The 144,179-nt window shown below is 45.5% G+C and overlaps 2 protein-coding genes across 5 annotated transcripts in view; one reads left to right on the forward strand and one right to left on the reverse strand.

Annotated features, from left to right (window-relative positions):
- The first annotated feature begins 9,807 nt into the window (after positions 1-9,807).
- Positions 9,808-81,072, forward strand: LOC139538231 (UDP-glucuronic acid decarboxylase 1-like). Its single transcript, XM_071340086.1, has 10 exons — positions 9,808-9,900; positions 12,752-12,779; positions 21,657-21,716; positions 24,530-24,651; positions 54,944-55,063; positions 55,373-55,415; positions 65,311-65,372; positions 65,866-65,923; positions 66,132-66,235; positions 80,308-81,072. Exons 1-10 carry the CDS (start codon positions 9,808-9,810, stop codon positions 80,440-80,442), a joined length of 825 nt encoding a protein of 274 aa, XP_071196187.1. The 3' UTR covers positions 80,443-81,072.
- Positions 81,073-102,756: 21,684 nt separating this feature from the next.
- Positions 102,757-144,179, reverse strand: part of LOC139538629 (cytoplasmic protein NCK2-like) — a 52,161-nt gene continuing 10,738 nt past the window's right edge. Inside the window, exons 1-5 of one of the 4 annotated variants that reach the window (XM_071340897.1) lie at positions 125,258-127,263; positions 122,836-122,915; positions 119,051-119,295; positions 107,685-108,502; positions 102,757-107,417 (exon numbers count right to left, since the gene is read on the reverse strand). In XM_071340897.1, coding sequence (XP_071196998.1) covers positions 107,223-107,417; positions 107,685-108,502; positions 119,051-119,279 — 1,242 coding nt within the window. In that variant the 5' untranslated portion in view covers positions 119,280-119,295; positions 122,836-122,915; positions 125,258-127,263 and the 3' untranslated portion in view covers positions 102,757-107,222. Of the gene's footprint in view, positions 107,418-107,684; positions 108,503-119,050; positions 119,296-122,835; positions 122,916-125,257; positions 127,265-144,179 lie in introns of those variants that run through there. The other 3 variants (XM_071340895.1, XM_071340898.1, XM_071340896.1) reach the window with 3 other exon arrangements.

Consider the following 144,179-nt stretch of genomic DNA (forward strand, 5'->3'; position numbering starts at 1 on the left):
TTAATAAAATAACTTGGGACCTTTTCTTTGATGCAGAACTTACTCGGAAACATGCGTTATGTTCCTGTTGTCAACTTCTGTCTGCAACTGCATTAATAAAGGTTTTTGAATGATTTAATTAAAGATATTATCATAATGATAATTTCACCAATGAGCCAATGATTGACAAGGAACAGGGAAACGAACCCCAACATGAGTCAACAGAGAAGAGGGACACAGCGGGGGGAGGGAGAGAGAAAGCGAGGGGAAGACCATGAGGGTGAATTCTAATGCTGTGAAAGAGAGAGGGATGACCAAATACACAAACAACAAACAAAGCACAAACACAAACACAAACACACAGCTTCAGACTCCACCAGCTGCTGTGTTGCTAATTACTCTTTACGATTGATCCCAGAATCAGAATAGAGAACAAGCTCCAGGAAAAACACACTTACTTAAAGTAGAATTGTCAGGAGTTCTAGTGAAGGGGCAGAGACTGGGAGAGGTGTGCGGTTTTAATGAGGGGAAAGCTGCCGCGCTGGACAGAAAGAGACCTATATATAGATACTGTATCTGTTCATACAGCAGGTACAGTAAGATCATTAAGCTACTTTATAGGGTAGACACAAGACAAAAGGTTGGTATTTGAGTAGAAGGGTGTCAAAACCTACAGATGTTTCATATGAAATACTTACAAATGTATTCCATGTAAAGTAGCCTATATCCCGCATAGCAGTTTCTCTAGAGGCTTGGGCTGTCATGTGTCATGGCGGCATCTGAGAGTTGACTATATTGAAGACAAAAGCAAGGAGATGTGAGGTATGCACAGAGGAGGCTGAACAGAAAAGTGGCATGAGAGAGAGAAGGCCATGCTGCATTGAAAGAGAATGTTTACGCATACTTTAAGTTGAATAAGATAACAATAAAATAAGTTGAATATCCAAGCAAAGGAGCATGACAAATTCATAACTTTACTAAAACTAGGGAAGGGTGACTCATCAGACCAAAGGACAGATTTCCACCTGTCTAATGTCCATTGCTTGTGTTTCTTGGCCCTAGCAAGTCTCTTCTTATTGGTGTCCTTTAGTAGTGGTTTCTTTGCAGCAATTCGACCATGAAGGCTTGATTCACGTAGTCTCCTCTGAACAGTTGATGTTGAGATGTGTCTGTTACTTGAACTCTGTGAAGCATTTATTTGGCTGGCAATTTTATGAACTTATCCTCTGCAGCAGAGGTAACTCTGGGTCTTCCTTTCCTTTGGCGGTCCTCATGAGAGCCAGTTTCATCAAAAGCACTTGATGGTTTTTGCGACTGCACTTTAAGAAACATTAAAAGTTCTGGAAATGTTCTGGATTGACTGACCTTCATGTCTTAAAGTAATGATGAACTGTCGTTTCTCTTTGCTTATTTGAGCTGTTCTTGGCATAATATGGACTTGGTATTTTACCAAATAGGGTTATCTTCTGTATACCACCCGTACCTTGTCACAACTGATTGGCTCGAATGCATTAAGACCACAAGTCCTGTTAATTGAAATGCATTCCAGGTGACTACCTCATGAAGCTGGTTGAGAGAATGCCAAGAGTGTGCAAGCTGTCATCAAGGCAAAGGGTGGCTATTTTGAAAAATCTCAAATATATTTTGTTCCGTTTAACACTTTTTTGGTTGCTACATGATTCCATGTGTTACTTTGTAGTTTTGATGTCTTCACTATTATTCTACAATGTAGTGCTAATAAAGAAAAACCCTGGAATGAGTAGGTGTATCCAAACTTGACTGGTACTGTATATATATATATATATTTTTTTTTAAATACTACCTCTCATCGCCTTTGTCCTCACTCTATATTCTTTCATTCCATCCCTTCCCTTCTCCCCCTTACCTTTCATCTCCAACCCCTCTCAACATCCACACACCAGAGGCCGAAACTGTAACGCTTGTTCTCCTCCTCTTCGTCCGAAGAGGAGGAGTAGGGATCAGACCAACATGCAGCGGGTTTAGAAAACATAATGAATTTATTAAACGACGAAGACGAACACGAAACAACACTTGGAATAATACAAAATAACAAAACGAACGAAGACAGACCTGAACTAGAGAACTTACAAATAACACGAAGAACGCACGAACAGGTATAGACTACAAACAAAAACGCTACAGTCCCGTGTGGTACGCACATACATACAGACACGGAAGACAACCACCCACAACCAACAGTGTGAAAACACCTACCTTTATTAATATGACTCTCAATCAGAGGAAATGACAACCACCTGCCTCTAATTGAGAGCCATATCAGGTCACCCTTTAAACCAACATAGAAACAGAAAACATAGACTGCCCACCCAAACTCACGTCCTGACCAACTAACACATACAAAACTAACAGAAAACAGGTCAGGAACGTGACATAACCCCCCCCTCAAGGTGCGAACTCCGGGCGCACCAGCACAAAGTCTAGGGGAGGGTCTGGGTGGGCATCTGACCACGGTGGTGGCTCAGGCTCTGGGCGAGGTCCCCACCCCACCATAGTCAATCCCAGCTTACGTCTCCCCCTTAGAATGACCACCCTCATCTTACACCCACTTAATTTTAATGGTAACCTTAATATAAGGGGCAGCACCGGGACAAGGGGCAGCACCGGGATAAGGTAGCTCAGGACAGAGATATAGCACAGGACAGAGAGGTAGGTCAGGATAGAGAGGTAGCTCAGGATAGAGGGGCAGCTCCGGACAGAGAGACAGCTCTGGACAGAGGGGCAGTTCTGGATAAATGGCCGCTCTGGGCTGAGGGGCAGCTCATGACTGGCTGACGGCTCTGGACGCTCATGGCTGGCTGACGGCTCTGGACGCTCATGGCTGGCTGACGGCTCTGGACGCTCATGGCTGGCTGACGGCTCTGGACGCTCATGGCTGGCTGACGGCTCTGGACGCTCATGGCTGGCTGACGGCTCTGGACGCTCATGGCTGGCTGACGGCTCTGGACGCTCATGGCTGGCTTACGGCTCTGGACGCTCATGGCTGGCTTACGGCTCTGGACGCTCATGGCTCGCTGACGGCTCTGGCAGATCCTGTCTGGTTGGCTGCTCTGGCAGATCCTGTCTGGTTGGCGGCTCTGGCAGATCCTGTCTGGTTGGCGGCTCTGGCAGATCCTGTCTGGTTGGCGGCTCTGGCAGATCCTGTCTGGTTGGCGGCTCTGGCAGATCCTGTCTGGTTGGCGGCTCTGGCAGATCCTGACTGACGAATGGCTCTAGCGGCTCCTGACTGACTAACGGCTCTGACGGCTCGGGACAGACGGGCGGCTCTAATGGCTCGGGACAGACGGATGGCTCAGACGGCGCTGGGGAGACGGATGGCTCAGACGGCGCTGGGGAGACGGATGGCTCAGACGGCGCTGGGGAGACGGATGGCTCAGACGGCGCTGGGGAGACGGATGGCTCAGACGGCGCTGCGGAGACGGATGGCTCAGATGGCGCTGCGGAGACGGATGGCTCAGATGGCGCTGCGGAGACGGATGGCTCTGGCTGATCCTGTCTGGCGGAAGGCTTTGGCTGCTCCTGTCTGGCGGAAGGCTTTGGCTGCTCCTGTCTGGCGGAAGGCTCTAGCGGCTCCTGTCTGGCGGAAGGCTCTAGCGGCTCCTGTCTGGCGGAAGGCTCTGTAGGCTCATGGCAGACGGGCGGCTTTGCAGGCTCATGGCAGACGGGCGGCTTTGAAGGCTCAATACAGACGGGCAGTTCATGCGGCGCTTGGCAGACGGACAGTTCAGGCGCCGTTGGGCAGACTACAGACTCTAGCCGACTGAGGCGCACTGTAGGCCTGGTGCGTGGTGCCGGAACTGGAGGCACCGGACTGGAGACACGCACTTCAAGGCTAGTGCGGGGAGCAGGGACAGGGCACACTGACCTCTCGAAGCGCACTATAGGCCTGGTGCGTGGTACCGGCACTGGTGGCACTGGGCTGAGGGCACGCACATCAGGACGAGTACGGGGAGAAGGAACAGTGCGTACAGGGCTCTGGAGACGCACAGGAGGCTTAGTGCGTGGTGCCGGAACTGGAGGCACCGAACTGGATACACGCACCATAGGAAGAGTGCGTGGAGGAGGAACAGGGCTCTGGAAACGCACTGGAAGCCTGGTGCGTGGTGTAGGCACTGGTGGTACTGGGCTGGGGCGGGAAGGTGGCGCCGGAAATACCGGACCGTGCAGGCGTACTGGCTCCCTTGAGCATTGAGCCTGCCCAACCTTACCTGGTTGAATGCTCCCCGTCGCCCGACCAGTGCGGGGAGGTGGAATAACCCGCACCGGGCTATGTAGGCGAACCAGGGACACCATGCGTAAGGCTGGTGCCATGTAAGCCGGCCCAAGGAGACGCACTGGTGGCCAGATATGTAGAGCCGGCTTCATGGCACTTGGCTCAATGCTCAATCTAGCCCTACCAGTGCGGGGAGGTGGAATAACCCGCACCGGGCTATGCACACGTACAGGAGACACCGTGCGCTCTACTGCGTAACACGGTGTCTGCCCGTACTCCCGCTCTCCACTGTTAGCCTGGGAAGTGGGCGCAGGTCTCTTACCTGCCCTTGGCCCACTACCTCTTAGCCCTCCCCCCCAATAAATTTTTGGGTAGTACTCACGGGCTTTTCGGGCTTCCGTGCTAGACGTGTCCCCTCATAACGCCGGTTCCTCTCTCCGGTTTCCTCCGCTCTCCGAGCTGCCTCCAGCTGTTCCCATGGGAGGCAATCCTTACCAGCCAGAATCTCCTCCCATGTGTAGCAACCCTTGCCGTCCAAAATATCCTCCCATATCATTCCTCCTTCTTGCGCTGTCCCTTCCTCCCGTTACACCGCTGCTTGATCTTTTGTTGGTGGGTGGTTCTGTAACGCTTGTTCTCCTCCTCTTCGTCCGAAGAGGAGGAGTAGGGATCAGACCAACATGCAGCGGGTTTAGAAAACATAATGAATTTATTAAACGACGAAGACGAAACAACACTTGGAATAATACAAAATAACAAAACGAACGAAGACAGACCTGAACTAGAGAACTTACAAATAACACGAAGAACGCACGAACAGGTATAGACTACAAACAAAAACGCTACAGTCCCGTGTGGTACGCACATACATACAGACACGGAAGACAACCACCCACAACCAACAGTGTGAAAACACCTACCTTAATATGACTCTCAATCAGAGGAAATGACAACCACCTGCCTCTAATTGAGAGCCATATCAGGTCACCCTTTAAACCAACATAGAAACAGAAAACATAGACTGCCCACCCAAACTCACGTCCTGACCAACTAACACATACAAAACTAACAGAAAACAGGTCAGGAACGTGACAGAAACTGGTTGCAATGATGTTGTTAAGATGTATTGGTCAGGTTGCGTAAGGACGATTTATCAACGTCTTTTTAGCAACAACAAAAATATGTATTTATCTGGTTGTAATCTGGTTAAAAAGCAAATCTGACCAGATCTGACCAGATAACATCCTAAATATGACATATTTCCCAGAACACCTTTATCTGGTCATGAAAAAAGACATCTATAACAAATGTTGCCTGCTCGGACAGAGCTTTCAGGTCACAATGGTCTGCTGTGAAAAGCTGGTTGCAAGATCACTGGTGTCACTGACAGAATAAGAAAATGGAAGGCAGATGGTGAAAGGGTAGAGAATAGTTTACTGTGTTATGATCTATTAATCGTGTGTGTGTGTGTGTGTGTGTGTGTGGTGACACTGTCTTTCAGGGACATTGAGCACCATTTTGACATGGGACATTTCCAGGATGAAGAGGTGTGTAGTCAGTTAGTGGAATATCTTGTTCTTGTTAGATCCTCATCAACATGATGGAAAACTCCAACTTTGTCTGTGAGCTGTATGTGCTCTGTATGAATGTTCTGTATACAGCATGTGGTGCATGTGGTTGTACGAGTTATGTGTGCATGTGCACACAAGTGTGTGTGTGTGTGTCTCCACTTACCCTCAATGTAGAGCGGCTCCACCACGTCGTGGTTGATGAGCTCAAAGTTCTCGTGGCAGATCCAGTGCTCCACGTTCCTCTTGCGGCCCGTGAAGAAGTTGTCCACCGCCGTCCCCTCGTGGCCGTCCATCATCAGCTTATCAGTCAGGTGGGAGCCCACGAAGCCCGCCCCTCCCGTTATCTGAGTGAAAGAAGGTTACACCATGAGAGAGGGATGGGGTGGGTAGTGATGGGGGGAGAAAGAGAGCCCACGAAGCCTGCCCTGCCCATGATCTAGGGCCCTCAAATTCTAATTTGGATCTCGAAGCCAGTTCCACTGCTTCGTTTTTTATTGCTTCTCACTAAGGGTTGAATATTAACTTAAAATACAATAAATAACTTGAAAGATCTAACTTGAGGGAGCATTACTTGAGAGTATAAGATCATTAGTATAGCTTGAGATAAATAGAAAACTGCTGGCATAGAGATGGCGTCAGCACCATTCCAGTAGGATAGACCTGCCTTGAAGCGTACGCTCAATCCCCAGTGTGCCTTCAAGCTAGTTGCAGCTAGATGTCCATCACAGAGGATGTGTAATGTGTTTGGATAAGGGTCTAGCATCCAACCAACCAGACAGACACTACAGACCTGTCCTAAAGTTGAAGTGTCAGCTGGTTGGCTGACTGAGGGCAGGAAGAAAGAAGGAGAGGAATAAAGGATGAGTAGAGGAGGGGGAGAGGGCGCTGTGGAACAGATTCATGCTTTAAGTCCAGGATTGTGATCTCAGTGTCACGCCCTGACCGTAGAGAGCTTTTTATGTCTCTATTTTGGTTTGGTCAGGGTGTGATTTGGGTGGGCATTCTATGTTCATTTTCTATGTTTTGTATTTCTTTGTGTTTGGCCGGGTGTGTTTCTCAATCAGAGGCAGCTGTCTATCGTTGTCTCTGATTGAGAATCATACTTAGGCAGCTTTTTCCCACCTGTGTTTTGTGGGTAGTTGTTTTCTGTTTTGTGTTTCTATACCTGACAGGACTGTTTCAGTTTTGTTCATTCTTTTTGTTATTTAGTGTTCAGTTGTAATAAAAAGCATGAACACTTACCACGCTGCGCTTTGGTCCGATTCCTGTTCTTCAGACGACGAAAACCGGTACACTCAGAAATAAGAGATGAATGTTTGTGTTTGTGTGTGTGTTCGGCATTCGTGCATGTGTTTGGAAACACTCACCAAAATCCTTTTCCGATTCTTCTCCGAAAGGAACTTCACAGGGGGGTATTTCTGAGAGAAACTGGAAATCAAAAGAAAGATTCAAGGAATTAAAGCTTTAATAGGAAGATGGTACATTAATACAAATCAAAGCCATGGAATCCATCTAGAAGTAACGTGTGAGCATCATGTTGATTGTGCTGATGAGAGCTGTAAGGCTATTGGGCATATTATGCGGAGAGCAGAGTCACATTACAGAACAGTAGCGGACTTCATTAAGGATATCATTGGGGCTTATTCTCATGCTTGGTCCATCTGGCCTGTGGGTTTACACTGTGTGATTATGGCAGGGAGCAGTATGTGTGTCACGCATGGGAAGGGCAGCAACGTTGTTGCCCTCCATATCCCTTAAGAAGTAAGACTGTGTTGTGGCAGTTGGAAAAACCAAATAACCAGCGTGACAACACGCTCTTTCTCCTCCGAAGGCATCCTTGGGAACTATCAACCGCCTTTTCCCCTCAGAAGAGAGGGAGACACATTCCCCATTTCCCCATAATTAGACAGTCCATACAAGGCCATTGGTGGCGGGGCCGATCTGTTCTGTAACAGAACTTGAGTAATTTCCTCCTCTGGGGAATGCTAATGGCTGATTGAGTTGGAAGTGGGATTACAAGATCAAACAGTTTCCCTCTTTCACACACACACACCACATTCTAAATATTGATTGAGTGATTAAACAAGCAAAGAATATGATCCAAATTATATTCCTTTAAATTACTAATCCAAGATGGCGCAGCAGTAAGACGTGTTTGTTTTCGTCCCATGTAAATATTGTCTTTTTCGGGGGGTTTTGTATACATCTTAATCTTTTTTTTTCCATTTTCAAATTAAATATATCTTCCTGCAACCCGTCTCACCCAATGTGGTACGGATCAGCAAATTTTTTTGGGACCTTATAACTGGAACCTCCATCAGCAGCTAGCCAGCTAATTAGCTACTAGCTATTTAGTCATTGTTAGCCTCTGCTAGCGGTCTTTACCTTTAGCTCGGACTTCTCCCGCTTTCGCCTGGATAGCCCGGATAATACCTGCCAGTCTGCACAGCGCGATACCAGCCCTGAGCATATCGGACTGCTTTTTTTCACTACATCACTGGATTCCTGCCGCAAGCTCTGGACCCTTACATCGGATCTTCGCAGCTAGCTAGTTTCTACAGAGTGGCTATTGTGGCTAACGCCCTTGTCCAGAAACATGCACCAGTTAGCCTCGAGCTAGGCCCATCTCCCGGCTAGCAAACAAAGTACACCAACTACAACACTTCTCTTGCCAAATGGCCTGGACCCTTTGTCAGCACGGAGCCCCGCCGATCCATCAAGACTGGTCTACTGGTCTGCTGACGTAACTCGGCCGATGTGCTCTCAACCGGCCTCTGCGTCGTGGATGTTTGGTGATCATCCATCTGCTAGCCCCGGCCTGCTAGCTCCCTGAACGCCGTTTCTCCCGCTCGCTCAATGTAGTAATCGACTACCGAACGGTTCCCTGTTTCATCTATTGCTGCTCATTGGATCCTGTGATCACTCGACTACACAGCCGATGCCTGCTGGACTGTCCATTAACATGGTACTTCATTTTGTTTATCTGTCTGCCCCAGCCTCAAACTCAGGACCTGTGTGTAGCTAGCTGACCCTCTCTGCCCATTCATCGCCATTTATCCTTTGTTGTTGTCTTAGCTGTTTACCCGTTGTTGTCTCACCCGTTGCTGTCTTAGCTCTCCAAATCAACACCTGTGATTGCTTATGCCTTTCTCTAATGTCAATATGCCTTGTATACTGTTGTTTAGAGCAGCTCTCATTGTTTAATTTTACTGCAGACCCCCTAGTCCTGCTCAACATGCCTCAGATAACTCCTTTGTCCCACACCCCACACATGCGAAGACCGCACCCAGCTTAACTGGCGCCTCCAGAGATGCAACCTCTCATATCGTCACTCAATGCCTAGGTTTACCCCCACTGTACTCGCACCCTACCTTACACTATGCACTGAATCCATCCTACCAAGCCCAGAAATCTGCTCCTTTTATGCTCTGTTCCCAACGCACTAGACGACCAGTTCTTATAGCCTTTAGCTGGACCCTCATCCTACTCCTCCTCTGTTCCTCTGGTGATGTAGAGGTTAACCCAGGCCCTGTGTGTCCCCAGGCGCTCTCATTTGTTGACTTCTGCAACCGTAAAAGCCTTGGGTTCATGCGTGTTAACATCAGAAGCCTCCTCCCTAAGTTTGCTTTATTCACTGCTTTAGCACACTCCGCCAAACCTGATGTGCTAGCCGTGTCTGAATCCTGGCTTAGGAAGGCCACCAAAAACTCTGAAATTTTCATACCCAATTACAACATTTTCCATCAAGACAGAACTACTAAAGGGGGTGGAATTGCAATCTACTGTAGAGATAGCCTGCAGAGTTCTGTCATACTATCCAGGTCTATGCCCAAACAGTTTGAGCTTCTACTTTTAAAGATCCATCTCTCCAGAAATAAGTCCCTCAATGTTGCCGCTTGTTGTAGACCCCCCTCAGCTCCTAGCTGTGTCCTGGACACCATATGTGAATTGATTGCCTCCCATCTATCGTCAGAGTTCGTACTGCTAGGTGACCAAAATTGGCATATGCTTAACACCCTGGCCGTCCTACAATCTAAGCTAGATGCCCTCAATCTCACACAAATTATCAAGGAACCTACCAGGTACAACCCCAAATCTGTAAACATTGGCACCCTCCTGACCAACTTGCCCTCTAAATACACCTCTGCTGTTTTCAACCAGGATCTCAGCGATCACTGCCTCATTGCCTGCGTCCGTAATGGGTCCGCGATCAAATGACCACCCCTCATCACTGTCAAACGTTACCTAAAACACTTCTGCGAGCAGGCCTTTCTAATCGACCTGGCCCGGGTATCCTGGAAGGATATTGACCTCATCCCGTCAGTCGAGGATGCATGGTTGTTCCTTAAAAGTGCATTCCTCACCATCTTAAAAAAGCATGCCCCTTTAAAAAAAAAATGAACTAAGAACAGATACAGCCTTTGGTTCACTCCAGACTTGACTTCCCTTGACCAGCAAAAAAACACCCTGTGGCGTACTGCACTAGCTGCAATAGTCCCCGCGATATGCAACTTTTAAGGAAGTCAGGAACCAATACACACAGTCAGTTAGGAAAGCAAAGGCTACCTTTTTCAAACAGAAATTTTCATCCTGCAGCACTAATTCCAAAAAGATTTGGGACACAGTAAAGTCCATGGAGAATAAGAGTACCTCCTCCCAGCTGCCCAGTGCACTGTCACCACTGATAAATCCATGATAATTGAGAATTTCAATAAGCATCTCTCTACGCCTGGCCATGCTTCCACCTGGCCATGCTTCCACCTGGCTACCCCAACCCCGGCCAACAGCTCTGCACCCCCCACACAATTGGCCCAAGTGGCCCTCTTCAAAGGGGGAGACACTCTAGACCCAAACTGTTACAGACCTATGTCCATTCTGCCCTGCCTTTCTAAAGTCTTTGAAAGCCAAGTGAACAAACAGATCACCGACCATTTCGAATCCCACCGTACCTTCTCCGCTATGCAATCTGGTTTCCGAGCTGGTCACGGGTGTACCTCAGCTACGCTCAAGGTCCTAAACGATATCATAACAATGATCAATAAAAGACAGTACTGTGCAGCCGTCTTCGTCAACCTGGCCAAGGCTTTCGACTCTGTCAATCACCGTATTCTTATCGGCAGACTCAACAGCCTTGGTTTCTCAAATGACTGCCTCGCCTGGTTCACCAACTACTTCTCAGATAGAGTTCAGTGTGTCAAATCAGAGGACCTGTTCTCCAGACCTCTGGCAGTCTCAATTCTTGGGCCGACTCTTTTCTCTGTATATGTCAATGATGTCGCTCTTGCTGCTGGTGATTCTTTGATCCACATCTACACAGACGACACCATTCTGTATACATCTGGCCTTTCTTTGGACACTGTGTTAGCAAACCTCCAAAAAAGCTTCAATGCAATACAACACTCCTTCCGTGGCTGCTCCAACTGCTCTTAAATACTAGTAAAACGAAATGCATGCTCGTCAACCGATCGCTGCCCGCACCAGCCCGCCCGACTAGCATCACTACCATGGACGGTTCCGACTTAGAATATGTGGATAACTATAAATACCTAGGTGTCTGGCTAGACTGTAAACTCTCCTTCCATACTCATATTAAGAATCTCCAATCCAAAGTTAAATTTAGAATCAGCTTCCTATTTCGCCACAAAGCCTCCTTCACTCATGCTGCCAAACATACCCACATAAAACTGACTATCCTACTGATCCTTGACTTCGGCGATGTCATTTACAAAATAGCCTCCAACACTCTACTCAGCAAATTGGATGCAGTCTATCACAGTGCCATTCGTTTTGTCACCAAAGCCACATATACTACCCACCACTGTGACCTGTATGCTCTCGTTAGCTGGTCCTCTCTACATATTCGTCGCCTAACACACTGGCTCCAGGACATCTATAAGTCTTTGCTAGGTAAACCTCCGCCTTATCTCAGCTCACTGGTCACCATAGCAACACCCACCCGTAGCACGTGCTCCAGCTGGTATATTTCACTGGTCATCCCCAAAGCCAACACCTCCTTTCGCCGCCTTTCCTTCCAGTTCTCCGCTGCCAATGACTGGATTTTTTTTTTTTTAAATCACTGAAGTTGGAGACTTATATCTCCCTCACGAACTTTAAGCGTCAGCTGTCAGAGCAGCTTACCGATCGCTGCAGCTGTACACAGTCAATGTGTAAATAGCCCATCCAACCAACCACACCAGTATTTCTACTTGCACATCCTAATCTGCACATATATCACTCTAGTGTAAATTGCTAAATTGTAATTACTTCACCAGTATTGGCCTATTTATTGCCTTACCTCCTTACTTCATTTGCACACACTGTATACAGATTTTCCTATTGTGTTATTGACTGTAGGATTGTTTATCCCATGTGTAACTCTGTGTTGTTTTTGTCGCACTTCTTTGCTTCATCTTGGCCAGGTCGCAGTTGTAAATGAGAACTTGTTCTCAACTGGCCTACCTTGTTAAATAAAGGTGAAAAAATATATATATATACTTTTTGACTGTGCAGCCATAGTCCTCTACAAACAAATGCAACCACACACCCTGTGCTTGAGTGTATGAGTGTGCATTGGTATGTGTGTGTGTGCTTTTGTGTGAGTGCGAGAGAGCCTGGTCTCTAACCCTGATCACATTCATTTGCCCCTGAGTTCCACACCTCACCACTGATTGCTTTTCCAGGAAAAAGAGCCAGAACCCAATCTGAGCCACGCCTGCCATTCAGCACGCCACTACAACGCAAGATAAATCCCATTTCTTTTTCATTACTATGCTTTCTTCTCCTTCTCAGTCCTTCTCTCTCTCTCTACTCATCCCTCCCTCTCTAATCATCTCGGAGAGATGTGCCTTAAGTGAGACGGTGTGGCGAGAGTCTCTAAGAGGCCTACACAGGCCACTGAGTGTCCTTAAAATGCCTGAGGCAATGAGAAGGGCTTTAGTTCCATGCTTAGAAATGCCTGGGGACCTTGTGGTTGGTTGGTTGGTGTGTGACAACCTTCCTGACTGGCTGCCTGCCTGTCAAGGCAGGAGAGTGAGAAAGAGAGGGCCAAGGATATAGAGAGCAAGTAAGTGAGTATTACTTCACAGCCATGTAAGCTCATTCAGGTTGTAATGAGCTATATAACTCCAGGACTGCACAATGTGTCTGAAGGCCTATCATGAACAAGTAAGCCCTTGTAGACGGAGCAGCGTGTGCTAAGCCTAGGTTTGTCCTTCACACCTAATCACCTAGTGAAATTAGCTCTCAGCCTCAGCGACTCTACTATGCACAGGGGGAAATCCAACACCTACACACATTTACACACACACTCACACAGCAGGTATCCTCAAGGTTAGAGCGTTGGGCCAGTAACCAAAATGTCACTGGTTCAAATCCCAAAGCCAACATGGTAAACAAATATGTCGCTGTGCCCTTGAGCAAAGCACTTAAACTCAAATTGCTCCAGAGGTGCTGGAGAATTAAAACCCTGGCCGACCCCACTCCCTACGGGTGTCTCGGGGGGAACTAAGATATGCAAGAAACACATTTCCATTAAACACTTGTAAGTTATGTATTTATTTTAACTCAATTGATCACAAAGCCCACACGGCTGAATGTAAAAAATCCCGCAGACTTCTCTTTGATTGATGTAATCCTTACTAACAACCCCCATAAATATCTGTCTAGTGGATTCTTTGCATATGACCTCCGCGATCATTGTCCCTTAGCATGTATAGGAGAAGGGTTCTCCAACTCTGTTCCTGGAGAGCTACCTTACTGTAGGTTTTCGCTCCAACCCCAGTTGTATTTTACCTGATTCAGCTCATCAACCAGCTAATTATTACAATCAGGTAGATTAGGGTTGTAGTCAAAATCTACAGGAGGGTAGCTCTCCAGGAACAAGGTTGGAACGCCATGCATTAAAGATACCAAACAGCAAAATTCAAACCCGCGTCTGCTAAAGAAGAGACATGGGTTTCTACATGAATAATCGCAATGAAAGCCATCAAGAGCCTCTTGTATTCCTGACCCAGAGTTCAGTTTGACAGCTGCGCAAGTGGGAGAGGGAGATGCCCGTGCACTTCGCAGTTTTCTTGAAGATCACTCCGCGACCCACACACTGCAGCGCTGTCGCTCAGCAGCAGATGATGCGCTGTCAGCCACTGACTTGTCATTCCCACTCGCCATCACTCACCACTGTCATCAAATGGATTCAAGCTAGCCCAAACTTTTGACTGAGCTCAATCGTCATGAAACGCAAATACAGCGATGAGTTTCACTCTCTTGGTTTCATACAATCTTTGAGAAATAACGAGGAGCGCCCACAGTATTTTGTGCGGGGAAGTGCTTAGTAATGAGTCTCTCAAAACGAAACAAATGAATAAAACGACACGTCCTGACCAAACATCCATAGCATGACGGTAAACCCAGGGACTTCTTTCAGAACAGGTCAGAATGTTTCAGGAAATAGTGCTTCGACAGTGGAAAAGTAAGTCAACTAGCAAGGCATTGTTGTCATTTTAGAACAGGTGATAAGCAGAAATAAGGGAGTACTATCTCTCATAGTAGTAGATGGGAGTTCCACTTTCAAACAATCCCCTTGTACACAGCTAATAGCTAGCTAGCTACTGGTAGTGCAACCCCTAAGTAACAGTACAGATTATAAAAAATTATCAGGCCTACTGTACATCTTACTGTATAAATTATTGCTGAAAACAAGTCTAGGTTGGAACTGTTGCTGTTATTTTTATTCTGAACTGGAATAAAATGATTCAAGCAAGATGCTTCTGGAGGAAAACACTCATAGAGTTCTGGGTTGCTCATCTACAGCATGAAGTGGTCTCCTGCCTAACTGAGAAAGCAGTAAATGTTCTGATCCAGTTTGGCACCACATACCTACGCGAGTCAGGGTTCTCAACTCTGACGCACTTTAAAAAACAAGTACAGAAAAAAGACTCCATGCTGGGCATGACCTCACTGTTGCACTGTCAAAACCTGAGCCCAGAATAGACATGCTTGTTGAAAACATCAACCTCTGTGATTTGATCGATCAGTTTATTCTAGTTCAGAATAAAAAATATTTATTGTATTTTAACAGCAACTTTTTTTTCAACAATACTTTCTACAGTAAGATGTAGAGTAGTCCTGATCATTTTTCATCTGTGCTGTTACTTAGGATTGCACAATCAAAAACTGAGCCTGTGTGTTTGTGTTCTGTTATAATGTACATCTGTGTGATGTGATCAATCAGTTTATTCCAGTTCAGAATGAAAATGATTTATTTTATTTTAACAGGAACAGTTCCAACCTAGACAGATATGTAAGAGTGTTTTTGATGGGAAAAAATAAACATTAATAGCTATATTGCATTTGTTTTAGGCATAAGGGCAACGGAATGTACAGATATTACGTATAGTTGCATGTTTTCATAAACTTGGGTCCCAGGAAAACACAGAATTTCTAATTTGGGTCCCAGGCTGAACATTTTTAAGAACCCCTAACCTAGCAGATAAACCTGCATCGGATAAACAGTATAGAGTCGAGAACCAGTCAAACCCATGCTATTCCTCTGGTCTTTCACAGCTTATTCAGAGGAGGAATCAAGCCTGGGCCAAAGCAATAAAAACTGACTGTTTCTGATTGGCAACTTTTCAAACAACTCAGAAACTGTTGTACCATCTCGATTAAGAAAGCTATATCCAACTACTTTTTAAGCTCCATCTGACTCTGCTGGTGATTCTTCTGAATTCTGGAAAACTTAACTCACTGAAGCGTGCAAATTCCTCCCATTCCCTGCCGAAGCAAGTTGTCAGACTCAGCCTTTATTACTGAGAAACAAATAGATAAGTGATGCTTTTAATAACAGTTTTATTTCGGCAGGCTTTTTATTTGAGAAGCTTGGGGGTTTAAATAACCCTTGTCAGACAGATTGCTGCGCTCACCCTCTAGCGGTCTTGGTTGAAAACCCATCAACTACTAGTGAATCTGTGTTTCCATTTCAATGCTTGACCTGTTTTTACTGCATCTTTCCACCCCCTTGATTGCTGAATCATTAACACATATTTATGATATGTCCTCTCCCCATGGAAGGCGGCCCATGTGCTCCCTCTCCACAAAGGTGGTAACCCTTCCGACCCAAATAATTATTGGCCTATTTCTAACTCTCAGTTTAGATCTTTCCTCAGGCAGGCCACCTGTGACTACAAGTCAGTATTCGACATCCATCCATGTCTGAGGACTTCAGGAGATGTGGAAACCGGCTAATAGGAGCATCAGTGAGCGCTATTAGCTTCAAGTAGGCCCTGTGAAATCAATAGATTAGGGCCTAATGAATTTATTTTCTTATAGGAACTGTAACTCAGCAAAATCTTTGAAATTGTTGCATGTTGCATTTAGATTTTGGTTCAGTATAGTAATGAATATGGGCAAAAAAGCCAGACTACGGTTTGCAAATGCACATGGGGACAAAGATCGTACTTTTTGGAGAAATGCCCTCTGGTCTGATTAAAACAAAAATAGAACTGTTTGGCCATAATGACCATCGTTATGTTAGGAGGTAAAAGGGGGAGGCTTGCAAGCCGAAGAACACCATCCCAACCGTGAAGCACGGGGGTGACTGCATCATGTTGTGGGGGTGCTTTGCTGCAGGAGGGGCTGCTGCACTGCACAAAATAGATGGCATCATGTGGGAGGAAAATTAAGTGGATATATTGAAGCAACATCTCAAGACATCAGTCAGGAAGTTAAAGCTTGGTTGCAAATGGGTCTTCCAAATGGACAATGACCCCAAGCATACTTCCAAAGTTGTGGCAAAATGGCTTAAGGACAACAAAGTCAAGGTATTGGAGTGGCCATCACAAAGCCCTGACTTCAATCCCATAGACAATTTGTGGGCAGAACTGAAAAAGCATGTGCGAGCAAGGAGGCCTACAAACCTGACTCAGTTACACCAGCTCTGTCAGGAGGAATGGGCCAAAATTCACCCAACTTATTGTGGGAAGCTTGTGGAAGGCTACGCGAAAAGTTTGACCCAAGTTAAACAATTTAAAGGCAATGCTACCAAATACTAATTGAGTGTATGTACACTTCTGACCCACTGGGAATGTGATGAAAGAAGTAAAAGCTGAAATAAATCGTTCTCTCTACTATTATTCTGACATTTCACATTCTTAAAATAAAGTGGTGATCCTAACTGACCTAAGACAGGGAATTTTTACTCTGATTAAATGTCAGGAATTGTGGAAAAACTGAGTTTAACAACATTCTAAAGATTGATCCAATACATCGTTTGACATGTTTCTACTGACTGTTACTGAACTTTTGGACATTTCGTCAGCTTTTAGGGAACGCGCTTCGTGACTTTGGAATTGTTTACCGAACGGGCTAACAAAAGTAGCTAATTGGACATAAATAACGGACATTATCGAACAAATCAAGCATTTATTGTGGACCTGGGATTCCTGGGAGTGCATTCTGATGAAGATCATCAAAGATAAGGGAATATTTATCATGTAATTTCTAGTTTCTGTTGACTCCAACATGGCGGAGATAAAATTTATCACTAACCTTTGATTATCTTCATCAGATGACAGTCATAGGACTTCATGTTACACAATACATGCATGTTTTGTTTGATAAAGTTCATATTTATAACAAAAAATCTGAGTTTACATTGGCGCGTTACATTCACTAGTTCCAAAAACATCAAGTGATTTTACATAGCCACATCGTTTCAACAGAAATACTCATCATAAATGTAGATGATAATACAAGTTATAAACATGGAAATATAGATATACCTCTCCTTAATGCAACCGCTGTGTCAGATTTCAAAAAAACCTTACGGAAAAAGCAAATCATGCAATAATCTGAGACGGAGCTCAGAACAATAGCCAAATTAGCCGCCATGTTGGGGTCAACAGAAACCAGAAAATACATGATAAATGTTTCCTTACCTTTGATGAACTTCATCAGAATGCGGTCCTAGGAATCCCAGGTCCACAATAAATGCTTGATTTGTTCGATAATGTCCGTTATTTATGTCCAATTAACTACTTTTGTTAGCGCCTTTGGTAAACCATTCCAAAGTCACAAAGCACCTCCACTATAACGTGACGAAATGTCCAAAAGTTCCGTAACAGTCAGTAGAAACATGTCAAACGATGTACTGAATCAATCTTTAGAATGTTGTTAACATACATCTTGAATAACGTTCCAACCGGAGAATTAGATTGACTTCAGAAGAGCCGTGAAACGGAGGTCCTCCTTATGTGAAAGCGCATGGTGAAAGCATGCTCAGCTCGTGGCAGTGATTACTCATTCCTGTCTCCTTTGGCCCCCCTTCACATTAGAGTCATCAGACAAAGTTCTATTGACTGTTGACATCTAGTGGAAGCCGTAGGAAGTGAAAACTCATCCATATCTCGCTGTAATTTCATTGAGAGCTTGGTTGAAAATCTGCCACCACAGAAAAAATTCTAACAGGAAGTGGAACTTTTCAGGTTTTTGCCTGCCATATGAGTTCTGTTATAGTCACAGACATAATTCAAACAGTTTTAGAAACTTCAGTGTTTTCTATCCAATACGAATAATAATATGCATATATTAGCAACTGGGACTGAGGAGCAGGCAGTTTACTATGGGCACCTCTGTGCACCTTTCATCCAAGCTACTCAATACTGCCCCTGCAGCCATAAGAAGTTAACCACACTGTCTGTGTGGGTGGACCATTTCAGTTTGTCAGTGATGTGTACGCCGAGGAACTTGAAGCTTTCCACTCTGGTTCCGTCGATGTGGATAAGGGGGCGCTACCTCTGCTGTTTCCTGAAGTCTACGATCAGTTCCTTTGTTTGTTTGACATTGAGTGAGAGGTTATTTTCCTGGCACCACACTCACAGGGCCCTCACTTCCTCCCTGTAGGCTGTCTCGTCATTGTTGGTAATCAAGCCTACCACTGTAGTGTCGTCTGCAAAATTGATGATTTGATTTGGAGGCGTGTGTGGCCACGCAGTCATGGGCGAACAGGGAGTACAGGAGGGGCTGAGCACGCATCCTTGTGGGGCCCAAGTGTTGAGGATCAGCGAAGTGGAGATGCTGTTTCCTACCTTCACCACCTGGCGGCGGCCTGTCAGGAAGCCCAGGACCCAGTTGCACAGGGCGGGTTCAGACCCAGGGCTTCCAGCTTGATGATGAACTTGGAGAGTACTATCGTGTTGAATGCTGAGTTATTGTCAATGAACAGCATTCTTACATAGGTATTACTCTTGTCCAGATGGGATAGGGCAGTGTGCAGTGCGATGGTGATTGCATCGTCTGTGGATCTATTGGGGTGGTAAGCAAATTGAAGTGGGTCTAGGTTGTCTGGTAAGGTAGAGGGGATTTATGATCCTTGATTCATCTCTCAAAGCACTTCATGATGACAGAAGTGAGTGCTACGGGGCGATAGTAATTTAGTTCAGTTATCTTTGCTTTCTTGGGTACAGGAACAATGGTGGACATCTTGAAGCATGTGGGGACAACAGACTGGGATAGGGAGAGATTGAATATGTCCGTAAACACTCCAGCCAGCTGGTCTGCGCATGCTCTGAGGACGTGGCTAGGGATGCTGTCTGGGCCGGCAGCCTTGCGAGGGTTAACATGCTCAAATATCTTACGTCGGCCACGGAGAAGGAGAACCCAGGTGCCATGTGGGGGTCAACAGAGAGAGGGGGGTCATACCGTCACCCACGGCAATGGCGTTTGATTGATACAATGACCCAACATTTTCCTCACATTCCTTCTCAACTCAGCATGTGCCGGTTTGCTCTTTCAAGGCGTAAGTGTGACATTTTAAACTGACTGAAAAGGTTGCATTCTATTCACTCTGATAGCAAGATCATTAAAGTCTAGACTACCAGCATGGGCTCCGCAGGTACAACTGTCAGCTCGTCAATGTGTATAGACAGACAAGCAGGAAGACAGACAGACGCATGTTTATGGTCCAGTCAGGTAAAGAAGGGGCACTTTTGAGTAGATAGATTTCTAATTTTTTTGTCAATCATCTACACAAAATACTGTAATGTCTAAGTGGAAGATAAGTAATATATATTTTTAAAGATTAATGAAAGATATAACACTAATATACCTGAAGTAGATAAGTATTCACCCCTGAGTCAATACATGTTAGAAACACCTTTGGCAGCAATTACAGCCGTGAGTCTTCTTGGGAAAGTCTCAACTGTTTTGTGCAATATTTGGCCATTATTCTTTTCAAAATTCATCAAGCTCTGTCAAGGTGTTGGGGAATCTGGCTAGACAGCAATTTTCAAGTCTTGCCATAGATTTTGAAACAAATTTAAGTAAAACTTAAACTGTAACTTGGCCGCTAACTTTGCAACTCCAGTGTAGATTTGGCTTTGTGTGTAGGTTAATGTCCTGCTGAAAGGTGAATTCCTCTCCCAGTGTCTGGTGTAAAGTGGACTGAAGCAGGTTTTCCTCAAGGATTTTGCCTGTGCTTAGCTCCATCCCCTTTCTTTTCATCCTGAAAAACTCCCCAGTCTTTGCCAATGTCATGCATACCCATACTGTACCATGATGCAACCACCACCATGATTGAAAATAAGGAGGCAGTTACTCAGTGATGTGTTGTTGGATTTGCTCCAAACATAAGGCTTTGCATTTAGACCAAAATGTGTATTTCTTTGCCATGTTTCTTTTGTTGCAATATTACTTTAATACCATGTTGCATACTTCTGTATGGTTTTTATTTGTATTTTTTACTTTGTCATTTAGGTCATTATTGTGTTGTTGATATATTCAATGTCTGTTTTGTTATTATTACCCATCTACCAATCACTGCCCTTCTTTGAGAGTTTTGAAAATCTCCCTTGTCTTTGTAGTTGAATCTGTGCTTAATTCAATATTTGACTGAGCGACCTTACATACTATATGTTGTGTGTATTGGGAACAGAGGAAGGGGTAGTCATTCAAAAATCATGTCAACCCCTATTATTTTACACAGAGTGAGTCCATATAACTTATTAGATGATTTGTTAAGCCACATTTGACTTCTGAACTGATTTAGGCTTGCCTTAGCAGAGAAGAATGGGAGAAACTCCCCAAATGCAGGTGTGCCAAGCTTGTAGCATCATACTCAAGAAAACTTGAGGCTGTAATCGCTGCCAAAGGTGCTTCAACAAAATATTGAATAAAAGGTCTGAATACTTGTGATATTGTTTTATTATTTTTTATTATACATTTGGGAAAAAAAATCTCAAAACCTGTTTTCGCTTTGTCATTATGGGGTATTGTGTGTGTATATTGATATGGATTTTTTTTCATTTCATCTGTTTTAGAATAAGGCTATAAGGTAAAATAATGTGGACAAAGTCAAGTGGTCTGAATACTTTCTGAATGCACTGTACATATGCCTAGGTTCCTCTCTCCACAGACTTTGAAGTCTTTCTTTCCAAGTGAAAGCCTGGTGTCAGCTCGGTCTGTGCTCGGCTGTGCTTTCGCCAACGTGTATAGTTGGAGGAGTTGGCTAAAGCACATACAGATCTGGGAAGTGTATGAGGAAGTGTATCTGGTTCCAGTCCCACTGCTATGGTCTGATTACCCCTCCCAACTTCTCCTCCCATACCAATTCTGCTCTGATCTCTCTGCTTTGTCCCACCACAGTATCCACTCTGAGTTGAATTGATCTTGTCTGCCTCTCCACAGATGTGATGACTGCTTTGATTACTCCGGTATGACTCTCTCCCCAGGCTCCACTCTAGCTTTGATTGATCTAGTCTGTGACTCTCCCCAGGACGGGCTCTGGGTTTGATTGATCTGTTCTGCCTCTCTCCAGGTTTTTTGGCTCTGGGTCTTATTGCCTTTGTCTTGTGTGTCCCCAGGGTTGGCGAAGCGTGTGGGAGCCCGTCTGCTGCTGGCTTCTACGTCTGAGGTGTATGGAGGTAAGACACACACACATACACGGTTTACCCAGCATGTAAAGTGAGTGCCAGGTCCATTTCACAAATTTCACAGGGCTTTACTAGACATGGCCAGAGCAGTATAACACCATATTTCACAGTATTACAACCCAACGGCAGCACATAATCTTTCTCTCCCTGACACATACTGGTGTTCTGTGTACAGTCAAGTGGTGAGGCAATGTCTATTGTTGTTGTGGCAAGTTTAGTTCAAGCCACAGGTCAGAGAGATGTCTCTGGGGAGAGAAGATAGCAGGCGCCTGCTGCTGCCTGCTATATCAGCCCTGTCCAATCCTGGCCAGAGCCAGAGCAAGGTCAGCAGGGTAAACGGGTCTCCAGGCTACCTGGCTATCTCCACAAACACCTGTGTGCATGTATGCATATCAACTGTATGCATGCATGAGCATACATACACACATACACAAAGGAAATTATTGATTTGGTCAATCCTCCGATGCACTCTCTCACTGTTTTCCTCTCCTTCTCCCTCTCTGTCCACCTGACTGTGTTTCCCCTAGGATTTTTTTTAGCAGCAGTGGCAGAGTGAGGGGTGGGTGTTGGTCCTCCTGGGGTATACATCGACATTATACTATATATATTTTTTTTCTTTAAATCAAATTTTATTGGTCATATACACATGGTTAGCAGATGTTGTTGTGAGTGTAGCGAAATGCTTATGCTTCTGGATCCGACAGTGCATCCGTATCTAACAGGTAATATCTAACAATTCCACAACAAAACCTAATACACAAAATCTAGTAAAGGAATGGGATAAGAATATATAAATATAAATTATATGGATGAGCAGTGACAGAGCGGCAAAGATGCAATAGACAGTAAAGAATAGATAGTGTAGGATACAGTATACATATGAGATGAGTAATGCGAGATATGTAAACATTATTAAAGTGACATTATTGAAGTGACTAGTATTCCATTTATTAAAGTGGCCAATGATATCAAGTCTGTATGTAGGCAGCCGCCCCTCTGTGATGGCTGTTTAACAATCTAATGGCCTTGAGATAGAAGCTATTTTTCAGTCTCTCGGTCCCAGCTCTGATGCACCTATACTGACCTCGCCTTCAAGCGGTGGCTCGGGTCGTTATTGTCCTTGATGATGCAGTGGCGGCCACGATTTAGCAGTGGCGGTGTACCGCTGCTAAATGCATATAGGGGAAACACTGCACGAAGTCGACTGTGTGAGTAGTTGACATAAGCACATAGCCTAAAGAGTTGACCACTTATTGCCAGAGCCTTCCGCCTGGCCCCTTACTGATCTCTAGGCTACAGTACGCTATGCCAGAGAGGAAGAGGTGAAGCAAGAAGGTCGACTCCGTCCAAAATCTGTCCGCGCAAAAATAGCAGACCAAGTGACGAGTTTTCCTATGGGGGGCAATGAGTGTGTCAAATTTGGTCAGGATAAAAGTGAACGGCTATTTCGATAGGTGAAGCTTATTTGATCGAATAGAAGTTTCATCATGCTTAGGTTGTTACGAGTGTACTGATATAAGTGTAATACACGTCAAGGAGCTTTGATAAAAACGTACTGTAACGTTAACAGCAATGCTAATTGTAGTCATGGAGGATGTTTCATAGAGTTATGGTGACTGTGAATCCCCTTAAGACCCAGTTACAGCTCGTCAACATGTCGCTTTCCTATGCAAATGAACGTTGTTTGTTTTGTTGTCCTACCGTACAGTAACTTTAGCCACAGTAGTAACAGTAACTTTTAGTGACTGTACCAGGAATGTAGAAGCTGCGTGGTATTTCTTTGTAACTATCCACAGCTCCACTTGCCATGTCTCTGGATAAAGATAACAGTGCTCTGAGGAACCAATTACTGTATTGCTTTTAAGATGCTTTTAAGTGTGCGTGTGTCTCTCTCTCTGTGTGTGTGTGTGTGTGTGTGTGTGTGTGTGTGTGTGTGTGTGTGTGTGTGTGTGTGTGTGTGTGTGTGTGTGTGTGTGTGTGTGTGTGTGTGTGTGTGTGTGTGTGTGTGTGTGTGTGTGTGTGTGTGTGTGTGTGTGTGTGTGTGTGTGTGTGTGTGTGTGTGTGTGTGCGAGCCTCTCCTGGGGGACCAGAGCATAGTGTCTCCCTCTGCCCCTCAGCACTTCGTTTTGGGCTACAGTTTGACACAAAAGCACATCAGTAAGACTGACCTAATTTACTGTAACGCACCCACAAACTCCCATTCATTTTCTACCCCGAGGGGTCTGAGTGTGTGTTTTAGTTGGTGTGTGTGTGCTTTAGTTTGTTGAGTTGTAGTGAAAAAGGTTAGCTGTGTACACCACACAGTATTGAGCTACACACACACTAAGTTTTTCTTGGTAAACCCTTCTCACTTAACTGTGTATGTGTGTGCCGCTTCTCACAAAATGACTATTTTCTCTAAACATGGCCTTTAGTCGATGTACATTATTTAGTTTACTGTTTATGTGGAGTACATTTCAGCCTGGTGCAAGAATGATTTCATTTTACATCCTGAACAACGACAACTCATTGCCTGTGATATGAATATGAGTGGATTCTGTTTCAGTAGAATTAGCAATATAAAGAACAAGTGGCAATATTCCTGGTGACTTACCCCTGTCTGTCTGTCTGTCTGTCTGTCTGTCTGTCTGTCTGTCTGTCTGTCTGTCTGTCTGTCTGTCTGTCTGTCTGTCTGTCTGTCTGTCTGTCTGTCTGTCTGTCTGTCTGTCTGTCTGTCTGTCTGTCTGTCTGTCTGTCTGTCTGTCTGTCTGTCTGTCTGTCTGTCTGTCTGTCTGTCTGTCTGTATGTATTCCCCCCCGACTCAGACCCCGAGGTGCACCCCCAGAATGAGGAGTACTGGGGTCATGTGAACCCCATCGGCCCCCGGGCCTGCTATGACGAGGGAAAACGCGTCGCTGAGACCATGTGCTATGCTTACCTGAAACAGGTATGGGAGACAAACACGCATATACAGTACCAGTCAAAAATTTGGACACAACTACTCATTCCAGGGTTTTTCTTTATTTGTACTATTTTCTACATTGTAGAATAATGGTGAAGACATCACAACTATGAAAGAACACATGGAATCATGTAGTAACCAAAAAAGTGCTAAACAAATCAAAATATATTTTATATTTGAGATTCTTCAAAGTAGCCACCCTTTTGCCTTGACAGCTTTGCACACTCTTGGCATTTCTCTCAACCAGCATGGAAGCATGGAATCCTTTTCCAACAGTCTTGAAGGAGTTCCCACATATGCTAAGCACTTGTTGGCTGCTTTTCCTTCACTCTGTGGTCCAACTCATCCCAAAACATGTCAGATGGGTTGAGGTCGGGTGATTGTGGAGGCAGGTCATCTGATGCAGCACTCATCACCCTTGTTCTCGGTCAAATAGCCCTTAAACAGCCCGGAGGTGTGTTGGGTCATTGTCCTGTTGGAAAAACTAATGATAGTCCCACTAAGCGCAAACCAGATGGCAAGGCGTATCGCTGCAGAATGCTGTGGTAGCCATGCTGGTTAAGTGTGCCTTGAATTCTAAATAAATCACCTGACAGTGTCACAAGCAAAGCACCATCACACCTCCTCCTCCATGCTTCACGGTGGGAATTACACAATCTCAAATTTGGACTCATCAGCCCCATCAGCCCTTGTTGGTGTCCTTTAGTAGTGGTTTCTTTGCAGCAATTCGACCATGAAGGCCTGATTCACACAGTCTCTTCTGAACAGTTGATGTTGAGATGTGTCTGTTACTTGAACTCTGTGAAGCATTTATTTGGTCAGCAATTTATGAGGCTGGTAAATTTAATGAACTTATCCTCTGCTGCAGAGATAACTCTGGGTCTTCCTTTCCTGTGGCGGTCCTCATGAGAGCTAGTTTCATCATAGCGCTTAATCGTTTTTGCGACTGCAATTTTCTGGATTAACTGACCTTCATGTCTTAAAGTAATGGTGGACTGTCGGATCTCTTTGCTTATTTGAGCTGTTTTTGCCATAAGATGTACTTGGTCTTTTACCAAATAGGGCTATCTTCTGTATACCACCCCTACCTTGTCACAACACAACTGATTGACTCAAATGCATTAGGAAGGAAAGAAATTCCACAAATTAACTTTTAAGGCACATCTGCTAATAGAATTGCATTCCAGCTGACTACCTCATGAAGCTGGTTGAGAGAATGCCAAGGGTGTGCAAAGCTGTCATCGAGGCAAAGGGTGGCTACTTTGAAGAATCACAAATATAAAATATGTTTTGATTTGTTTAACACTTTTTTGGTTACTACATGATTCCACATGTGTTTTTTCGTAATTTTGATGTCTTCACTATTATTCTACAATGTAAAAATAAAGAGAAACCCTGGAATGAGTAGGTTTGTCCAAACTTTTGACTGGTACTGTATCTACAATACAAAATCCATGTGTGTAGTGTGAATGTTGTCATGTTTGCGTATCACATGCGCCAAATACAACAGTGAAATGCTTACTTACAAACCCTTAACCAACAATGCAGTTTTAAGAAAATACCCCCCCAAAAAGTAAGAGCTAAGAATAACAAATAATTAAAGAGCAGCAGTAAATAACAATAGTGGGGCTATATACAGGGGGCACCGGTGTCGAGGTAATTGAGGTAATATGTACATGTAGGTAGAGTTATTTAAGTGACTAAGCATAGATACAGAGTAGCAGCAGCGTTCCATAGGGGAGAGGGGTGGGGGGCAATGGGGGGGGGGGCAAAGGTTCGCTTGGCACATCTAAAGCCTTTTCTTTTGGGGAGTTGCTATAGGCCACCAAGTGCTAACAGTCAGTATCTAAATAATATGTGTGAAATGCTTAGTGTATGCTTAGTTATAGTGTATGTGATGTAAACAGAGATGTCTACTTTCTTGGGGACCTGAATATTGACTGGTTTTCATCAAGCTGTCCGCTCAAGAGGAAGCTTCTTATTGTAACTAGTGCCTGTAATCTGGTTCAGGTTATTAATCAACCTACCAGGGTATTCACAAACACGACAGAAACAAGATCATCCACATGTATAGATCACATTTTTACTAATGCTGTATAACTTTGTTCTGAAGCTGTATCCGTACCCATTGGACACAGTGATCACAATATAGTGGCTATATGCAGGAAAGCCAACGTTCCAACAGCCGGGCCTAAAATAGTGTATAAGAGATCATACAAAAGATATTGCTGTGACTCTCTATCTTTCTATCTGTCTCCCTCTATCTGCTTAAAAGCTCTCTCTCCTTATTTAAACATGTTTTGTTTGTAGAATGGTATCCCCAGTCTATACTCCATTCTCATTCATGTGTTAGCCTGTGGCTGGTATTACTGTAGTTTAGAGCATTTACTCCCACGTTCCTTTACCAGTTACTGCACAGAGGAGAATATATCAAATGTGTAACACCTCTGTCAACGCACACATCCCGCCTGCCCCTATCCAGGTTTGTGTGTGTGTGAGTGCTGGACGGCTTTCCCATGATTTCTTGTGGCATAAAGTGTGCAGTAAAACCACCCAGGCTATGAAATGTATGGTTATTTTGTAAATGCATTTGATGAATTGTGATGGAAGTGTATTGTACTATACATTGAGCTGACAGACCTACAGGAGGCAATCATTTTATGTTATTTCCTTGTGCTTTTAAAGTTTTGTTTTTCCGCAGACAAAATTCTCTCCTTGCATGACTTCACCATCCACATTTTTGAGTGACATTCAGATGAGTTTGCGTCACTGTGTATGATTTGAGTTGGGGATGTCCCTGCAGAACTATCTGAAGAGCTGGACAAATCGAAGAAGGGAAAAAATATAACTATATTCTAGGATGAAAGGGCTGTAATGGACACATCCTCCTCCACCATCCTCTCTGAGGGCTACTTCTCTCTTCTATTCTTTGTCTTCCTATTCCTCCTTCCTCTCTCCCTCTTCATATTCCCCGTCCTCTTCCTCCTCCCTCTGTGTTTGTCAGATCTCTATCTCTCATCAGTTGTGTTAGTGTTTTCTCAGTAGAGTCAACCCTACCTCCATGAATGGAAGCTAACTCTAACACCCTAAACAGGTCGAATCAGCTGGAGGAAGTAGGGAAGAAGGGAGAAAGAGCGGGAAAGTGTAGTCCAGAGAGGAGAGGATAGGTTGATCTGAAGGCAGAGTGAGTGGACTAAACCAAACAGGTCACCGAGGCAGATCACTGAGGCCAGGAGGACAACACTGTGGAGATGAAAAGTCTCTCACACCACCAACCCTCATGAACTCAATCACACAAGGTTTGTGTGTGTGTAAGTGAAAGAGAGAGAGAGAGAGAGAGAGAGAGAGAGAGAGAGAGAGAGAGAGAGAGAGAGAGAGAGAGAGAGAGAGAGAGAGAGAGAGAGAGAGAGAGAGAGAGAGAGAGAGAGAGAGAGAGAGAGAGAGAGAGGTTGTGTTAGATGTATACTGACTGTGTACCGTTGTCTGTGTGACTTGACACATACATCTACTATTTCCTCAGTTTGATCCACATGTGCTATTTGATGGATGGACAGATGGACCCTCATTCTTACTCTGCTATTTGCACACCTTCTTTTAGACTCTTTGATGAATATTCCCCTTTCTCTCCCTCCTGGCTGACACCAGCTTTTGACAATCTCATTCCATTGTTTGTTCATGCCTTTCATGTCGGGCTGGCGGTATTTTTTATCTCGTCCCGCCATCCATCTCATCGCTAACTCGGGAAAATTCAAAGAAAGAGCCCGTCTCTCATTAGGCAGCTGTCCATCATGGAGGTAGGTGGAATTTTAATATCGCAAATTGCATCTGTCAACCGACCCCCTTTCATTGAAATGCGTTGACATTTAAAACAAGTTGAGTATAGGTTTGGAAGAGGAGGGGGAAGCATGTTTCTCTACCTCCATACCACATAGTAGAGGATGATTGGCAAGACGCATGTGTCTGGGTGGTCGCCGGGTGGTCTCTATTGGTTAGATTAGGCGGTGGTTAAACTCTGACCAGACATTGAACAGGAGCAGTGTGTTTTTTATTGGTTGGACCCCTACCATTTCAAGTACCGCTCACCGTGGCACAGGTCGGCCTGGCTCACCACACATTTTCATTGGTTGAAGTGCATTAGCATTCCACCACGCTCGACACAACGTATCCTGCATGATGATACGTTAGCACGTACATGTAACAGATCAGCTAGCTAGCCACTCTACCTAGCTAGTTAGCTGGCTAACATCATAGGTTTAGAGTCAATCTTTGTATTTCTGTTCATAATTTCTGTTGCCTGAAAATACTTTTTTATGCATGCTAGTGCATGGTTATTTTTCGGTTTTTAATCAACTAATTGACCGACATCGGTTCAATTATTTGAAATCCATTTCGTTCCTTTTTTCCCTGTAAGCTCCAATCGCAGTTTCTCTAGAGATAAATCAGATCAAGCCCAAACTGTGCGATGTATTAGGAAGTTGTACCATTGCGCTTTTACTTGTCTGGTCTGTGTGGGGCAGACACGGAGAGGGAGAGAAATGTCGTGGAATTATTCTAATCAAAAGGAGAGACTTACATTTCTTAAAAACAAGTAAACTTTATTATTTAATTACTGCGGTAATGGAGCTTGTCAACGACCCTCCTGTAGGTGATTAGTTGAGAGCCCAATGAGCGTTTTTGAGCCACAGCATTTTATAGTAAAGTCCATCCTCCTGGATGTTCATGACAAACAACAGATGTATGGGTCACAAGGTTAAGATTCATATGAAAGATACTAATAATGCACAGCAGACAGTATCTGCTGTAAAGACTGTTCTCATTGTGTAGAAACCAGGGTCTGACCCCCTACTCCATACTGAAGCCATCTCCACCCTGGTACCTCTGTACAGAAACACCAACTCATGCTATGGAATGCGGTTTTGTTAGGTTTATCAACCAAAGACATCGTAAATCTTCTGTCAGCATTACATCTCCCAGAGGCCCATTCTCAGGAAAATACACAGATGAGTGTTTAAGACCCACCCCCCCCCCCCCCTGTTCTGTTGTATAAAATAACCATTTGATGCAATAACAGTATTTATAGAAATCTTGCAATTTTGCTCTCACAGAAAAACAGAAGCTGTGCAGTCGGGAGGGATAGAGAGCAGTTGCTTCGAATCAAATCACATTTTATTTGTCACATGTTTCGTAAACAACAGGTGTAGACAAACAGTGAAATGCTTACTTACAAACCTTCCCAAGAATGCAGAGAGAATTTTTTTTAAATTATAACACGAGGAATAAATACACAATGAGCTTTATACAAGTATTCAGACCCCTTTACTTTTTCCACATTTTGTTACTTTTCAGCCTTATTCTAAAATTCATTAAAACATATTTTCCCCCTCATCAATCTACTCACAATAGCCCATAATGACAAAGCAAAAACAGTTTTTTAGCCATTTTTGCAAATGTATAATAAAGAAAACTATCACATTTTACATAAGTATTCAGACACTTTACTCAGTACTTTGTTGAAGTGCCTTTGGCAGCGATTACAGCTTACAGCCTTCTTGGGTATGACGCTGCAAGCTTGGAACACCTGTATTTGTGGAGTTTCTCCCATTCTTCTCTGCAGATCCTTTCAAGCTCTGTCAGGTTGGATGGGGAGCGTTGCTGCACAGCTATTTTCAGGTCTCTCCAGAGATGTTCGATCGGGTTCCAGTCCGGGCTCTGGCTGGGTCACCTAAGGACATTCAGAGACTTGTCCCGAAGCCACTCCTGCGTTGTCTTGGCTGTGTGCTTAGGGTTGTTGTCCTGTTGCAAGGTGAAATTTTGCCCCAATCTAAGGTCCTGAGCGCTCTGGAGCAGGTTTTCATCAAGGATCTCTCTGTACTTTGCTCTATTCATCTTTTCCTCGATTCTGACTAGTCTCCGAGTCCCTGACGCTGAAAAACATCCCCACAGCATGATGTTGCCACTACCATGCTTCACCGTAAGGATGATATTGGCCAGGTGATGAGCAGTGCCTGGTTTCCTCCAGACGTGATGCTTGGCAGACCTTGGTTTTATCAGAAAGAGAATCTTGTTTCTCTTTGTCTGAGAGTCCTTTAGTTGTCTTTTGGCAAACTCCAAGCTGGCTGTCATGTGCCCTTTACTGAGGAGCACATGTTTGCTGAGGGGCTCCCGTATTGAGAGTCAGCATGGCGGATGTGTTGTTGCCTACCCTCAGCATCTGGAGCCAGCCAGTCAGGAAGTCCAGGATCCAGTTGCAGGGAGGTGTTCAGTCCCAGGGTCCTGAGCTTAGTGATGATCTTGGAGGGCACTATGGTGTTGAACGCTGAGCTATAGTCAATGAACAGCATTTGCACATAGATGTTCCTTTTGTCCAGGTGGGAGAGGGGCAGTGCGGAGTGCAATAGCGATTGCGTCATCTGTGGATATGTTGGCGAATTGGAGTGGGCCCAAGGCTGTCTAGGATGATGGTGTTGATGTGAGCCATGACCAGCCTTTCAATGCATTTCATGGCTACAGATGTCAGTTCTACGGAGTGATGGTCCTGCAGGTATCTCTACCTGAAAATACATGATCTACAAGAGAGACAACACAACACTACATAAAGAGAGACCTAAGACAACAACATAGCAAGGCTGCAACACATGGTAGCAACACAACGTGACAAAAACATGGTAACAACACAACATGGTAGCAGCACAAAACATGATACAAACATTATTTATTTTAAAAATTTATTGTATATGATGTTTGATATAATGGGAGAGTATCCGTAAGGGGTTTGCGTGCTAATTAATTTTATATATTTACAAAATGTCCTTAATAATGTTTGTTTCTCTCTACCCGTCAACTAGTAATGCTTTCAATTGCCTGGTGTTGTTTTTCACCTCCTTGTTTTACATGCTTGAATAAATATGCACATAAACCCTGAAACTATCCCTCTTTTTTCACCACCTCCCCCTCTTTTTTTCTCTCCCCCCTCATATCCTGCCATCACATTATAAATGCTGTGGGTAGTTTATAAGCTAACTGTATCAATATCCATGCAATTCATGTCTACAGGCCTCTCATACATGCACACAGACACACACACACATCACCACTGATATCCAGCCTGAAATCACAGGGTGACAGACATGCTGCTATCCAGACCCCCCTCTGGCCTGTCAGATTGTCTTACCATCAGTCCACATCACACCCAGCTGAGCCTCTCTCCTCTTCCCTTCTCTACTCTACCCTTCTTTCCTCTCCTCTACTCTTCTCCTCTTCTCTACTCTCCTCTTCTCTTCTCTACTCTACTCTCCTCTTCTCTACTCTTCTCTACTCTACCCTTCTTTCCTCTCCTCTACTCTTCTCCTCTTCTCTACTCTACTCCCCTCTTCTCTACTCTACTCTATTCTTCCCTACTCTCTCCTCTCCTCTCCTCTCCTCTCCTCTCCTCTCCTCTCCTCTCCTCTCCTCTCCTCTCCTCTCCTCTCCTCTCCTCTCCTCTTCCCTTTTCTCCTCTTCCCTTTTCTCCTCTTCTTTCCTCTCATCTTCCCTTCTCTACTCTCCTCTTCCCTTCTCTACTCTCCTCTTCCCTTCTCTACTCTCCTCTTCCCTTCTCTCCTCTTTCTCCTCTTCCCTTCCGTTCTCTCCTCTCATCTACTCTCTTGAAAAACATAACATTTTATATTTTTTACTTTCTTTCTCTGCCCACTCTGCCCTCCTTTCCTCTTTGTCAGATCTGGAGTCATCTTTTCCACTCTGTCCCTCATCCCCTGTCCTAAACTCCCCTCGCTTTCATTCCTCTCTATTCCTCCCTCCATCTCTTTCCTGCCCACCTCTTTATTTCCATTCTGTATATACAGCCTGTAGTCTGTCTGTGTGGTGTTTTCACACACTTTTACTGTCTGGCTTCTCAATCATTTCTCTGCGTATAGAGGCAATCAGGCAAACAAACAGTGAGGTAAATAGACCGCCAATGAAAAAGCCAATAAGCCTTCACTCATTCCCCATCACCGCCAGACGCTGTGCATTGTGATTAATGACAGATTGTGCTCTTATTGATATTTTATCGTTGTAGTTCTCTAAGAATATTCTCTCAATGTTGCCCCTTCATTTCCGTTCCTCAGATGTGAGTACCGGTACATTGGGGTGGGGGTGTGTGTTTTTGCTGTGTGTGTGTGTGTGTGTGTGTGTGTGTGTGTGTGTGTGTGTGTGTGTGTGTGTGTGTGTGTGTGTGTGTGTGTGTGTGTGTGTGTGTGTGTGTGTGTGTGTGTGTGTGTGTGTGTGTGTGTGTGTGTGTGTGGGGGGGGGGGGGCTGGTATTAAAACTCTGCAGTTACCTCAGACCCGTGACAGGGTTTTGCCAGTGTGTGTACACACTGCACCACTTCAGACTACAGGTTCTAAAAGCTGTGGAACAAAACAAACTTAAACAGAAGTGAAACAAAAATATGTTCATCCATGTCTTGACCCCATCCACTCCTCTCTTTCTATCTCTATGAGAGAATGAAATGTTCTCTCCGCCCCCTAGAGGAAAAACGTATCTCTCTCTCTGCCTTGGGCTGTGATGGTGAAACCCAGGGCAGAGTTGACCCTGCCAGAAAAGTATGGTATTTAGAGTCACTGGGAAAGGAAGCCTTTTAGGCCACAGCATGACAGGCACCTCTATCAGTTGAGGTAATTTTTCCATCTGTTTTGGTACTCTGTGTTCTTTCTTGGCACTGTGTTCCTAGTCTCCTACCTCTAGTTGTGTCAAAAGGAATTGTTCTGCACCTTTCGCCTGGCTGTGTACACTGTAAATACACAGGGTAGGGAACGAAAGCAGCAATCACACAGAGGACAGGCACAGAGGAACTAAAAATAGTGCTTCTCAATCAAATACAGGAACTATACTATAAAGACAGCAGGAGCAACTAAACTCAGCAAAAAAAAGAAACGTTCTCTCACTGTCAACTGCGTTTATTTTCAGCAAACTTAACATGTGTAAATATTTGTATGAACATAACAAGATTCAACAACTGAGACATAAACTGAACAAGTTCCACAGACATGTGACTAACAGAAATGGAATAATGTGTCCCTGAACAAAGGGGGGGTCGAAATCAAAAGTAACAGTCAGTATCTGGGGTGGCCACCAGCTGCATTAAGTACTGCAGTGCATCTCCTCCTCATGGACTGCACCAGATGTGCCAGTTCTTGCTGTGAGATGTTAAACCAACTCTTCCACCTGCAAGTTCCCGGACATTTCTGGGGGGAATGGCCCTAGCCCTCCCCCCAGACCAACAGGTCCCGGACGTGCTCAATGGGATTGCGATCCGTGTTCTTCGCTGGCCATGGCAGAACACTGACATTCCTGTCTTGCAAGAAATCACTCACAGAATGAGCAGTATGGCTGGTGGCATTGTCATGCTGGAGGGTCATGTCAGGATGAGCCTGCAGGAAGGGTACCACGAGGGAGGAGGATGTCTTCCTTGTAACGCACAGCGTTGACATTGCCTGCAATGACAACAAGCTCAGTCCGATGATGCTGTGACACACCGCCCCAGACCATGAAGGACCCTCCACCTCCAAATCGATCCCGCTCCAGAGTACAGGCCTCGGTGTAAGCTCATTCCTTCGACGATAAACGCGAATCCGACCATCACCCCTGGTGAGACAAAACCGCGACTCGTCAGTGAAGAGCACTTTTTGCCAGTCCTCTCTGGTCCAGCGACGGTGGGTTTGTGGCCGTAGGCGACGTTGTTGCCGGTGATTTCTGGTGAGGACCTGCCTTACAACAGGCCTACAAGCCCTCAGTCCAGCCTCTCTCAGCCTATTGCGGACAGTCTGAGCACTGATGGAGGGATTGTGCGTTCCTGGTGTAACTCGGGCAGTTGTTGTTGCCATCCTGTACCTGTCCCGCAGGTGTGATGTTCGGATGTACCGATCCTGTGCAGGTGTTGTTACACGTGGTCTGCCACTGAGGACGATCAGCTATCCATCCTGTCTCCCTGTAGCACTGTCTTAGGCGTCTCACAGTACGGACATTTCAATGTATTGCCCTGGCCAAATCTGCAGTCCTCATGACTCCTTGCAGCATGCCTAAGGCATGTTCACGCAGATGAGCAGGGTCCCTATCTTTGAAAGACAGGGTCCTGAAAAAGGGCTGTTTCTTTTTTTACTGAGTTTAGATTTGAAATTGAATAGTGTTGATTTTATCATCAGATAAAGCCCAACTCTACCCAACTGTTTTCCAAATGAAGGAGGGAAAGCACTCCATATAAAGTGGGATGAATAACAAAGCGTACTCCCCACCCCTGTTTCGGTAAAAAGCTGAGGGATGGTGCTGGAGAAATGTATCCACACCCAAATTCATAGACCGTTATGGATGCAAGGACTGACCATACATGATATCAAAATTATAGTTTTAACCATGTTTTGAGGCCATACAGTGTTTTCTTACATTTTATTGGTTTACTTACATTGGAGTAAAACAAGCTTCTCTACTCTCCTCTTCCCTTCTCTACCCTCTTCTACTCTTCTTTCCTCTCCTCTACACTTCTCTCTTTCCAATTCCCTTCTCTCCTCTTCTCTACTCTCCTCATCCCTTCTCTCCTCTTCTCTACTCTCCTCTACCCTTCTCTCCTCTTCCCTTCTCTCCTCTTCCCTTCTCTACTCTTCCCTTCTTTACTCTACTCTTCCCTTCTCTACTCTACTCTCCTCTTCTTTCCTCTCCTCTTCCCTTCTCTACTCTCCTCTTACCTTCTCTACTCTTCTCTCCCCTTCTTTCCTCTCCTCTTCCCTTCTTTCCTCTCCTCTTCCCTTCTCTATTCTCCACTTCCCTTCTCTACTCTTCTCTCCTCTTCTTTCCTCTCCTCTTCTCTACTCTCCTCTTCCCTTCTCTACTCTACTCTCCTCTTCTTTCCTCTCCGCGTCCCTTGTCTATTCTCCTCTTCCCTTCTCTACTCTTGCCTTCTCTACTCTCCTCTTCCCTTCTCTACTCTACTCTCCACTTCTTTCCTCTCCTCTTCCCTTCTCTACTCTCCTCTTACCTTCTCTACTCTTCTCTCCTCTTCTTTCCTCTCCTCTTCCCTTCTCTACTCTCCCCTTCCCTTCTCTACTCTTCTCTTCTTTCCTTCCCTCTACTCTTCTCTCTTTCCTCTTCGATCCTCTTCTCTACTCTCATCTTCCCTTCTCCCCTCTTCCCTACACTTCTCTCCTCTTCTTTCCTCTCCTCTTCCCTTCTCCACTCTTTTCTCCTCTTCCCTTCTCTACTCTTCTCTACTCTATTCTTCCCTTCTCTCCTCTTCCCTTCTCTACTCTCCTCTTCCCTTCTCTACTCTTCTCTCCTTCTTTCCTCTCATCTTCTGTCCTCTACCCTTTGCTACTCTCCTCTTCCCTTCTCTACTCTTCTCTCCTCCTCTTTCCTCTCCTCTCCTCTTCTTTCCTCTCCTCTTCCCTTCCCTCCTCTTCCCTTCCCTCCTCTTCTCTTCTCTACTCTCCTCTTCCCTTCTCTCCTCTTCCCTTCTCTACTCTCCTCTTCTCTATTCTCCTCTTCCCTTCTCTACTCTCCTCTTCCCTTCTCTACTCTCCTCTCCTCTTCTCTACTCTCCCCTTCTCTACTCTACTCTCCTCTTCCCTTCTTTCCTCTTCCCTTCTCTTCCCTTCTCTACTCTCCTCCTCCCTTCTCTCCTCCTCCCTTCTCTACTCTCCTCTTCCCTTTCATTCTCTACTCTGCTCTTCCCTTCTTTTCTCTACTCTCCTCTTTGCTTCTCTACTCTCCTCTTCTCTACTTTTCTCTTCCTTTCTCTACTCTACTATTCTTTCCTCTCCTCTTCCCTCCTCTACTTTCCCTCCTCTACTTTCCTTTTCCTTGCTCTTCTCTCCTCTTCTCTTCTCTACTCTCTTCTTTCCTTATCTACTCTTCTCTCCTCGTCTTTCCTCTCCTCTTCCTTTCTCTCCTCTTCCCTTCTCTACTCTTCTCTCCTCTTTCCTTCTCTACCCTCTCTCCTCTTCTCTTCTCTCCTCTTCCCTTCTCTACTCTTCTCTCCTCTTCTTTCCTCTCCTCTTCTCTCCTCTTCTATCCTCTTCCCTTCTCTACTCTTCTCTCCTCTTCTTTCCTCTCCTCTTCTCTATTCTCCTCTTCCCTTCTCTACTCTCCTCTCCTCTTCCCTTCTCTACTCTTCTCTCCTCTTCCCTTCTCTACTCTCCTCTTCCCTTCTCTACTCTCCCCTTCTCTACTCTACTCTCCTCTTCCCTTCTCTACTCTTCCCTTCTCAACTCTCCTTTCCTCTTCCCTTCTCTACTCTCCTCGTCCCTTCTCTACACTTCTCTCCTCTTCTTTCCTCTCCTCTTCCCTTCTCTACTCTTCTCTCCTTTTCTTTCCTCTCCACTTCCCTTCTCTACCCTTCTCTCCTCTTCCCTTCCCTTCCATTCTCATCTCATATAGTTTTAACCATGTTTTGAGGCTATACAGTGTTTTCTTATATTTTATTGGTTTACTTACATTGGAGCAAAACAAGCTTATATTTTGGGTTCTGATGAGGTATAACTGTTGAACTAAGCTCATAAGTTATGTTCTTCAAAAATCAATGGTTACATATCATTTATTTATAAGTCCAAAAATGTATGTATTTGTATTTATTAAGGAACCCCATTTGCTGCCGCAAAGGCAGCAGCTACTCTTCCTGGGGTCCAATAACTTAAGGCAGTTATATACACAATTTTAAATATTACATGACATTACATTTCATAACACGTTACCCAATGCATTTAGTGTGTTCCCTCAGGCAACTACTCCACTATCACATATTTACAATACAACATCCATGTGTACATGTGTGTGTGTAGATTGTGTGTCTTATCATGTGTATGTGTGTCTGTGTGTCTGTGCCTGTGTGTGTGTGTGTGTGTGTGTGTGTGTGTGTGTGTGTGTGTGTGTGTGTGTGTGTGTGTGTGTGTGTGTGTGTGTGTGTGTGTGTGTGTGTGTGTGTGTGTGTGTGTGTGTGTGTGTGTGTGTGCTGTTCCATAAGGTATATTTTTGGTCACATTTTTAAATCTGATTCTACTGCTTGCATCAGTTACCTGATGTGGAATAGAGTTTCATGTAGCCATGGCTCTATGTAGTACTGTGCACCTCCCATAATCTGTTCTTGACTTGGGGACTGGGAAGAGAACTTTGGTGGCATGTCTTGTGGGGTATGCATGGGTGTCCGAGCTGTGTGCTAGTAGTTTTAACAGACACCTCAGTGCATTCAGCATGTCAACACTTCTTACAAAAACAAGTAGTGATGAAGTCAATCTCTTCTCCACTTTGAGCCATGAGAGATTTACATGCATATTATTAATGTTAGCTCTTCGTGTACATTTAAGGGCTATCCGACCACACGACTGAAGAGTAGTCCAGGTGCGACAAAACTAGAGCCTTAAGGACCTGCCCTGTTGATAGTGTTGTTAAAAATGCAGAACAACGCTTTATTATGGACAGACTTCTCCCCATCTTAGCTACTGTTGTATCAACATGTTTTCACCATGACTGTTTACAATCCAGTGTTACTCCAAGCAGTTTAGTCACCTCAACTTGCTGAATTTCACAGTATTTATTACAAGTTGAAGTTTAGGGTTTGGTCAATGATTTGTCCCAAATACAATTATTTTAGCTTTTGAAATATTTAAGACTTATTCCTTGCCACCCATTCTGAAACTAACTGCAGCTCTTTGTTAAGTGTTGCAGGGATTTCACTTGCTGTAGTAGCTGACGTGTAGTGTTGAGTCTTCCACAAACATAGACACACTGGCTTTCCTCAAGGCCAGTGGCATGTCATTAGTAAAGACTGAAAAAAGTAAGGGGCCTAGAACGCTTCCCTGGGGAATTGATGATTCTACCTGGATTATGTTGGAGAGGCATCCATTAAAGACCCCCCTCTGTGTTCTGTTAGACAGGTAACTCTTTATCCACAATATAGCAGGGGGTGTAAAGCCATAACACATACTTTTTTCCATCAGCAGACTATGATCGATAATGTCAAAAGCAGCACTAAAATCTAACAAAACAGCCCCCACAAACCGTATCATCAATTTCTCTCAGCCAATCATCAGTCATTTATGTAAGTGCCATGCTTGTTGAATATCCTTCCCTATAAGTGTGCTGAAAGTCTGTTGTCAATTTCTTTACAGTAAAATAGCATTGTATCTGGTCAAGTACAATTTTTTCTAAAAGTTTACTAAGGGTTGGTAACAGGCTGATTGATCGACTATTTGAGCCAGTAAAGGGGCTTTACTATTTTGGGGTAGCGGAATTACTTTTGCTTCCCTCCAGGCCTGAGGGCACATGGTTTCTAGTAGGCTTAGATTGAAGATATGGCAAATAGGAGTGGCAATATTGTCCGCTATTATCCTCAGTAATTTTCCATCCATGTTGTCAGACTTGGCTTGTCATTGTTGATAGAAAACAATATTTTTTTTCACGATTAAGAATCACCCAGGATGTTCCTCTAACACAGAGCAGAACACAATTCTATTGTGTTGAGAGTTAAAGAGCCCCTCCGCAACCAGGGCACACACTTTCTCTAAGGCGCCTCTCTACATGAGTCCTTCTGACTTCAAGGACTCATTAGATCCTATTAACAGCCGTGTGAATGAACGCACATCCTGCCATGCGCACACACACTTTCATTTATTTTTTTACCCATCTTATTTAACCTATTTCAGCTGTTTCTCTCTCCAGGAAGTCCACTCCATCACTCTGTCCTTATTATGTCCTTGTTTACCATATATATTACCAGTCTGTTCTACATCTTCAAGATAGCCTGTTTTATAAGGTCTTCGTGTTTTTATTCATGTTTTAACACTAAAAATAGGACTCATTGAAGGTGTCGCTTTGGCGATTAAAAGGGGGGCGACTGTCCTTGTTATAAAGGTGATGTAACCAGGCAGAATTGATAGCCTATGTGCGTTTTTGGTTGCTTGGGCATCTTGCATGTGTTGTGTGGCCTTGTGTTTGAGTGGTTTTTATAGTGTTTTTAATTGTGTGAGCAACAAAATATATATATTTAGTTAGTGTATCGTGTAAGTTCAGTCTGTGGTGGTGATAACGATGTGTGTGGATCTGGTTTGTTTTCTCTATAGGACACATATATCCCTGTCTTGGATGAGGAGTTATCCCATCAACACATTTACATAGAGAATAATTTTAAGTGTGCAGCTTTAGTTCCTTCCCTCTAGTCTTCCCATCTTGTCTGAACTGTCCAGAAGGTGTTTCCATACAAGCTTTAAAAACAGGACTAGCGTCCATCAAATTCTGGCCATGGCTGTCTAAGAAGTCTGGACTCAAGTCCTCTAGGGCCATAATATGTGTCTATTGTTGCCACTCCATTGATTTGGTTAATGTCATGGATTCACTGGAGACCAAACACCTGGTTTGTTTGGACCCAGAGGATCTTAGTTGACATCTCACATATGGCTCTGGTCAAAAGTAGTAGGGGACCTTTTCATACGCAGCCCTAGTTGGTTCAGACCATATTCACAATTGGCCTACACTTTTATACAACAGCTTACCAAAATATTCAAATAATGATTGACATATTTTAATTTAAAACATTATTTTGATGAATTTATTCATACCAAACTCAGCAAAAAAAGAAATGTCCTCTCACTGTCAACTGCGTTTATTTTCAGCAAACTTAACACGTAAATATTTGTATGAACATAACAAGATTCATCAACTGAGACATAAACTGAACAAGTTCAACAGACATGTGACTAACAGTAATGGAATAATGTGTCCCTGAACAAAGGGGGGGTAAAAATCAAAGTAACAGTCAGTATCTGGTGTGGCCACCAGCTGCATTAAGTACTGCAGTGCATCTCCTCCTCATGGACTGCACCAGATTTGCCAGTTCTTGCTGTGAGATGTTACCCCACTCTTCCACCAAGGCACCTGCAAGTTCCCGGACATTTCTGGGGGGAATGACCCCAGCCCTCACCCTCCGATCCAACAGGTCCCAGACGTGCTCAATCGGGTGGGATGCAGGCTCTTTCCTGGCCATGGCAGAACACTGACATTCCTGTCTTGCACAGAACGAGCAGTATGGCTGGTGGCATTGTCATGCTGGAGGGTCATGTCAAGGTGGAGCCTGCAGGAAGGGTACCACATGAGGGAGGAGGATGTTTTCCCTGTAATGAACAGCGTTGAGATTGCCTGCAATGACAACAAGCTTAGTCCGATGATGCTGTGACACACCGCCCCAGACCATGACGGACCCTACACCTCCAAATCGATCTCGCTCCAGAGTACAGACCTCATTGTAACGCTCATTCCTTCGACGATAAACGTGAATCCGACCATCACCCCTGGTGAGACAAAACCGCGACTCGTCAGTGAAGAGCACTTTTTGCCAATCCTGTCTGGTCCAGCAACGGTGGGTCTGTGCCCATAGGTGATGTTGTTGCCAGTGATGTCTGGTGAGGACCTGCCTTACAACAGGCCTACAAGCCCTCAGTCCAGCCTCTCTCAGCCTATTGCGGACAGTCTGAGCACTGATGGAGGGATTTTGCGTTCCTGGTGTAACTCGGGCAGTTGTTGTTGCCATCCTGTACCTGTCCCGCAGGTGTGATGTTCGGATGTACCGATCCTGCACAGGAGTTGTTACACGTGGTCTGCCACTGCGAGGACGATCAGCTGTCCGTCCTGTCTCTCTGTAGCGCTGTCTTAGGCATCTCACAGTACGGACATTGCAATTTATTGCCCGGGCCACATCTGCAGTCCTCATGCCTCCTTGCAGCATATGTTAAAAAAATATTATTTAACCTTTATTTAACCAGGAAGGCTAGTTGAGAACAAGTTCTCATTTACAACTGCGACCTGGCCAAGATAAAGCAAGGCAGTGCGACACAAACAACAACACAGAGTTACACATGGAATAAACAAACATACAGTCAATAACACAAAAGGAAAAAAGTATATATACAGTGTGTGCAAATGAGGTAAGATAAGGGAGGTAAGGCAATAAATAGGCCATAGTGGCGAAATAGTTACAATTTAGCAATTAAACACTGGTGTGATAGATGTGCAGAAGATGAATGTGCAAGTAGAGATACTGGGGTGCAAAGGAGCAAAAAAATAAATGACAGTATGGGGATGAGGTAGTTGGATGGGCTATTTACAGATGGGCTATGTACAGGTGCAGTGATCTGTGAGCTGCTCTGACAGCTGGTGCTTAAAGTTAATGAGGGAGATATGAGTCTCCAGCTCCAGTGATTTTTGCAATTCGTTCCAGTCATTCGCAACAGAGAACTGTAAGGAAAGACGACCAAAGGAGGAATTGGCTTTGGGGGTGACCAGTGAAATATTCCTGCTGGAGCACGTGCTACGGGTGGGCGCTGCTATGGTGACCAGTGAGCTGAGATAAGCGGGGCTTTACCTAGCAAAGACTTATAGATGACCTGGAGCCAGTGGGTTTGGCGATGAATATGAAGCGAGGGCCAGCCAACAAGCGCATACAGGTCGCAGTGGTGGGTAGTATATGGGGCTTTGGTGACATGCCTAAGGCACTTTCCCGCAGATGAGCAGGGACCCTGGGCATCTTTCTTTTGGTATGTTTCAGTCAATAGAAAGGCCTCTTTAGTGTCCTAAGTTTTCATAACTGTGACCTTAATTGCCTACCGTCTGTAAGCTGTTAGTGTCTTAACGACCGTTCCACAGGTGCATGTTCATTAATTGTTTATGGTTCATTGAACAAGCATGGGAAACAGTGTTTAAACCCTTTACAATGAAGATCTGTGAAGTTATTTGGATTTTATTTATTAGCCTACAGAGGCCCATTGGGCCTGGGTGTTTCTTGATGGAGTGTCCCGGTAGAAGTACCTGGTTGTCGGTGCCTACGTCCAGCAGCACTGGTAGACACTGCTGGGGTGGCACTCCTCCGCAGGCCGTGTACAGGGCCAGTTTACCCACTGGGATGCCCATGCCGCCCATAGTGTCTTAACGACTGTTCCACAGGTGTATGTTCATTCATTGTTTATGGTTCATTGAACAAGCATGGGAAACAGTGTTTAAACACTTTACAATGAAGATCTGTGAAGTTATTTGGATTTTTACAAATTCTCTTTGAAAGACAGGGTCCTGAAAAAGGGACGTTTATTTTTTTGCTGAGTATGTTTCATCCTTCCACAAGATATAGTCCCGACACAAATCTAGCGTTTCTACCCAAGGCGGCTGGTCGTTCGTTCTATCTGTTCGGTTGCCAGAGAAACTTTCTAAATATTCCATGGTCTGGCTCTTAACCCTTGCTTGTTAGCTAGCCAACTACGGCTAACTTACAGTCACGTGTTTGGGGATTTTCCAGTTCTTTGGGGATTTTCCAGTATCTGTACTGTTTTCTTAGAAGTAGTAAGCAGAATCAATATAGGGTTAACCGTTAGACATGTGTAAGCAGAATGTAAGCACAATCCATGTCAAATCAAATCAAAGTTTATTCGTCACGTCCCCCGAATACAACAGGTGTAGACCTTACAGTGAAATGCTTACTTACAGTGCAATTTTTAAGTTAAAAAAAAGGTATTAGGTGAACAATAGATACAGTAAGTAAAGAAATAAAAACAACAGTAAAAAGAGAGTGAAAAATAACAGTAGCGAGGCTTTATACAGTAACGAGGCTATAACAGTAGCGAGGCTATATACAGTAGTGAGGCTATATACAGTAGCGAGGCTATATACAGTAGTGAGGCTATATACAGTAGCGAGGCTATATACAGGCACCGGTTAGTCGGGCTGATTGAGGTAGTATGTACATGTATGGTTAAAGTGACTATGCATATATGATAAACAGAGAGTAGCAGTAGTGTAAAAGAGGGGTTGGCGGGTGGTGGGTGGCAGGACACAATGCAGATAGTCCGGGTAGCCAATGTGCGGGGTCACCGGTTAGTCAGGCTAATTGAGGTAGTATGTAAATGAATGTATAGTTAAAGTGACTATGCATATATGTTCAACAGAGAGTTGATTGGGGGGGCACACAATGCAAATAGTCCGGGTAGCCATTTGATTACCTGTTCAGGAGTCTTATGGCTTGGGGGTAAAAACTGTTGAGAAGCCTTTTGGTCCTTGACTTGGTGTTCTCGTACCACTTGCCATGCTTTAGTAGAGAGAACAGTCTATGACTGGGGTGGCTGGGGTCTTTAACAATTTTTAGTGCCTTAGCCTGACTAACCGGTGCCCCCGCACATTGGCTACCCGGACTATCTGCATTGTGTCCTACCACCCACCACCCGCCAACCCCTCTTTTACGCTACTGCTACTGCTACTCTCTGTTTATCATATATGCATAGTCACTTGTAGAGGTCCTGGATGGCAGGCAGCTTAGTCCCAGTATGCACTACCCTCTGTAGTGCCTTGCGGTCGGAGGCCGAGCATTTGCCGGCAGTGATGCAACCAGTCAGAATGCTCTCGATGTTGCAGCTGTAGAACCTTTTGAGGATCTGACGACCCATGCCAAATCTTTTTAGTTTCCTTAGGGGGAATAGGCTTTGTTGTGCCCTCTTCACGACTGTCTTGGTGTGTTTGAACCATTCTAGTTTGTTGGTGATGTGGACATCAAGGAACTTGAAGCTCTCAACCTGCTCCACTACAGCCCCATCGATGAGAATGGGGGAGTGCTCGGTCATCCTTTTCCTGTAGTCCACAATCATCTGGGCGTAAACAAGTCAGAAGTGAGACTGAAAGATAATGGTGGCATAAGGCTAGATTGTATTAATCATTTACATAAAGTGGAGTGACTATGTGTTATGTAAGGGTAAAACTGTATAAAAGGAGAGTGCTGAGACTGGAAAGATTAGTTGGTCCATGGGCCAGCTTGGCTTGTTACTTTGTAATAAAGTCTATTTGAATTCACAAGTTCCGGTATCTGAGAAGTATTATTGGCCGAATATTTCCACGACACGTGCAGCCAGAAAAACAGCAAAGTAGCTGCATTTTTTAAAGTTGTTTTCTGGTTACATTTATTTGGACACATACATAACAATGAGCTAATGAGGCGTGATTTCGCCTGGCAAAGAAAATGTGCTCTCTCGTCAGGACATTGTTGTTCAGAGGAGCTAGTCAACAACACAGTTAACACAATCACTTCAAACTGGAGCTGGAAAGACTGCAAACTAGCTGCACTATTCTATTGATATTTCTTTGTATATATCCATAAAAATGATGTAAGCTGATTCATGATTTCGACTGGCTGAGAAATGCTGACTGCCTTTCTGTTTCGTCCTGCCGACACGTTCATTACTATGGGACAGCAGGAGATCAAATTTGAATATTGAAACAATGTTGCAAATGCTGGAGAGACAGACGGCAAGGTTTATACAAATCTCTGCAGTTGAGAACTCAATTTTAGTCTAAAAGAAATGTGAGATAATGTCTAGATGCTTTTTATAGTGGAGATCAGGTTTATAAAGTGCCTGGCTGGGCTGATTAGACAGTGGATTGCGCAGTCAGATGGAACAGAGTAAATAGGCATTTTAACGTCATAGATTTAGCCGGTGGTAACTTGTGGAATAGACATTGGTTAAAACCGCATTCAAGCCAATCAGCATTCAGGGTTAGACCCATCCGTTGTATAAGGGTCAATAGAAGGGTCTCCTGAGTCCAAACAGAGTTTGTAGAAGCTTTTAGTTAGTTAGAGAAACCATCAGATCAACATGTACTCACTTTGTGTGCAACCTGGATTGTGTGATCGATTGGTTATCACGTAGGAACAACTCATGCACCATTGGAAGATTGCCGAAGGATCTTGTCATGTTTTGTCTTTGATCTTCATGTCTTGTCCCTGTGCTTCCCTCTGCTGGTCTTATTAGGTTCTTTCCCTCTTTCTCTCTCTCTCTCTCCTCCTCCCTCTCTCCCTCTCCCGCTCTCTCTCTCTATCGTTCCGTTCCTGCTCCCAGCTGTTTCTCATTCTCCTAACGACCTCATTTACTCTTTCACACCTGTCCCCTATTTTGCCCTCTGATTAGAGTCCCTATTTCTCCCTCTGTTTTCCGCTTCTGTCCTGGTCGGATTCTTGTTTGATGTTTGCTGTTCCTGTGTCCTTGTTCCGCCCTGTCGTGTTTTTGCCTTCTTCAGATGCTGCGTGTGAGCAGGTGTCTATGTCAGCTACGGCCTGTGCCTTCCTGAAGCGACCTGCAGTCTGTGGTCGCGTCTCCTGTCGTTCCTCTCTACTGACGAGAGGATTTCAGTTTCCTGTTTTGGATTTACCTTTGATATATCCAGGAGAATCATTGTTTGTTTGATACTGGAATAAAGACTCTGTTACTATTACGTCGCTTTTGGGTCCTCATTCATCAGCATAACAGAAGAATCCGACCAAGATGGACCCAGCGACTATGGATTCTCTCAACACTGCCGTCGAGTTCCAGGGAGCAATGCTCGGCAGACACGAGCAGGAATTGTTTGCTGCTCGTCATGCCGTTGAGACCCTGGCCGCTCAGGTCTCCGATCTCTCTGGACAGTTTCAGAGTCTTCATCTCGTGCCACCAGCTACTTCCTGGTCTTCCGAGTCTCCGGAACCTAGGGTTAATAACCCACCATGTTACTCTGGGCAGCCCACTGAGTGTCGCTCCTTTCTCACCCAGTGTGATATTGTGTTCTCTCTCCAGCCCAACACGTACTCAAGAGAGAGAGCTCGGATCGCTTACGTCATATCACTCCTTACTGGTCGGGCTCGGGAGTGGGGCACAGCTATCTGGGAGGCAAGGGCTGAGTGTTCTAACGATTATCAGAACTTTAAAGAGGAGATGATACGGGTTTTTGATCGTTCAGTTTTTGGGAAGGAGGCTTCCAGGGCCCTGGCTTCCCTATGTCAAGGTGATCGATCCATAACGGATTACTCTATAGAGTTTCGCACTCTTGCTGCCTCCAGTGACTGGAACGAGCCGGCGTTGCTCGCTCGTTTTCTGGAGGGACTTCACGCTGAGGTTAAGGATGAGATTCTCTCCCGGGAGGTTCCTTCCAGCGTGGACTCTTTGATTGCACTCGCCATCCGCATAGAACGACGGGTAGATCTTCGTCACCGAGCTCGTGGAAGAGAGCTCGCGTTAACGGTGTTTCCCCTCTCCGCATCTCAACCATCTCCTCCCACCGGCTCAGAGACTGAGCCCATGCAGCTGGGAGGTATTCGCATCTCGACTAAGGAGAGGGAACGGAGAATCACCAACCGCCTTTGTCTCTATTGCGGTTCTGCTGGACATTTTGTCATGTCATGTCCAGTAAAAGCCAGAGCTCATCAGTAAGCGGAGGGCTACTGGTGAGCGCTACTACTCAGGTCTCTCCATCAAGATCCTGTACTACCTTGTCGGTCCATCTACGCTGGACCGGTTCGGCTGCTTCCTGCAGTGCCTTGATAGACTCTGGGGCTGAGGGTTGTTTTATGGACGAAGCATGGGCTCGGAAACATGACATTCCTCTCAGACAGTTAGGGAAGCCCACGCCCATGTTCGCCTTAGATGGTAGTCTTCTCCCCAGTATCAGATGTGAGACACTACCTTTAACCCTCACAGTATCTGGTAACCACAGTGAGACCATTTCCTTTTTGATTTTTCGTTCACCTTTTACACCTGTTGTTTTGGGTCATCCCTGGCTAGTATGTCATAATCCTTCTATTAATTGGTCTAGTAATTCTATCCTATCCTGGAACGTTTCTTGTCATGTGAAGTGTTTAATGTCTGCTATCCCTCCTGTGTCTTCTGTCCCCTCTACTCAGGAGGAACCTGGTGATTTGACAGGAGTGCCGGAGGAATATCATGATCTGCGCACGGTCTTCAGTCGGTCCAGAGCCAGCTCCCTTCCTCCTCACCGGTCGTATGATTGTTGTATTGATCTCCTTCCGGGGACCACTCCCCCTCGGGGTAGACTATACTCTCTGTCGGCTCCCGAACGTAAGGCTCTCGAGGATTATCTGTCTGTTTCTCTCGACGCCGGTACCGTGGTGCCTTCTTCCTCTCCCGCCGGAGCGGGATTTTTCTTTGTTAAGAAGAAGGACGGTACTCTGCGCCCCTGCGTGGATTATCGAGGGCTGAATGACATAACGGTTAAGAATCGTTATCCGCTTCCCCTTATGTCGTCAGCCTTCGAGATTTTGCAGGGAGCCAGGTTCTTTACTAAGTTGGACCTTCGTAACGCTTACCATCTCGTACGCATCAGAGAGGGGGACGAGTGGAAAACGGCGTTTAACACTCCGTTAGGGCATTTTGAATACCGGGTTCTGCCGTTCGGTCTCGCTAATGCTCCAGCTGTCTTTCAGGCATTAGTTAATGATGTACTGAGAGACATGCTGAACATTTTTGTTTTCGTTTACCTTGACGATATCCTGATTTTTTCACCGTCACTCGAGATTCATGTTCAGCACGTTCGACGTGTACTCCAGCGCCTTTTAGAGAATTGTCTCTACGTGAAGGCTGAGAAGTGCGCCTTTCATGTCTCCTCTGTCACATTTCTCGGTTCTGTGAGAGCCGCCAATAAACGTAGGATTAGGAGTCCTAGGTATTGTCGCGGTCAGAGAGTGTGGCTTTCCACTCGTAACCTTCCCCTTACGACAGCTTCTCGCAAGTTGACTCCGCGGTTCATTGGTCCGTTCCGTGTCTCTCAGGTCGTCAATCCTGTCGCTGTGCGACTGCTTCTTCCGCGACATCTTCGTCGCGTCCACCCTGTCTTCCATGTCTCTTGTGTCAAGCCTTTTCTTCGCGCCCCCGTTCGTCTTCCCTCCCCCGTCCTTGTCGAGGGCGCTCCTATTTACAAGGTACGGAAGATCATGGACATGCGTTCTCGGGGACGTGGTCACCAGTACTTAGTGGATTGGGAGGGTTACGGTCCTGAGGAGAGGAGTTGGGTTCCATCTCGGGACGTGCTGGACCGTTCGTTGATTGATGATTTCCTTCGTTGCCGCCAGGGTTCCTCCTCGAGTGCGCCAGGAGGCGCTCGGTGAGTGGGGGGGTACTGTCATGTTTTGTCTTTGATCTTCATGTCTTGTCCCTGTGCTTCCCTCTGCTGGTCTTATTAGGTTCTTTCCCTCTTTCTCTCTCTCTCTCTCCTCCTCCCTCTCTCCCTCTCCCGCTCTCTCTCTCTATCGTTCCGTTCCTGCTCCCAGCTGTTTCTCATTCTCCTAACGACCTCATTTACTCTTTCACACCTGTCCCCTATTTTGCCCTCTGATTAGAGTCCCTATTTCTCCCTCTGTTTTCCGCTTCTGTCCTGGTCGGATTCTTGTTTGATGTTTGCTGTTCCTGTGTCCTTGTTCCGCCCTGTCGTGTTTTTGCCTTCTTCAGATGCTGCGTGTGAGCAGGTGTCTATGTCAGCTACGGCCTGTGCCTTCCTGAAGCGACCTGCAGTCTGTGGTCGCGTCTCCTGTCGTTCCTCTCTACTGACGAGAGGATTTCAGTTTCCTGTTTTGGATTTACCTTTGATATATCCAGGAGAATCATTGTTTGTTTGATACTGGAATAAAGACTCTGTTACTATTACGTCGCTTTTGGGTCCTCATTCATCAGCATAACAGATCTATCCATCCATTAGATTAGGTCAGTATTTTAAATGCAGGGATAGTTTGAGATTGTGGGCCATTGGGGTGTCCAATGCCGGTCCTGAAGAGCTACTGAATGTTGTTTTAACCCAGGACTGGTGTGTTAGTGTTGGGATGGCGCAAAGCCCTGCAGTAGACCTAACTCTCCAAACCTGACTGAGAAATCATCCAGCACACAGAACGGGACTGACTATTCTTGTTTTGACAGTACCTGTATGTGTGTTCAATGTGTATGTGTTTGTGTTTGTGTGAGAGAAGTCGTTTTGTCTGTTTGCTCACCAGAGGGGTATTCCAGAAAGCTTAATTAGTAATTTTTCCAGAACTCTGGCTCCAGAAAGAGAGCCTGATCATAGCAGCAAATAAATACGGGACATCTCCGCCGATCAGATGATTTTTTGTCACTATGGCCTGTCCTTTCTTGGAAAATCCACTTGACATCAGAACATTCATTGCTTGCCTTGCTTTACAAAGGGAACAAATTATTGGACTTCGAATACATCCTTTAGATCATTCAGAATTGAAAAAAAACATTACGTTATCGTTTTTCCGCACAATCACTCATGTATCTGGTCAATTTACTCAAAGCATATACAGTGCCTTCGGAAAGTTTTCAGACCCCTTGACTTTTTCCACATTTTGTTACATTACAGCCTTATTCTAAAATGGATTAAATAAATAAAAAATCTCAGAAATCTACACACAATACCCCATAATGACTAAGCAAAAACAGAAATACTGTATTTACACAAGTATTTAGACCCTTCGCAACGAGACTCGAAATTGAGCTCAGGTGCATCCTGTTTCCATTGATCATCCTTGAGATTTTTCTACAACTTGGAGTTCACCTGTGGTAAAGTCAATTGATTGGACATGATTTGGAAAGGCACACACCTGCCTGTATAAGGTCCCACAGTTGACAGTGCATGTCAGAGCAAAAACCAAGTCATGAGGTCGAAAGCAATTGTCCGTAGAGCTCTGAGACAGGATTGTGTCGAGGCACAGATCTGGGGAAGGGTACCAAAAAATTCCTGCAGCATTGAAGGTCCCCCAGAACACAGTGGCCTCCATCATTCTTGAATGGAAGAAGTTTTGAAACACCAAGACTCTTCCTGGAGCTGACCGCCCAGGCAAACTGAGCAATCAGGGGAGAAGGGCCTTGGTCAGGGAGGTGACCAACAATCCGATGGTCTCTCTGACAGAGTGCTAGAGTTCCTCTGTGGAGATGAGAGAACCTTCCAGAAGGACAACCATCTCTGCAGCTCTCCACCAATCAGGCCTTTATTGTAGAGTGGCCAGACGGAAGCCACTCCTCAGTAAAAGGCACAAGACAGCTCGCTTGCGGTTTGCCAAAAGTCACCAAAAGACTCTCAGACCATGGTGGTGACAGCAGCATGCTGTGGGGATGTTTTTCAGCGACAGGTACTGAGAGACTAGTCAGGATTGAGGGAAAGATGAACGGAGCAAAGTACAGAGAGGTCCTTGATGAAAGCCTGCTCCAGAGTGCTCAGGACCTCCGGCTGGGGCGAAGGTTCACCTTATAACGGGATAACGACCCTAAGCACACAGCCAAGACAACGCAGGTGTGGCTTCGGGACAAGCCTCTGAATGTCCTTGAGTTGCCCAGCCGGAGCCCTTGAACCCGATCGAACATCTCTGAAGAGACCTGAAAATAGCTGTGCAGCAACTCTCCTCATCCAACCTAACAGAGACTTCCCAAATACAGGTGTGCCAAGCGTCATACCCAAAAAGACTCGAGGCTGTAATCACTGCCAAAGGTGCTTCAACAAACTACTGAGTAAAGGGTCTGAATGCTTATGTAAATGTGATCTTTCAGTTTTTTTTATATAAATTAGCAAACATTTCTAAAAGCCAGTTTTTGCTTTGTCATTATGGGGTATTGTGTGTAGATTGAGGAAATATATTTTTTATACATTTTAGAATAAGGCTGTAACATTACTTAATGTGAAAGTCAAGGGGTCTGAATACTTTCCGAAGGCACTGTATAGCAAACGTATTCCCAGTGCAGTTTCGCTTTGACTGCTATACAAACTCTGTGTATTGCTTTGCAATTTTATTTTGCCACTGGAAGTTTCCTGTACAGTGTGTAGAGCGATAAGAAGAGTCTGCCTCGCGTTGAAGAGATTTTTTTTATGTCTGTTGCATTTCCTGGCCATCAAGCTGTCCATATAATCAAGGAGGACTTTTACAGAATTGCAGGTACAGTAGGCTGCGGTCAATGGAATTCCAACAATGCTTTTCTCATCTCAAATGTATAAATCTAGGTAACATGATAAAGATTTTTCAAACGTCATTCAAAGACCCTCTGGAGCAAATGAAGGAGACTACGTGAATAGAAAATATTTCCACAGCATAAACAAACAGGTAGCTATTGAATACTTTCACCAAACCAAATCATTTTCAGAAACAGTCATTCAATTCTTCCTTTTTTTTGTCAGATGATCTGTCACGCCCTGACTTTAGTTATATTTGTTTTCTTAATTTTTTGGTTAGGTCAGGGTGTGACAAGGGTGGTTTGTTTAGTTTTTGTATTGTCTAGGGTTTTTGTCTTGTCTAGGGTTTTTGTTTATCTATGGGGATTTTGTATGGTCTAGGGGTATGTAGGTTTATGGTGGCCTGAATTGGTTCCCAATCAGAGACAGCTGTTTCTCATTGTCTCTGATTGGGGAGCCTAATTAGGTTGCCATTTTCCACCTGTGTTTTGTGGATAGTTGTTTTCTGTTTTGTGTTGCTGCACCTTACAGGACTGTTTTGTTTTCATTTCACTCTCTTTGTTATTTTTGTTTAGTGTTTCTGTTTTAATAAAATAACATGAACACTTGCCACGCTGCGCTTTGGTCCGATGACTTCATCCGAAGACGAATATCGTTACAGAACTACCCACCACCAACGGACCAAGCAGCGTGGTAACGAAGAGCAGAGGGTTCAGGACTCCTGGACTTGGGAGGAGATATTGGACGGTAAGGGACCCTGGAGACAGGCTGGGGAATATCGCCGTCTGAAAAAAGAGCTGGAGGCAGCTATAGCTGAGAGGCGGCGATATGAGGCAAGGCAGCGCAGCAGGCACGAGAGGCAGCCCAAAAAAACATTTGGGGGGGGACACACGGGGGGATTGGCGGAGTCAGGCGATAGACCTGAGCCAACTCCCCGTGCTTACCGGAAGCAGCGTGGTACTGGTCAGGCACCGTGTTATGCGGTGAAGTGCACGGTGTCACCAGTGCGCGCTCATAGCCCGGAGCGCTATAGGCCAGCCCCCCGCAAGTGCCATGCGAGAGTGGGCATCCAGCCAGGGCGGATTGTGCCAGCTCAGCGTGTTTGGTCTCCGGTGCCCCGTTTCGGCCCAGGGTATCCTGCACCGGCTCTGCGTACTGTGTCTCCGGGGCGCTGGGAGGGTGCTGTTCGTCCTATGCCTGCGCTCCGCCCGTGCCGGGCTAAAGTGGGCATTGAGCCTAATGGAGAGGTGCGAGCGGTAAGCACCAGATCTCCAGTGCTCCCCCACAGCCCGGTTCGACCTGTGCCTGCACTCTGGAGGGGCCGGGCTAAAGTGGGCATTCAGCCTGGAGGAGTGGTGCCAAGGCTGCGCACCAGAGCTCCAGTGCTCCCCCACATCCCGGTTTATCCGGTGCCTCCTCTACGCACCAGGCCTCCTGTAGGTCTCCCCAGCCTGGTGGGTCCTGTGGAAGCCCCACGCACCAGGCTGTCTCTGCGTCTCCTCCCTCCAGAGTCTTCCTCCAGTCCGGACCCTCAAGCGACGCCCTCCTGTCCGGAGCTGCCAGAGTCGCCCTCCTGTCCGGAGCTGCCAGAGTCGCCCTCCTGTCCGGAGCTGCCAGAGTCGCCCTCCTGTCCGGAGCTGCCAGAGTCGCCCTCCTGTCCGGAGCTGCCAGAGTCGCCCTCCTGTCCGGAGCTGCCAGAGTCGCCCTCCTGTCCGGAGCTGCCAGAGTCGCCCTCCTGTCCGGAGCTGCCAGAGTCGCCCTCCTGTACGGAGCAGTCCGGGGTCAGCGGCGAGGGTCCCCGCTCCAGAGGTGCCACCTAAGTGGGCCAAGACTAAGGTGGAGCGGGGGAGCGGGTGGAGCGCCAGAGCCGCCACCGCGGATAAATGCCCACCCAGACCCTTCCCTATATCTTTAGGTTTTGCGGCCAGAGTCCGCACCCTTGGGGGGGGGGGGGGGGTACTGTCATGCCCTGACTTTAGTTATATTTGTTTTCTTTATTTTTTGGTTAGGTCAGGGTGTGACAAGGGTGGTTTGTTTCGTTTTTGTATTGTCTAGGGGTTTTTGTTCTGTCTAGGGTTTTTGTTTATCTATGGGGATTTTGTATGGTCTAGGGGTATGTAGGTTTATGGTGGTTTCTCGTTGTCTCTGATTGGGGAGCCTATTTAGGTTGCCATTTTCCACCTGTGTTTTGTGGGTAGTTGTTTTCTTTTTTGTGTTGCAGCACCTTTCAGGACTGTTTCGTTTTTGTTTCACTCTCTTTGTTATTTTTGTTTAGTGTTTCTGTTTTAATAAAATAACATGAACACTTGCCACGCTGCGCTTTGGTCTGATGACTACTCTTCATCCGAAGACGAATATCGTTACATGATCTGTGACTTCTATGGGTTTACAACTTAACAGAGAACACATTGTTGCCCATGTTGTCATGAAAAGCACTATGAATTCAATAAATTATTATTAATCCTACATAGGCTATAGAATGGGCCTACCACTGCAATTGTGACATAGGCTACAACAACTTCCATATTAGGCCATAGCCTTGACACTTAATATCACCAGGGTTGCAATAAAAGTGCTCTATAAAGTGAACGTGTTGTTACTAATCAGCCATGTGTGTGAGCTAGGCCTATTAGATATTGGAATTGTGTCACTTCACTTGGCCAAGTTCTCTCTGCAATTTTCTGCCAGGCTCCATCTCTGTTTTTTTCAACGGTGGATGTATTACTTTTTGTTGGGTAAATATGTGAACATATTCGTTGTGTTGTTTCAGTTGTTTCTTGTTCTAGACTTGTGAAATATTGGGCTCTGTCTTTTAACTCCATATCTATCGTTTTTTCTGTCATCGACATGAGGACTTTTTCAATGTTAGTTGACAGGTCAACCAATCTGCGCTTTGCTTAGCCTATTAACTTAATCGAGAAGCAGCCGCTCTGGAGCCAAGAAATCCTGGACTCCCTCATCTGGTGAAGACAAGACGGATATGTTCAGGAAATCCTGAATTTGTTCAACCATCTTTCTGGAATACCCCATCTGGTGTCCTATGGAGCTGTGTGTGTGTACCAGCGCTCGTCCAATCCCAACAGTCGATGGGGCTTTGTGTAATTGTTGCTAATCCCTCCATCACCAGAATATGATGTTCTCTGTTTACGTATATTAATTACTCTGGTGTACAGATCACAATAGACTTTGCATCAGATGGCGAACAACAGATTCTGGAGGAAATCCTGTGAAGACATGTTTTTTCTATTGACTTTGAAAACAAATGCCAAATGGCGCCAGCATGTTAGATCTGTAAAACAAATGTTTTCCCAATGGTTGTTTTGGATGCAGTACCGGGTCCAGCGTGTTTGGGTGGAACCCCACCCTCCAAAAATGTTTTCTAGAAAGTGACATATCTGTCACGGCTGTCGTAAGAACGGGACCAAGGCGCAGCGGATGTTGAGTTCCACATATTTAATTCAAAGAGAAACATAAACAAAACAAATGTGTACTTCTATTCTCACCCCTCTATTTCCTCTCCCTGTGCCCACAGGAAGGAGTGGAGGTGAGGGAGCAACGCATCTTTAACACCTTTGGCTCCCGGATGCACATGAACGATGGCCGCGTGGTCAGCAACTTCATACTGCAGGCTCTACAGGGAGAGGCCCTCACCGTACGTCCACTACTACTAGCACTGTTACTATCTCTCTCACTCGATCACTCTCTCACTCTCACTTTTCCTCTCTCGCTACTGTTCCCTCACCAATATTTCTACTCTCACACTCTCTACCCCTTTTAGTGTTACTATCACTCTCAACAACTCGCTCACTCTCACTCATTTTCTGGGCAGTCTGACAGATGGACAGACTGACTTGAATCTCTCTCCCTCCCTCTATGATTCAGCATCTACCACTTTTCTCTGCACATGGTGTACATGGCAATTACATTCTTATTAAGTTTCATTTCACCTTATTTTTTATAGGTGTATGGTAGCGGATCCCAGACGGGGGCTTTCCAGTATGTGAGGTAAGCCTGACTGAACACACTTCACACCATGCCTTGGTTCATGTGTATTATTTTTTGTGTATTTCCATTGGAAGTAGGGTTCTTGAAAGTATTTTCAATAATTTCCTATAAGTAGCCTACTATTTGCAAGTATTTTCAAATACTTATTTCAAATACAGTACCTGAGTTAAATGCATGGGAGTGTATTTGAGTCAGTATATTTTAGTATTTTCAGATACATGCCAATACTTTCCAACTATATTTCCACATACACTACATTCCAATATTCAACTACTTGTCTTTTCAAATGAAAAATATCTGAATACGTCGAAATGTATGTTAAAGTAATTTAAATATTTTAAATAGTATTTGAACGCTTCACACACACACATTGTTCATCTTTAATTTGCTCTCCGTTTTTGCTCTCCGTTTGTGTCTGTGAATCTCTGCATGCTGTTTCTGTGAAAGTCTCTGACAGTAGCTTAAAGGGCACTTTCTCTTGAAGAAACAAAATGTTGCTCAGTGGAAAGGGTGTTTGTCTCTAAGGAGAAAATTGTGGCAGTATGTGTTAGTGTTATTTTATTATGTGCTCTATAGGCCCAGACCTTTAAACATGCTCTCTCCTCTAAGGAATTGTTGGATAACCATGGAGGAAATCATCCCCAAGCTTTTGATGGGCTTAATAATGCTTTCCAAGAATTAAGTTCAAGGTATTTCTAACGCAGACTCGGCCTTGGGTGGAGGGGCGTAGGGGTCTGGATATATCGACGTAGTAACACTCGCAAGAATCTGGAGGCAATGGACATGCGGCTGGCTGGTCATGTGAGCTCTGGCCACGAGTGTTTGGTGGGTAGAAAACAAGTTAGATTTGCTTTACTTCCAAAGGGGATGGAATACAATACTAACACCCCCTCTATCTCTCTCTTTTCATCACAAATACACCGCCTCATCCAAATCCTCAGTCTTCAAAGAGGTTTTGGCGATTGCTGTGCTTGTGTGTGAGAATGATTTTTGGGGGATAATTTAATCCGGCCTGCTTTCATCGACAGTGCCATCTGATCATCTCACAACACACACACACATGCTGCACTGTAGAAAGGGAGCGATCAGAGGCAGATGGGTATTTGAAGCTCTCCTATCTCCTCCGAGCAAACATTAACTGGAACCTGAATGGCTTTAATTAGGCTTGCATAAACAGTGGGGGAGCCAGGACCTTCAAGTGACCTCTCTTCTAAGTTTCCTCCTCTCTCATCCACTTCTTATGACTTAGCCAGACTTTGCTAAATGACTTCCATAGTCTGTGAATCAGCACATTTTGTGGATTTGGTCGAAACCAACCAAAACTCAAATCTACCCTCCCCTCCCTACCCTCTGAGTTCCATTCACAGGCCAAGACACAGGTTGATATTTTATTCCTCTAAAAGAACACAGGAACTGCACTAAGTAGCCTTAAACATTTTTTTTTAAAGGGACGCAGCAATTGTTCAAAAGGTGTTATTGAATAAAATGTTACCCTCAAAGTCAGTCATGTTCCATCTTTTGGAAAAGCATGCTATTGTAACCCACCGTTACTACACATGACTGACTTACCTCACAAACCTACCTCATTTTACCACAGACTTACCTCATACACTTACCACAGACTTACCACATACACATAATTCACAGACCTACCTCATAAACATACCTCACAGACTTACCCCACACAGACATACACTATAAACTCAGATAAAAATAAACGTCCCTTTTTCAGGACCCTGTCTTTCAAAGATAATTCTTAAAAATCCAAATAACTTCACAGATATTCATTGTAAAAGGTTTAAACACGGTTTCCCATGCTTGTTCAATGAACCATAAACAATTAATGAACATGCACCTGTGGAACGGTCGTTAAGACACTAACAGCTTACAGACGGTAGGCAATTAAGGTCACATTTATGAAAACTTAGGACACTAAAGAGGCCTTTCTACTGACTCTGAAAAATACCAAAGAAAGATGCCCAGGGTCCCTGCTCATCTGCGTGAACGTGCCTTAGGCATGCTGCAAGGAGGCATGAGGACTGCAGATGTGGCCAGGGCAATAAATTGCAATGTCCGTACTGTGAGACACCTAAGACAGCGCTACAGGGAGGCAGGAAGGACAGCTGATCGTCCTCGCAGTGGCAGACCACGTGTAACAACACCTGCACAGGATCGGTACATCCGAACATCACACCTGCGGGACAGGTACACGATGGCAACAACAACTGCCCGAGTTACACCAGGAACACACAATCCCTCCATCAGTGCTCAGACTGTCCGCAATAGGCTGAGAGAGGCTGGACTGAGGGCTTGTAGGCCTGTTGTAAGGCAGGTCCTCACCAAACATCACCGGCAACAACGTCGTCTATGGGCACAAACCCACCGTCGCTGGACCAGACAGGACTGGCTAAAAGTGCTCTTCACTGACGAGTGGCGGTTTTGTCTCAGCAGGGGTGATGGTCGGATTCGCGTTTATCGTCGAAGGAATAAGCTTTACACCGAGGCCTGTACTCTGGAGCGTGATCAATTTGAAGGTGGAGGGTCCTTCATGGTCCGGGGTGGTGTGTCACAGCATCATCGGACTGAGCTTGTTGTCATTGCAGGCAATCTCAACGCTGTGCGTTACAGGGAAGACATCCTCCTCCCTCATGTGGTACCCTTCCTGCAGGTTCATCCTGACGTAACCCTCCAGCATGACAATGCCACCAGTCATACTGCTCGTTCTGTACGTGATTTCCTGCAAGACAGGAATGTCAGTGTTCTGCCATGGCCAGTGAAGAGCCTGGATCTCAATCCCATTGAGCACGTCTGGGACCTGTTGGATCGGAGAGTGAGGGCTAGGGCCATTCCCCCCAGAAATGTCCAGGAACTTGCAGGTGCCTTGGTGGAAGAGTGGGGTAACATCTCACAGCAAGAACTGGCAAATCTGGTGCAGTCCATGAGGAGGAGATGCACTGCAGTACTTAATGCAGCTGGTGGCCACACCAGATACTGACTGTTACTTTTAATTTTGACCCCCCCTTTGTTCAGGGACACATTATTCAATTTCTGTTAGTCACATGTCTGTGGAACATGTTCAGTTTATGTCTCAGTTGTTGAATCTTGTTATGTTCATACAAATATTTACACATGTGAGAGGATGTTTATTTTTTTGTAGAGTTTATTTACAAAAGTATGTGGACACCCCTTCAAATTAGTGTGTTCGGCTAATACAGCCACACCCGTTGTTGACAGGGGTATTAAATCGAGCACACAGCCATGTAATCTCCATAGACAATCATTGGCAGTAGAATGGCCTTACTGAAGAGCCCAGTGACTTTCAACGTGGCACCATCATAGGATACCACCTTTCCAACAAGTAAGTTCATCAAATTTCTGCCCTACTTGAGCTGCCCCGTTCAACTGTACTGTGCTGTTATTGTGAAGTGGAAATGTCTAGGAGCAACAACGGCTCAGCCACGAAGTGGTAGGCCACACAAGCTCACAGAACGGGACCGACGAGTGTTGAAGCGCGTAGCGCGTAACAGCTGTCTGTCCTCGGCTACAACGCTCACTACCGCATTCCAAACTGCCTCTGTAAGCCACGTCAACAGATGAACTGTTCGTAGGGAGCTTCAATGGGTTTCCATGGCCGACCAGCTGCACACAAGCCTAAGATCACCATGCGCAATGCCAAGCGTCGGCTGGAGTGGTGTAAAGCTCACCACCATTGGACTCTGGAGCAGTGGAAACGCTTTCTCTTGAGTGATGAATCACTCTTCACCATCTGGCAGTCCGACTGACGAATCTGGGTTTGGCGGATGCCAGGAGAACGCTATTTGCGCCAATGGTCCACCCACACAGACAGCATGGTGAAGAAGGCGCAACAGCACCTCTTCAACCTCAGGAGGCTGAAGAAATTTGGCTTGTCACCAAAAACACTCACAAACTTTTACAGATGCACAATCGAGAGCATCCTGTCGGGCTGTATCACCGCCTGGTACAGCAACTGCTCCGCCCACAACCGTAAGGCTCTCCAGAGGGTAGTGAGGTCTGCACAACGCATCACTGGGTGCAAACTACTTGCCCTCCAGGACACCTACACTACCCGATGTCACAGGAAGGCCAAAAAAAATCATCAATGACAACAACCACCCGAGCCACTGCCTGTTCACCCCACTATCATCCAGAAGGCGAGGTCAGTACAGGTGCATCAAAACTGGGACCAAGAGACTGAAAAACAGCTTCTATCTCAAGGCCATCAGACTGTTAAACAGCCATCACTGACATAGAATGGCTGCTGCCAACATACTGACTCAAATCTCTAGCCACTTTAATAATTAAAAATTGGATTTAATTAATGTATCACTAGTCACTTTAAACAATGCCACTTTATATAATGTTTACATACCCTACATTACTCATCTCATATGTATATACTGTACTCTATACCATCTACTGCATCTTGCCTATGCCGTTCGGCCATCGCTCATCCTTATATTTATATGTACATATTCTTATTCATTCCTTTGTTGTTGTGAAATTGTTAGATTACTTGTTAGATATTACTGCATGGTCGGAACTAGAAGCACAAGCATTTCGCTACACTCGCATCTGCTAACCATGTGTATGTGACCAATAAAATTTGATTTGATTTGCATAGTGCCAACTGTAAAGTTTGTTGAAGGAGGAATAATGGTCTGGGGCTGTTTTTCATGGTTCGGGCTAGGCGCCTTAGTTATAGTGAAGAGAAATCTTAACGCAACAGCATACAATGACATTGCAGACTATTCTGTGGTTCCAACTTTGTGGCAACAGTTTGGGGAAGGCCCTTTCCTGTTTCAGCATGACAATGCCCCTGTGCACAAAGCAAGGTCCATACAGAAATGTTTTGTTGAGATCGGTGTGGAAGAACTTGACTGGCCTGCACAGAACCCTGACCTCAACCCCATCGAACACCTTTCGGGATGAACGGCTACCTCCTCTCTGTCTAGCAGTATGTCAAGACAGCAGACTTCTCATCACTTTCCAGGATGCATTTCACCCACACGGCCGAGGCCTCAGAGGGCCAGAGGGAGACAACGACAACTCCGATACTTTAGCACCTGACAGAGCTGATTCGGTTGAGGTGATGTCACTCATATCTCTTCTCAGTGGAACAATTGGCACCCTGAGGAATTGAGGGGGAGATGTGGAACTTTTTATATGATTGTGTCAAGTGGCGGGTGGAATGAGCACTCTTTTTCTCATGGAACACTTTCTTTTATTTATTTTTGTGAACTGTCTCTGTCTCTCCTTTCTCTAGTCTGCTGCTAAGTTTGAGTACTGTCTTGCTGCTTTAAGGCCAGTTTTTCTTGCAGGAGGTGCAGTAAACTAAAGAGTGAGTTTACAGTGTAATCCATGAATGTTGTCTTGCCCTCTAGCCCTGCTTAGTTTAACTGTGATCTGTGGGAAAAGGTTTTCTCTTCAATACAGGTGCTTACAGCATTGTCTGTGTATTTCATCAATGAACCCGAAGGTATTCATCTGTTGAAGCGTTTTTTGGTTTAATCTGAATTCATGCCTCCAGCGTAGTTCTGTTATTATTTTGTCTTTATTTATAGGGCCTCAGTCTCTCGATTAATTACAACTGCCCTGTAGGAAACAATTTGAATAATAACACAGGAGCGTTTTGATAATTCTTTTTGCATCATTTCTTTCTTCGTTGGAATCTGTTTTATTTTGCCAATTTGGTGTTTTGCTCAGTACAAACTTCCAGACACAATCGCACAGAAAAAAAACTTGATTTTGTCAGCGAGCTCTCAAGCTTTAGTGTGGTAATGGCGAAAGAATATACGAGATAGTAGGAGTTTAAACAAGGCTGCTCCAAAAGGAAGATAATAATCCAAACAAAATAAAAGGAGAGACAAATACATTTAGTTGGAAATAGAATAAGTGGGCATGTCTTGGTACGTCTTCATTCAAACTAACAGCAAAATTATTCAGCAGTTAGGCTTGGGCTTGTGACAGAGGATTAGTATGAGGGATTTAGAATATTTCTCTCTGAGGTCATTTAGTTTGGAGGACATGACAGAACAAGTGATCCAGACTTTTCTACCCTGTCCTCTTTGGTAAACTGATGTGTCATCTTGTGGAGGTGGATGATGTTGAGAGGGAGGAAGCGACAATGCCTTTCCCTCGCTCTTTTCTGGTAAAAGAACGAAGAAAGAAAGAACAACTGTAGAGAAAAAGGTCTATAATGATGGATGGCTGATAAGGGAGCCAGTTGTATCCTCTTCCCAGTAGGAGCATAGTGGTTGTTAGTGACTCAGCCTGGTGAACTTCAGTGGCATTAACACAAAGGCCACTACACTACATTTCAGTGGCCAAGACACACACGTGCAAGCAGACGCACGCACAGACGGACTCACTCACACGCTCACTCTCATGCTTCCAGGCACGGGCACACACTCTCTTGCGCACAAACACACACGCACACAGGCACACTAGACCCTGTCTCTGCAGCTAGCCCAACCTTGTCTTTGAAGTCATTTAGAAATTGATTGTAGATCAATGTGCACAAGCAGTAAGTTAAACACGTTGTAATGTAGGTGACTCTAGATTCAATCCAATTGTTTTATCATGTTAGACTCTTCTTTAAAACCTGTTTGTGAGAACAACACCGGAGGCACTCAGCATTAGCAATAGGGCTGGGAATTGCCAGGGACCTCACGATACGATATTATCATGATACTTAGGTGCCGATACGGTATGTATTGCGATTCTCACAATTCTATATGTATTGCGTTTGGATACTGTGATTTTACTGCGACTCGATGTTCCAAACATGTTGTTCAGCATACGTCTGCTGCAGTTGGATGAGAAAACGAGTTCTGATCTGTCATGGAAATAAAAGCGCTGAAAACAAATTGTCTCTCTATTTAAGAAGATATCGTAAAAAATAACATCCAGATGTGTAACTGTATAAATGTTTCCCCATTACTAATTCCCAATATCACTTGTAGACTAGGAGACAAACGTAGGGAAGGAGAAATCGACAAAAGTAGATTCTTTAGTGGAGTTTGGTGTACCTGGAGGGGATGCATGGTTTAAGACAGCCTCAAATTCATTCACAATTGATATAATGGGAGTGTTAAAATGTCCGCTGCATTAGGTCTGGTTTTGATCCTCCTTCCGGCTACAAGGTGTGCATATTGTGAGCCTGGTTTCCAGACAGTACTTCTCTTGCCCTGGGATAAATAAGCAGACAAAGGTAAATGTTGTCTTGCTAGATTGTTACTGGCTGGGTTTTTATCTCCCGTCGACAAAGACTGTGTTCCCTGAGTTCTAATTCCACCCAAAGCCTCTTTGGTGCTATAGGGACTAACCACCTACTCGGTGTTCTAACTGACAGACGCGACATGCTGTGTTTGGCCGCTTGTGATATATAAACCTGGTCTTGGGGGCTTACACACACACACACACACACACACACACACACACACACACACACACACACACACACACACACACACACACACACACACACACACACACACACACACACACACACACACACACACACACACACACACACACGTTCACACTTAAACGATTCTGTAGTAGAATACACACGTGTTCTCTCCCTTTCTCTCCCTTTCTCTCTCTCTCTCTCTCTCTCTCTCTCTCTCTCTCTCTCTCTCTATCACACACATTGACATTTATAGAACCGCACATGCAAGCATTCACTCTTCTCATCGTTGTGTTGGATCTCTCTGATGGACGTGTCTGTCTGTATATTATCTGTATGATGTTAGCTTCTCTGTTCCATCCTGTTTTATATCTCTCCGTAGAACTTCACAAACCAGACTAATAACTCTGGCTTTAATGGTGTTCCGTACAACCCTCAGAGGTTGGCAAAGATGTCCACATTAAAGTTGGTTGAAAGCCGTTGTAGTGAGCGCTGCCTTTTTCCCAATGTGTTGGCTGTGAGAGTGAGGGTTTTATTGTGTGTGTGTGTGTGAGAGAGAGCATGCACGTGATTGCACCAGTGGGTTAATGTGTTGGAGTGAGTTTGTGTTAATAGAATGCGAGTCTAGGAGATTAAGAATGTGTTATGGAGTACCGTAATAAACCTCTGACTTGCTTCCCCTCATACTCAGCCCATCCTGTGACTCTTCCGGCATAACAGCCAGTGGACTGCTTTGTTGTTGGACCACTGAAGCCCCAGATACCAGACCCAAACACCAGACCCAGACCTACATAGGCTCTCTGACCCGTGAGAGCTGAGGGGAGGAGAAAATGGCAGCAGCTTAGTTTAAAGAGAATACATGACTCCTGTGGACACACAATAACAAACACAGACTATAATCAGAGATTAGCTGTCTGCGTCTAGACAGAGAGAGAGGCAAACTCCTCAGTATGCTGAAACAGCATCACAGCTCTACCAGGCCTCCTCACACACCACAACAATGTCTCACGCTATGATAAACCGCTGTGCCTGGAGCAGGGAAGGGAGTAGCCTAATGAATAAAGGAAATTATTGACGCAGGGAAGGGGAGGAGGGGAAATGAGGGATCAGCATTCTCAATTCATATGCAAACCAGGGTCCTTAACAAGCCGTGCCTAATGCGCTCATGAGTCTTAATTACTCTGAGACATGTTAACCCCGCATTGGTTTCCACTTCTGTCTCGTCCATTCAAATGTGACAATTTCCTCATCACCAGTCTGTTCAGGATCATCAGCACACATGCCTTGTCCACACACACACACACACAATGTAATGGATATCATTTATTCTGAGTCAAAATTGTTGTAGTAATCTATATGTGTGATCCATGCAAAGAGACAGGGGCTAACCAGGTCCCAGGGAAAGAAACTGGAGCTATCCAGACCAGGTCCTAGGCAAAGAGACAGGGGCTATGTAGACCAGGTCCCAGGGGAAGAGACAGGGACTATCCAGACCAGGTCCCAGGGAAAGAGACAGGGACTATCCAGACCAGGTCCCAGGGGAAGAGACAGGGACTATGTAGACCAGGTCCCAGGGGAAGAGACAGGGACTATCCAGACCAGGTCCCAGGGAAAGAGACAGGGACTATCCAGATCAGGTCCCAGGGGAAGAGACAGGGACTATCCAGATCAGGTCCCAGGGGAAGAGACAGGGACTATGTAGACCAGGTCCCAGGGGAAGAGACAGGGACTATCCAGACCAGGTCCCAGGGGAAGAGACAGGGACTATCCAGACCAGGTCCCAGGGGAAGAGACAGGGACTATGTAGACCAGGTCCCAGGGGAAGAGACAGGGACTATGTAGACCAGGTCCCAGGGGAAGAGACAGGGACTATGTAGACCAGGTCCCAGGGGAAGAGACAGGGACTATGTAGACCAGGTCCCAGGGGAAGAGACAGGGACTATCCAGACCAGGTCCCAGGGGAAGAGACAGGGACTATCCAGACCAGGTCCCAGGGGAAGAGACAGGGACTATCCAGACCAGGTCCCAGGGAAAGAGACAGGGACTATGTAGACCAGGTCCCAGGGGAAGAGACAGGGACTATGTAGACCAGGTCCCAGGGGAAGAGACAGGGGCTATGTAGACCAGGTCCCAGGGGAAGAGACAGGGGCTATGTAGACCAGGTCCCAGGGGAAGAGACAGGGGCTATCCAGACCAGGTCCCAGGGGAAGAGACAGGGACTATGTAGACCAGGTCCCAGGGGAAGAGACAGGGGCTATGTAGACCAGGTCCCAGGGGAAGAGACAGGGGTTATCCTGACCAGTGTATAGGTATTCATCTTAGCTCCATGGCAGTTGGTTTAACATTTGTACTGAGTGTGTTCTCTGCTGCACGTCTGTGTTCACTTGCACAGCCTGATGATATGAATCTCTCTGTCACGTCTCTCTCTCTCCTCTCTCTCCTCTCTCTCCTCTCTCTCCTCTCGTGTGATCTAGTGAATGGTCTGGTGTCGTTGATGATCAGTAACATCAGCAGCCCAGTCAATCTGGTGAGTTTGTCCGTTACTCTTGAATCCAAACATTATAACGGTATCATCTATATCTGTGTGTAATTTAATGTATTTTTGAATTGTCAAAACAAATGGATGATGATTAGTAAAAATACACTAACATATTTGACTACAGTTTTTTTGTCATACTGTGAGCTGTGTAGCTATTCAGACGGTTCTCTATAGTACCTGTCAGGCAATGGATGTTACAGAATGGCAGCTATTCAGCCAGTTCACTCTGACATAATGTTTAGAGAAGTAACAGTAGTAGGAGAGGTCCTGTAGAAAGAGGCTTACTGAAGTGCGTTATTGAAACACACACACCAGGGTTGTGCTCTGACCAACCAAATTGTTGTGCTTTGACACTGGGAGGTCGGTGTGCAGCACTCTGCTAAATTGCTTTTGAAAGGGTGTGTGCACTTTCATCTTTCTGTGTGTGTGTGTGTTTGCGTCTTCTTGATTTTCTGTGCTGATTCATGTAATCTGCCTGTAGGGGAACCCAGAAGAACACACCATATTGGAGTTTGCTGAGCTCATCAGGAGTCTGGTGGGTGAGTGTCAGATCAACAGACAAGCCCTCTGCAATAACACTTTTCCTTATTCTTCCCCTTGCTCCTTATCTTTTTTACTTTTTCTCTTTCAAGCTTTCTTCACCTCTCTCTACAAATATAATAGATCGCTGCTGTTCTAGGTTGGACTTGTACCTAACTGTACCCTTCTCTACCTCCCACTTTTCTCCACACACAATCACACACACAGTGAGCCGCAGACAGATCCAGTTCCTTCCAGAGGGGCAGGACGACCCTCAGAGGCGATGGCCCGACATCCGCAAAGCCAAGATGATGCTAGGCTGGGAACCTGTGGTCAGTACATAAACACACACGCAAATGCTAGACACACACATACGCGCGCACGCACACTCTCACTAGATACACACTCACGTTAGACACAAACACACACATACGACTGCATGCACACATACACTCATGCGGCTAGACAGACATGCTCTCAATGCATTTGATCACACTACAACACACAACAATCTTCCATCAGACGTGTGCGTAATGACAAAAGAGTGAATTGCTGTGTCATAGCTCATACAGGGTTGGCTGTATATATTGTATTAAACATTGAACATATTGTATATGACATGAATGAAAACACAGTACACTGAGGGAGGTATACAACCACTCACCGGACAGTTTATTAGGTACACCACACCGTTCACAAAAATGGATCGCGCCTACAGACAGTGAGTCACGTGGCCGTGGCTTGTTATATAAAGCAGACAGACAGGCATTCAGTTACTATTCAATTGAACAAAATGGTCGGAACGAGTGACCTAAGCAGCTTTGAGCGTGGTATGATTGACGGTGCCATTTGTGCTGGTTCCAGTACCTCAGAAACATCCGCCCTACTGGGTTTTAAAGGCACGACGAGTGTCTAGGCTTTACCATGAATGGTGCGACAAACAAAAAACATCCATTCAACGGCAGTCCTGTGGGCGAAAACAGCTCATTGATGAGAATGGCAAGAATCGTGCAAGCTAATAGGCGGGCCACAAACAGACAAATAACGATGCAGTACAACAGTGGTGTGCAGAACGGCACCTCGGAACGCACAACTCAATACTTGTCACGGATGGGCTACTGCAGCAGACGACCACATGAGCTTCCACTTTTGTCAGCTAAAAACAAGAAGAAGCGGCTCCAGTGGGCACGCCATCACCAACACTGGACAATTGAGGAGTGGAAAAACATTGCCTGGAACATGAGGGTGAGTTCAGTCTACTTGAGTGGCCTGGTCAGTCCCCAGACCTCAACCCAATAGAGCATCTTTGGGATGAAATGGAACGGGCTGTTACCAGCATGAATGTACTGCCGTCCAACCTGCAGCAACTGCGTGATGCCATCGCGTCAGTGTGGACCAACATCCATGTAGAACGTTTGCGACACTATGCCCCAAATAATTCAGGTTGTTCTGGAAGCAAAGGGGGGATCGACCCAGTACTTGATGGGTATACCTAATAAACTGTCCGGTTAGTGTATAATACCACTCAGTAGAGAAACATGCCTGTCACTCACTCTCACCAGTGATTCACCATTTACTCAATGCACTGCTGTCACATCACACTGCCCAGAGAGGTGGAGGGGTGGTGCATTATGGGGGATGTAGTTTGACACTGTCTGGGGGTTGGATATAGGGGATCCCCAGGTGATGTTCTTTGAGACTACTATGATTGTTTGTGTTTTACGTGCGCTTGGACATGCATGTGATATTGTGTGTGTGTGTGTGTTTCTGTGCATAAACACTATATATACAAAAGTATGTGGACACCCCTTCAAATTAGTAGATTTGGCTATTTCAGCCACACCCGTTGCGGACAGGTGTATAAAATCGAGCACACAGGCATGCAATCTCCATAGACAAACATTGGCTGTATAATGGCCTTACTGAAGAGCTCAGTGACTTTTTTAAATTAAAATCTTACCCCCTTTTCTCCCCAATTTCGTAGTATCCAATTGTTAGTACCGTAACTTCCGGACTATAAGCCGCTACTTTTTCCCACGCTTTGAACCTCGCGGCTTATACAATGACGCGGCTAATGTAGGAGTACAATTACACACATGGATAACATATAGAGGTATAAGATAGGTGAACAGTATAATTACATTTACATTTAAAGTCATTTAGCAGACGCTCTTATCCAGAGTGACTTACAAATTGGTGTATTCACCTTATGATATCCAGTGGAACAACCACTTTACAATAGTGCATCTAACTCTTTTAAGGGGGGGGGGGTTAGAAGGATTACTTTGTCCTATCCTGGGTATTCCTTGGAGAGGTGGGGTTTCAGGTGTCTTCGGAAGGTGGTGATTGACTCCGCTGACCTGGCGTCGTGAGGGAGTTTGTTCCACCATTGGGGTACCAGAGCAGACATAGACATAATAACATACATGTCAGACAGAGTGGCGCCTAAAAGCAATTGGACACTAGACATATGGTCTGACAATTCTATTACAAACATACATGTCAGACAGAGTGGCGCCTAGAGGTAATTGGACACACTGGGATAGAGGGTCCAGCCACTATTATAAACAAATTGAAAGCAGATGGTGGTGAATGACTTCATAGGGGACGGACAATACTATGTGTGTATAAATAGAGTAGCTGGAGTTCTGAGAAGGGGTGTGTTCCGCGGGGTGTGTTCCGCGGGGACATGCCAGTGGGCTGTACAGTTGTAATAAAGAGCATGTTTGATTTTAAAAGTTCTGGTAAGCGTTGTATTTGAAAAATGATTTTCCACGACATATTTGGCGAGCTTGCCAGGAGCTGATAGGGACTGGGACGTTCTTGGCTGATGATGGGTTCTTTGGACAATCTAACAAACAAACAAACAGAGGTGGCCGCCCAACTAGACGGTAAGCAAGTTCTTACAATAGTTGAAATGTTTGTGTAAGATTGCTTCAGAGATACTGTCTCAGCGAGAGGAGCGCCACGTAAGTCTCTCTTTCAAATTTCCTAAAATGAAACCAGTAAATACAAAATAACTTTTAAATTCAATGAATTTGCATGTATGTGTAATTTGGGGAATGGTATTAAATATAAATGTATGCGCATGTATAGAGACTGAGTGAATAGGTGCTGTGAACTTTGCTTGTGTTAGATGTAGAGTGAGCATGCATGCGCTCGTTCAGATCAGACCGTTCGAATGTGTAGCTTAAATGATGCGGTTGTTTGCGCATCTGGCTGAGATGGCTGGTTAACATTTTTGAAAAGGTCTGCTTGGGTGGGATATTCACGGCGCGGCAGAAGGGTCTGTTGGTGAATATTTAGTAGTTAAATTAATATTTCATGGTTACCGCTTTGAAAGAAGGACTGAACGGATGAAATATTTAGAAGGCAGGAAGAACGTTAGCCCGATTGTGCGACGTTCAACTGCAAAAGTAGCTTATACGGTCAAAGCATAAATCAGTAGGTTGTAGGAAAACGTTAGCCCGATTGTGCGGCGTTCAACTGCAAAAGTAACTTATACGGTCAAAGCATAAATCAGTAGGTTGTAGGAAAACGTTGGCCCGATTGTGCGGCGTTCAACTGCAAAAGTAACTTATACGGTCAAAACATAAATCAGTAGTTAAATAAATATTCATAGTTTCCACTCTGAAAGGAGGACTGTATGGGTGAAGTAGTAGGTGCAGGAAAAACGTTGGCCCGATTGTGCGGCGTTCAAATGCAAAAGAAATCCTGCGAATAAAAAACCGCTCTGTCTAGCTACCAGGGTTTGGTAATTCAGTAGGTCACGCCACAATACTACTCTAATAATAGAAGAAAAGATAAGTATTGGGGGTTGAATAGGATATGAAGACAAGCTGATCCGATTAGACAGTAGTCTCGTCATATTGTAGAAGTCTAGGCTTATGTAGGAGGAAGTGAATTAAGTCAATAAAGAAAGACTGAGTTGTTTTGAGGTAAAAACAAAGGGATTGAATGAACGGATGAAACATAAAAGGATGAATGAAAATGTTGTAAGAAATGAGTGGATCTGTGTAAAGATAGAACATTAGGAAGGAAGATAGGACAGGTTGTGTGCGTGTAGGCAGAGCGTCCTGAAGAGGGTGCGCGCAGCCTTCCTGTGACAGAGTAGAACGTAAAGAAAGGGTGCCTCTAAATACTAAGATAGAGGGAACGAAATTAAGAAACATCGAAGTAAAATAAGTTGTAATCAAGGATAAAAACACTGATGTGATAAAGTAATAAGCGACCATAGTAGAATTACTAAAAACGGTGTCAAAACAAATAATAAATAAAAATACTTAAAAAGGCGTTAACCGAATAGTATAAATACGGATAGAAAAGTGTGTAACAAAACAGAAAGTAGGAGCGCCAATATATTGAAATTATACTATAGAGTTAACAATGAATCTAGGTTGGTTAAGATAAATAGTGGAATCCAGGACACATTAAGAATTCGCGTACGGTGAAACAAAGAAGGAGGAAAAAACAGGCCGTCAGACACTCTGTGTCTACAGAAGCTACGGTCTAAAAAATAGCCTGCAGGGTAGACAGCGGTGCAAAATGGAGTGGCCAGGATAAAAAGGAGAACAGGGGTGGCTTGACTCACTAGTAAATTGACCATAGGATCAAACAATAAGAATATGGAGAAGAGGTAAGAAAGTAGAGACAAAATAAATAAATATAGGTAATAGTAAGACGTTAGATAGAGATCTTAACGGAGCGGGCAGTGGACCTGTGTGGCTCAGTTGGTAGAGCATGGTGCTTGCAACGCCTGGGTTGAGTGTTCAATTCCCACGGGGGGACCAGGATGAATATGTATGAACTTTCCAGTTTGTGGGTCGCTCTGGATGGGAGCATCTGCTAAATGACTTAAATGTAACGTAAATGTAATCTTAAAAATTGATTAGAACTGTAACAACAAACCAAATGAATAAATAATGATATCTGTAAAGGGAAAAAAAAACTGTGATATTTGAAGTACTGTACTAGAATAAGACATTAAGTCATCTGTAGTATTCAGAAATAATGTATGTACTGTATAGAGTAGGCTTCAATAAAATAAATTAAGTGATGTGACAAATGAATTATTAATTGGAAAGGAGATTGGCTCTACCTCGGAAAAATAGTAAATAAAAGGTGTAGAAATACATGGGAGTATTTAGGAAAAATAAATAAATAAATAGTCGCATGGGACCAAAATGTGAAGCTCGATTTGTAGGCGTTCTGATGTCAACATTCTATCATCAGAAAATACATTGCGATGAGGTTGTGTGTGTGGTTCCTCTAGTCCTCGCAGACGTGCGGGTGATTGGCAGAACTATTGACAAGATCTAAGAACCAATAAGAAAATAGCTCTCTGTTCTGGATATAGGTATATCGGGTATGGGAAAATTAGTGTAATGTGACATTAGAACTTAGTGCGGTAGTAGGAAATGCCGCTATACAAGAGTTTATATCCTTGTCAAAATAACAAACAACTAATTGGTTTGAGGTTAGTGAGAATGGAATTTTTTACTTGTCGGTGTATAGTCTCTGAGCGAACAATGAGTGTTTCATAGAGATTACAGTTTATATGTGGTCAAGAAGAAGTATTAGATCACGTTTGACATCTAGTAAAATAACGATGGAATTTTAATTGTTAGACATTCTATACCACAATTCTCTGGAACTGTTAAAGACGCTTTAGAATAAAATCTATGGATAAGTAAAATTATTGGTTTGCTGACTAAAAGGTAACGTTGTGAATATTAACAATATGTACACTTTCTTTTCCAGAAAGAATAAGGGAAAAAAAGGTTTTTTTAATCTTCTCTGGTCAACAATGTCATTGGAGACTGCATTACTGTGGAAAGCAGTTAATTAAAGTCAGCCGCTTTAAAAATAAAAATATCTGGATAAGGCTAAAACATGGAGTTCTGGATGAGTGAGTCCAGTCCCTTTGCGATTATTGGCTTATGATTCACTAGTGAGTACACCATGTACTGGGAATGAATATGCATTAGTAGATATATTGGAAGGGTTTTTTCCAATTCAGTTTCAAATTGGGTATGCAAAAGGATGAACATGTTTTTGAAAAATGTATTTAAGTTGCTCCTAAAGAAAGGGGGAGTGGAAACATATTAATGGTGTCAAAATGCCCTGAATCCTAGGAATTTCTTGTGAAAGACTGATCACCTTTTACTAGAAATTGTTGGAACAGGTGGGATATACTTATGAAATGTTTAAGACACCAGACTCTATTCAAACTGTATAATTACTTTGAAAATCTATTATGTCCCTGGGAAAATTATGAAGAGTTGTACCCTTAAATTGAATAAGTTATTCGAATAGGTTTATTTTAATTTTTATTTTCGATATAACATGGGTTCATAGGTAAAACTATCAGTTCTTTGGGGTTATGGTCTTTGGGGGAATACACAAATGTGTTTTGTTCATTATGCATATAAAAAGTGTTGAAAGTTATTCTAAAAGGGTTTATTGGAGTGTGGGTTTCTGTAAGGGTTTTGTTGATAAAAACATCATCTATAATTCATCTGAGAGAACACTGGTGGAATAAGGGAGTTATCATAAGAAGGTGACGTCAGAATGCTTTAAGGCATGGGAGAGAATATCACCACAAGTGGGTGTGGAGATCAAACCCACCCTAACCGACTGAACAGTGAGGGACAACTGTGTCTGATGACCTGTGAACTGTATCTAAAAAAAGAGACATGCTGAAATTACATTATATTTGTTGGGAGAATAATGACTTAAAGTTATTGGGGTACTGATTTTTTTATTATCAGGCCATTCATGAGAGAAACTGAGACAAGGGCTATTGGGAAAATAGATGGTACTGGTAATTAAAGTGTTTAGTATAAATGTTAATTATTAAAGGGATGTTGTGTATTGAATAGATAAGGTCAAATTTGAGTTAAAGTAAACACTAAGGACTGTTATCCTGAATATTGGGTTGGAAAATGTATTTAAGAAATAACTGTTTAGTTATTTAGATATAGAACTGTTTAAATTTAATAGGCCTAGGGAAGCTCTGGAAACTAATCATGAGACAAGGTGGTTGACAAAACTTACAGAATATTAGATTACAGGATTTTTTGTTTCTTTTGTTTTATAATGCCATTGGAATTGTAATGATAAAATGTAATAATATAAGTACTTGAATAAAAAGGTAGTCTGTTGTGCGATGATACCCAAGAATGAAGAAGAAAGAGACCAATAATAACATGGGCATAGAATGAAACAGATGGACGTTTTCTCCAGGTTTAATTACATTACGAATAGTGGAAATTTATTGCAAATGTGAAATTATTATAATTTTTTTTTTTTTTTTTTTTTTTTTTTTCTCTTTTTCTCGTTTGGTCACTTTATTTTTGTTTTGAGGAACATAATGTTGTGTATATGTTCCTGAGGAGGGACTGATACTGATATAAATGATATATAAATTGACTTAAGGATGTTTTAAGTATGTATCAAATAATGGCTGTTATGGGTTAGGGGACTCATAAATGAAGGTAATGGTAGTGAAGGGGTGTTATTTCTAGAAACTATGTATAATAATAGAGATAATTCACAGAAAAGGAAAGACAGCTGGCTGTGTAAAATATAGGGACAATTCTAAAGTAAATAGAACAATTCACATATTTAAAGATATGGTAAAAAGAATAAGTGGTGGCATTTTGAACACTAGAGCAAAAGTTTAAGAAACTTATTACTTAGTTTTGATAGGATTGGATATTAATCCAACTGGAAGACATTTGACTGATTACATGTTATTGTACAGCAGTTGATGTAGGGAACATCATTTGACTATCATTGAATATTTCTGTGGCAGGAGGCCAGGTATTTGAGGCAGAATGGTTACATAGGGCTGTTATTAAAAATTAAGATTTAGTGATCTTGCTAATGTTGTCAGGAAATAACCCATGTGTTAGTGTGTATGTCCTCAGGAAAAAACAGCCAGAAATGGAAGGGCTTGGGCTGCATTCTGGAGACTGAGTGTACATCAAGATACACCAGGCTGGTGGTATACTTCTTACAACACTGCAGTGGTAAAGTTCTTTATGTCTCTCTTTGGTGGGTGCATAAGTCTCACGAGAAGTAAGGTCCAGCTGAATAATGGGTGAGCTTGAAAACACCATGACAGAGGATGTGGAATCAGAGAGAGAAAGAGAGAGAGATTAGATTCCACTATAGACATACTGGGTTGAGTTTGGAGGCTACTTGTTTTATTTTTAATACATCATGTGAAAGAGAATGGATGATAGGATATTATACTCTAAACAAACATGTTAAAGGGATTGATATGAAAGCATATACAGTGTTGAATTAATTCAAGAAGAGAGAATGTTAATTGTAGGTTATGCACATGATTATCAGTTGAAATGGAGTAGATGGGAAACTAAGTAAAAATGACATGATTTGGGAACACCTCTCAGAACCTGTGGCCGAAAGGGGAAGACTGGGTGGAAGCATGAGGAAGCTTTTTAGGGCTTTTATTTTTGTGGAGTCCAGCAGAAAAGTATCCTGGAGGCATAGAGTCAGGTAAAGAGAGAGTGGGAATTGTCATGGTCTCAGATTTCAGTTTGCATGAATATATTTATGCATAACACATAACATTGTCAATGCTGTTATGTTTTGTCTGTTGTTTTCCAAGTCTTATGTTTAGGAAACCAGAAGGAGAGGGGTTCGCCAGCTTCAGCTGGAATGTCTGTTTGTTGTGTGATGAGTGATGGAAGTAAGAGGATGTATGGTGCAATCTTAGAACAGAGGCCATAAGTCTCTAAGTATGAATGCTTCACAGAAAGTAGGCAGAAACCTGAACCAGGATGAGAGGTTCTGCGTCTGATGATCCAAGGGGACCAGAAGGACCTCTCTCAGTGGTACCAGGAGATCTAGTCCACGTTGGAGGGATCCGGAGGAAGTGGGATCAACCGAGGAGAGATGGACCCTATGAGGTGGCCAAAGCAACAAGAACGGCCGTCCAAGTGAAAAGAAGCCAGACGTGGTACCATCTGAACCACTGCAGCTGAGTCCCAACAGAGAGAAGGATACAACCACATAGAGATGAGGACACTGAGGATGCTGATTCACCAGGAGGGAGCCTGGAGGGAGCAGGAGCAGCGGAAACGATTGAGATGCCAGGGAGGAGCCAAGAAAACAGTAAATCAAGTGAAAGCCAAAATATGACACGTGCACCGACTAATGCACCCAGAAGAGGAGGAGAGGCCTCACAAGGAACAGAATAAGAACGTTTCTTTCCTAAAATTGAAACCCTTCCAGATGGAAGCTAAGTCCGGCCTGAGGAGGGAGCTTCAGGTGAAGAAAGAGGAGGAAAAGTCCCGCAAGCTGAAGAAAATGGGGATTACCCCACAATTGACTTTTAAACTTTTGAATGGCCTCCTTTACAGACAATTGATGTTAGAACAACAAAAGAATAATGACATTGACATAACAGAAGCAACAGTGAATGCTAGTATAGAAACAACAGACTAATGCACAATCAAGATGTATGGTGGGAGCAGGAAGAGAAGAATGGAATCAGCCGAACAATCCAAAAAGACTGACAAGGTTAGAATCTATGTTCCACCTCAATGTATAACAGAAGCAGGAGAACTGAAGTCTATCTCAATCATAAGGATCAAACCCTTATCGGAGATTGCACTCTGTGGATGGACACATCACCAAACAAAGGGAGAAGTCGTTTGGGACCCGAAAGGATGTGACCTGACATGAATCAAAGAAAAAGACGAGTAGGTGCTCATCATGAACAAGATTGAACCAGTGGAAGGTGAAGACCTACCCCTGCACCTGAACAGGAAGAACCTGTGACAACAACAAGGGTGGCGGCTGCTGTGACGACCACAGTAGCTACCACTAGATGACATCGACTGCCCTTACCAAGCAGACCACCGTGCCAACAAAGCAACCTGAGACATCAGTCAGGAGAGTTTTTACTGATATTTGAAACTTTCTGATAAACTCTAATGATCTACCTCAAGATAAGAACATTGAAAAAGCAACAGAATTAGATATATCAGAATCAGAACCACTCAGGGACACTACATGAGAAGAAGTAGTGAAGAAGGAGTGATACGAATGGGCTAAGTATATGGCAAACAGACACAGAATGGACAATTGTATTTTGTGAAGAAAATCACCTTTGTCTGATCTTTTAATAGTCTCTGAACCAGCATCATGTAAAAACTGTGTAAGTTGTAAAAATGACTATTGTACCAATAGAAAGTATTCTATTCCCTTGTGTGACATAAAATGTAGGATTGTTCTGGGTAAGTACTAGGGGTAAAACTATGTTGAATGAGACCATGCTGGGAGACAATGATTGTGTTGCCTATAATATTAGAACTGAATTAAATGTACCTCAATTAGACAGAGGTACCGTGGTTAAAGGAAAATATGAATGTTTTTACAGCCATGACACCGAAGGAATTGATGTAGGAAACACCACTGTAGAATGTGATACTATTGGGGTGTTAAGAGAATGTGGGAGTTCGTAAAAATAATGATAAAGGGTTGTGTGGTCACATAACTCAGGTTGCGCCATCTCTTAATATGTTGAAAAATCAAGACAGAGGTATTGCTGATAGTTTCTGGATGTGTGGAAAAAACTAACTGTTGAATGTATTGCCTGATGGATGGATTGGTCTTTGTGCCTTAGTTAGAGCAATTAAATAGGTTACTATTATTGAATCACTCCATGATGACTATGTTAAAACCTAGAGTTAAAAGGGTTTATGATAAGGATCCTGAGGTATACCTTACTGCAATTGGACTGCTTAGAGGTCTACTTAGGGATTTCAAGGCCAGAGAGGAGGTTAAATCAGGATTTGAATCTATATTTCTGTGGATAACACCAAATATGAACTTAGAATGGTTTAATTATATATGATATAATCAACAGGGATTCATTAACTATACTTAATTGGCTCTTAGTGGAGAAGGGTGGAGTTTGTGTCATGTTTGCTAGGATGACCATCATGTTGGGAGGAGGGTTGTTGGCTTTGGGTATTGCATTTTGTTGTGTTATACCCCTGGTAAAGTCAATTGTGGTTCAGACAGCAGTTAAATAGATGTCTGTAAGGAGAGATGACCCTCCTGTGGTGATTGATCCTGTACCGAGTAGCCCAGGCAAGTATACTAATAAGTATGGAAAGCCTTGTAATGCGGTCGGTGGACCTTTGGACTGCCCCTTTGGGAATCCAAACTGTCTATATAGAGTAGTTCCTGGAGGTGGTTATGCTTGCCATGATTTTTGTAAGGATGGTCTACCTGTATATGCTGTATTTCCAAATTCATGTCTGCAAGGAGGATCATGTTGAAATGCTTAAATTTAGAATGATGTTGTGTCAATTTTCTTTTGTAACTGCATGTAGGTCTTTGATTTTCTCATATTCAATTTCTTATTATATTCATTGTATTATTTTTATTTTTTATTAATGTTTCTAATTAGATCTTTTACTCTTATGTCAACTGGAGATGTTTGGTCTAGTTCGGTTTTTATTAATGTTTCTAATTGGATTTTGTACTCCTATTTTAGTTTTAATCATTTGAGAATGTTTGGTCTAGTTGGTTTATGTGCTTTCTTCTGTTTTTGTATTTTCTTGTATATCGTAGGTATTTTCATTTACTATCCCAAAGTCATGTTTCTATTATTTATGTGGCTAATTAGCCCCAGAGGTGGGATTGTAGGAGTACAATTACACACATGGATAACATATAGAGGTATAAGATAGGTGAACAGTATAATTACATTTACATTTAAAGTCATTTAGCAGACGCTCTTATCCAGAGTGACTTACAAATTGGTGTATTCACCTTATGATATCCAGTGGAACAACCACTTTACAATAGTGCATCTAACTCTTTTAAGGGGGGGGGTTAGAAGGATTACTTTGTCCTATCCTGGGTATTCCTTGGAGAGGTGGGGTTTCAGGTGTCTTCGGAAGGTGGTGATTGACTCCGCTGACCTGGCGTCGTGAGGGAGTTTGTTCCACCATTGGGGTACCAGAGCAGACATAGACATAATAACATACATGTCAGACAGAGTGGCGCCTAAAAGCAATTGGACACTAGACATATGGTCTGACAATTCTATTACAAACATACATGTCAGACAGAGTGGCGCCTAGAGGTAATTGGACACACTGGGATAGAGGGTCCAGCCACTATTATAAACAAATTGAAAGCAGATGGTGGTGAATGACTTCATAGGGGACGGACAATACTATGTGTGTATAAATAGAGTAGCTGGAGTTCTGAGAAGGGGTGTGTTCCGCGGGGTGTGTTCCGCGGGGACATGCCAGTGGGCTGTACAGTTGTAATAAAGAGCATGTTTGATTTTAAAAGTTCTGGTAAGCGTTGTATTTGAAAAATGATTTTCCACGACACTAATTTATGGATTTTTCCCGCTTTCACAAGATTCATGCCGCCAAAAAACTGAGCACCGTCACATTATGTGACGTAAATCGAGCACGCTCAAACTTCCCATCATTCTGATTAGGGTAGTCATTTTGTCACCCTCATCATAGCAAAGACACAGAGAAATGCATATGATGCAGCTTTCAAGTTGAAGGCGATCGATCTGGCTGTTGGAAAAGGAAATAGAGCTGCTGCACGGGAGCTTGGCTTTAATGAGTCGATGATAAGACGTTGGAAACAGCAGCGTGAGGAACTGACTCAGTGCAAAAAGACAACAAAAGCTTTCAGAGGGAAGAAAAGCAGATGGCCCGAACTAGAAAATGAGCTTGAAGACTGGGTCAACACACAGAGAGCAGACGGCCGAGGTGCAGATCCGACTGAAAACTGTGCAGATCCGACTGAAAGCCAAAACAATCGCCACCGCAATGAAGTTTGAGGATTTTAGAGGTGGACCATCGTGGTGTCTAAGATTTATGAGACGTAAAGGCCTGTCCATCAGGGTACGGACGAGTCTGTGTCAGCAGCTCCCTCCCGACTACGAGGAAAAAGTTTCAAACTTCCGCAAATTCACTGATGCAAAGATAGCGGAGCATTCCATCGGCCCGCACGACATCATAAATATGGATGAGGTTCCTCTGACGTTTGACCTGCCTCTCACTCGGACTGTCAACAGGAAAGGCGAATCATCCGTCACGCTGAAAACAACTGGGCATGAAAAAACGCACTTCACCTGTGTTCTGAGCTGCACGGCATCGGGAGAAAAGCTTCCACCGATGTTGATTTTCAAACTCATGACGATGCCAAAAGAAAAATTCCCGAGAGGAATTGTTGTGAAAGTCAACAAGAAAGGATGGATGACGGAAGGCCTAATGCATGAATGGCATACGGAGTGTTACGGCAAGCGACCGGGAGGATTCTTTCACAAGAACAAGGCATTGCTCGTGTTGGAGAGCATGAGGGCCCACATAACAGATTCTGTGAAAGAAACCATCAAGAGGACAAACTCAATTCCAGCTGTGATTCCTGGGGGCACAACAAAGTATTTGCAGCCACTCGACATCAGTGTAAATCGTGCATTTAAGGTGGCGCTCCGTGTTCAGTGGGAGGCTTGGATGCTAGGCCAATTGTGCGTCACGCCACATGGACGTCGCGGCCGGATGCGACAGAGCCTGGGCTCGAACCCAGAGTCTCTGGTGGCACAGCTAGCACTGCAATGCAGTGCCCTAGACCACTGTGCCACCCGGGAGGCCCGAGCTCAGTGACTTTCAATGTGGCACCGTCATAGGATGCCACCTTTCCAACAAGTCAGTTTGTCAAATTTCTACCCTGCTACTGTAGATCTGCCCCAGTCACCTGTGCTGTTACTGTGAAATGCTGTTACTGTGAAGTGGAAACGTCTAGGAGCAACAACGGCTCAGTCGTGAAGTGGTAGGCCACACAAGCTCACAGAATGGGAGCGCCGAATGCTGAAGCTCGTAGTGCGTAAAAATCATCTGTCCTCTTTTGCAACACTCCCTATCAATCAATCAATCCAATTTTATTTGTCACATGCACCGAATACAACAGGTGTAGGTAGACCTTACAGTGAAATGCTTACTTACAAGCCCTTAACCAACAATGCAGTTTTAAGATAAAAAAATAAATATATATTTACTAAAATAAACTGAAGTAGAAAATTGACTGGCCTCATCGAACACTTTTGGGATGAATTGGAACGCCAGTTCTAATCGGCCAACATCAGTGCCCGACCTCACTAATGTTCTTGTGGCTGAATGGAAGCATGTCCCCACCGCAATGTTCCGACATCTAGTGGAAAGCCTTCCCAGAAGAGTGGAGGCTGTTATAGGAGCAAAGGGGGGACCAGCTCCATATTAATGGCCATGATTTTAGAATGAGATGTTCGACGAGCAGGTGTCCACATACTTTTGGTCATGTAGTGTATGTGTCTATATGTGTGTTCATGTGTATGTTGCTGTGTTGCCAGGTACCGTTGGAGGAAGGCCTGAACAAGACCATCCAGTACTTCAGCCGGGAGCTGGAGCACCAGGCTAACAACCAGTACATCCCCAAGCCCAAGGCAGCCCGCCAGAAGAAAGGACAACCCAGACAACACAACTGAGCTCAGAGGGTCAAGGTTCACGTCATCCCCAAAGGCTGCTGGGTCACTGGAGGACTCAGGACCCTCCTCAGAGTACTCTCTTGAGTTCGGAGCGAAGACAAAGACAACATATAAATGTCCTGTATCTTCTGTTTTTTGATGTGACGTTTGTGACATGAGAACTCAAACTGTCCCACCATAGAGACACTACCGTGGGAGATTTATTTTCAGACATTTTTTCAGACAAGATAGACTTGCCTGAATGAAAGAATAGGAATCACAAACAGAAAATACATGACAACGATCAGAATCCAGTCTTGCACTCTGGGTTTTTTGTCAATAGATATTTTTTGTTATTTAAGAGCAGGCTTGAGAGAAGTGTTTAGTTGCGTTATTTACTCTGTGCAGTTTTTGTTATGTTTTGTTTGTTTGACGTTATCTATTTTATCTTTCTTGTTTCCTGTCTCTTAAGTAAAATACTGCTTTGTATTCCAACCATTGGTACATTGGAGGAGAGGAGGGGTGAAGGAGTGAGCCTCAGTGTTGTGCTTTGCCCCCCGTTCTACATTCGCCCTGGCGCCGTTCAGTGAGCTGTAAGCCTGGACACAAACACACAGAGAAGAGATGAAGCGTAGCTTAGCACTGCTGACTGCCCCCCCCCCCCCCCCCCCCCCCCTACCAATTCCTGGACTGCCCCCCCCGGGACCCCACACACACAATTGTGTTCTTTATTGTATTCTAATATACTTTTGGTTTACATATGTTTATGGTTTTGTTGTATGATACTGTATACAACAGTAATGTTTGGCCTAATAAATATTTTCTGTTTCTACATTGCATTGGTGTTTACAGTGTACTTGTTACCCCTCTCAGCAGATTACTTTCACTGTAGAACATTGTATTGAAATGTAGATATAAGCCTATGAAAGGCCAAAGAGCTTTAGATTTAGAACAACAGTGTTTACGTGGTATATCCAAAAATTTACTATTATGAAAGCAGTGTTTGCCATTTGATGCAACTGCTTCATTCTGACATGTGTTTATGGCATTTTAAATGCAGTGTTACATTTTGAAGGAGATGTGAGGCATTTTGCATTTTGTGTGTGCAGTTTTGGGAATTGTGTGTAGAGTTTTGAAAAAAGGAGACAGTTTTGAAAACGTGTGTAAGTAGTTGGAAAAAACTGTAAGGTACAGATAGCCAGGGGCACATTCCAACACTCAGGTATAATTTACAAACTAAGCATTTGTGTTTAGTGAGTCCATCTGCCAGATCAGATGCAATAGGGATGACCAGGGATGTTCTCTTGACAAGTGTGTGAATTGGACCAGTTTCCTGTTCTGCTAAGCATTCAAAATGTAAAAAGTACTTTGAGTGTCAGGGAAAATGTATGGAGTAGAAAGTACATTATTTTCTTTAGGAATGTAGTGGAGTAAAAGTTATCCAATTATATATAGTAAAATACAGATCCCACAAAAACGTCTTAAGTAGTACTTTAAAGTATTTTACCTAAGTACTTTACACCACTGATGAGGTTCAAAAACTTTAGGTCACAGAGTTTAGTGTGATACTGATGTGACCTTTGCGAGACATCTGTCAAGTTATGTAATTCAACCATATGGACCTTTACTTTTCATAATGTGGGTCTACTACACTCCAAAGACTTGGCTGTTATGTAAATATATTTTAGCTCAGGCTCTTTCTCTGTGTCTTAAAATGATTAAAACAAATACCAGAGGAGAAGGTTCCACATTGTGCCACGGCTATGTTGGTAAACCTCAGCACAGAGAACATTCTCTCAAACCGAGTTGCATTAAGAAAGCTGCTTTAGTTCAGAAGCCTCTGTCCTCTTGTTGCCCTCTCTTTCTCCTCTTCTCTTCTCTTCTCTTCCTCTTCCTCTCTCTCTCTCTCTCTCTCTCTCTCTCTCTCTCTCTCTCTCTCTCTCTCTCTCTCATCATAAATATGTATCTTTCCATCCCTGTCTCTGTTCTTGTCATTATACACACACACACCTTCACAAAAACATTTGCCAGCAGAAATGAGGCATCGGATTGTGAAGACTCCCGTGAATATCCCTTTTATCTTTTCTATTAAATAACTCCTTTCATTCTAAAAATCCTTCCCAACTTTTCAAAGGTGAGACACGACAACATCACAGCCAATGAATGCTAATTAAACCAGCATGAGTCCCAGTCAACTGTGGTAGGCCTAACTGATACTCAGTCAGTCAATAGACAGCAAGCATTGCAGATGCAAACACACCAGACTGTCTGCTACCACTGAAGGTTTAATGTTAATGATATGGCACGGACCTGTCTAGAAGGGAGATGCGGAAAATGCTCCTGAGGCTCGCGTGTGTGTGTGTGTGTGTGTGTGTGTGTGTGTGTGTGTGTGTGTGTGTGTGTGTGTGTGTGTGTGCGTGCGTGCGTGCGTGCGTGCGTGCGTGCGTGCGTGCGTGCGTGCGTGCGTGCGTGCGTGCGTGCGTGCGTGCGTGCGTGCGTGCGTGCGTGCGTGCGCGTGACTGTGGTGTAAAAAGTACCCAATTGTCATACTTGAGTATCAAAAGTAGAAATGATGTCAAATTGCTTATATTAAGCAAACCAGACAGCACAATTATATATATATTTTTGTTAACTTACGGATAGCCAGGGGCACAATCCAACACTCAGACATAATTTACAAATTAAGCATTTGTGTTTAGTGTGTCCGCCTGAGGCAGGATGAGTTGATAAGCACATGAATTGGCCCATTTTCCTGTGCTGCTAAACATTTAAGATGCAATTAATAGTTTTCTGTGTCAGGGAAAATGTATGGAGTAAAAAGTACATTATTTTATTTTGGAATGTAGTGAAGTAAAAGTAGAAGTTTAAATACTTTAAAGTATTTTTACTTAAGTACTTCACACCACTGGTTTTGGAGCAGCAAACAACAGCTCCTTGTCTTGTTATGGCTGGACAGGGACACAGGAAACTGGCACAGGCCAAAGCACTCACAAAAGTGCTACAGGATGAGGGACGGAGAAAGTGGGGGAGAAGGTAGAGAGAGACAGAGAGACGAGGGAGAAGGCCAGAGGGACGGAAGGGGAGAGAGAAGATAAAGGGACTATAGAGAGAGATAGAGAAAGCAAGAGAAGGAATGAAAGAGAGGAAATAGACAGAGGAATGAGAAGTGTCAGACTCATATCCCAGTTTTTGTTGTTTCTTCTTCAGAAGCAGCTTTAATAAGTGCTCGCCCGCTCTTTACAACAATAAACCCATCATACACAGTAACACAACAATAATCTGCCTGACTAGAGCTGCACTCTCTCCCTGTTTCCACACACATTCTCAAAACAATTAGTCAACAAGAGAAGGATGTGCAACCAGAAGATTTAGACCATTCCCCCTGCCATTCCCCCTGCCATTCCCCCTGCCATTCCTCCTGCCATTCCCCCTGCCATTCCCCCTGCCATTCCCCCTGCCATTCCCCCTGCTGCACTGTTCCTTTCGGCTGGTTTACCAGCCCCCTTTCAATGCAGCCCCCCTACCCTGCAGATAGAAGGCCCCAGAAAGGTTTTGTACAGCGTGTGTGGAGGTGTGCTAGTGAGTAAACAGGTTTACTAAAGATCTGCTCAGTATTCTGAAATCCCTCTGTAGTTACCTTTGTTATTCCTAAACTAAAAGCATGAGCTCCTCTCCTAGGGGTTGCACCAACAGAGCATGTGAATCTCCAGGCACATATTTCTATGCAGATGGAACAAATCCACCTGAGGGAAAACAGATGGCCGTGGATTTGTGCGATAAAATATATAATATTTTTTTCCTTTTCATTTGATATTGCAGTGAGATTGGAAAAGTTTGGTTTGAATTACACACACACGGAGGTGTGCAAGCAAGCACACATAGGCGTGCACAAACCCACGCACACACGATAGATCACCTCCCCTAAAGTGTGTGATACAGTAGTACAGCATATCTATGGCACATCTAGAGAACAGATACAAGGATTACAGAACAGGAGGAGGAGAAAGGGCTGCATGGATGATAAAGAACAGTAAATGAAAGGAGCGGAGGATGGCGTTTCATTAAACACCGCTCCTTTCTTCACATCAAACCTCAACCTGACATTGGATTTGCCTCAAGTCTCCGTCCAACCACAGCACTTGCCTCCCGAAGAACAGTAAAGCTTGGGGGACACAGCAGCTTCGCTCCGGGGGGGTGAGAATTCCGCTCCATTCCCAGTACACTGCACCAGGAAATGAGATTCAATGTTGTGGAAGAGGAGCAGAGAGGATTTCTGCTGTAGTACCGTATGACAACAGAGTTGGGAAGCAATCTTCTGATGAGGATTTCTGTTGTATATGAACCCAGGGCCAGTGCTTTCTGGAATAACATTGGGAACAGTTGGGAATAACTTCAGAAAATGACTTGGGATGGAGGGGTCACAGGAAGGTCAGCGATCACAGGTGTGATGTATCGAGGTTGGATTATATTCATGAATGACATCTGTGCAGGGGCAAAAATAACTACTCCAAATCAGTATACAAAGCTCCCGTATCTGCTGTGTGCTTTCATCAGCATACATCAACACAAACAAAACAAATGTGTTTTGTCTGGAGCAGGGTGATAAAAGGGATTTCTTTATTGTTTTATTGAGGTCAAATTTGTCATTATCCACAGAATAGGGCCCTGTTCCAATAACATTCACTGAGCACTTCACTTCTTTACTTTTTTCACTTGAACTACTGATCTAGTGTGTTGGAGCAGTGATTACTTCAAGGCAGATGGGGGGAGGTTAAGGATGACGTTAAGTTTGAATGATTCAGTTTTAGCCCGGTCCATCTCCTTCTGTCTCTCCTTCAGTCTCTGTAACTCTGCAAGGCTGGCCCAAGATAGGATATAGGTGGCAGATGTCCAACGAACTGTATTTCAGTTCTCCGTTCCTCTCAGAAGCCTAGAGGGACACAGCAGCACCTGTCTCCCCCCTGCTGTCCACCAGCATTACTCTCTAACCAACTCAATCAACACTGTGAAATTAGACTTTATCAAAGCCATGCCATGATCAGACTTTTTAGATCAAAAAGTCAGGTTTCTGGTGTACAAATCTGAATGTATGAGAATCAAATTGTTCAAAGCGAATTACTTTGCAAACTTTCCTGCTTTGACTAAATGACAAAGAATATTTTTGTCTAACATCAATTTGTTTTAACAAGATTTATAGCATCAACTGTGTGTTCATGCATGTGTAACCGATGTGAAATGGCTAGCCAGTTAGCGGTGGTGTGTGCTAATAGCGTTTCAATCGGTGACGTCACTCGCTCTGAGACCTTGAAGTAGTTGTTCCCCTTGCTCTGCAAGGGCCACGGCTTTTGCAGAGCGATGGGTAACGATGCTTCGAGGGTGGCTGTTGTCGATGTGTGCAGGGTCCCTGGTTCGAGCCCAGGTAGGGGCGAGGAGAGGGACGGAAGTTAAACTATTACACATGCATGCTTGATCCTAAACATTTCCAGGGTATAGTTTTTTCAATGCAATGGTCAGACAATGGTGAAAAGGTGGTGATTTGAAATATTCTCAAAGGATTTTGTTTGACCCAAACTTTATTTTTCAGTCCCCTCAGATTCTGCTGTGTCTTGGTCTGGGCTGTGGTAACCCAGGTTGCTGGCTATAAGTGGGCCCAGTAAGTTCTGGCCAGATCCTGGATCCGGTCGTAACCGGCCTGGGCCGTCAGCTCCTGCATCCAGCCTGTTAAGTTGGGCATTTCACGTTTCGCCCTGCCAGGGGAAAAATCGATCAATCAGTCTAGCAAGCAAGCAAACAACCAATCAACAAACCAATCAAACATATCCATCCATCATCTTAATTTTTTCTCTTTGCTGATTCTTTCTTGGTTCACCTTCCTCTGTGGCACTCACCGTCTCTTCTACTCCTGGTTAAGAGATAGTGATGGGAAACGGAAAGAGTCAGACGGAAGTCAAAGTTCAGTGTTGTTCTATCAAAAGGACACTCTATGAGCGGGATACTCAGAGGCGTACTGTGGGGTTTTGCTAGGCTTAGCGTGCTAAAATAACTATAAACTAGAAGGATTTTACATTAATTAAAGTTTAAGCTACTGACTCATGTAGGCCTGACAATTTGTCTTTGTTCTCAGGAGTAACAGTTCTCATAGCCTAACCATGGGGCCACAGCCTGAAATATGTGTGTGTATGCAACAATGTACAAGGCCGTAAGATATGAACAAAAGTGTGAAATGTGTGTGTGTGCTGGAAGTAACAGTTAGCCCCAGATAAGTGTGCTGGGAAGCTGTGGTTAGCCTTGAGCGAGAACAGTGGGCTTTGTATACAGGTGCAAATAGCTCAGACAATGTTGCAGAGCTGTCTGACCTCAGTCTTTGGGGTGAGGGAGCGTAATCTACACAGCAACAGCGTCGGGACATCACATGCGCTAAGGGGCTAGGACTAGCTTAAGCGCCAACACCAACGATAGGCTGGGTGAGTCTAAACCACGCCCAGTCTCTACTCTGACAGGCCGGCTCGGAAGCGGGAACTATCTCTGTCATGAGTATATTATAATATCTTTGTCAGGAACAAGTGTCTTCTCTGTTTTCATCCTGCGTGATGTTACAGTGAAACCGTATATACGGAAATTGCATTTGCCATTTATTAACTTTTGAATTAAACAATTATTTTAACCAAGTTCAGGTGTGCTATTGTTCCTATCTCAGTTGAACCTTCGCAGCCTTAACAGTACCTGTGAAACTGAGGAATCCCAGGAGTGTGAAGCAGACCAACATTGAGACACACAGACGAGGCATGCTGAATCTATAGGATTTATTTTTGTCTTTGTTTATGATGCATCAAATACAGTGTACCTCCTCAACGTTAAGCATCTCTGTTTGGAAAGAACAGGAAGGGAGATAGAGAGAAGAAGAAAAAGGGCGTCAAAATATAAACAGGCGGAGAAGGCAGCCAGGGGGAAAATAAAGAGAGAAAGATAATAAGTAGGTGAGAGAAAGAGAGAGCGAGAGAGAAACAATAGATAGTGAGTGTGTCAGAGAGAAAGAGAGAGAGGTTGAGAGAGATAGAAATATTGGAGAGAGACAGAGGGGCGAGAGAGAAGGGAGAGGTAGAAAGAGAGAGAGACAATAGACAGTGAGTGTGTCAGAGAAAGAGAGAGAGATAAAGAGAGAGAGAGGGAAGAGAAGGGAGAGAGCGAGAGAGAGACAATAGACAGAGAGAGAGAGCGGGGAGAGAGATAATGGAGAGAGAGAGGAGAGAGCGAGAGAGGGAGAGAAGGGAGAGAGAAGGGGAGAGAGATGGGAGAGAGAGATTAGATTTGATTTAATATGATCCCCATTCGCCGACACCAATGTCAACAGCTAGTCTTACTGGGTTCCGACACATAACAGAAAAGACAATACAGACAAAAGACTTTACAATTTAAATACAGTGCATTCGGAAAGTATTCAGACCCCTTGAACTTTTACAGATTTTGTTATGTTACATCCTTATTTTAAAATGGATTAAATTAAAAATGTTCCTCATCAATCTACACACAACACCCTATAATGACAAAGTGAAAACAGGTCTTTAGAATTTTTTGCAAACTAATAAAAAATATAAAAATAACCCTTTGCTATGAGACTCAAAATTGAGCTCAGCTTCATCCTGTTTGCATTGATAGTCCTTAAAATGTTTCTACAACTTGATTGGAGTCCACCTGTGGTAAATTCAATTGATTGGACATGATTTGGAAAGGCACACACCTGTCTATATAAGGTCCCACAGTTGACAGTGCATGTCAGAAGAAAGAAAAAACATGAGGTCGAAGGAATTGTCCGTAGAGCCCCCGAGACAGGATTGTGTCGAGGCACAGATCTGGGGAAGGGTACCAAAAAATGTCTGCATCATTGAAGGTCACCAAGAACACAGTGGCCTCCATCATTCTTAAATGGAAGAAGTTTGGAACCACCAAGACTCTTCCTAGAGCTGGCCACCCGGCCAGTTATCGGAAGGGCCTTGGTCATGGATGTGACCAAGAACCCGATGGTCACGCTGACAGAGCCCCAGAGTTCCTATGTGGAGATGGGACAACCTTGCAGAAGGACAACCATCTCTGCAGCACTCCACCAATCAGGCCTTTATGGTAAAGTGGCCAGACTGAAGCCACTCCTCAGTAAAAGACAAATGACAGCCTGCTTGGAGTTTGCCAAAAGGCACCTAAAGACTCTCAGACCATGAGAAACAAGATTCTCTGGTCTGATGAAAACATGATTGATTTCTTTGGGCTGAATGCCAAGCGTTACGTCTGGAGGAAACCTGGCACCATCCCTATGGTGAAGCATGGTGGTGGCAGCATCATGCTGTGGGAATGTTTTTCAAAGGCAGGGACTGGGAGACTAGTCAGGATTAATGGAAAGATAAACAGAGCAAAGTACAGAGAGATCATGAAAACCTACTCCAGAGCGCTCAGGACCTCAGACTGGGGCAAATATTCACCGTCCAATAGGAGTGGCTTCGGGACAAGTCTCTGAATGTCCTTTAGTGGCCCAGCCAGAGCCCGGACTTCATCCTAACTGAAGATCTCTGGAGAGATCTAAAAATAGCTGTGCAGCGACGCTCCCCATCCAACCTGACAGAGCTTGAGAGGATCTGCAGAGAAGAATGGGAGAAACTCCACAAATACAGGTGTGCCAAGCTGGTAGTGTCATATCCAAGACTCGATGCTGTAATCGCTGCCAAAGGTGCTTCAACACAGTACTGAGTAAAGGGTCTGAATACTTATGTAAGTCTGGGGTTGTTTTAATATACATTTGCAAAAATGTCAAAAAAACTGTTTTTGCTTTGTCCTTGTGGAGTATTGTGTGTAGATTGATGAAAATATCAATTTTAGAACAAGGTTGTAACATAACAAAATGGAAAAAGTCAAAGGGTCTGAATACTTTCGATTGCACTGTATATTTAAAAACATTAACATGTAGTGTGTGTGTGTGCATCTATCAGTTACACATACATGTCAGTACATACACACAACAAGTAGGTCATATGGGGGAGAGGCCTTGTGCCGTGAGTTATTGCTTAATTTGTTGTTTTTTTAAAATCAGGTTTGCTGTTCACCTGCGCTATATAAGATGGAGGAGAGTTCCATGCACTCACGGCTCTGTATAATACTGTATGTTTCCTTGAATTTTTTCTGGACCTGGGTACTGTGAAAAGACCCCTGGTGCGTGCTCAGTCCTCTTTTTCCTTTAGTCCACAATCATCTCCTTTTTGTCTTGAATTGATGATGATGATTATATGTACTATTATTATTGCTCCTGAAATAACTGTATTTCATTATCCTCATTGCATTGTACCGTATTTACTGAAATGCTGTACCACTATACTGCTTTGGCAATATCTACAAATTGTATTTCATGCAATAAAGCAATTTTGAATTTGAGAGAGAGAGAAAGACAGTAGACTGTGAGTGTGTCAGAGAGAGAGAGAGAGTACACTATCTCGTTTCAGGTAAGACCCAAATGCAGACTGTGTCTAAGTAACTATGTTTATTACAGCAACAGGGGCAGGCAAACGACAGGTCAAGGCAGGCAAGGGTCGATAATCCAGAGTAGTGGGGCAAAGGTACAGGACGGCAGTTAGGCTCAGGGTCAGGGTGGGCAGAAAAGGTCAAAACCGGGAAAAACAGGAAGAATCAATAGACAGGAGCAGAGGGAAAACCGCTGGTAGGCTTGATGAAACAAAACAAACTGGCAACAGACAAACAGAGAACACAGGTATAAGTACCCAGCGGGTAATGGAGAAAATGGGCGACACCTGGAGGGGGGTGGAGACAAGCACAAGGACAGGTGAAACAGATCAGGGCGTGACATGCACAGCCAGTCCAGAACTCTTCACACTTTGTATCCAGACGGGCCCTTGACACCAGCCGACTGCAATATTAGAAGATTTAACAGATTTATTCATCTGTTTATTTACTTTGTGGGGAAAGAGAAAGAGCCCACAGACTGGATGAGACACAGAGACCAGACAGACACCCAGAGACTGGCACGGGTCATGAGAGAATAGATAGGTAACTAAGCATCCTGCCATTTCTCTCTTCTATCTGGTCTGTCAGAAGACTGTTTACTGCCTTTAGGAGAGGCTGGCACCAGGATGTCAGCCTGAGACTTAGACAGAGCCATTGTTTAGAAGTTCAGACCAAGGTTTCTCAAACTAACCCTGCCAGGGCTGGTGGGCTGCAGTCTTTAACTCCAGCCAAGCAGTAGCCCACCTGATGATACTAATCAATGAATCATAGTCTTCATTCAAGGCTTTGAGTGCTTGGCTGGTATTTAAATTGGTGTTTAATAACTCTTTAATGATTAATTGCACTGTTTTATATGGCTTTTTGACACATTGCAAGAAGCATTTGTACAGAGATGACGAGTGGCGACCATGAGGTAGTCAGGTGAAGGTGATCCGTTTAGCATTCCCTCTCTTTACTAAAATATGCCTCTTAAATAGGAAAGAACTTGACTCTAAAGTTAAGAAATAACTGAAATGTTATGTTGGCAACTGCAAGTTATGGCAAATACTAGATCAAGAAATAGAGACAAACAAAAATAATGAAACAACACGGCCATGGACCAAGTAGCTGCTGACTCGACTAAAGTGAGTTTAGAGACAATTTGCACTGGCAATGAGAAACTGTCTAAGCAAATGAAGAAAATATCCAACAATGTCAAAGAAATCTTGTTGTCTTAGGTATTCAGCATTCTCTGTGTTGATGTACAACCTCCACTGTCACACCTGTTGTCTTTACAGGTCTGTATGTCTGATATTTGATTGGAGGTTTACTTTACAGTAATACAATTGGTCAACAACTCAGATTTTGAATCCCTTACAACCTAGATGTTATAAAAGGGTCTTAGATTCATTGCCCCTCTCTCTCTCTCTCTCTCTCTCTCTCTCTCTCTCTCTCTCTCTCTCTCTCTCTCTCTCTCTCTCTCTCTCTCTCTCTCTCTCTCTCTCTCTCTCTCTCTCTCTCTCTCTCTCTCTCTCTCTCTCTCTCTCTCTCTCTCTCTCACTCTCTCTCTCTCATATGAGCTATGGCTCAAGCCATGGTTTCTTTGTCTCCATCTCTCTCTGACCATGCTTAGAATAATGCCTCGTAATGCTTGTTAATGTTTTGTAGCTTAAGCGTATGCCTTGTATAATGTTAAATGGAGTCAGATAAAGATGATTAATGTAATGTACTAATTGCTTAGTGTTATTACGAGTCACATGTGAGGTATATATGATATCTTACATATCAAATATTACCCCACTACATTATTGACCCTGAGAGGGCTAACATCTTCCTTTCCTCTTGCAAAAAAAAGAAGAAAACAAGAGGTAGGCCTATCACGCTGGCCAGGACAAATGATCAATATAGGCCTATACTTTACAAGTGTTTCATCTGTCTCAGAAGGCAGAACCAGCCCTAGACAGGACACTTTAATAAGAATGACTATATTTACTTCACAAACACTAATTCTAGTAGTTGACTGCACAGAGCAAGGACACATAGTGCTGACATTCACTCTGCAGTGGTTGGGAATGGGAGCTGAATACACAGCTGACGATTCTTTGAAAACATTTATAATAATACAATTAGTCTCCAAGATACAAATAACTCTATTATAATGATAGGGGACTACAATACAATTTGAAGTACGTCAATGGAACGTAAAGGCAATCACACTACCAACTCATCACCCTCTGGTGCTCAAAGAGGTTACGAATATTAAGGACATTTGGAATCGATGGATATTTGGAGGCTTAAAAACCTGTGTCTCTAAAGATATATTTTCAGGAGGCTTAATCAAGCTAGTCGGATTGATTATTTTCTGGTATCCTTTCTATGGTGCCAAAAGTGAAAAGAGTATGGATTGAGGATCGAATGCGATCAGAACAACAGCTTATAGCCCTCCATGTAACTATGACAGACATTCCACGAGGGCGGGGATATTTGACCAGGATTTATTGACTGACACTAAATAAAAACGAAGGAATTCAGAAGACTTTTCTTGCACAATACAGGTTCAGCGGACCCACTTATCATATAGGATGCCTGTAAGTGTGCCTTTGGAGGCCATTCAATTCAATATTCATCCCAAAAACAAAAACGGCCAACAGAGAAAAGACAGAGTAGAAATAGAACATCTAACATTACACATCAATGGTGTAGATAAATGTACTACAGAAGCAGTGAATAATCTAGACGCAAAACAAAAGGAGTTTGAGGAACTTATTCATAAAAGATCGGGTTTCATTTATCTAAAAAACAGAGCAAATTCGATGAGGAACGGCAAAAGAATCACCACATTTTTCCTAAATCTTCAATATAGAAATGTGACCAAAAATAACCTACAAAAAATAGGTACAAACAATGGAGAAATACTTCTCACCAACAGAGATTTTGAATGAGGAAGTAAAACATTTTAAACAAATGTTCTCGTCAAGTTCTTTCAAACTCACTTGACGATAAGTTTTGTGACATCCTTCTCCCCAAAAATCATGTTAAACCATTTGCGACACCCAATTGTTTTTGTGATGGCCTAATTACACATGACAAACTATGGCTGGCAATTGATTCTTTCAGATGGGGAAAATTCCTGGTCTTGATAGCATTTCAATAAAGATATATCAAACTTTATATGAACTACTGAAATATCCATTAGTATCATGTTTTAATAACTCATATATAAATGTCAAACTGTCAGACACACAAAACAAGGGCCTGATCTCTACTACTGAAGCAGGAGCCAGGGGGGCAATACAAAGACCCAGTCTCTTAAAAATAAAAATTGAGGCCACTCACCAATGTTCTCTCAAAAACTTTTCGGCACTGAGCAAATTTCTGGTCAGCTCAGCACAAACTTGAAAGTTGTGAAAATTCTGTGCAACATCCGGCACACGATTACTGTGAACACTGAGGCTGTACCCTCTTTAAGTTACAGTTTTAATAGTGGCCAAGTAGGCTACTGTAGCTATTTGATCATAATGTATTTCTACCAGAGTGGCCTACCACCAGAAACAATGGAGAAAATGCATCCCATAACATTTTAACATGGAAATAACCGTTCATCATTGTTAATCATTCAGCCTACAGTAGCAGCCAATGTGTGGTATCAATGTAGGCCTACATTCCATTAGACTTTTGAAAAAAACATGCAGGGCTTGACATTAACCTGTTTATCCACTTGTCCTTCAGACGAGGTAACTGAAAATGTTGTTTTGTTGTTTGATGCAAGAAACCACGTAATAAATAAGAATAAAATGCATTATTATTAGAGAATCAGACAAATTATGCTACCCCCTGCCTATTTGCTACTTAGCTAATTCAAACCTGTCTCAAAATAAAACACTGCCCCTTTAAGACAAAAAAAACATCTTTATCTGACTTGCTTTTCAAAGAAGTCTAGAAATGTACACGTTTTGTACTCTTATAGGAAGCAAACACTGCCTTATTGTTGAATACAAATGATCTATAACTGGGCTAATAACTCACTAACAAAAAATATTAACAAAGTGTGCAATCATGGCTACATGCAGATCTCGCTTTGATCTCAAAACAAGTGCATCTACTCAAGACCGCTCATGCTGTAAACAGTCCAGTTCAGAGTAAATGGAACAGATCCATATATAGCAATGACCTATTTGCATATAAGCCTACTGCAGCTCTGATTGGTTATGCCACAATAGAATACTACTCCAATGCGCTCTGCCTTCAACAACATCTCTTGAGTAGTTAGTTTTGCATACTAAGTCTTGCATAGTTTGTTTTGTTTCGGTATGTTGCACTGAAAGTGGCTAATATTGCATTTATTCGATCATAATTGCCACAGTAAAGGGAAATGTTGATAGCGTTAACTAAGGGGGAAAACTCTAGAAAGTTGAGTGAAGTTTAATCTTGTGCAAGCACACAGCTTAGAGGGAGCATTGGAGACCGGTAGCCCTTCTTTCTTTTCTTTCCAAAACACTTGAGCGTGCTGTCTCTGACCAATTCTCTTGCTATCTCTCTCAGAACAATTTTCTTGACCCTAGCCAGTCAGGCTTCAAAACGTCTCACTCAACCGAGACTGCTCTTCTCTGTGTCATGGAGACTCTCCGCACTGCCAAAGCTGACTCTCTCTCCTCTGTTCTCAACCTCCTAGATCTATCCGCTGCCTTCGACACAGTGAACCATCAGATCCTCCACCACTCTCTCAGGGCTGGATGCCTCAGACTGCACACTCTTGGATTGCATCCTACCTGGCAGAGCACTCCTACCAGGTGACGTGGAGAGGATCTGTGTCTGCACCACCTACTCTCACTACTGGTGTCCCCCAGGGCTCGGTTCTAGGCCCTGTCCTCTTCTCTCTATACACCAAGTCACTCGGCTCCGTCATATCCTCACATGGTCTCTCCTATCATTGCGATGCAGATGACACTCAACTACTTTTCTCCTTCCCCCATTCTGACACCCAGGTGGCGATACGCGTCTCTGCGTGCCTGGCAGATAACTCAGCTTGGATGTCGGCCCAGCACCTCAAGCTCATTTTCAACAAGATGGAGCTGATCTTGCTCCTCAGGAAGGCCTGCCAGCTCCAAGACCTCTCTATCATGGTTGACAACTCAGCGGTGTCCACCTTCCTGAGTGCAAAGAACCTTGGCGTGACCCTGGACAACACCCTGTCATTCTCTGCAAACATCTAAGCAGTTACTCGCATTTGCAGGTTCATGCTTTACAACATCAATAGAGTATGACCCTACCTCACACAGGAATCGGCGCAGGTCCAAATGCAGGCCGTTGTCATCTTTCATCTGAACCAGCTTCCCCCTGAAGCTAGGACAGCAGAGTCCCTGCCAATCTTCCGAAAACATCTGAAACCCTAACTTTTCAGAGTATCTTTGAAAAGTACCCCCCCCCCCCCCCTTAAGGATGGGACCCTTTTTTTCAATTTTCGCCTGAAATGACATAGCCAAATCTAACTGCCTGTAGCTCCAGACCTGAAGCAAGGATATGCATATTATTGATACCATTTGAAAGGAAACACTTTGAAGTTTGTGGAAATGGGAAATTAATGTAAGAGAATATAACACATTAGATCTGGTGAAAGATAATACAAAGATGTTCCATCATCTTTGAAATGCAAGAGAAAGGCCATGATCTGACTTAGGACTCTAGGCACAATTTAATTATTGGCCACTAGATGGCAGCAGTGTATGTGCAAAGTTTTAGACTGATCCAATGAAACATTGCATTTCTGTTCAAAATGTTGTATCAAATCTGACCAAATGTGCCTAATTGATTTATTGATACATTTTCAAGTACATAACTGTGCACTCTCCTCAAACAATAGCATGGTATTCTTTCACTGTAATAGCTACTGTAAATTGGACAGTGCAGTTAGGTTAAATATATAAATAAAAAACTATTTTGTGAACTAACACTCGCACTTGACTCTTTTCCCTGTTACTAGCTCTGACAATGCTGAGAAAAATGTCTTACTATGACTGTGAAATGTGGATGTCCCACCTATCTATCTTACAATTTTGTGCGTCAATCTAAGTAACTTAATAAAAAGAAAAACCCCATCAAAATCCGTCAATTTAAGATAGAGATATCTTGGGCTGTGTCTCAATTCACCACATCCTCATTTGCGGTGGAAGGTGGCCGAGCTACAGCAGTGTTTGTCAGACCATGTGACCTCCAGAAAATCATTCTTCTCACAAAAACGTCTAGCGTCTGAACGGTTTGGCCTACATTTTCTGACCACTCTATGGAAAAGGTAGACTCTCACGGACACGATGGTGTTCTCCGTTTTGCTCTACAACACCCAGAAGTGTCAACCCCCATACAAACAAATGGAAGTATGGAGGTAGTTCTGTGTCAACAAAAATAAGGGGTTAAATATATGTCCCAATTTATTTATTTTTTATCCTGAGCTTTACTATATCTCCTAGATATACAGTGGGGCAAAAAAGTATTTAGTCAGCCACCAATTGTGCAAGTTCTCCCACTTAAAAAGATGAGAGAGGCCTGTAATTTTCATCATAGGTACACTTCAACTATGACAGACAAAATGAGAAAAAAAATCCAGAAAATCACATTGTAGGATTTTTTATGAATTTATTTGCAAATTATGGTGTAAAATAAGTATTTGGTCACCTACAAACAAGCAAGATTTCTGGCTCTTACAGACCTGTAACTTCTTCTTTAAGAGGCTCCTCTGTCCTCCACTCGTTACCTGTATTAATGGCACCTGTTTGAACTTGTTATCAGTATAAAAGACACCTGTCCACAACCTCAAACAGTCACACTCCAAACTCCACTGTGGCCAAGACCAAAGCGCGGTGTTTGTGTGAGAGTCAGATAAAGAGAGAGAGAGGGAATGTGTGCTGTGTGTGTGAAAGAGATACAGGAGGATGTATGTACGTGTGTGTTAAAAGCTTTCCGATCAGTGAGAGGTGAGAGGAATCACAGAGACTGAGACATACTTTTTTTATGAGCAGTCTCCTCTCACTGACACCTTCACACACACAATGAGATGAAAGACAGATGAGGAGAAGGAGGGAGAAGAGGTGTGAGTGCACAAGACCCATTAGCCAATCAATACAACCACGGCTCGTTCAGATAGCAGTGGATCAGACCAGCCAATAAATCAGTAATCAATCAACCACTACACACTTCGGTATGTGAGCTCACACACACACACAGCAATATGTACACACCAGTGGAGGCTCCTCAGAGGAGGACCATCCTCAGCGAATTTCATACAAATAAAAATAGTGAAACATTACAATTTTTATCCTTTTTAGATAAAACTATACTAAGTATATTCACGTCACCAAATAATTGATTAAAACACACTGTTTTGCAATGAAGGTCTACAGTAGCCTCAACAGCACTCTGTAGGGTAGCACCATGGTGTAGCCAGAGGACAGCTAGCTTCCGTCCTCCTCTGGGTAAATTGACTTCAATACAAAACCTAAGAAGCTCATGGTTCTCACCCCCTTCCATAGACGTACACAGTAATTATAACAACTTCCGGAGGACGTCCTCCAACCTATCAGAGGTCTTGCATCATGAACTGACATGTTGTCCACCCAATTAAAGGATCCGAGAATAAATCTAGAACTGAAAGCATAAGCTACAGCTAGCTAGCACTGCTGTGCATAACATGTGGTGAGTAGTTGATTCAAAGAGAGAGAAAGACAATAGTTGAACAGTTTTGAACAAATACATTTCTTAAAAAATGAAGGAAGAGAGCTATATTTCTTTGTATTTTTTTTCCACTTTCACTTACTTAGCAAGCAAATGCAGCTAGCAAATTTTGCCTACTCAAACAGAGGGATGCTATGTTAGCTAGCTGGCTATAGCTATCCAACACTGGACGTTTTTGGTTGTATTAATTTATTGCTGTACACTGTACTGCATGATTTTAGGGGGTTTACTAACGCATTAGTTCTAGTAGCTATGTTGACTATGACGTTAGCTAATATGGTGACAATGGTTTAGGCTGTGTGTAGTGGTTAGCAGTTAAGGTATGAAGGTTTGGCTTGGAAAGTTTTTTTCACCTGGTCACAGACAGCTGTTGTATTGTGCACTGAAGTCCACAAGCGAAGGGAAAAGTTGAGAGGAGTAGAGAGTGTAGATGCGAGAAGGAATTAGCTATATATACAACAAGCAAGATGATCATACTGTGGCTGCTAGCTCTGTGTTTGCGTGTGATCAGGGGTGTATTCATTCCACCAGTTCTGTGGAAAAAAGTTTCTTAAACAGAGAAAACGGAACAAAATGGGGATAAACGTACCGGAATTTGTCCAATACAAACTCTAATTTGCAACTGTCTGACTAATAATTAAAACCTAGATCAGCTAGATGCAGGCAAGAGTGTGCAAGGTGGTATTGAATGTGCCACTCTGTCACCTTGATTACTCAAATTTATCTCTCAACCTGTTGTAGCAACCTCATGATGGGTATAGAGAAAATGTTTGTATCATGTAGTAGCCTAAACCTATCGATGTTAGATTGAACTGGGTGAATAGAATATGGATGACAGTCATCCAATATGCTGTAATAGAAATAAGGCCATGCTCATAAAAAAGATGATCATCCTCCTTCATCTTAAACAGCATTGACCACCACTGTTACACACATACACACAAATCAGGGCCTGTATCATTTGTGTGCTTGTTTCACCCACTCCTCCTCACCAGACAGCCACTGTGTGATGTTTTGCTGGTTGTTACGTCTGAGAAGAGGGAACGCAACACCCTGCTGCAACTCAACAACCCGTGAAGCAAAAGAGATATGAACTGTAGGTGCGAGAAAGGATGACAAAAAGGCAGAATTGACCGCTTACTAGGATTTATTTCCTTACACGGTAATATGGGGAAAAGGGGCTGGACGGAACCAAAGCAAAGAAAGTAAATATCAAAGCTCCCCCTCTCCTATCTAACCTGCCTACCCACTTCTTACCTAACTTAGCACCACCTGGTGCCCTAACCGAAATACAGGGGATGGTCCACCCAGGTCTTACCTAGTGTGCCTAGACAGTGAATATACTACGGGTATATGTATGCCCGCGGGCCTCTTGCCTAAGCACTCCCTAGGTGCCTTCTCCTTCCCCCCTGGGAACAAATGAAACAGAATATCAAACAATACTCAAACAAACAAAGGACATCAAATAAGCTCTAGCTGAGCAACAATCTCACACGGAACATACCCACTGCTCCCAGCAACAACTAACACAGTACATACCAACGCTTTCTGATAAACAACCAACACTATCACAATCAAATTCTCCAGCAATGATCTCTCAGCCTGCCTATGACCTCTCAGCCTGCCTATGACCTCTCAGCCTGCCTATGACCTCTCAGCCTGCCTATGACCTCTCAGCCTGCCTATGACCTCTCAGCCTGCCTATGACCTCACTCCCTGAACAGAACACTGGCTTTTATATAGCTTCAGGTGGCAATGGTAATTAGAGACAGCTGTATCTTGACGAGGGGCGGGGTCAGCTCTCCAATCATACATTGGGGCCGACCAATCAGCTGCTTGGGGAGAAATTCCAGGAAGCCATCTCCTGAAACACACACACTCAAATACAAACTACAACACAGAAACTGGGGAACGTAACACTGGTGAAGGATTTACTCAGTGTAATGTGAACAGTCTGTCTGGCCAAGCTCTTCCCCTAGAGATCAAGCTGCAAGGACTAACACAATACCCTACCATACTCAGCAGATACCCCTGCTCCACACTGCAGTAATAATACTACACTGTCAATCACCTCTCCACCTCTCACAGCAAACCGGAATAAAATAAAATTCAATTCACGTCTGTCCTTAACTCCATTAGACAGGTCATTACCAATGGATCATATATTCATCAGGATTAACAAAGCTTGGCTGTCTCAGAGACCAGTGTATTGGACTTTCTGTAATGAATGTCCTTTTTGCTTTACCCTTCATCAGCACCCTCTAATCTAATGCATGGATCATGTGTTTATAGATCAGTAGAAATGGAAGTTAATAAAGTAAGTTAATAGGAAACTTTAGACATTTTAGAGCTTTTCCATAGGCAGAAATCTCTTTCAGATAAAGGACCAGTGCCCTCTATGGGAGATTCAGGGGTAGGGAACATTACATCCTCTTATTTCCTGCCTTTTACCGTTTTCTGATCCACCATCTTCTTCTCTCTTCTCCTCTTCTTTCATCCCGTGTCTTCTCACATCTCCTCCATCTCACTCATCCTCTCCTTCTCTCCTCCCTTCTCCCTCCACCATCCTCTCCTTCTCTCCTCCCCTCCTCCTTCCACCATCATCTCTCCTTCTCTCCTTCCACCATCCTCTCTCCTCCCACCATCCTCTCTCCTTCCACCATCCTCTCATTCTCTCCTCCTTCCACCATCCTCTCTCCTCCCCTCCTCCTTCCACCATCCTCTCTCCTCCCCTCCCCCTTCCACCATCCTCTCTCCTCACCTTCCACCATCCTCTCTCCTTCCACCATCCTCTCATTCTCTCCTCCTTCCACCATCCTCTTTCCTCTCCTTCCACCATCCTCTCTCCTTCTCTCCTCCTTCCACCATCCTCTCTCCTCTCCTCTCTCCTCCCATCCTTCCACCATCCTTCTCCTTCTCTCCTCCTTCCACCATCCTCTCTCCTCTCCTTCCCCTCCTCCCACCATCCTCTATCCTTCTCTCCTCCCACCATCCTCTCCCCCACTTTCTCTTAATGTGGGGATTTACCTGCTGTAGTGAGAGTACCTGCTGTTGTTACATTAATGTTTTGTTTTTGAAAGGAAGCTACAATTTCACACCATGTTGACAACTAACAAACCCTTAATCCATGTCTGACAAGGTTGTGGGTGTCAGTGTAGAAAAAAGTTGGCTAGTCTGTTCATTTACCCTTTCACAATCATCAACATCATTTGTACTGATGATGAGGGCTGCCACCGTGTCTGAGGGAGCTACAGTATTAGTCATATACTCTGATCAGATTGAGGCAAGCGAGTCCAATCAATCAGTCAAGCTGCATGTTGACAGCTAGGTGTCATCAGATCCGTGGCAGACAGTGTCAGTCCATTATCGATTGGCCTGAGTCAATCGGCAGCCAGACAGATCTATGATGATAACCAGAGCCATGTATTTAGAGAGTTCGGCCAACCTATCCTTTTTTATATTGCACTAATCTGAGATTCACCCAGTAAGCAAAATCAGTATTTTCTGGATGTCGAAAGAGACGTCTTATACAGAAGTTGAAAATGCATAATTTACAGACTTTGAAAATAAACTCAGCAAAAAAAGAAACATCCTCTCACTGTCAACTCCGTTTATTTTTCAGCAAACATAACATGTGTAAATATTTGTATGAACATAAGATTCAACAACTGAGACATGAACTGAACAAGTTCAACAGACATGTGAGTAATGTGTCCCTGAACAAAGGGGGGGGGTCAAAATCAAAAGTAACAGTCAGTACATGGTGTGGCCACCAGCTGCATTAAGTAGTGTAGTGCATCTCCTCCTCATGGACTGCACCAGATTTGACAATTCTTGCTGTGAGATGTTACCCCACTCTTCCACCAAGGCATCTGCAAGTTCCCGGCCATTTCTGGGGGGAATGGCCCTAGCCCTCCCCCTCCGATCTAACAGGTCCCAGATGTGCTCAATGGGATTGAGATCCGGGCTCTTTGCTGGCCATGGCAGAACACTGACATTCCTGTCAAGCAGGAAATCACGCACAGAATGAGCAGTATGGCTAGTGGCATTGTCATGTTGGCGGGTCATGTCAGGATGAGCCTGTAGGAAAGGTACCACATGAGGGAGTAGGATGTCTTCCCTGTAACGCACAGCGTTGAGATTGCCTGCAATGACAACAAGCTCAGTCCGATGATGCTGTGACACACCGCCCCAGACCATGACGGACCCTCCACCTCCAAATCGATCCCACTCCAGAGTACAGGCCTCAGTGTAACGCTCATTCCTTCGACGATAAACACGAATCCGACCATCACCCCTCGTGAGACAAAACCGCGACTCGTCAGTGAAGAGTGTTTTTTGTCAGTCCTGTCTGGTCCAGTAACGGTGGGTTTGTGGCCGTAGGCGACGTTGTTGCCGGTGATGTCTGGTGAGGACCTGCCTTACAACAGGCCTACAAGCCCTCAGTCCAGCCTCTCTCAGCCTATTGCGCACAGTCTGAGCACTGATGGAGGGATTGTGCGTTCCTGGTGTAACTCTGGCAGTTGTTGTTGCCATCCTGTACCTGTCCCACAGGTGTGATGTTCGGATGTACCGATCCTGTGCAGGTGTTGTTACACGTGGTCTGCCACTGCGAGGACGATCAGCTGTCTGTCCTGTCTCCCTGTAGTGCTGTGTTAGACGTCTCACAGTACGGAGATTGCAATTTATTGCCCTGGCCACATCTGCAGTCCTCATGCCTCTTTGCAGCATGCTTAAGGCATGTTCACGCAGAGCAGGGACCCTGGGCATCTTTCTTTTGGTGTTTTCAGAGTCAGTAGAAAGGCCTCTTTAGTGTCCTAAGATTTCATAACTGTGACCTTAATTGTCTACTGTCTGTAAACTGTTAGTGTCTTAACGACCGTTCCACAGGTGCAGGTTCATTAATTGTTTATGGTTCATGGGAAACAGTGCTGAAACCCTTTACAATGAAGATCTGTGAAGTTATTTGGATTTTTACGAATTATTTTTGAAAGACAGGGTGCTGAAAAAGGGACGTTTCTTTTATTGCAGAGTTTGTATTTTTCAGTCATGATTCTATGGAGAAATTGACTGCACATGCATTCTCAATGAAGTAAGCGTCACATGACAATAATATAGAAGAGCCAACTGAAGAGTGCAACAGAATATTTATTATTGCTCCCATGTGACTTATTTTATCGTTTTCAAAAGCTTTAAAACTGGCAGCGATGATGTTCAAAGTAGTCCAACCTACAGAATAAACCATCAGACCACTTCAACTACATTAACATTCTCAGTAATGGTTACAGATTTGTATTTTTTCTTGCTATGACTGTGATAGGTTTATATACCTTAGTTGAACGCAATGACTGTCAGTCACTCTGGATTAGAGTGTCTGCTGAATGACCAAAATATAAACACTTGTAAAGCACACTGATATTATTCGAATGACCTCCGCAGCATACAAGTACAAATATGGTCGGTGCGGACCCGATTCAAATCTGAACAAATCATAGACGCTTGGGTTGTTTCACAAGATTGAACTTCACATTACAGTAGAGCACAGTACAGTATGGTACAGGACAGTCAAGTTTTATTCAGTAGAGTAGATTACAGTAGAGTACAGTTTAATTCAGTCGAGTACAGTACATTACAGTACAGTACACAGTACAGTAAAAACAGTATAGTACAGTACAGTTTAGTTCAGTAGAGTACAGTACAGTTTAGTTCAGTAAAGTACATTAGAAAAGTAGGGTACAATACAGTACAATACTGTACTCTGTGCTCTACTTTTCTTTACTGTGCTCTGCTGCGGTGCTTTACTGTACAGTGGACAATGGACATTGAAATCAAGGCCGGTCCAGACCGGACCAAATCTGAACCAAACAGACGTCTATGATTAGTTCCAATTTGGTCCGGACCAAGTATCAACGTCCTTGGACGATGAAATGAAAGCCGGTCCAGACTGCACCAAAAAAATACGACCCCAAAAATACGGCCAAAAGACATCGCTATCGGTAAATGCTAAGTGGGAAGTGTAGGCCTAGACTTGTTCACTAAAGTACTCCCCACAAATCTAAAAGGAGCATCCGTGGAATTCTGGGCTAGTAGGAGATTTCACCATATTGCTTAGGCTACCAGTCATGATGTTAAGGTCATAGCTGCCAACCCATTTCTGACACCAATGTAGCGACAGACAAACCCGGGTCGTGGCGTGAAAGGCAAACACCATACTGGACCAATCATACACATCTATATTTGGGCCAAATCAAGGCCAATCCGAACCAATCACAGATGTCTTTTTTTGGGGTCAAATCAAGGCCAAATATAGACGACAAATCAAGGCCAGTCTGGACAGCACCCAAAAAAAAGACCACCGGTTAGGACAAGACAAAAAAAAGACGTCCAGAAGACATCGCAAGATGTAAATATTCCCCATGTAATGTTAACAGGGCGCCAACATGGTTTAAATAGAATGTTATAGTGATGTGTAAATGCATCATAATGCACAAACCTCAATGGCGCAACCATGAATTAGGAATTGAATAGGATCTCTATGGGCCCAACTAGGTAAATACATGGCTTTGATGGTAACTATAGGGGATAATAATAACAACATGTTGTATCCATCCACTCCCAGAGACCAGCAGCAATCACCACTTGTCACACAGTACAACATCTGAGACAGAAAGCGAAGACGCTGCCACACAGCCCATGATTTGAGTTATTCTGCAAAAACTTTTATTGAACAAAAGTATTATAATTCTCACCACGTCATTAGCGGCACAGTCCCGTAGGTTGGATCGAAATGATTCATATTACGTACCTCATCTTCTTCTGAATATATACATACAGTGGGAACAAGAATGAAATAACAATGCTCAATAACATTCAGATAGATCAACTTAGAAAAGCTGAGAACCCCATGATCGATACATTGGTAAACAGACTGCAAAAAGTTAATAAAAACAACAGTCTAAGTACTCTTGAATTAGTGCCTGCCATCAGCTACATAAACACATACAGTGCATTCAGAAAGTATTCAGACCCCTTGACTTCTTTCACATTTTGTTCTTTCACAGCCTTATTCTAAAATTGATTAAATAGATATAAATCCTCAATCTACACACAATACCCCATAATGACAAAGTGAAAACAGGTTTGTAGAAATGTTTTACTACCCTTTACTATGAGACTCGAAATTGAGCTCAGGTGCATCCTGTTTCCATTGATCATCCTTGAGATGTTTCTACAACTTGATTGGAGTCCACCTGTGGTAAATTCATTTGATTGGTCATGATTTGGAAAGGTACACACCTGTCTGTATAAGGTCCCACAGTTGACAGTGCATGTCAGGGGGGGGAAAAGCCATGAGGTCGAAGGTCCATAGAGCTCCAAGACCGGATTGTGTCGAGGCACAGATCTGGGGAAGGGTACCAAAAAAATGACTGCAGCATTGATTGTCCCCAAGAACACAGTGGCCTCCGTCACTCTTAAATAGAAGAAGCTTGGAACCACAGAGACTCTTCCTGGAGCTGGCCGCCCGGCCAAACTGAGGAATCGGGGAGAAAAGCATTTGTCATGTAGGTGACCAAGGACCCGATGGTCCCTCTGACAAAGCTCCAGAGTTCCTATGTGGAGATGGGACAACCTTCCAGAAGGACAACCATCTCTGCAGCACACCACCAATCAAGCTTTTATAGTAGAGTGGCCAGATGGAAGCCCCTCCTCAGTAAAAAGGCACATGACAGCCAGCTTGGAGTTTGCCAAAAGGCACCTAAAGACTTGCAGACCATGAGAAACAAGATTCTCTGGTCCAATTAAACCAAGATTGAACTCTTTAGCCTGAATGCCAAACATCATGTCTGGAGAAAACCTGGCACCATCCCTACGGTGAAGCACGGTGGTGGCAGCATCATGCTGTGAGGATATTTTTCAGCAGCAGGGACTGGGAGACTAGTCATGATCAAGGGAAAGATGAACAGAGCAAAGTACAGAGAAATCCTTGATGAAAACCTGCTCCAGAGCGCTCAGGACCTCAGACTGGGGCGAAGGTTCACTTTCCAACAGGACAACGACCCCTAAGCACACAGCCAAGACAATGCAAGAGTGGCTTTGGGGCAAGTCTCTGAATGTCCTTGAGTGGCCCACCCAGAGCCCGGACTTGAACCCGATCGAACATCTTTGGAGAGACCTGAAAATAGCTGTGCAGCAACGCTCCTCATCCAACCTGACCAAGCTTGAGAGGATCTGCAGAGAAGAATGGGAGAAACTCTCCAAATTCAGGTGTGCCAAGCCTGTAGCGTCCTACCCAAGACGACTCAAGGCTGTAATCGCTGCCAAAGGTGCTTCAACAAACTGAATACTTGATTTCAGTTTTCAGTTTTTTATATTTAATACATTTACAAAAATGTCTACAAGCCTGTTTTTGCTTTGTCATTATGGGGGTATTGTGTGTAGATTGATGAGGGAGGAAAATCATTTTATACATTTTAGAATAAGACTGTAATGTAACAAAATGTGGAAAATTCAAGGGGTCTGAATACTTTCTGAATGCACTGTATATAACTTTGAGAGTAAAACGCCTGACGTATCTTCATTGGAAAACAGCACTAGGGCCGGGGAATGAGTGAGTGAGTAAGTGTAGTGTAGAGCTGGAGACAATCAAATAGAAGTAGTGTAGAGCTGGAGCCAATAGAACATCAGAACAGTAAGTTTAGTGTAGAGCTGGAGCCAATAGACTAGCAAAACAGTAATGCTGCTTTTGGACTGTAACACCAGCGTTACACTAGATAGTGTATACAGCCTAATGCTATACTAGGGAAATTATGTTTCCATAGCTAGGGCTGACAATGAAGATTTGTGAAGAACAGAATAAACAACTTCTGCATAATCAAAACAGTTGCTTTGTGAGAAGGTGTTCAAGTTCAGTTAGCCATTTATGTAAATGCCAGCTGAAAAGTACCTGTGGCCTGTTATTGGCCCCAAATGAGAGCAGGTCCGCCGGAGCCATGGCCCAGTGGGGCACGGGTGCCGGCCTGAGTAGAGGGAAACAGAAAAGTCTGAGCCTTGTGTGTAAAACACTGGTGAATCCTGACTGGAAATGTGCCGTAAGTGTAGTGTAGAGCTGGAGCGAATAGAAGAGCAATACAGTAAGTGTTGTACATTGACAGACATTCAAACTCTCCATTCTTTTCAATTCTCGCTCTCTCCTACTTCTCCTCGATGATAGAGGGATGAAGAGGAGGCAGAGGTGGAAGAAAATGACTACAGTTCTGAGGAGGATGAAGGCAGAGAAGAGGAGAAAAGGCAAAAGAGGGTGTTTACAATGGTCACTTAGTGAAGTCATTATTTCCTTTAGAAATCATCGGAACCTCTGGAGAGGGTTTTAAATTAGATACAAAAATGTGTGAATTCCAAACAAACAGAGAAAACCCAAAAGCAAAGAAAGTAAACAGAACCAAGACCAGCTATGTGACGAGGCTAAAACAGACTTAAGTTATCTCCCCAAGTTCAGCATGTTGAGGATTGCTGGGATATGGGCATTTGGTGGAGTGCGTATGTGTGTGTATATGCATGTCTGAGTGCCTGTGTGTGTATGTGTTTATGTATGTGTGTCACAGCAGCGGTTTGACCAGGTAGAGCTTGTCTCCGTGTTGGCTGGTGAAGATGGGGGCTTTCTTGTAGTGTTCCACCAGTTCATCAATGGAGCTGAACTTGCGCTGGCCGATACAGTAGACCTCCTCTGAACACTGCACCTTGAAGTGCTTGTTCTTCCCAGGCGCCTTCAGAGACACAGAGAAATCACTGGGCTAGAGGGAGAGAAAAGGAGTCAGTTCATTTACTCACCAATTTGTCTCCAACAAACATGCTTTCCTTTACTAACGCTACTCACTATCCACCAGCAGAGGGCACCATGACTTAATTTATAAATCACAGGCCAATATTTCTGCTGTTCATGTGTGCAGATCTCTCCTATTCTCCAACTTATTTTTCTACTCTTCCCTCCATCCTGCTCCCTTTCCTCCTTTCCTCCCACTGTCCTCAATCAGTTCTTCATCCTCTCTTCCCCCACTCACCGATGACTCGCTGTCCCGTATGAGGAAGTCCCCCTCCTTTCCCCTCTCGTTGAGGACCAGCTCTGCCTGGTGTCTGGTCACCCCTCCGTAGTACCAGTCCCTGCCTGCAAACTTGCCCACGATCGCCGGCCCCACGTAGCGGATCTGTGGGGAGCCAGGGGGCGACTGCGGCAGGGCGGGGAGCCCAGGAGGCCTGTCAGCATCATTCAGCATCAGCACGTAGTTCTTAGGCACTAGGCCCACCAGGCCTTGGGCGTTCCTGCAGCGCCACCACTCTGGGTCATTCTCTGGTTTCTCCACAACCTCCATCACCTCTCCCTTCTCAAAGTTCAGCTCTTCCTCCGTCACTGAGCTGAACGGGTAAATAGTCTGGACCAGATGGAGTACACCACCTCCCTCTCCATCCCGGCCGCCACCACCTCCCGCCCGCCCGTTGGTCATCGTGGCCCCCCTGCCCTGCCCTGGATAACCTGGGGAGTCCCTTCCTCCTCCACCCCCCTCACCCTCTCTCTCTGCGGGGTCCTCCAGGACGTAGTTGGAGGGGAACCAGCCCACGCGACCTCCCTGGCTGCCCCGCCACCAGCCGTCACTGCACTTCTCCATCACCGTGACCCGGGACCCCTTGGCTAGGGTCAGCTCATCCTCACGTTCCGCCATGTACGAGAACTTGACAACGGCCAGGATGGTGAGGTCGTAGATGCGTTCGGCACCGCCTCCTCCTCCTCCTCCCCCACTCCCATTGGAGGGGTACTCTGCATCCGTGCTGGGCGTGGGAGAGGCATCACGGGCACTCTGCTTCCTTCTGCCCTTACCCAGTCCTGAGAGAGAGAAGGGGGAGAAAGGAAGAGAATCACTACATCAGTATGTTAAGCTAACATGACCTGACATTTTATTTCATTTAGACAGCCAGTGAAAGACAACAGTCTGTTGTTGCTAGTGGATTGAATCAAAACCTTTTCAGGTTTCTTCTAGCAGGTAGCAGGAACTGGTACACCGACACTTGTATAACCAGACACTAAACATACATCTTTCACATCTACATTTTTGTAATTTAGCAGACACTCTTATCCAGAGCTACTTACAGGAGCAATTCGGGTAAAGTGCCTTGCTCAAGGGCACAGACAGATTTTTCACATTGTCGGCTCGGGGATTCCTTTCGGCCCAACGCTCTGCCACCCCTGCCGCATATCTACAACCCAAGACACTTGAGTCCTTTGATAAGTCATTAATCCAGTGGTACCCAGAAAGCTTTGAGTAAATGAGGCAGCAGGAGACGAAGTGGATTTGTGTGTGTGGGCAGGGCAGGCTTGAGCTCCAGTGGGAGACCAGGCAGGAGTTGGAGTTAGGGGGGGGGGGGGGGGGGGGGGGCAGGACTCTAATTGATGCTGCAGGCTGCACTCTAGGCCCAGTGGAGATCTCAACACTTAAAATAGAAGATAGAGGACCTCCTCAGAGAGGGCAAGCACACACATACTATAGTTCACAATCACATACATTCCGTACAAGATCACAGACACCACATACTCAGAAATTCTCTCTATCCACATACTACATACAGTAAATGCACCCAAGTGACAGACACACATACACACTCCCTCGGTCACAACTGTTAGTGTATTTGTCACAACTCACATCTCCTCATTAAACCAGGTGTTCAGCACCACTCAGCTACCTGCGTCTCCACTAATCAAAAGGCTGAAACTAGTGCATGCTGGCTGGGGAGGAAAGTGGAGCAGACAGGGTGTCTGGTGCGTGGCTCTGCTGTGGCTCTGCTGTGGTACTGACTGACAGGCAGGCAGGGGATCAAAGGTTCCTCTCCTCCTACCTGTCTCCTTGCCTCTTTCTGCACAACAAAAAGACAGCAGGCAGCAACAACAAAGCGCTCGTCTCCTCCATGCTGCTTGTTTACCCGTCGTAACCCCCGTGGGAGCGCTAGCCGGGGCCAACTAAGAGTTGTTCTGATGCGTTCAGCTGCCCAGGGAGATGGATGACTGGCATATAGATGTCTCATGGCTCAGGTGGTTGAATGGTGGTTGCTTGGAACATAACATCAGACAGACCTACATCCGGGCATCTCTTACTGTACAAACCAATTACATCTGACTAATACAAATGTAACCAAACATACCGCAGAACTAAAGTAAGCACAATTACATTCCACTGCACACAGAAATTCCCAATGCTGTCATTTGTTTAGTCACAACATAGGGAAAAGTGACAAGTGTGTGTGTGTGTGTGTTGCAGTGTAGATAGAGCTAGGTCACATATGTTTAGATGACTGTGTGAGTTAACTCAGGAAGTTATTGGGTTCACACAGAGTGGCACTAAACTTTCCTGCTGTTTTGTTGTGTGAGAGCGGAGCGGGTGAGGAGATGGGAGCAGGAGTCCCTTGGCAGCTGTTACTAACAAACAGAAGACCCGACATCACAGGGCAGAGCTGACAGAAGGAGAGAATGAAAAAGACAGACAAAGGGATGGGCAAATGCAAACAAGACAGAAATATTGAACAGACCATAATGTGTAATAGAATAGTCAAGGTCCATGTAAAACAAGGGTTATGTGAGAGGCTTGTTTTTCAGAGCGTCTGAGAAGTGACGACAGTGAAGGACACATAAGACACCACAAACATACATCACACACGGAGTGTACAAAACACCTTCCTAATATTGAGTTGCACCCACTTTTAGCCTCAGAACAGCCTCAATTTGTCAGGGCATGGACTCTACAAGGTGTCGAATGCGTTCCATAGGGATGCTGGCCCATGTTGACTCCAATGCTTCCCACAGTTGTCAAGTTGGCTGGATGTTCTGGGGGTGGTGTACCATTCTTGATACAGACACTTAAGAATGAAAGACCCATCTCAATTGTCTCAAGGCTTGAAAATCCTTTAACCTGTCTCCTTCCTTACACTGAGTGAAGTGGATTTAACAGGTGACATCAATAAGGGATCATAGCTTTCACCTGGATTCACCTGGTCAGTTTGTCATGGAAAGAGCATACAGTGTCTCACCCTCTGTGTGCTATTCCAAACAGTACGTATTCATCTTCGTGTGTGTGTGTGTGTGTGTGTGTGTGTGTGTGTGTGTGTGTGTGTGTGTGTGTGTGTGTGTGTGTGTGTGTGTGTGTGTGTGTGTGTGTGTGTGTGTGTGTGTAGTGCATTTGGAAAGTATTCAGACCCCTTGACTTTTTCCACATTTAGTTACGTTACAGCCTTATTCTAAAATGGATTAAATGTTTTTTCCCCTCATCAATCTACACACAATACCCCTTAATGACAATTTTTTGCAAATGTATAAAAAATAAAAATATCACATTTACATAAGTATTCAGACCCTTTACTTCGTACTTTGTTGAAGCACTTTTGGCAGCGATTACAGCCTCAAGTCTTCTTGGGTATGACGCTACAAGCTTGGCACACTTGTATTTGGGGAGTTTCTCCCGTTCTTCTATGCAGATCCTATCAAGCTCTGTCAGGTTAGAGGGGAAAATCGCTGCACAGCTACTTTCAGGTCTCTCCAGAGATGTTCGATCGGGTTCAAGTCCGGGCTCTGGCTGGGCCGCTCAAGGACATTCAGAGGCTGTGTGCTTAGGGTTATTGTTCTGTTGGAAGGTGAACCTTCGACCCAGTCGGAGGTCCCGAGCACTCTGGAGCAGGTTTTCATCAATGATCTCTCTGTACTTTGCTCCCTTCATCTTTTCCTTGATCCTGACTTCCAGTCCCTGCCCACAGCATGATGCTGCCACCACCACCACCACCACGCTTCACCGTAGGGATGGTGCCAGGATTTGACCAGATGTGACGCTTGGCATTTAGGTCAAATAGTTCAATCTTGTTTTCGTCAGACCAGAGAATCTTGTTTCTCATGGTCAGAGTCCTTTACGTGCCTTTTGGCAAACTCCAAGCGGGCTGTCATGTGCCTTTTACTGAGGAGTGGCTTCCGTCTGGCCACTCTACCATAAAGGCCTGATTGGTGGAGTGCTGCAGAGATGGCTGTCCTTTGAAAGGTTCTCCCATCTCGACAGAGGAACTGGAGCTCTGTCAGAGTGACCAAGGCCCTTCCCCCGATTGCTCAGTTTTGGCCAGGCGGCCAAACTTCTTCCATTTAAGAATGTTGGAGGCCACTGTGTTCTTGGGGGCCTTCAACGCTGCAGAAATGTTTTGGTACCCTTCCCCAGATCTGTGCCTCGATACAATCCTATCTCGGAGCTTTACGGACAATTCCTTCGACCTCATGGCTTGATTTTTTCCTGTGACATGCACTGTCAACTGAGACCTTATATAGACATGTGTATGCCTTTCCAAATCATGTCCAATCAATATAAACAGGATGCTCCTGGGCTCAATTTCGAGTGTGGAAATGTGGAATGTGGAAATGTGGAAAAAGGAAAGGGGTCGGAATACTTTCCGAATGCACTGTGTGTGTGTGTGTGTGTGTGTGTGTGTGTGTGTGTGTGTGTGTGTGTGTGTGTGTGTGTGTGTGTGTGTGTGTGTGTGTTGCCCCACTTGATGTGACCCAACTTGAATGCTCTCCTCCGGGGCCTACTTCAAGCCATCCCATGGAGAGACTATGCTGTCGACTGTCACAGTATAGAGAGCAGAGATATGCAGGGTACAGCAGACATAAAACTCCCCTGAGACCCACACAGCCCAGCTGAATCGCGCACACACACACACTTTATTTTGCTCTCGCTCATTTCCATTTCAAGGCTCTGGCCTGCTGGTTGGCAGGGGAACAGTCTCCATTCACTCCTCCCACACTCCCTCTCTCTCTCCTTCCATCCCTCCATTCTTTCACCGCCCTGGACACCAGAGGTTGGCATACCAATACACAGGACCACCTGACGGAGTCACAGAGAGCAGTACAATGAAACCCAGAGGAGTCAGGAGGTAATATAGTCAATAGAGGTCGACCGATTAATCGGAATGGCCGATTAATTAGGGCCGATTTCAAGTTTTCATAACAATCGGAAATCGTATTTAAAAAAATAAATAAAAAATGACACCTTTATTTAACTAGACAAGTCAGTTAAGAACACATTCTTATTTTCAATGACGGCCTAGGAACGGTGGGTTAACTGCCTTGTTCAGGGGCAGAACGACAGATTTTTACCTTGTCAGCTCGGGGATTCAATCTTGCAACCTTACGGTTAACTAGTCCAACCCTCTAACCACCTGCCTTACATTGTACTCCACGAGGAGCCTGCCTGTTACGCGAATGCAGTAAGAAGCCAAGGTAAGTTGCTAGCTAGCATTAAACTTATCTTATAAAAAACAATCAATCATAATCACTAGTTAACTACACACGGTTGATGATATTACTAGTTTATCTAGCGTGTCCTGCGTTGCATATAATCGATGCGGTGCGCATCCGCGAAAAGGGACTGTCGTTGCTCCAACGTGTACCTAACCATAAACATCAATGCCTTTCTTAAAATCAATACACAAGTATATATTTTTAAACCTGCATATTTAGTTAATATTGCCTGCTAACATGAATTTCTTTTAACTAGGGAAATTGTGTCACTGATCTTGCAACAGAGTCAGGGTATATGCAGCAGTTTGGGCCACCTGGCTCGTTGCGAACTGTGTGAAGACTATTTCTTCCTAACAAATACAGCCAACTTCGCCAAACGGGGGATGCTTTAACAAAAGCGCATTCGCGAAAAAGGACTGTCGTTGCTCCAACGTGTACCTAACCATAAACATCAATGCCTTTCTTAAAATCAATACACAGAAGTATATATTTTTAAACCTGCATATTTAGCTAAAAGAAATCCAGGTTAGCAGGCAATATTAACCAGGTGAAATGGTGTCACTTCTCTTGCGTTCATTGCACGCAGAGTCAGGGTATATGCAACAGTTTGGGCCGCCTGGCTCGTTGCGAACTAAATTGCCAGAATTTTACGTAATTATGACATAACATTGAAGGTTGTGCAATGTAACAGGAATATTTAGGCTTATGGATGCCACCCGTTAGATAAAATACGGAACGGTTCCGTATTTCTCTGAAAGAATAAACGTTTTGTTTTCGAGATGATAGTTTCCGGATTCGACCATATTAATGACCTAAGGCTCGTATTTCGGGTGTGTTTATTATATTATAATTAAGTCTATGATTTGATATTTGATAGAGCAGTCTGACTGAGCAGTGGTAGGCAGCAGCAGGCTCGTAAGCATTCATTCAAACAGCACTTTCGTGCGTTTTGCCAGCAGCTCTTCGCAATGCTTCAAGCATTGTACTGTTTATGACTTCAAGCCTATCAACTCCCAAGATTAGGTTGGTGTAACCGATGTGAAATAGCTAGCTAGTTAGCGGGGTGCACGCTAACAGCGTTTCAAACGTCACTCGCTCTGAGACTTGGAGTAGTTGTTCCCCTTGCTCTGCATGGGTAACGCTGCTTCGATGGTGGCTGTTGTCGTTGTGTTGCTGGTTCGAGCCCAGGGAGGAGCGAGGAGAGGGACGGAAGCTATACTGTTACACTGGCAATGTTAAAGTGCCTATAAGAACATCCAATAGTCAAAGGTATATGAAATACAAATTGTATAGAGAGAAATAGTCCTATAATTCCTATAATAACTACAACCTAAAACTTCTTACCTGGGAATATTGAAGACTCATGTTAAAAAGAACCACCAGCTTTCATATGTTCTCATGTTCTGAGCAAGGAACTTAAACGTTAGCTTTCTTACATGGCACATATTGCACTTTTACTTTCTTCTCCAACACTTTGTTTTTGCATTATTTAAACCAAATTGAACATGTTTCATTATTTATTTGAGGCTAAATAGATTTTTGGGATGTATTATATGAAGTTAAAATAAGTGTTCATTCAGTATTGTTGTAATTGTCATTATTACAAATAAATAAATAAAAATCGGCCGATTAATCGGTATCGGCTTTTTTGGTCCTCCACTAATCGGTATCGGCGTTGAAAAATCATAATCGGTCGACCTCTAATAGTAAATACACAGGACCACCTGACAGAGTCACAGAGAGCAGTACAATGAAACCCAGGGGAGTCAGGAGGTAATAAAGTAACAGGTGTTTTGAGAGGTAGTGGATGAGGAGAAACACTATACATCCGACCCATAAATCACCATCATCATTCTAGTTTGCATACCGCTACAAATGAGAAGCTATTAACAGTTAACAAGCACTTAAAAAAAAAAAAACTCATATTTTCCATTTCCTCCACTGTAAGGTTACCGCCTGTCATAACATTATGTTAGCAGGGTGCTATTAACACAAAGCGCTACTGTAGCTCAGCGCTCAGTCTATAACACAGTCCATAAACGTCCAGCTGTTTATGTCTTCACAAACATTATGGGCAGGCAGCGTTGGCACGGTGACAGTGTGTACTATGCACCCTGTAAATCTGTCAGATGGACTGAAGCCAAGGGAACCATTTTGATTCAGCCTGGAGATCATTGGTTTCCCTGTATTGGCCTGCAGTAAATGTCACTTGATGAGTGAGCACAGCCATTTTGGATCACTGGGGAGATTGTTACCCTGTATTGGCCTGCAGAGTCTGTCAATGGCACAGCCATTTTGAGTCAGTGCTGCTGGGTTTCCATTCCATTCAAGAAGAGCAAAGGGGAACCCAGTCCAACCATAACTTATAGAGTGCTGACTTTACACACACGTGTGTGCACACAGAACAGATTCAAAATAAGACACATTAGAAGTTACTGCCAAGCCCGAATCTTAACTATCCGGGTACAGATTCATGATCAAATACAACATATTGAAATGCTAGGGGTTGAATAGGAACCTGGGCATAATGTATAACTCAATAACAGACGAGGATGATTGGTTGTTCCGTGGTTTCGCCACAGGCTGTAACACCATTAGGCTGGTGAGTGGAGCACTGTTCAATGCTCTAATGGATGGATGGATGGGGAACAGCATTGCTGTGTTAGGGAGCGCACTACAACCCTGGTTAGGTCCACTGGCCTGCACACAGGACTTTAATGACTCATCCTTTAATGGAATATACAGACACACTTCCCTTTAATTATGGATACACTCATAGTGGTGTCAGAATAACAGAGTGTACAGGGGATAACAGAGTAAGATTAGAATGTTTGTTGAGTGATGGCTCCGTGCCTCTAGGACAGGGATGGGTAACTGGCCCTCGGATAAAACACTTTTTTTGGGGGGGTGGGGTTGGGGGAGAACTCAGTCGTGGTCTCAACTTACTGTTGAGAATTTTGAATAGTAGAATACACGGTGCAATTTCAAAATATGGTTGTGCATCAGCAGTTGTCTTGTCATGTCAGTCACTGATAGTCACTCAATTAGCCCATGTCGGTTTTTTTTTTTTTTTGATTGCCAAGTTCGTTTAGTCGCCAGTTATCTAAACTTGTTATCATGGTCGAATTACCGTCCGGGGTGGCTCCATTGATGTTGTTAGTCTCACTCATATCATATTAAAAACCACAAACATTTCTCTCCAACCTATGGGGCCCCCCCGGACGGTAATTCGGAAAAATGTATAGAATTGCATGAAATGAGTTAAATGTTGCTAAATCTTCTCTACACCCCATGGCAAAATGTGTAGAATTGTAGCAAATGTTCTTTAAAACTGCAACGTTATCTCTACACCCCATGGCAAAATGTGTAGAATTGTAGCAAATGTTCTTTAAAACTGCAACGTTATCTCTACACCCCATGGCAAAATGTGTAGAATTGTAGCAAATGTTCTTTAAAACTGCAACGTTATCTCTACACCCCATGGCAAAATGTGTAGAATTGTAGCAAATGTTCTTCAAAACTGCAACGTTATCTCTACACCCCATGGCAAAATGTGTAGAATTGTAGCAAATGTTCTTTAAAACTGCAACGTTATCTCTACACCCCATGGCAAAATGTGTAGAATTGCATGAAATTGCATTAACATATTTTGTCGTAATGTGTGTGTGTGTGTGGGGGGTGATGTGGGTATGCTGACCCACAAGCAAATGCGGCCCCTCATGATTGAAAGGTTCAAAGTTGCCCATCCCTGCTCTAGGATTATGTGAAATGTTCTTATTGATAAAGATGAAAGATCTGAGCACGCCGCACACAACCACAAACACACATAACGTGCTGCTGGTGAATGAAAGTGACAGGCTGTGCAGTGTTGGTCCACATAGTCTCATGGAGCTCCTTTTGGGGGCAGAGAGGAATGTGTCAGTAACAGACTCTACCCATCCCCTCGCATATCAAATCAAATCAAGTTTATTTTATATAGCCCTTCGTACATCAGCTAATATCTCAAAGTGCTGTACAGAAACCCAGCCTAAAACCCCAAACAGCAAGCAATGCAGGTGTAGAAGCACGGTGGCTAGGAAAAAGAGCATAGCCTGCACTCACTCTGCCCTCCCCTCACTCTGCCCTGCCCTCCCCTCACTCTGCCCTCCCTCACTCTGCCCTCCCTCCCCTCACTCTGCCCTGCTCTCCCCTCCCCTCACTCTGCCTTGCTCTCCCCTCCCCTCACTCTGCCCTGCTCTCCCCTCCCCTCACTCTGCCCTGCTCTCCCCTCCCCTCACTCTGCCCTGCTCTCCCCTCCCCTCACTCTGCCCTGCTCTCCCCTCCCCTCACTCTGCCTTGCTCCCCCCTCCCCTCACTCCGCCCTGCTCTCCCCTCCCCTCACTCTGCCTTGCCCTCCCCTCCCCTCACTCTGCCCTGCTCTCCCCTCCCCTCACTCTGCCCTGCTCTCCCCTCCCCTCACTCTGCCCTCCCTCCCCACTCTGCCCTGCTCTCCCTCCCCTCACTCTGCCCTGCTCTCCCTCCCCTCACTCCGCCCTGCTCTCCCCTCCCATCACTCCGCCCTGCTCTCCCCTCCAATCTCTCTGCCCTGCTCTCCCCTTCCATCACTCCGCCCTGCTCTCCCCTTTCATCACTCCGCCCTGCTCTCCCCTTCCATCACTCCGCCCTGCTCTCCCCTTCCATCACTCCGCCCTGCTCTCCCCTTCCATCACTCCACCCTCCCCTCACAGACTCTCTCTTTCTCTGTATGTTTGTCTCTCTGTCTCTCTCTTTGTAAACTTCACACTCTCTCTCTAACCAGCAGCAGATATTCAAACCCAGCGGTTTAAAACTCCATTAATGGCTGTTGACAGTCTACAAACAAGATTTAATTGAACTACTCAGAACTGACAGGAACAATAAGGCATGTGTGCTCAGCTTCGTATGTTTCTCTCTTTGGAGCAGGCAAGAAATATTGGCTGATTCCTGAAATTTGCAGTTCAGAAAATGTATGTATAAGAAAGTATAAAAGAGTTACTGAAAAATAAGATCAGTGGAATAAGGAGACAGAGAGACGGAACATGCAAGAGTTTCTCTCCAGTCTCCACCAGCCATTTGATAACCCTAACACACACACACACACACACACACACACACACACACACACACACACACACACACACACACACACACACACACACACACACACACACACACACACACACACACACACACACACACACACACACACACACACACACACACACACACAATGTGAGGACCTACAGACACCAAGCTGTGGCAGCTCAGAGCGATGGCCAACTGAACAAAGTCCCTGGGGTGCTGGTGGAGCTCCTCTAAAATAGCACAAAGGCTCACATCCACACACCCAACCCCAGTACCAGACCCTGTCAGACAGAGACCCAGTGAGAGCAGGATGAGACACACAACCCCAGTACCAGACCCTGTCAGACAGAGACCCAGTGAGAGCAGGATGAGACACACAACCCCAGTACCAGACCCTGTCAGACAGAGACCCAGTGAGAGCAGGATGAGACACCCAACCCCAGTACCAGACCCTGTCAGACAGAGACCGAGTGAGAGCAGGATGAGACACCCAACCCCAGTACCAGACCCTGTCAGACAGAGACCCAGTGAGAGCAGGATGAGACACACAACCCCAGTACCAGACCCTGTCAGACAGAGACCGAGTGAGAGCAGGATGAGACACCCAACCCCAGTACCAGACCCTGTCCGACAGAGACCGAGTGAGAGCAGGACGAGACACCCAACCCCAGTACCAGACCCTGTCAGACAGAGACCCAGTGAGAGCAGGATGAGACACACAACACCAGTACCAGACCCTGTCAGACAGAGACCGAGTGAGAGCAGGATGAGACACACAACCCCAGTACCAGACCCTGTCAGACAGAGACCGAGTGAGAGCAGGATGAGACACACACACAATTCAGGAGATGCACAAAATGATTTCTTCCATTTCTAGCTGGAGTTTAGAGGAGGATGAAAAAATAGAGGCGGAGGGAGTCAAGAGACGCTCCACTCTTCTCTGCTGATAAACTACCAACAACATACTCTACGACATCTCCATCTCCAGCCCACCGCCACCCTTCTTACCCAGTGTGTCTTTGAGGTTCTTGACCAGCGATGCCTTCTTCACCAGGCTGTTCTTGCGCTCCACGTAGTTAGAGGGGACGTAGCCTGTCTGGTTGGAGGCATTCCTCACCCTCCACCACGTCTTGCTGTCATCCAGCAGGGTGAGCCGCTCATTCTTCCGGATGTCAAGTTCCTGGTCCTGCTGGGCCGTGTAGTCCCACTTGGCTACAACTGTCACCTCCTCCATCATTTTTCATGGAGTCCCCCTGGCGGGGGGTGGAAAGGAGAGGGAGAGACGGTAAATTACATATCGACCCCAAATTAGACGAGAGACAGAAAGAAAGAGGGTTGTCTAAATGTTAGCCGAAGCATTAGCCACCTATTATCACAAGAATGTGCGATGAACTGATCTTAATGCTAGAAATAAATCAACGATGATACAAGTATGGTAATGGGGGAAATGTTAAGTGTGTGAGAGATTAAAAAAGAAAGCAGAAAAGCACATGAATACATAGAATCATACTAATGTAATCCGCTCTCCATTTCACACACGCCAGAATTATGAAGTCAGATAAGATAATCACTACCACGCCACCCAACTATTAAATTCACATTAGATCATCAGCTTTACCGTCTAACTACAGACCACATCTATCAAATCACACCGCAGGCATGAGGGCACTGCTTAGTATGTGTGTGTGTGTGTGTGAGTGACAGGGATTAAGCATACTCTATTTCACAGTGCAGGAGGGGAGTCAGGTGAACACAGCTTTACAGCACCACCTTAGCTACTCTGTGTTAGCACGAGAATGTAAATGAAAGTGTGCGTGTGTGCAAGTATGCGCGCATCCGTACATGTACGTACAGTGCATTCGTAAAGTATTCAGACCCGTTCACTTTTTCCACATTTTTACATCACAGCCTTATTCCAAAATGGATGGGGGAAAATAATTCTCCCCAATCTACACACAATACCCCATAATGATGAAGCAAGAACAGGTTTTTAGAAACGTTTGCTAATATATTACAAATAAAAACTGAAATATCACATTTACGTAAGTATTCAGTGCTTTGTTGACGCACCTATGGCAGTGAATACAGCCTTGAGTCTTCTTGGGTATGACGCTACAAGCTTGGCACACCTGTATTTGGGGAGATTCTCCCATTCTTCTCTGCAGATCCTCTCAAGCTCTGTCACGTTGCATTGGCAGCATCACTGCACAGTGGTTTTCAGGTCTCTCCAAAGATGTTCGATCGGGTTCAAGTCCGGGCTCTGGCTGGGCCACTCAAGGACATTCAGAGACTTGTCCCGAAGCCACTCCTGCGTTGTCTTAGCTGTGTGCTTAGGGTCATTGCTCTGTTGGAAGGTGAACCTTAGGACCCCAAGACTGGGGCAAAGCGCTCTGGAGCAGGTTTTCATCAAGGATCTCTCTGTACTTTGCTCGTTCATTTTCCCCTCGATCCTGACTAGTCTCCCAGCACCTGCTGCTAAAAAACAACCCCACAGCATGATGCTGCCACTACCATGCTTCTCCATACCTGACGCTTGGAAATCAGGCCAAAGTGTTCAATCTTGGTTTCATCAGACCAGAGAATTGTGTTTCTCATGGTATAAGACTCCTTTAGGTGCCTTTTGGCGAACTCCAAGTGGCTGTCATGTGCCTTTTACTGAGGAGTGGCTCCCTTCTGGCCACTCTACCATAAAGGCCTGATTGGTAGAGTGCTGCAGAGATGGTTTTCCTTCTGGAAGGTTCTACCATCTCCACAGAGGAACTCTCGAGCTCTGTCATAGTGACCATCAGGTTCTTGGTCACCTCCCTGACCAAGGCTCTTCTCCCCTGATTGCTCAGTTTGGCCGAGCGGCCAGCTCGAGGAAGAGTCTTGGTGGTTCCAAACTTCTTCCATTTAAGAGCGATGGAGGACACTGTGTTCTTAGGGACCTTCAATGCTGTAGAAACTTTTTGGTACCCTTCCCCAGATCAGTGCCTCGACACAATCCTGTCTCGGAGCTCTATGGACTCCAATCAAGTTGTAGAAACATCAAGGATTATCAATGGAAACAGGATGCACCTGAGCTCAATTTCGAAGTCTCATGACAAAATGTCTGAATACTTATGTAAATAAGGTATGTTTTCTATTTTAAATAAATTTGCTAAACTTTCTAAAACCCTGCTTTCACTTTGTCATTATGGGGTATTGTGTGTAGATTGATGAGGATTTTGTTTTATCTCAACAATTTATTTGTAACGTAACAAAATGTGGAAGTCAAGGGGTCTGAATACTTCCTGAATGCACTGTATGTGTGCCTGTATGTGTGAGTGGCTGTATGTGTGAGCGGCTGTGTGCGATGAGCACTATATTATCTGTATAGTAATAAAAAGCACCAACAACAACTTAAATCATTGTGAATGCAGCACAATCCCAGGCTGGATGTGCTCAGTCTAACAGTTCTGTCCCGTCAAGCCCTCTGACAGCCTAATGATATTCTCTGGGTCCCACAGTGCCAGTGGAATGAAAAGCATGCTTACATGCTTTCATCCTTCTCAAACTAGACACTCTAATGCACTTGTCCTCTTGCTCAGTTGTGCACCGGGGCCTCCCACTCTTTCTATTCTGGTTAGAGCCAGTTTGCGCTGTTCTGTGAAGGGAGTAGTAGTACACAGTGTTGTACGAGATCTTCAGTTTCTTGGCAATTTCTCGCATGGAATAGCCTTCATTTCTCAGAACAAGAATAGACTGACGAGTTTCAGAAAAAAAGTTATTTGTTTCTGGCCATTTTGAGCCTGTAATCGAACCCACAAATGCTGATGCTCCAGATACTCAACTAGTCTGAAGAAGGCCAGTTTTATTGCTTCTTTAACTTCTTTGGGGTTGGGGGCAGTATTTGCATATTATTAGTCGATTTGGATAGAAAACACTCAGAAGTTTCTAAAACTGTTTGAATGATGTCTGAGTATAACAGAACTCATATGGCAGGCAAAAACCTGAGAAAAAGATCCAACCAGGAGGTGGGAAATCTGAGGTTTGTAGGTTTTCAACTCTTTGCTTATCCAAGATAGAGTGGAAATGGGGTCATGTTGCACTTCCTACGGCTTCCACTAGATGTCAACAGTCTATAAAACCTTGTTTGATGCTTCTACTGTGAAGTGGGGGCGAATGAGAGGAGATTCAGTAAGGTCTCTCCCAGAGTGCCACGAGCTGACCATGCGCTGACCATGCGCATTCATGTGAGAGTTAGCTGCGTTCCATCGCATTTCTGAAGACAAAGGAATTCTCCGGTTGGAACATTATTGAAGACTTATGTTAAAAACATCCTAAAGATTGATTCGATACATCGTTTGACATGTTTCTACAGACTGTAATGGAACATTTTGGACTTTTCGTCCGTACTTTCCACTGGACTTGCACGCGCGTCTAGAGTTTAGATTGTGTACTGAACGCACGAACAACAAGGAGGAATTTGGACATAAATGATGGACATTATCGAACAAAACAAACATTTATTGTAGAACTGGGATTCCTGGGAGTGCATTCTGATGAAGATCATCAAAGGTAAGTGAATATTTATAATGCTATTTCTGACTTATGTTGACTCCAACATGGCGGATATCTCTTTGGGTTGATTTGTCGTCTTAGCGCCGTACGTAGATTATTGCATGGTTTGCTTTTTCCGTAAAGTATTTTTGATATCTGACACAGCGGTTGCATTAAGGAGAAGTGGATCTAAAATGTCATATCGGTGCATCACTAATATATATATATATATATATATATATATATTTCTTTGCACTTCACTTGGGACTTACTTGCGTGACTCAGGACAGGCACTCTGCTTGTTGTTTCAGTACAGATCAGTGGGGAGAAGCAGGTGCAGGTGTGTCTCACACTGAGGGTATAGAGAGGGAGAAAGTAGCCACACCAACTCGCTCATGTTAGATAGACAAACTTGTTGCTGCAATAGATTATCATGTCATCTGGTAGTGTCTGTCTTGACTGCATCAAATCGATATACAGAATCCAGGCTAGCTACACTATCTAGCTAAATTAGTTAGCCAGCTAGCGAGACTAACGGAGTCTATTTTGCTGCTCTCACCGCATTCTTGTCTGCAACAACTCCATTCATATTAAACAGCCTATCTGTTGGTTGATCCTTGTAGCCTACCCCTTCTCATTTAGCCAACTTATTATCGTAATTGTAATTCCATTTAGCATTGATTGGAAATCTCCCACTTCACTTGCCACACATGGAGCCTCTGACGGTAGTGTTGCTTTGATTGACCCACAATAACTAGATACCTACATGAGTAGGTCTACCGATACATCTTTTTTAATGGGGCGCGCTACATTCAAACAGTTGAATAACAAAACATTTCTGAAATCATGGTTTAGCCATGTATGTAGCAATGTCATTTTATTTTAGACAAACCTTTTTTAATACAATAAGCCTATATTTTTTTTTCAACAAAAGTTTTTTTTACATAAAGACTAAAAGCACCAGCAAATCAGCATGTTAATAGAGAAATACAGTACCAATCAAAAGTTTTGACACCTACTCATTCCAGTCTTTATTTGGACTATTTTCTACATTGTAGAATAATAGTAAAGACCTCAAAACTATGAAAGAACACATATGGAATCATGTACTAACCAAAAAAAGTGTTAAACAAATCAAAATATATTTTATATTTGAGATTCTTCAAAGTAGCCACCCTTTGCCGTGATGACAGCTTTATACACTTTGCATTGTTGGGTGTCAAAATACTTTTTCTTGTGCTTTTTGAGGTGGAACAACCCAGTGGGAAAAACTGAATGCTGCCACAGTGTGTGTCAAAAAACTGGAGTTGAGTGTTCCAGGCAGGCAGGCAGGCAGGCAGGCAGGCAGGCAGGCAGGCAGGCAGGAAGGCAGGCAGGCAGGCAGGAAGGCAGGCAGGCACACACACACACACAGCGATAAATGATAAAACATCCAGTTCCACAAGAGAGACACACTAGGGATCATACATTTCCTTTCTCACATCGTCTTCTACACTTTATTCTTTAATGAGGGCAATTCACAGATGAAGCTCCGCCACAAAGGACCGTATAACTCACGAGAAGAGTAGCCACACAATTACACCACATAAAAGATTCCATTACCACTGGAAAGATTTATATCTTCAGATATAGACCACTGTATTTCATAAATGCAAATGGTTTACTCCGAGACTCGGGCGTTTAACACAGGATATTAAACTCTACTTCAATAAGGCCAGATCCACAGAGAGGCTGAACAGAGACTGAAGAAATTCTACACAACTATCCCACATGAATGCTATCCAGGACAGGCTCATCTCTTAATGCAGTGTCTACGGGTGTTTTAGCTAAATGTGTGTGTCATTTGGGGCGGCGGGTAGCCTAGTGGTTAGAGCGTTGGACTTGTAACCGAAAGGTTGCAAGATTGAATCCCCGAGCTGACAAGGTAAAAATCTGTCATTCTGCACCTGAACAAGGCAGTTCCTAGGCTGTCATTGAAGATACGAATTTGTTCTTAACTGACTTGCCTAGTAAAATATAAATAAAATGTATAGTATATCAAACCTACTAGACTCTTGTCACAGTCTCTGTAGTGCCATGAGTCTGGCCTCTGAGCCTATCCTATCATTGTAGCATTAAAATACAGTGAATGTGACCCTGCTTGCACACACTAAAGCTGCATAACAGGATTCCCTCACAGGCCTGAGGGAGCAGGTCAAATCTTGCCTGTGAGCCTATCCTTGCCCTGGGAGGAATGTAGAAGGGTGAGTTAGTGAGGTGAGGTGTAACCAATGTGGCTTACAAAACAGCTGTATGTCACAGTTACACACCAATTTTGTCCCCAGGCGATAATGGGGCGGAAGTGATTACACACACATCCAATCGCAAATCAACCGCACACACTCGTGTAGATTTGCAAGGATCTGACAGGCAAAAAGAGTATTACAATAAGCCACCTGTATCCCTCCCTTCTCTCTCTTCTCGTTCTCCCTATTGCCCCATTTATCAGCATTCTAATACTGACTCATTCTCCCTAAGAGTGATGGCCCTGCCTCCCTCCGTATCCACGATGATTATTCAGTCTCCCCAATGACCGTGCTCATTAGGGAGAGTGATGGGGATGCCACTCAGAATCACATCAATCCTCCTCGCTGGGCGCTCACACACACGCAAACAGGCGGCAAACACACCATCAGTCACACACTATCAGCTTACCTCAGTTCTGTGGGAAATGTGTTACAGCTCACACTTCTGGTCTCCAGGCAGAGCTGTAGTGTATAACTCTCTTAATTCAATTACTGAGTCTCTTTCCCTACAGCCATCTAGCGTTAGCTGCATTGCCATGTGTGCCTGCCTGCTATTGTCGAATTTTGTCTTTAAGGGATAAATCGGGGAGAAACCGAGAAAGGGAGACATTGAGGTAAACAAATGTAAAATAAAAAAAGGAGGTAGCGGGAGAATAAAGCGGAGAAAGAGAGAGAGTCTCTGCTCCCCCATCCCTCTATTGAGAGAGTTAAAAGGAGAGAAGAGCGACAGAATGCTGAGTTGAATTCCGCCTGGACTTCACAGCTCCTCATTGAGGGGGAGAGAAAAAAGCTCCCAGGCCTTTTCAGCACAACACAAAGAGAAAGGGATAGTAAAAGAGGATTAAAGAAAAGAAAAGTTTTTTAAAAAAGAGAAAAAGACTGGCACAGTTCTCTGTTTGGCATTCAGGTCAAAAACACAGTAAGAGGAAAAACCAATGGAACAAACTGTTCCCCTCCTTCCCTTCTTTTCCCAGTACTCTCATTTGTTTGATGCGGTTGGCTTTGAGTTGTTTCTCAGAGTAGGAAGCTGGTTAATATCCATTTGGACCATCCTGAATAAATACACAAGCATACGGAAACGGCTCCTGGTACTCGCATAGACCAATCGGTTCACTGTGATCTGAAAATGCCTAATACAGGCACCCACAACCGACTGCTTTGGCTGGTTGTGAATGGCTGCTGAAAATAGGTCAAAGCCCTCGTCATCGGGGCCAAATTAATTGGAACACTGTCAATGTTAATGACCTGTTTTATAGTGAGCCCAGTGCCACTGTCATGCCAGACCATTCTTTCCACACCTGCCCTGGTATGCAATGCAGTTGGCTAGGCCCATCTCTCTGACAGGGTTGGTATTTGCTCCTCTTCAGTTTGAGCGGTGGAAAATTACTATCATGTTTGATGTCATGTTTGATGTCACCATTCGGTCTGAAAAATGTCAGACCGAATGGCTCAGGGAGGTCCAGAAGGCAGACGACATCATGCCGTCCTTTCAACTGCCTACTCAAAATAAACCCTCAGGAGATAAGCTACTGACAGAACGCTCTGACCACAGAACGAGACCCACGCCTGCAGTCACTTAGCCAGCCACTTCATGGTGATATCATACAGGAGGACTTATCAAACGAAGCTCTTGCAAGTCCTGATCAAAGCAACTCTGATTAAACCATATCACTGACAAAACCCTGTTTGGCAAAGTGGATTGGATTGAGAGTGTAAGTGTAAGACTGAAATAGCCAGATTCCCTTCTCTTCCTTATCATCTCTACAAAAGTTACACATCAAAAGCTAAACTAATACATTTGCTAGATTTTCTGTACAGTGTCCACAGTTTCTAAATCAGGATATAGTCTACTTTCTGTGAACGCTTTCCCACTCAGTGCTTCAGAAAGCAGCGACGTGATTATTTTCTGACAGTATCACTCCCCATTCCATCTTTCTCCTCTGCACAGAGAAAATAGTAGCATGGGTTCTTCTGTCCACCCACATTTTTGTCAGCGGCCTTGGACAGCGTTTGGACAGCGTTTGGACAGCGCTTTCACACTTATGCCCATCTTCATGAAACGGCTGACTACAGAAATGGTGGATTGCTCCCTTTATCGCTGTCCTCCCCCTACTTCTTTCCTCCATTCACTCCCGCTTTTCAAGCAATTTCTCACATCACTCATTTTCTGTCATTTCTTTCCCTCCCCTGAGTGGGAGAGACATTGTTTAGTGAGTTTCCATGGTTCCACTTGGTCCTATATCAGACTGGTCAGACTGCGACTGGTCCCCCCCTCTGAAATACTCCTTTCTCTCCTCTGCTACTCTTCTATTCTCGCTCTCTGTTCATTCTTTCCATACTTATTCTTCTCCATTTAATGGCTCCTACATCTCCTGAGTTTTCCTTCCTCTCATTACCTCCCACGCTACCATCTCTTACTCCCCTCCACCCCCCCCCTTTTCACCTCTCCTGTTCATCCATCATAAATATGTCCATCATAAAGATCATTTGACCCTTGAATTCCGTTACTCTAAACATACATTCATAAACATAACCTCATAACAGGGTTTCCCAAACTCAGGTTCTTGCCCTAGCACTACACAGCTGATTCAAATGATCAACTAATCATCCAGCTTTGATCATTTGAATCAGCTGTGTAGCGTTAGGTCAAAAACCAAAACATGCACCACTTGGGGTCCCAAGGACAGAGTTCGGGAAACGATGACATAGGAGATAAAACAAAAATGACTTACGTTGGGGTGCTGGGACAAAAATATTTGTAATAAAGCTATGCCTGTACACTCAGAAACTATTCAGATCGGAGTTGGATTGAAATCTGAATTTAAAAAACGTTGTCAACCAATAAAAGGTATAGGTGCTGGAGCAAGTTGACTATTTATTTACACTACTAGTCTCAACCCCTCCCTTTCCTTTTCATGACCCACTACCTCAGGCTTCTATTGTATGACCGTTGTTTAGTTCCTGGCATGTTTATCTCCCCTTCTTTGTTCATTTCTTACCGCTTCAATGGAAGTGCACCCGACTACAGTGTTAATCATGTTCTCTCTATTTTTACTCCCGGAGAGGTGACAGTCTGGCCGCTTGCGCCATGTCCCTGGGCACAGCATCACAAAGCACACAATACAAAGCAAATGACAGGCAATGGACTGAAAAGAACAGCTCTGATGTACAGATCTGTTTGTTTAGTCCTGTCTGGAGGAGTAACGCTGTGGTTTGTGAGTGCGGTTAAATGCCTGTGTGTGTGTATGTGTGCCACAGTGTCAATGCAATCAGCCATAGGGTCAACCAAAGGGGAAAATACAACAGAAATATCTGTGGGCTAAAGCCACTGCACTGTATTGAACATCATCATTGATTATAGTACTACGCTCTCTCTCCCCAGCACACTCCAACACAATCCTCATTCACAATCACTTTACTTATGCAAACTTCTTTGTGTTGGTGTGAGTGACTGTACAGGAAGGGGTTCTGTGGCACAACCACCTGGAGAAAATATGACTCCTGGGGCATCTGAATGGTCCAGCTAGGTGCAAATAGTGTTAGACACAATGTGAAGCACTTTGAGACTCGCAATCCATTATCATTAGCGTAATAGTCTAGTGATTTTACAGCCTGAACGTTGTTAGAATTGAGTCTGGACGTGTACCGCAATCTCAAAAACACAAACAAAAAAAACGAGGCAAAGATGATGGCGTTTGTCGTCCAGCCCGCCAGTAGAGGAACAACAAATTAGGGTAGTCAGTCTGCAAAGAGAGAGGGAGCCCACCAACCCAGCTGACTAATGAGGCTTAGAGACAGATCATGTTTCTCGTCTGAAACACATAATAAGGCCAGCCCCTCCACTGACATCCTGTGGGTTAGCTGTGTGATTTAACATGAGCTGATTACTTTCCCTTTCGGTGGAACAGCAAGGACAGGAGTGACAGAGTAGCTAGACGTTGCCCCAGCCTAAGAACTGATACAGGACCAGATACGTATCATATTTCTCTGATGACAACAATTAGTTGACTTGTCAAATCAAGTGTGCTAATGTTTGAACAGAACAAAGACGTGGAATGTGGAGGTCCTCAAGGACTGGGTTGGGATAGGTAACACTTATTATGTAACGGCAGTGCGATATAGACAGAATGTTGCATTTGAGTTGGGAAGACCCCATCTGCCACTGCTACACACCAGATGCCCATGTCCTTAGGTTGTTTAAGGTACTATGCCATCTCAGTATTAACCCTGGAATTTAGACTGATTAGATGCCTTGAGTTAAAGACTGAAACACAACCAGAGAAGCAGAATGATTAAAGCACAGGAGGAAATCATGCCTTATGTAAAAACTCATCCCCTGAACATCAACAAGATTACTGGCTCTGTTGATCACACACAAACGCACGCACGCTGCACAACCCTCCATGCTGCACAACCCTCCACAACCCTCCACGCTGCACAACCCCTCCACGCTGCACAACCCCTCCACAACCCCTCCATGCGGCAAAACCCCTCCACTATGCACAACCCCTCCATGCTGCACAACCCCTCCACAACCCCCCCATGCTGCACAACCCCTCCACGCTGCACAACCCTCCACAACCCTCCACGCTGCACAACCCCTCACAACCCCTCCACGCTACACAACCCTCCACGCTGCATAACCCCTCCACAACCCTCCACGCTGCACAACCCTCCACAACCCCTCTACGCTACACAACCCTCCACGCTGCACAACCCCTCCACAACCCTCCACGCTGCACAACCCCTCCACAACCCTCCACGCTGCACAACCCCTCCACGCTGCACAACCCTCCACAACCCTCCACGCTGCACAACCCCTCCACGCTACACAACCCTCCACGCTGCACAACCCCTCCACGCTGCACAACCCCTCCACGCTACACAACCCTCCACGCTGCACAACCCTCCACAACCCTCCACGCTGCACAACCCTCCACAACCCTCCACGCTGCACAACCCTCCACGCTGCACAACCCCTCCACAACCCTCCACGCTGCACAACCCTCCACGCTGCACAACCCCTCCACAACCCCTCCACGCTACACAACCCTCGACAACCCTCCACGCTGCACAACCCATCCACACCCCTCCACGCTGCACAACCCTCCACGCTGCACAACCCCTCCACAACCCCTCCACACTACACAACCCTCCACAACCCTCCACGCTGCACAACCCCTCCACGCTGCACAACCCATCCACACCCCTCCACGCTGCACAACCCTCCACAACCCCTCCACGCTGCACAACCCATCCACACCCCTCCACGCTGCACAACCCCTCCACAACCCTCCACGCTGCACAACCCCTCCACACCCCTCCACGCTGCACAACTCCTCCACACCCCTCCACGCTGCACAACCCCTCCACAACCCTCCACGCTGCACAACCCCTCCACACCCCTCCACGCTGCACAACTCCTCCACAACCCTCCACGCTGCACAACCCTCCACAACCCTCCACGCTGCACAACTCCTCCACACCCCTCCACGCTGCACAACCCTCCACACCCCTCCACGCTGCACAACCCTCCACGCTGCACAACCCTCCACAACCCCTCCACACTGCACAACCCTCCACAACCCCTCCACGCTGCACAACCCTCCACGCTGCACAACTCCTCCACACCCCTCCACGCTGCACAACCCTCCACGCTGCACAACCCTCCACGCTGCACAACCCCTCCACGCTGCACAACCCCTCCACAACCCCTCCATGCTGCACAACCCCTCCACGCTGCACAACCCCTCCATGCTGCACAACCCCTCCACAACCCCCCCATGCTGCACAACCCCTCCACGCTGCACAACCCTCCACGCTGCACAACCCCTCCACAACCCCTCCACGCTACACAACCCTCCACGCTGCATAACCCCTCCACAACCCTCCACGCTGCACAACCCTCCACAACCCCTCTACGCTACACAACCCTCCACGCTGCACAACCCCTCCACAACCCTCCACGCTGCACAACCCCTCCACAACCCCTCTACGCTACACAACCCTCCACGCTGCACAACCCCTCCACGCTGCACAACCCTCCACAACCCTCCACGCTGCACAACCCCTCCACGCTACACAACCCTCCACGCTGCACAACCCCTCCACGCTGCACAACCCCTCCACGCTACACAACCCTCCACGCTACACAACCCTCCACAACCCTCCACGCTGCACAACCCTCCACAACCCTCCACGCTGCACAACCCTCCACGCTGCACAACCCCTCCACAACCCTCCACGCTGCACAACCCTCCACGCTGCACAACCCCTCCACAACCCCTCCACGCTACACAACCCTCCACAACCCTCCACGCTGCACAACCCCTCCACGCTGCACAACCCATCCACACCCCTCCACGCTGCACAACCCTCCACAACCCTCCACGCTGCACAACCCCTCCACAACCCCTCCACGCTACACAACCCTCCACAACCCTCCACGCTGCACAACCCCTCCACGCTGCACAACCCATCCACACCCCTCCACGCTGCACAACCCTCCACAACCCCTCCACGCTGCACAACCCATCCACACCCCTCCACGCTGCACAACCCCTCCACAACCCTCCACGCTGCACAACCCCTCCACACCCCTCCACGCTGCACAACTCCTCCACACCCCTCCACGCTGCACAACCCCTCCACAACCCTCCACGCTACACAACCCTTCCACGCTGCACAACTCCTCCACAACCCTCCACGCTGCACAACCCTCCACAACCCTCCACGCTGCACAACTCCTCCACACCCCTCCACGCTGCACAACCCTCCACACCCCTCCACGCTGCACAACCCTCCACAACCCCTCCACACTGCACAACCCTCCACAACCCCTCCACGCTGCACAACTCCTCCACGCTGCACAACTCCTCCACGCTGCACAACCCTCCACACCCCTCCACGCTGCACAACCCTCCACAACCCTCCACGCTGCACAACCCTCCACGCTGCACAACCCTCCACAACCCTCCACGCTGCACAACCCCTCCACGCTGCACAACCCTCCACGCTGCACAACCCCTCCACGCTGCACAACTCCTCCACACCCCTCCACGCTGCACACCCTCCACGCTGCACAACCCTCCACAACCCTCCACGCTGCACACCCTCCACGTACGCACAACCCTCCACAACCCCTCCACGCTGCACAACCCTCCACGCTGCACAATCCTCCACGCTGCACAACCCTCCACAACCCCTCCACACTGCACAACCCTCCACGCTGCACAAGCCTCCACAACCCCTCCACGCTGCACAACCCTCCACGCTGCACAACCCTCCACAACCCCGCCACACTGCACAACCCTCCACACTGCACAACCCTCCACAACCCCTCCACGCTGCACAAGCCTCCACAACCCCTCCACGCTGCACAACCCTCCACGCTGCACAACCCTCCACAACCCCTCCACACTGCACAACCCTCCACAACCCCTCCACGCTACACAACCCTCCACGCTGCACAACCCCTCCACAACCCTCCACGCTGCACAACCCCTCCTCAACCCCTCTACGCTACACAACCCTCCACGCTGCACAACCCCTCCACGCTGCACAACCCTCCACGCTGCACAACCCCTCCACACCCCTCCACGCTACACAACCCTCCACGCTGCACAACCCCTCCACGCTGCACAACCCCTCCACGCTACACAACCCACCACGCTGCACAACCCTTCACAACCCTCCACGCTGCACAACCCTCCACAACCCTCCACGCTGCACAACCCTCCACGCTGCACAACCCCTCCACAACCCTCCACGCTGCACAACCCTCCACGCTGCACAACCCCTCCACAACCCCTCCACGCTACACAACCCTCCACAACCCTCCACGCTGCACAACCCCTCCACGACGCACAACCCCTCCACAACCCCTCCACGCTACACAACCCTCCACAACCCTCCACGCTGCACAACCCCTCCACGCCGCACAACCCATCCACACCCCTCCACGCTGCACAACTCCTCCACAACCCTCCACGCTGCACAACCCTCCACAACCCTCCACGCTGCACAACTCCTCCACACCCCTCCACGCTGCACAACCCTCCACACCCCTCCACGCTGCACAACCCTCCACGCTGCACAACCCTCCACAACCCCTCCACACTGCACAACCCTCCACAACCCCTCCACGCTGCACAACTCCTCCACGCTGCACAACCCTCCACGCTGCACAACTCCTCCACACCCCTCCACGCTGCACAACCCTCCACAACCCTCCACGCTGCACAACCCTCCACGCTGCACAACCCCTCCACGCTGCACAACCCCTCCACAACCCCTCCATGCTGCACAACCCCTCCACGCTGCACAACCCCTCCATGCTGCACAACCCCTCCACAACCCCCCCATGCTGCACAACCCCTCCACGCTGCACAACCCTCCACGCTGCACAACCCCTCCACAACCCCTCCACGCTACACAACCCTCCACGCTGCATAACCCCTCCACAACCCTCCACGCTGCACAACCCTCCACAACCCCTCTACGCTACACAACCCTCCACGCTGCACAACCCCTCCACAACCCTCCACGCTGCACAACCCCTCCACAACCCCTCTACGCTACACAACCCTCCACGCTGCACAACCCCTCCACGCTGCACAACCCTCCACAACCCTCCACGCTGCACAACCCCTCCACGCTACACAACCCTCCACGCTGCACAACCCCTCCACGCTGCACAACCCCTCCACGCTACACAACCCTCCACGCTGCACAACCCTCCACAACCCTCCACGCTGCACAACCCTCCACAACCCTCCACGCTGCACAACCCTCCACGCTGCACAACCCCTCCACAACCCTCCACGCTGCACAACCCTCCACGCTGCACAACCCCTCCACAACCCCTCCACGCTACACAACCCTCCACAACCCTCCACGCTGCACAACCCCTCCACGCTGCACAACCCATCCACACCCCTCCACGCTGCACAACCCTCCACAACCCTCCACGCTGCACAACCCCTCCACAACCCCTCCACGCTACACAACCCTCCACAACCCTCCACGCTGCACAACCCCTCCACGCTGCACAACCCATCCACACCCCTCCACGCTGCACAACCCTCCACAACCCCTCCACGCTGCACAACCCATCCACACCCCTCCACGCTGCACAACCCCTCCACAACCCTCCACGCTGCACAACCCCTCCACACCCCTCCACGCTGCACAACTCCTCCACACCCCTCCACGCTGCACAACCCCTCCACAACCCTCCATGCTACACAACCCCTCCACGCTGCACAACTCCTCCACAACCCTCCACGCTGCACAACCCTCCACAACCCTCCACGCTGCACAACTCCTCCACACCCCTCCACGCTGCACAACCCTCCACACCCCTCCACGCTGCACAACCCTCCACAACCCCTCCACACTGCACAACCCTCCACAACCCCTCCACGCTGCACAACTCCTCCACGCTGCACAACTCCTCCACGCTGCACAACCCTCCACACCCCTCCACGCTGCACAACCCTCCACAACCCTCCACGCTGCACAACCCTCCACGCTGCACAACCCTCCACAACCCTCCACGCTGCACAACCCCTCCACGCTGCACAACCCTCCACGCTGCACAACCCCTCCACGCTGCACAACTCCTCCACACCCCTCCACGCTGCACACCCTCCACGCTGCACAACCCTCCACAACCCTCCACGCTGCACACCCTCCACGTACGCACAACCCTCCACAACCCCTCCACGCTGCACAACCCTCCACGCTGCACAATCCTCCACGCTGCACAACCCTCCACAACCCCTCCACACTGCACAACCCTCCACGCTGCACAAGCCTCCACAACCCCTCCACGCTGCACAACCCTCCACGCTGCACAACCCTCCACAACCCCGCCACACTGCACAACCCTCCACACTGCACAACCCTCCACAACCCCTCCACGCTGCACAAGCCTCCACAACCCCTCCACGCTGCACAAGCCTCCACGCTGCACAACCCTCCACAACCCCTCCACACTGCACAACCCTCCACAACCCCTCCACGCTACACAACCCTCCACGCTGCACAACCCCTCCACAACCCTCCACGCTGCACAACCCCTCCTCAACCCCTCTACGCTACACAACCCTCCACGCTGCACAACCCCTCCACAACCCTCCACGCTGCACAACCCTCCACGCTGCACAACCCTCCACAACCCTCCACGCTGCACAACCCTCCACGCTGCACAACCCCTCCACGCTGCACACCCTCCACGCTGCACAACCCTCCACAACCCTCCACGCTGCACACCCTCCACGTACGCACAACCCTCCACAACCCCTCCACGCTGCACAACCCTCCACGCTGCACAATCCTCCACGCTGCACAACCCTCCACAACCCCTCCACACTGCACAACCCTCCACGCTGCACAAGCCTCCACAACCCCTCCACGCTGCACAACCCTCCACGCTGCACAACCCTCCACAACCCCGCCACACTGCACAACCCTCCACACTGCACAACCCTCCACAACCCCTCCACGCTGCACAAGCCTCCACAACCCCTCCACGCTGCACAACCCTCCACGCTGCACAACCCTCCACAACCCCTCCACACTGCACAACCCTCCACAACCCCTCCACGCTACACAACCCTCCACGCTGCACAACCCCTCCACAACCCTCCACGCTGCACAACCCCTCCTCAACCCCTCTACGCTACACAACCCTCCACGCTGCACAACCCCTCCACGCTGCACAACCCTCCACGCTGCACAACCCCTCCACACCCCTCCACGCTACACAACCCTCCACGCTGCACAACCCCTCCACGCTGCACAACCCCTCCACGCTACGCTACACAACCCTCCACGCTGCACAACCCCTCCACGCTGCACAACCCTCCACGCTGCACAACCCCTCCACACCCCTCCACGCTACACAACCCTCCACGCTGCACAACCCCTCCACGCTGCACAACCCCTCCACGCTACACAACCCTCCACGCTGCACAACCCTTCACAACCCTCCACGCTGCACAACCCTTCACAACCCTCCACGCTGCACAACCCTCCACAACCCTCCACGCTGCACAACCCTCCACGCTGCACAACCCCTCCACAACCCTCCACGCTGCACAACCCTCCACGCTGCACAACCCCTCCACAACCCCTCCACGCTACACAACCCTCCACAACCCTCCACGCTGCACAACCCCTCCACGCCGCACAACCCATCCACACCCCTCCACGCTGCACAACCCTCCACAACCCTCCACGCTGCACAACCCCTCCACGCCACACAACCCTCCACAACCCTCCACGCTGCACAACCCCTCCACGCTGCACAACCCATCCACACCCCTCCACGCTGCACAACCCTCCACAACCCCTCCACGCTGCACAACCCCTCCACAACCCCTCTACGCTACACAACCCTCCACGCTGCACAACCCCTCCACGCTGCACAACCCTCCACAACCCTCCACGCTGCACAACCCCTCCACGCTACACAACCCTCCACGCTGCACAACCCCTCCACGCTACACAACCCTCCACGCTGCACAACCCTCCACAACCCTCCACGCTACACAACCCTCCACAACCCACAACCCTCCACGCTGCACAACCCTCCACAACCCTCCACGCTGCACAACCCCTCCACGCTGCACAACCCATCCACACCCCTCCACGCTGCACAACCCTCCACGCTGCACAACCCCTCCACAACCCCTCCACGCTACACAACCCTCCACAACCCTCCACGCTGCACAACCCCTCCACGCTGCACAACCCATCCACACCCCTCCACGCTGCACAACCCTCCACAACCCCTCCACGCTGCACAACCCATCCACACCCCTCCACGCTGCACAACCCTCCACGCTGCACAACCCCTCCACACCCCTCCACGCTGCACAACTCCTCCACACCCCTCCACGCTGCACAACCCCTCCACAACCCTCCATGCTACACAACCCCTCCACGCTGCACAACTCCTCCACAACCCTCCACGCTGCACAACCCTCCACAACCCTCCACGCTGCACAACTCCTCCACACCCCTCCACGCTGCACAACCCTCCACACCCCTCCACGCTGCACAACCCTCCACAACCCCTCCACACTGCACAACCCTCCACAACCCCTCCACGCTGCACAACTCCTCCACGCTGCACAACTCCTCCACGCTGCACAACCCTCCACACCCCTCCACGCTGCACAACCCTCCACAACCCTCCACGCTGCACAACCCTCCACGCTGCACAACCCTCCACAACCCTCCACGCTGCACAACCCCTCCACGCTGCACAACCCTCCACGCTGCACAACCCCTCCACGCTGCACAACTCCTCCACACCCCTCCACGCTGCACACCCTCCACGCTGCACAACCCTCCACAACCCTCCACGCTGCACACCCTCCACGTACGCACAACCCTCCACAACCCCTCCACGCTGCACAACCCTCCACGCTGCACAACCCTCCACGCTGCACAACCCTCCACAACCCCTCCACACTGCACAACCCTCCACGCTGCACAAGCCTCCACAACCCCTCCACGCTGCACAACCCTCCACGCTGCACAACCCTCCACAACCCCGCCACACTGCACAACCCTCCACAACCCCTCCACGCTGCACAAGCCTCCACAACCCCTCCACGCTGCACAACCCTCCACGCTGCACAACCCTCCACAACCCCTCCACACTGCACAACCCTCCACAACCCCTCCACGCTACACAACCCTCCACGCTGCACAACCCCTCCACAACCCTCCACGCTGCACAACCCCTCCTCAACCCCTCTACGCTACACAACCCTCCACGCTGCACAACCCCTCCACGCTGCACAACCCTCCACGCTGCACAACCCCTCCACACCCCTCCACGCTACACAACCCTCCACGCTGCACAACCCCTCCACGCTGCACAACCCCTCCACGCTACACAACCCTCCACGCTGCACAACCCTTCACAACCCTCCACGCTGCACAACCCTCCACAACCCTCCACGCTGCACAACCCTCCACGCTGCTCAACCCCTCCACAACCCTCCACGCTGCACAACCCTCCACGCTGCACAACCCCTCCACAACCCCTCCACGCTACACAACCCTCCACAACCCTCCACGCTGCACAACCCCTCCACGCTGCACAACCCATCCACACCCCTCCACGCTGCACAACCCTCCACAACCCTCCACGCTGCACAACCCCTCCACGCTACACAACCCTCCACAACCCTCCACGCTGCACAACCCCTCCACGCTGCACAACCCATCCACACCCCTCCACGCTGCACAACCCTCCACAACCCCTCCACGCTGCACAACCCATCCACACCCCTCCACGCTGCACAACCCCTCCACAACCCTCCACGCTGCACAACCCCTCCACACCCCTCCACGCTGCACAACTCCTCCACACCCCTCCACGCTGCACAACCCCTCCACAACCCTCCACGCTGCACAACCCCTCCACGCTGCACAACTCCTCCACAACCCTCCACGCTGCACAACCCTCCACAACCCTCCACGCTGCACAACTCCTCCACGCTGCACAACCCTCCACACCCCTCCACGCTGCACAACCCTCCACGCTGCACAACCCTCCACAACCCCTCCACACTGCACAACCCTCCACAACCCCTCCACGCTGCACAACTCCTCCACGCTGCACAACCCTCCACAACCCTCCACGCTGCACAACCCTCCACGCTGCACAACCCTCCACGCTGCACAACCCCTCCACGCTGCACAACCCCTCCACGCTGCACAACTCCTCCACACCCCTCCACGCTGCACACCCTCCACGCTGCACAACCCTCCACAACCCTCCACGCTGCACACCCTCCACGCTGCACAACCCTCCACAACCCCTCCACGCTGCACAACCCTCCACGCTGCACAACCCTCCACGCTGCACAAGCCTCCACAACCCCTCCACGCTGCACAACCCTCCACGCTGCACAACCCTCCACAACCCCTCCACACTGCACAACCCTCCACACTGCACAACCCTCCACAACCCCTCCACGCTGCACAAGCCTCCACAACCCCTCCACGCTGCACAACCCTCCACGCTGCACAACCCTCCACAACCCCTCCACACTGCACAACCCTCCACAACCCCTCCACGCTGCACAACCCTCCACAACCCCTCCACGCTGCACAACCCTCCACAACCCCTCCACGCTACACAACCCTCCACGCTGCACAACCCTCCACACTGCACAACCCTCCACAACCCCTCCACGCTGCACAACCCTCAGGTATGTAGGAAAGAGTAAGAAACAGTGGAGCAGAACACAGATCTGCTGGTTCAAGCAATACAGTTAGCTAAAAGTGTAAACTCAGCTGGCTGTAGCTTATACGCACTCAGCACACAGAGGAAATGTGATGACACTAGTGTCCAGTTACCTGCAGGTTAATCTCCCACTACTGTTTACCCTACCATTTAGTACAGGTCAAGCTGTGTCCTCTTCACTGTGATTGGCTGCTAAAACAGCTGTCAAAACAAAAACATGATGCATGTGTTCTCTGATTTAGTGGTAGAGCTCCACCTAACTCTCTGTCACTCAACACAATGGAGACCACTATGCCAGCTGAATTGAACACACACACACACACACATACAGCAAACACGTATAGGGGGAAAACATTGTCTGAACTTCAGAATCAATGTGGGGGAAGATTTAGCTTCAGATGCCAAACTCTCTCGTTCGCTGTTCACAAGTGAACAGAAACATACACACAAACCTCCAAGCTACTCATGTTAGTGAACTGTTCCTGTTTTGCTCATTAGTACCGGTGCCGTGCCTACCTGGGAGAACAGACGCAGCAGACCAGTGTGCACGTGGGTGTGGGTGTTCATGTTACGAGTTTGAGTTAAGAAACGTAGAAGCCTAAAGGGGGGGGAGATGGGAGAGGGTTGAAGAGGTCTCGGGGGCTGGCACTACAATGGGTTCAAACATCGGACACCTTCACCCATCATTAATGTAATGATGCGTTTATGTACATGTGTAATTATATACTGAACAAAAATGTAAAACGCAACATGTAAAGTGTTGGTCCCATGTTTCATGAGCTGAAATAAAAGATCCCAGAAACCACAGACCACGTGTAACCACGCCAGCCCAGGACCTCCACATCCGGCTTCTTCACCTGCGGGATCGTCTGAGACCAGCCACCCGGACAGCTGATAAAACTGATGAGTATTTCTGTCCGTAATTAAGCTCTTTTGTGGGGAAAAACTAATTGGCTGGCTCCCAAGTGGGTGGGCCTATGCCAAAACCAGGCCCACCCATTGCTGCACCCCTGCCCAGTCATGTGAAATCCATAGATCAGGGCCTAATGAATGAATTTCAATTGACTGATTTCATTATATGAAATGTAACTCAGTAAAATCTTTGAAATTGCATGTTGCGTTTATATTTTTGTTCCGTATAAATGCACGATGATACTGCTGTGATCCCTCCACGGCAATGGAAGGCAGCTAACCTGGGAAGGATGACTATTCTCTACTACATTAACTACATGCGATGTGTGTGAGAGAGATCGACAGCTTTGTGTACACATACAGTCACTGTGGGCATCATTAGGTGTGATAATGTGTGTGTGTGTGTGTGTGTGTGTGTGTGTGTGTGTGTGTGTGTGTGTGTGTGTGTGTGTGTGTGTGTGTGTGTGTGTGTGTGTGTGTGTGTGTGTGTGTGTGTGTGTGTGTGGATTCAAGAAGCAGAGCATTACATGTGGTTATGTGTCTCCCAGGCTTCACCCACAGCCTGCCTTCAGGGAGTTCAGATCAGCATGTGTAACAGAGTCCATCTCTGTACGTCTGACTAGGGCCGGGCAACATGGCCTAAAAATGGTATCTACATATTTCAAATGTTTTCTCTAAATAAGCTTTGTTGAACAATTAAAAGGTAAAATAAACTGCATTTCAAACCGTCAGCAATAATTGAATGAATTCAGGGCGTGTGAAATTACACTAAATATAAGCCCCACTAATCATTTTATCAAAAATAAGCACTGATCTGGCATTGAAGTCTGTACGAAAACAATTTTCTTCCCTTTTTGTTACAAATTTACCCAGAACTATGCATAATGCACATTCACTAATAATGACTTCTTGTGGTAGGTATTATAAAAAATGAACACAGGTCTCATCATCTCTCAAGCAGTAGCCCACATGCTAGTGAGTAGCCAGCTAATCTTTATATTTCAAGTATAGACAAATTTGATCTATTTAATAGAACATTTGAATTGTTATGAACAAACCCTTCTGTCCATCTCCAACTGTTTGAACAGCATGCCAGACTGTCCACTTCGTTCAGATGTTGAAATCAAGTCGTCTACCTTATTTCTCAGAATGACAACGAGTTGACAATTCCTTATATAATTGTGTGTTATGATTATTGCACATTTATCAAAAAGACTAGACAGCTAGTATAACAGACTTTGGCTAAAATGCTGCTAGTGGTACGTGCAATGCCGCGAGACAAACTGAGCATACTTCTTCCAAAATCAATGTTCATTGATACTCTTGTTTTAGTAGTGTCTGCTCTGCACGCAATTGGATTAGTTGAGACAAAAGAATTTAAAAGAAATGAAAATGTTCCACAAAAATGTGCATCTGAAAACTATAACTGGCACGCAACGCAGATCGGTAGAAATGGTCAGATGAATTGCCATTCCACATGAGAAAGGTTGGAGAGTAACGGCAGGATCTGCAATAACCAGTAGGAGGGTATATTTCCTGGCTATCTTGATCTCTGGCTCCCTCAAGTAATTTGTGTCTGATGTCATCAAACAGTGCCCTTAAATTGTATTTATTTATTTTATTTAACCTTTATTTAACTAGGCAAGTCAGTTAAGAACAAATTATTATTTACAATGAAGGCCTACCGGGGAACAGTGGGTTAACTGCCTTTCTCAGGGGCATAATGACAGATTTTTACTTTGTTAGCTTGGGGATTCGATCCAGCAACCTTTCGGTTACTGACCCAACGCTCTAACCATTAGGCTTCCTGCATCAGACAAGCTCAATGCATATATAATTGATTTTATTAAAACACATAGGGTGTGTCCATGAAAAAATACAAGTTTTATCATTTAGACCATTCGATTGGTCGATACAAGATACGACTTTCGTTCGACCAAGTTATTTTTTAGTCGGGGACAGCCCTACCTCTATTACAGTAAAATAATGTCTCAATGTGTTTGTTTCGGTGTCTATATGACTGATTCTGTTGGGCCAAACCTCAAATGCAAATGTCAGAGAGGAAGAAGTGATCTCTCAACTTAAATTGGTGTGAGTGGCAGGGGGAGGGGCTTGGTGTGTGTGTATAAACATAGAGGAAGAGGTGAAGAGAGAGGTTTCTCTCACCTAAATCGATCCAAAAGAAGCCCAATGCATTTCCATGGGCTTATTTTGGACCTAAGCTTGTCGCCTGCCTTCCCGCCTTTGGGACAACGACTCCCATTGTTAAGGCGGAGAAATGAGCATCTCGTCATTATATGCAGATTTCTGGTGTAAATGGGAATGTGCACACAGCACAGAAGAAGGAGACAAGACTAAAAAGACGACATGAGAACAAGCGGACAAGAAACGCACATAAAAACGAATACAAAAAAAAAACGTGATTCTTGTGATACAGGCATTTGGAATATCGTGCAAAAACATGAATTGGATATATCTCCCAGCCCTCCGTCTGACTACACAAGGCAGTCGTGTACCCTTGCAACTGTACTTCAAGCCCTGAGGAAGATGACATCACTGCTCATTGCTAATAGCCATTGGGTTTTTCAACTTTTTCAGCACGGGACCCAAGCTTAGAAAAACATGCAACTATACGTAAATATGGGTACATAACATTGCCCTTATGCCTAAAACTAAAGCAATATAGACAATAACAATGAAATGAGATACCCATATGAATAGCTATTGATGTTTATTGTTCCCCATTAAAAACACTGTTACATATTTGTCTAGGTTGGAACTGTTGCTGTTAAAATACAATAAGTAATTTTCATTCTGAACTGGAAGAATCTGATCGCAACACACAGATATCTAACAGAACACACACAGGCTCCGTTTGATCGTGCAACCCTAAGTAACAGTACAGATGAAAATGGTCAGGCCTATTGTACATCTTACTGTAGAAATGATTGTTGGAACTGTGACTTAAAATACAATACATCATTGTTATTATGAACTAGAATAAACTGATCACATCACACAGATGTAGACCAGAAAACAAACAAACAAACACACTCCTAATAAGAGGTGTGTGGCTGGTTGAAGTTTTCAACAAGCAGGTCTATTCTGGGCTTCGGTTTTTAGTCTGTTTCTGTACTTGTTCTTTTAAGTACGTCAGAGTTAAGAACCCTGACTCGCATAGGTATGTGGTGCCAAAACTGGATCAGAATATGTACTGCTTTCTCAGTCAGGCTGTAGACCGCTTTCTGCTGCAGATGAGCAACCCAGAACTGTGTGCGTGTGTGTTTGCCTCAAAAAGCATCTTGCTTCAATCAGTTTATTCCAGTTCAGAATAAAAAAGATTACTTGTATTTTAACAGCAACAGTTCCAACATATACTTGTTTTCAACAATAATACCATAGGTAGGGATGCACCGATATGACATTTTTGGCCGATACCGATTTCCGATATTTTCCTTGGTAAAGAAAAAACGACACGATACTTATAATATTTAGCGGCCTTTTAAGCATTTTAGTACAATTAAATAGTTAACACACACACAGACACAGCGGTCTAAGGCACTGCATGTCAGTGCAAGAGTCCCTGGTTCGAATCCAGGCTGTATCACATTCGGCCGTGATTGGGAGTCCCATAGGGCAGCGCACAATTGGCCCAGCGGCGTCCAGGTTTGGCCGGGGAAGGCCGTCATTGTAAATAAGAATTTGTTCTTGTATACGGCCATAAGCAAACAGGAAAACGCTCAACCAGACGCGGCGCTCCTAGTAGCCAGGGACTTTAACTTTTTAGGGATAGGGGGCAGCAAGCAGAGTGAACTGCCTCCTACTCTGTCCCAGATGCTAATATATGCATATTATTATTACTATTGGATATAAAACACTCTGAAGTTTCTAAAACTGTTTGAATGATGTCTGTGAGTATAACAGAACTCATATGGCAGGCAAACACCTGAGAAAAAATCCTAACAGGAAGTGAGAATTCTGAGGCTGGTCGATTTTCAACTCATCGCCTATTGAAATCCCAGTGGGATATGGATCTGTTTGCACTTCCTACGCCTTCCACTAGATGTCAACAGTCTGTAGAACGTTGAATGAAGCTTCTACTGTGATGTTGAGCCGAATGGGAGCTGTTCGAGTCAGTGGTCTGGCA

This window comes from Salvelinus alpinus, chromosome 14 (assembly GCF_045679555.1).
Source record: "Salvelinus alpinus chromosome 14, SLU_Salpinus.1, whole genome shotgun sequence".
NCBI classification, from domain to species: domain Eukaryota; kingdom Metazoa; phylum Chordata; class Actinopteri; order Salmoniformes; family Salmonidae; genus Salvelinus; species Salvelinus alpinus.

Coding starts and splice junctions, on each gene's coding strand:
- LOC139538231 (XM_071340086.1), top strand. CDS start 9,808: ATGCTTAACACCCTGGCCGTCCTACAATCTAAGCTAGATGCCCTCAAT. Junction 9,901..12,751: donor CCAGGTACAACCCCAAATCT/GTAAACATTGGC, acceptor TTCCATGCTTAG/AAATGCCTGGGGACCTTGTG. Junction 12,780..21,656: donor GGGGACCTTGTGGTTGGTTG/GTTGGTGTGTGA, acceptor GTGTGTCCCCAG/GGTTGGCGAAGCGTGTGGGA.